The sequence below is a fragment of the Anguilla anguilla genome, chromosome 10, assembly GCF_013347855.1.
Source record: "Anguilla anguilla isolate fAngAng1 chromosome 10, fAngAng1.pri, whole genome shotgun sequence".
Lineage (NCBI taxonomy): Eukaryota > Metazoa > Chordata > Actinopteri > Anguilliformes > Anguillidae > Anguilla > Anguilla anguilla.
In genome coordinates this window covers 20,102,492-20,215,052 of record NC_049210.1, presented here as the reverse complement: position 1 = coordinate 20,215,052, position 112,561 = coordinate 20,102,492, and the positions used below count along the sequence as shown (strand labels likewise).

At 46.4% G+C, this 112,561-nt stretch overlaps 4 protein-coding genes and 1 pseudogene across 7 annotated transcripts; 3 read left to right on the top strand and 2 right to left on the bottom strand.

The window, feature by feature from the left end:
- Positions 1-2,919: 2,919 nt before the first annotated feature.
- On the bottom strand, positions 2,920-51,487 carry ak8 (adenylate kinase 8). Of its 2 annotated transcripts, XM_035435487.1 has the most exons (15): positions 51,401-51,487; positions 49,531-49,619; positions 48,919-49,026; positions 48,622-48,706; positions 45,545-45,594; positions 44,588-44,698; positions 41,401-41,469; positions 32,876-32,957; positions 32,283-32,354; positions 29,474-29,674; positions 26,605-26,736; positions 24,502-24,591; positions 17,159-17,300; positions 4,588-4,668; positions 2,921-4,073 (listed from the first exon to the last, which is right to left on the bottom strand). In XM_035435487.1, the coding sequence occupies exons 3-15, from the start codon at positions 49,000-49,002 to the stop codon at positions 3,821-3,823; spliced, it is 1,452 nt and encodes a 483-aa protein (XP_035291378.1). In that variant the 5' UTR covers positions 49,003-49,026; positions 49,531-49,619; positions 51,401-51,487; the 3' UTR covers positions 2,921-3,820. The 2 variants fall into 2 exon arrangements, with proteins under 2 accessions (XP_035291379.1, XP_035291378.1); XM_035435488.1 differs by lacking the exons at positions 24,502-24,591; positions 51,401-51,487 and having other exon boundaries at positions 2,920-4,073; positions 49,531-49,973.
- spaca9 (sperm acrosome associated 9) lies at positions 51,435-53,328 on the top strand. The gene is made up of 3 exons (XM_035435489.1): positions 51,435-51,614; positions 52,046-52,236; positions 52,969-53,328. The coding sequence occupies exons 1-3, from the start codon at positions 51,471-51,473 to the stop codon at positions 53,291-53,293; spliced, it is 660 nt and encodes a 219-aa protein (XP_035291380.1). The 5' UTR covers positions 51,435-51,470; the 3' UTR covers positions 53,294-53,328.
- A 771-nt stretch (positions 53,329-54,099) lies between these two features.
- tsc1a (TSC complex subunit 1a) lies at positions 54,100-75,795 on the bottom strand. 3 transcript variants are annotated; one of them, XM_035435484.1, is made up of 22 exons: positions 75,497-75,795; positions 71,646-71,867; positions 71,012-71,115; positions 68,803-68,955; positions 68,128-68,272; positions 67,264-67,418; positions 67,093-67,166; positions 66,535-66,713; positions 66,118-66,230; positions 65,616-65,769; positions 64,970-65,079; positions 64,479-64,575; positions 64,257-64,364; positions 63,282-63,870; positions 62,546-62,616; positions 61,838-62,004; positions 61,083-61,265; positions 59,238-59,348; positions 58,800-58,922; positions 58,410-58,597; positions 57,864-58,028; positions 54,100-57,405 (listed from the first exon to the last, which is right to left on the bottom strand). In XM_035435484.1, exons 2-22 carry the CDS (start codon positions 71,752-71,754, stop codon positions 56,862-56,864), a joined length of 3,642 nt encoding a protein of 1,213 aa, XP_035291375.1. In that variant the 5' UTR covers positions 71,755-71,867; positions 75,497-75,795; the 3' UTR covers positions 54,100-56,861. The 3 variants fall into 3 exon arrangements, with proteins under 3 accessions (XP_035291375.1, XP_035291376.1, XP_035291377.1); XM_035435485.1 differs by having other exon boundaries at positions 71,646-71,864; XM_035435486.1 differs by having other exon boundaries at positions 62,573-62,616; positions 75,497-75,794.
- LOC118206520 lies at positions 71,753-88,893 on the top strand (annotated as a pseudogene).
- Positions 88,894-89,288: 395 nt separating this feature from the next.
- zgc:92275 (uncharacterized protein LOC436885 homolog) lies at positions 89,289-107,553 on the top strand. The gene is made up of 7 exons (XM_035380063.1): positions 89,289-89,966; positions 98,118-98,306; positions 100,497-100,675; positions 101,217-101,342; positions 101,457-101,576; positions 104,199-104,375; positions 106,699-107,553. Exons 1-7 carry the CDS (start codon positions 89,543-89,545, stop codon positions 106,858-106,860), a joined length of 1,377 nt encoding a protein of 458 aa, XP_035235954.1. The 5' UTR covers positions 89,289-89,542; the 3' UTR covers positions 106,861-107,553.
- The last annotated feature ends 5,008 nt before the right edge of the window (positions 107,554-112,561 follow it).

The following is a 112,561-nucleotide window of genomic DNA, read 5'->3' as shown; positions in this document are numbered from 1 at the left end:
GGGGGGGGGCCCCCCGGCCGTCGTGTCCGCCCGTGCCTCTGAGGGCCCCGGCCTCGCTAACGCTGGCTCACGCTGGCTAACGCTAGGTCGCTACCCGCTCAGAGCGCCGGGCTACGTCGGTTAGCGTCAGGAGCGCTGTGCAGTCCAGACCTCACGGCGAATGACTAGGAGGGCCGGATCAGTGCGGATCTGCCGCGGCGTTCGTGTTTCCCTTCTTTCGGCTGACGTTAAAAGCTTACGCCTGTGGAACGCAGGTCGAGTATTGTGAGGGAAAGAATCGGGTGCTGAATTTGGCTAATTAATTGATTTTCAGAGTAGATTAAGGACAGGTTTTCCTGTAAATGTGACGATATGACTATTTGCGGAGGCTTCTTTGTAAAAAAATGTCAAGTAGAGAAGAAAATATTAGCGGCTTAAAGGTTATTATAAAGGTCAATGTGTGTAAAAAAAAAAAAAAAAAAAAATCATGTTAATTTTGTTTGCCTTTGAATGATTTAGATGTCGATGATTACTGATTTATCAACAAAATGGGACCTGAAAATATATACTTTAAAGTGATAAGTTGATGTCCGAGCTCCAGAACATGGGGGAAAAAAAACACGCATACAAGTGCGACCACTTGTGCTGATAAACAGTATTCAGTTCTGTAAGAAGTAGACCGAATGCACAGTACACTGCTCTCGGAAGAAAATGTGCTGGAAAGTTTGATCCTGAAGTATGACTGCTGCCAAACCTGTAAGCAGGAGCCATTTCTTTTATTGTATGAGTATTGTTTTTTTTTTTTATCATTCAAACACCTTGATTTATAGAAAGGAAGAATCTCTGAACGCTAATTGTCTGAGTCGGAGATTGTTTGCTGTGTAGGGGTTAGACCTCTAGTGCTTAGGGCCACACTGATGTGAGTTTAATTTTTTTTTACTGTATTTGTGACGCCACACGATCGCTGGAAAAACTAGCCAGTATTTTCTTTACTGAATTTCAGTGTCAAAGTTACCTCAACAGAGAACTGATCCAATTTAAATTAGAAGAATCCCCAGGAATATCCGAGACCCTGCTCATGAAATGGACCTGAGTGGATTTTCAATGGTGAAAACAATTAGAAAATGCATTCGTGCAAAAGAAATTATCGCGACAACTGCAAAGAACATGTTCTTTTCTTGATTCATTTTATACTGCAAGACTTGGGTAACACAAACAAAAGACAGGAAAATGACAGCATTATCAACCCAATGAGAAACGGTTGCAGACGTTTATATCAATATAAAAAGTGTATCTGTGATGTGACCCTCCCAATTATTAAGTCCACCTATTATTTTATGTTATATAGTTATAAAACGTTTTTGCTGTAATTATGTGTCCACCCAATAACCAAAAGTGATGGAAGAGGGAAGCCCACACTGTGTGCAGCTACCATGCGTTGTTAATCACTGATTCCCATTAACCAATTAAAAAAAAGACCATGAAGAATCAAGAACCATTCAGTGATTCCAGTGCAGTGAGTGATTGACGGAGTATTGTAGCTCCTCCCTTTTTTTAAGATCAGGAAACCTCACACTTCCTAGCTCTCTTCTCCCGCTTGTCCTCAGATTGATTTTTTTCCACTAACCCGTGTATTTTTTATCTTTTGATGTGGATGGCCGGATCACGTTAACCGTGATTCCGTGTAGTTATGATTTCGCCTCCCACGTCGGTTTTCTTGTCTGAATAAAATCCGGATTTCGTTCATAACTTAACGCGCAGAAAGTCGGCACCAGAAAGGCTTTGGTCACTTGTGTGGTACGAAAGGTTCGATGGGCGATTGGTTGCTTCTTGCAGTTTAAAACCCCAGGTTCATTGGTCTTGACACCTCCATTGTTGAACCGAGACACCATTTTGTTTGCACAAATTTCTTTGCAAATGGCATCATGTAAGGTTTACCATCTATTGTCCATGTGTTGCTGATTGATGGAGCTTGTCCTTTTGAAGCAGCCGGCTTGGGTGTCTTGCTCAAGAGGATACTAACTGTATCTCACTCAGGAGGCCCGCGACCCACAATGCCCTGTGCCTTCCGTAAGTCTTCACTACAGTATCTGACTATAGCTATGTGCAATGGTTCTTAACATTAATGGACTGTCAAAAAAAAAACACTTAATCCTGCAGAGGGAATATCTGAGCCACAGATTCCCCCCCCCAATGTCCCCTGTTTTTGGTTTCTTCCAGAAACTGTTCCATACACTTTAATGGTGCTGTTTTTTGCTGGGCAGTTAAAGCTCACAGGGATAGGGGTGAGGTTTTAAGCCCTATTTATTTGCATGGTCTGTATGTTTTTTTTTTTTAATTTTTATTTCTTGTGTATGTTCTTTTCCTTTCTCTTTTGTAAATAAACATGTTTATAAGTATTTTCTACACTGAGTTTGTGGTCCGCTTCTTCCGTACGCTGAAAGGCGGTGTGTTTATTGGCCGCTGTGCCGGGTAAACTGTATAATGGGGCGAACATTTAGCTTCGCTGACATAAGTGGTCATATTTCGCGGCCGTCCGCGGTTATGGCTTTTCCCGTCCGGCTTTCTTCGAACGAGGCTCCTGACCGAACGCGTTCCAGCAGCCGTGCAAATTGACAGAGCGCCGCCGGCGTAATCAACATAATTTCCACACCGCCCAACACATTCCGTACTGCTCAACCGAACTACTCAGCCCTAACCCCCACGAGTCCATTTTAGCAAAACGCCGGAATAGGACGTGAATGCGGCACGCGCCGATTCCCCACAGCATTTTAAAGCCAGATTGGCAGGCTGCATAAATAAGTGCGATCCCGGGGAACGGACGCAGATTGGAGGGACGGAGACCCCGAAAATTAAAACGGCGGGGGAAGTTCACGGCCCTGACAGCATAAACCTCCCCCCACCCACCCCCACCCCCACCTCCACCCCCAATTCCACTAACATGCAACCCCCACCCCCCCCTCGTGTGGAGTATTCAGAGGAGATTCATACCCCAGACTTCATCTGCGGTAATTAAACCGGCGTGCCGCCAGGCAGGCGTGTCGGTGTGGGGTTGTTAAAGCGAGCCGCGGCGGGAGGCGACCGGTGACCGGGGGGGCGAGCGGGGCGGGGGGGAGGCGGCGCAGAGGCGCGGGCCGTCGATTATGGCGGCGGCGCCCTGCTTCCCGCGGGCCGCGGGCGGCGGAGCGGAACTAACACCCCTCCTCGGGCTCGGTGCCGGAACAGGCTGCATTTTACTGCTACATTAATTAAACAAACTCACGATTACGCGGGGGCCCCTGCTCGCCGCGCCGCGCCGCCGGAGCGAGCCGGCATACGGGCGAGCGGTCGCTCGGTTACCGCCGCCGGGCTCCGCGACTCGACGCGCGCTCTGAACGGCGTTCCGCGCGCTCCTGCTCGCTCCCGTCCGTGTTCGGGGGACGGCCGTATGAATTGCCACCGGCGCCATGATTAAACGAAGCCGGACAGGGCCACTGAAAGACGGTCCACTCGATACTGTGATTAGGAAAATAGAATGTGAGCCTGCGAATTCGCTCGGTCGGAGGCGCTGGAGACCGAATGCCTTTCTGCGTGCTGTCATCCATAAACGGTAAACATCGGTACAGTCAAATGATAGAAGAGTTTCGGGTTAGATGCTTAATTGTGATTTTTCAAAGATACACATAATATTTCACTTTCACTTTGTAAAAAAAAAGAAGACATACATAATAATGTGTGTGTGTGTGTGAGTGTGTGTACGTGCGCGTGAGAGTGTGCGTGCATGTGAGAGTGTGTGTGCGCATGTGAGAGTGAGAGTGTGTGTGTGTTCATTCTGTAGGTTTTCTCCCCCGCGTGTTCTCCATCACCACTGCTCTGGGGATGACAGGCGCTTGGGGAGCTGGCCCACCAGCCGGCTCTCCAGGGACTCCAGGACTGTGTGGGGGTCCTGCTCGCCGCTGATGTAGACGGCGTCGGGGTACACAGCCTGCAGGGCCGGCATGTGGTCCCAGTACTCGTTCAGCCGGGCCTGAACCAGAGCCTCCGAGTCCAGGGGGCTCTGCCGGAGCCGGGCCTGCACCTCTGGACTGGGGGCTGGTTTGTACAGGGAGTGGTACCTGGAGGGGGCAAAAGTACGAGGGGAAAAACAACACAAAAAAAAAACAAGTTTAGAAGGCCATGGGGCGACATAGCTCAGAAGGTAAGACCGATTGTCTGGCAGTCGGAGGGTTGCCGGTTCAAACCCCGCCCTGGGCATGTCGAAGTGTCCTTGAGCAAGACACCTAACCCCTAACTGCTCTGGCGAATGAGAGGCATCAATTGTAAAGCGCTTTGGATAAAAGCGCTATATAAATGCAGTCCATTTACCATTTACCATGCCATGAAAATGACCTCCCTCTAGTGGTGAAATGTCATTACTGCGGTAGCCGCTCGATAAATGGATAAATCCGTGAGCCAGGATAAGTCACTCAGTTGGTCAATCGGAGACGAGGCCCTTTCAGCGGCTGCTTCCGCCAACGCAGCCGGGAGGCTGAGATTATACGTCCGAGTCTGAGTGGGAGGGGCGCGGGGAGAGCCCCGTGATTGGCTGCCGGGACACTCTGAGGCACGCGCGCGCGTGGCGTTGCTCACCTCTCCCCGGTGACAGAGTCCACGGCCCTCAGAGCGACGCGCTCCAGCGCCACGGCGTCCATCACCTCCAGGAAGAAGACCCTGGGGAGAGAGAGGGGGGGGGGCGGGGGGGGACGTTCCACCCGCACATCTGAAGCCTCATTCTTTATTCATTGGCCCGGCAGACGCCCCTCATCCCGCACAGCTCAAATTTAGCACGCTGGCCGTTTGCACCCCTGGATGTCTCAGCCACTGTGCGAGGCGTGGCCTCCCGTGTAGCAGAAGAGCAGAGCTGCAAGCACTGAGAAATCATTCTGTTTCCAAAAGTCTCAGAAAGCATGCATATACACATATATATATATATATATATATATATATATATAGAAGTTGCAGACCTGGTTCATGGATGGGGCTTCAGGAAAATATAAGGTTTTACAAATGGATGAAATGTAAAAACACAACCTATGAAACTCACCAGGCCAAGCAAATAATAATAATAATAATAATAATATCCTGTAAAAGTGATTCCCTGCTCGCTATATTCTCCCTGTGGTCATTCTGTGTGGAACACAAAACTCAAGGGATTCTAGGAGACAAATGTCTCTGGAATTCAGTCCACCTCCAGTCTCCATGCCATTCTCTGTCAGCTTCCTCACGAAATGAATTACAATTCTTCCCCTGAGTCGATGCTGCCACCAAACTGAACACAGTGGCCGCCTGCACGCCCGCGTGCTGAGCGTTGGACTGAGGCACACCGCTCCTGCGCGGCTGGGAGGGTTTATTTACGCCCAGCGTGTGCACGGCGCTGGGATCTACAACGCCGCCCTCAGCGCGTCTCCGCGGGCTCGATCGCCCGCCTCCCGTCGTCAGCTGTGTTACAATCGTCCCCGGTTTGGCCCGCTACACGCTTCCGCGGCTCTTCCTGAGAGCCTCGTCCTGCGCACGTTTCCATGGCGTTCCACGCGAGCCTCGGCGGCGGCGGCGGCGGCGGCGGCAGGCTCTTCAGGATTCCCCGCCCACCGGGTGTCTCCCTGGTGCGTGTCACGCCGGGATGGGCAGGGCGTACAGGACACGTGCCTGACGCGCAAATAGTCACCGCGGCACGAAGTCAAACAGCTCCGACTGAAATAATAATGAGCGCAGCGAGCCGAGCGATTCGCCCGAGCGGGGGGCGCGGCGAGGGGTCGGGGGCCCCCACCCTGGGGGGTCCCGCCGAGCGCTTCGAGCGCATGGTTACAGTACGCGTGAACAGCCCTGCGCTAACCAGCTAGCTGCGCTTAGAACCGAACCCTCATCAAAACTACTGCCCCTAATCTGAGAAATTATTGGAAATATACCAAAACGTTACCCTGATAAAACTACATCCTCCTCAAATCCTTCTCAATCCCTCTATAGAAATGATTTTTGTACAATTTCATTTTCTGTATTACTGACTGTGTACTGGTCACAGTGCATACTGTATTGAATACTGGCTGCTTCCTATATAAAGGTCACAGTGCATACTGTATTGAATACTGGCTGCTTCCTGTATAAATGTCACAGTGCATACTGCATTGAATACTGGCTGCTACCCATATAAAGGTCACAGTGCATACTGTATTGAATACTGGCTGCTTCCTATATAAAGGTCACAGTGCATACTGTATTGAATACTGGCTGCTTCCTATATAAAGGTCACAGTGCATACTGTATTGAATACTGGCTGCTTCCTATATAAAGGTCACAGTGCATACTGTATTGAATACTGGCTGCTTCCTATATAAAGGTCACAGTGCATACTGTATTGAATACTGGCTGCTTCCTATATAAAGGTCACAGTGCATACTGTATTGAATACTGGCTGCTTCCTATATAAAGGTCACAGTGCATACTGTATTGAATACTGGCTGCTTCCTATATAAAGGTCACAGTGCATACTGTATTAAATACTGGCTGCTTCCTATATAAAGGTCACAGTGCATACTGCATTGAATACTGGCTGCTACCTATATAAAGGTCACAGTGCATACTGTATTGAATACTGGCTGCTTCCTATATAAAGGTCACAGTGCATACTGTATTGAATACTGGCTGCTTCCTATATAAAGGTCACAGTGCATACTGTATTGAATACTGGCTGCTTCCTATATAAAGGTCACAGTGCATACTGTATTGAATACTGGCTGCTTCCTATATAAAGGTCACAGTGCATACTGTATTGAATACTGGCTGCTTCCTATATAAAGGTCACAGTGCATACTGTATTGAATACTGGCTGCTTCCTATATAAAGGTCACAGTGCATACTGTATTGAATACTGGCTGCTTCCTATATAAAGGTCACAGTGCATACTGTATTGAATACTGGCTGCTTCCTATATAAAGGTCACAGTGCATACTGTATTGAACACTGGCTGCTTCCTATATGAAGGTCACAGTGCTTATTCTACTACACACTGCATACTACCTGCTGTGGTACATATAGAGACATCTCTGGGGGACTAGTGAGGCTCTTATATTGAGTGGGGAGTGGGGAAGCAGCAGTTTGTTGGGTTCAATGTTTTACCACTGCTGTCATGCACTCCAAAATACAGCTTTACAACTGTGTGCCTGGGTAGCCTTGTCACTTGTTATTGTGTCTCTGTTTGTGTGTGTGTGTGTGTGTGCGCGTGTGTATATAATTATTTCTGGGGGAAATGGTATCTTGAAATTTTAATGAATATTTGTCTTTAAAAAAGAAATAATAACTACTGTGCAAAGCTATTAGAATTAATATTTATGCCACATGATGAAATATTCATAAACTTGGTAGAGGGAAAAAAAGATGATGGGGTAACAAGCGGTTTGAGGAGGGGGTTTTGTGTGTGTGTGTGCGTGTGCGTGTGTGCCTGTGTGTGTTTTAGACGGGGAGTGTACGAGAGGAATTTATTTATACTCGATTTGGTTTTACCCGACAGCTTGATGTTTTCAGACAAATGACATGTGCTAACAAGCAGCTGTCAATCACCGCGCGCTGTTGAGCGTTATACGAAATGAAAACGATGGCGAGTGTGTGCGCGCGCGCGCGAGCGTGTGCGTGTGCGTGAGATGGCGCACACACACACACAGTCGGGGACAGGAGAGCGGGGCCTTGCGTTTGTTGAGCCGGAGCCAGAGACAGAAACTCTTCCTTCACCTCTCTCTCCCTCTTTGTTTCCAGATGTCTCCTCCGTTCCGGCTGATCCGAGCGGCTCCGTTCACCCGATCCACCTCTCCTGCCCCCCCCCCTCCCTCCTCTCCCCTCTCTTCCCTCCTGTTCCATCTACCCAAATTAAGAAATTAATGAGGGATAGATTCTTTACAGACGGCCCCTGCAATGTTTACCACTGATTAAATTATAATGCGGGCCCTGCTGTATTATTTATAAGCCAATTAGAGGAAGTGTTGCTTGATTTGATGGGGAGCAGACACACAAAATACATTTAACTAATACAGAGCAAGAGTGGCGAGCGAGCGTGGGTGTGGGGGGGGGGGGGGGTAGAAAGAGAGGGAGGGGGGGAGAGAGAGAGAGAGAGAGAGGGAGGGAGGGAGGGAGGGGATAGCGGAGGACGGGGCTAAAGCTGCCGATTGCCCGCGACTCTCTAGGATTACGTGGCTAATTGCCCTGCTTTATCTGCCTGTCACGGATAGCCATGCATATTTCATTGTTCCCAAAGACTTTGATTGTTTGCACTCGTGTTGGGGCTGTAACAAGCCGAGCACTGGCCAAACTGGAGTGTAGTTAAAGCCTGGCCCTTCAGGGGGGCGGGCTGTTGGGGGGACGGGGGTTACGGGGGGGTTATGGGGGAGATACGGCCGCACGGTACCCCCCCCCTCCCCCCCCCCCCCCCCCCGTGGCGGGGTCTGGCGTAGCGGTCTGAGAGGAGGCCAGCTCCGGGGTCACCGCAGGGCAAACCGGGTTTTTGGCGTCGTTTTTCCAGCCGCACTGCCGTCCTTTATCAATTACGGCAAATCAGCATTGCCTGGTTCTGCATCGCTGTGTCGCTGCGCTCATTCACAATGCCAGCCACATTCATCACATCATCTTACACTGTCTTCAATGCAAACTGCTGTCCCGGAGAGAAGTGCTTCTAAGCAGTGCTGTGGGTCACCATTGCGTGGCCTAGATTAATGCAGTACCGTACAAGACTAATGACCTTGTGGATACTAATGTATACATACTAACATATTAATATATAGTCATGTATTTCTATGATACACAGTATATGATTTCACAAACTCATTCATAAATTTTCCCATACATGTAGTGAGATGGGCCGTCATAAGCAAGTGTGTCGACGCGCTCACGGATCTAAACCCGCAGATCCCAAACTGTGGCTCGCTGGAGAGGGTTGAGGCAGGTGACGCCGCACGCAGAAATAAGTCGGCGTGTATAAAATACACCGTCCGTTGGCGTGCGGAGCCCAGTCGGGCTAAATGCCACACGCGCCGCACAGGGCACACGCAGCGTACACGCGGTCGCTACGGCGCGCGCTAGAAGCATTTCAATTGGACGGTGCAGGACGAGCGGCGGTCTACGGTTTCAGTAAGGAGCGGGGCCCGGTAAAGCCCGAATGATTGATCGGATTTTGAAAGGCGAGCGGGACACTGGAGCGCGGGCACATCCTTAATTATCTGATGAGGGAAGATTATCTGAAGGGTTCCTTTTTCCTTTTCTCTCTCCTTTTTTTTCCTCCCCTGGGATCGAGTGGCGGCTTTTTTACATGACAAAAGAGGAGAGCTCGCCGGCCCGAAGGAACCTCTCTCATTCGGATCGCCCCGAAAGCGCCTTCGGGTTTTTTTTCCGTGCGAATTAGGACAGCGAGGAAACGGGACCCGCGCTGCCCGCGGCCTTCCGAATCGACCTCTGCCCCGGCGGGGAGACTGACGGACGGACGGACAGACAGACAGACACAGACATTCTGCAGCCAAAATAGCCAAATGTCATGTAAGTATAAACAAAGTATTTCACTACAGTATATTACAGGCATTTAGCAGACGCTCTTATCCAGAGGGACTTACACAACTTTTTTACATAGCATTTTACATTGTATCCATTTATACAGCTGGATATATACTGAAGCAATTTCGGTTAAGTACCTTACTCAAGGGTACAACGGCAGTGTCCTACCCGGGAATCGAACCTGCGACCTTTCGGTTACAAGTCTAGTTCCTTACCCACTGTGCTACACTCCGTCCTATGTATGCTATCTGCAGCCAAGCAGATAGTCGGGCAGCCGGGCGTGTTCTCATCCCAATGCACTGTGTGGCAGAGCCTCAAAAACATTCAAGAGAGGGAGGGATGGAGAGAGGGAGTAGAGTAGAGAGGAGAGTCAACAGTAAAAAGGGGGAGAGGATGGAAAAGTAATAAAGGAGAAACGGAGAGAAGGAAGCAGAAAGGAGAGAGGCCTCCTGTTTTAAAGTGGTCAGTGCTCTGGTACAGCAGGAATTACAGGTGTAAGCCAGGTGACAGCACAGGCAGACTAGCCGATCGCTGCGGACTTCAGCTGGGTTAAATCTGGATTAACCCCGAGCGTTAAAACATTAGCGCGCTGACTAACACGCTAGCCTGCGCGCGCAGTCACGCGACTCTCTGTACTTAGCGTCTCACGGTAACCCTGCTAGCTCTGCTCCGCCGGGTTCCAAAAAGGTGCCGATCAGGCAGCCCTTCAGCAAGGCGAACAGAGGATCGGCCCGAGCCTGACCCTGCCGGGGGGGTCCTGCCGGCTCCTGAGAACCTGCCCGTCGAAGGGGCCGGCGTGGCAGCGGCCAAACCGCCAAACCGCCAAACCGCCAAGCCGCCTCCTCCTCCCTCCCCGGTCGGCGTGGCCGGGCCCCGGTAACCGGATAGCCGTTAATTAATGAAGCTGTCAGGTAAAATGGCTGGCGCCCGGCCGTCCCCATCTCATCAGTAACATTATCACGCCGCTGCTTCGCCCCCCCCCCCCCCGGCCGCCGGCTCAATTAAGATAACGATATGCAAACGAGGCCGGGGGGGCGCTAATGGAGCGAGGGAGACCGCTCAGACGCCCGCTTAAGGGGGCCACTCCCACCCTTAATCGGCTTCCGTAATTGCCCTTAATGGCGGAGGGCGAGGGGTCTGCGGGGAGAGGGGAGGCGGCCGGCGTGGCTCCGCTCGGCCTTTCCGCGCATCGAGCATCGAGCCGCGGGGCGGCCCGGACCCCGCCCTGGAAGACAGGCCCTTTCATTTGGTCAGGGCTGCCACCTTTGCACCTCACTGCACCCAGCAGTGACCACGCACTTCACCGAGATGAACATGCATACGCCACACGCGGGAGCGCTGCCATTCATGCTGCTGCCACATTTACTTTATATGTGTAAGCACAGACCTACTGAGCGGGTGAAACGGCCGCTGCTTCTGATTGGCCGGCCTCTGAGAATGCGTTATCTCAGCTCGGAGTGTGGTCGCCGCCGGACGCGCCGCCGGGCCTGAAACAGAGGGGCGGGGCGGAGATTGGGCGTCTGGAGCCCCGCACTCCTGACGAGCACGCCCGCCGCTCTGCCCCGCCCCTCCCTCGCCCTCGCCTGCCGAGCTGCACCCTAATACCCTTTCAGAAGAGCAAACAGAGCTCTTTCCCTCACTTCCCCACCTCTGTTTTCCTTTCCTCCTCGGCCGTTCCATTTTGGAAATTGGAGAAGAGGTTGAGGCGAAGGGTTTTTTCTGGCGGGGCGGGATGAGATAAAAGGCCGCTGGGCAAACAGAGGGGCGCGGGCCCCCGATCGTTCGCCGGGGGTGGGGGGCGCAGGGGGGCGGCGGCCGCGCTCCGCTCCGTGTGATTGCGGTGGCGGTCTCTCCCGACGTGCGCCCCTGATCGCGCGCTTTCAATATTAATGCGCTCCTGCCAGCGCCCGCCCGGGCCTATTGATTTCCCCTCCGTTATATAATGGAGGCCCCGCTCCGGGTTTGAACAGGGACCGGCGTTCCCGGGGAGGAAAACGTCCCGTGTAATCGAGTGCCCTGCCTCAGATGTAATTGGATTTCCATCGGTAAAGCTGGACGACCCCTCTGGAGCCGGCGCGCACGTGTGTGTGTGTGTGTGCGAGTGCCTGTGCGTGTATGCAGTGTGTGTGTGTGTGTGCAAGTGCCTGTGTGTGTATGCAGTGTGTGTGTGTGTGTGTGTGTGTGTGTGTGCGAGTGCCTGTGCGTGTATGCAGTGTGTGTGTGTGTGTGCAAGTGCCTGTGTGTGTATGCAGTGTGTGTGTGTGCGTGTGCGTGTGCGAGTGCCTGTGTGTGTATGCAGTGTGTGTGTGTGTGTGCGAGTGCCTGTGTGTGTATGCAGTGTGTGTGTGTGTGTGTGCGAGTGCCTGTGTGTGTATGCAGTGTGTGTGTGTGTGTGCGTGCGAGCACTTACGCGTGTGTGAGTGAGAGTTTGGAGTGCTTTAAATTTGACCGAGTGCATCCGTTTTCCTTCTCCGTTCCCTGATTATTATTTTTTTCGATGTCGCGAGGGCACGCCGCTCTCCAAACAACCGCTTTTGCTGTCATTTGCTTTGCCGTCGGCTTTTCCCCTGACGGCTCGCTGGGCTTTGGGATGTAAACTGAGGGACGGGCCCAAGACCAGCACGAGCGGCTCGCGGTTAATTGCGTTCGTTCCAAAAAAAAAACGTCCGGCAGCTCGATTCGCGTCTCCGTCCGCACGTGCGCAACCAATCAGAGCGGTCGTCTGCAGACGTGCCCTTTAGCCCTGTCCCTAATACAAACTGCGCAGGAGACGGAGAAGCAATGGCAGCCAGCTGACGGGTCGCACAGGCCCTGCGTGGCAGCGATCGCTCCTGCCCTTTGTAATGTCAGAAATGCCAAAATCCCTCTTTACGGGCTTCTATTGACAGGGGTATTAGGATACGAGCAGGCGTATTTCAGCAGTTAGAAATGTCATTTCTGTCAGCTCTCTGTCGTCAGCTGAACGCCTGTATTTAAATATTTTTTTTTTAGTACGTGACAGCTGAATCGAGTGGTTTTTAACGCTGGCCTTTTTGTAACCGCGGCAGTATCTGGGATACAGACGCGACGCCGCACTTACGAAGGCCGTACGCTGAAAGCACCTGCATCCTGTCACTCGTGAGAAACGGACTAAACCGCTTTGAAATCCAGAGAAGTCTCTTGTCTCTGAACGTGGAGCGTTTCGCTTCCCTTTCGCCGGCTCTAGGCCCCCCTGTTCGGTGGAGCTGTCGTTCGGGCCTTTTTTTAGCGCTCCGCGGTCGCTCCTGTTCCTGATAGCGTTTTCCGGCGCTTTCCACCGTTAGCCGCCCCTCCGTTACCCGGCGCGGCGTTGGGGGCATTCCTTATTAACGCGCTCCGGATGAGAGGATCCTTCAGCTCCCCCCCCGCCCGCCAGAAAAGGAGTGACAGCGAGCCTCCACCGCCCGAGCTGCCGGGAGCCCGGTTTAGGGTTTTTACGAGGAGGCGCGGCCAGGGGGGGGGGCGTGGCCAACGGGGACACCTGCGCCTCCGGAGGAGGAGCGAGGTGAGCCGCAGGCACCTGTGGCGAGGTTGCACAGCGCCACCTGGTGGGGAGCGCTCGTGGTGCAGGAGAACAGACGGAACTAAGTAGCTCCATTTGCTTAAATGGCCAGGTATCGTTCCAGTTTGCCGGTGATAAGTGGATATGACACAGTCAGCCTTAAGCATACAGTAGAGAACCTCAGAGATACAGTCATAGACTGACCTGTCAACCATAAGGGGAATTAAGGCCCACGTCTTAACACCACTGATGAAGAATAAAACTCGGAGGAGTCAATAATGTTCGACAGAAACAAAAAAAATCTCAAGTTTGAAAAAGGGCAGAGATAGCAGAGTTACTGAAAAGGAGATCCTTCATAAAGCTAACATCACAATTACTGCTGTTTGATGGTTATTATCTTAAAACAAGTTTTAGCTACAAAATGAAAGCAGACTATTTGTAAAATAAAGCTAAAATAACACAAGTAATTACAATCGATAAAGGATTCCGATTTTATAAATTTGTGTTGCTGTTACTTTTAGCTTTATTACCAAAATGTTTTACACTCAAACATCTCAGTTCAGAAAGCCCAACATTCCAGATGCTTTTTTACATCTGAGGTTTGTCTGAAATATCTGGATGAAGGGAGCAAGGGAGGCGGGACCCATTCTGGCTTCACTGAGGCGTTGTCCTGGTAACATCGTCGAGAGCATGCGATTGGGGTTCACTACAGGAAGCCCACACCTCCCCCAGGAGTAGACCGCTCCTCTCGGAACGCTCAGGAACGGCTTCCATTTCCCCGTTCCGCCTCGAAACCCCTCATCTGAATGACTTCCAATTAGAACGGCAAGACCGAATCGCATCCAAATCATGTGACGGGCCCAAAAACGGGGACAGACGACGCTACGCTACCAAGCGCGCCCGTTCCACCACCGACGACCTCACCCCGCTTGGCGCTGAGGCGGGTAGTAACCTGCGAGGCGGGCCTGCGCCATCCCCCCCAGATCAGGTATTTTGGGTAATTTGCGGCCCCGCGGTGCTTGGGATGCCTCGGTGGCGGATTGGGGCGAGTTAAGCCCCCCCCCCCCCCGCCCGGCTCGCTCGCCCTCCCCTCCCCGCGGCGGTGGGCGTATGAATATTCGGCGGCACGCTTAGCAAACGCGCGGCGGCAGGGCGGGGGAGGGGGGGGAGGGGGTCGATGGCGTAGCTTTGGCTGGAGTAATGAGGCCTAATCCCTCGCTGATACCGGCCCTGTTTAAACAGCTCCTGCACCAGTCGCCCAGTAATGGAGTAATTAACCTCCGCGCCCTCCCCATCAACCCCGCCGCTGCTTACCGCCACTGAGAGAGAGAGAGAGAGAGGGAGAGAGGGAGATAGAGAGAGGGAGAGGGGAGAGAGAGGGGGAATGAGATGGAGAGGGTGTGATAGAAAGAGAGAAAAAGAAACAGGAAAGAAATAGAGAAAGAGCAGGTGAAAGGGATGGACACAGAATGAAGAAACAAGACGAGATCGAGAGGGGAACAGACAACTGACAGAAACAGAAAGAGAGAGGCAGAGAAGTGAGGAGTGAGTTGGGAAGAATGACAGAATGGGAGAGAGAAAGTGAGAAACAGAGGGAGAATTAGAAAGAATTAGAAACAAAAAGAGAGATAAAGACAGGTAGGCTCGGTTTAAACCCCACAATCGCACATGCTCCGTTTCATATTGTTGCATAACATCATTGCATTGCTCCGCGCGTTATGATGTCATTATTCCTCATTGCGGCCACCCAGCGATGTGCACGACACCGCATCGAGTTACAAAATCACCGTGGAGCAAAAAACCCCCTTCACCGGAGTCCGCGCAGCTCAGCGCAGCGCGCCTCGACGTCAAACCGAAGGCTCCCAGCGTTCTTACGCTCTGCGGAGAGTGAACCGAGCCGTGGGGGTAAACACGGGAAAAGACAGACGGAGGAAAATAAAGATCCTCAACACTCTGCCGACACCCGCAATGGCAGACAAAGCCTTCGTGGTCAGGGCGCCTGCTGTTCATCGAGACGGATGAAAGCTCACGGAGCGAGTGGGGAGTCAAACTGTCGAAATAAAGACGTGATGTTTTGAGGCCGAGCGCTCGCTTCCCCCCCCCCCCCACGGGGACGCATCAGAGGTCGAGGAGGCGAGGAAACACCCCTCCCACGCGCCGCGCGTGAGGAAGGCGTAACCACGGCGCGGGCTCCCGCACGCGCCCCTCTCAGCCTCCCGCCAGGGACACGTTATTCTTTCAGAGTTTGTTTTTCCCGCCTACGTGAGTTTTCTCCCAGTGCGTGCGCGCGTCTGTGTTACATCTGTTTGCTCTCTCTCTCTCTCTCTCTCTCTCTCTCCCGCGATCCCCCACGGACCGCGATTCCACACTTACCCAAAATCCAATTTCAGCAGCGGCGGGGACTAAAGACCTGTTCTTTTCCAGCGAGCGCTCCCCCCCCCCCCCCCCCCCAGGACCGACAGACTATCCGCCACCCTCAGCAGCCACGCGGGAGGCTACGCGCAGGCCTAGCCCCACCCGTATTTTTCTTTTTGCCAGTTGTTTTAAACTGCACGTTGCGCCGCGCATGCTAATCGCCGTTCGCCACCCGCGCGGGTGGAGAACGGCGTCGCGGCAGCTAGCGAGCGGCGGTGCGGCAGAGCCGGGGCCGGCTGAAGAGCGGCAGGTCCGTCGCGTCCAGCCCCCATGCAGGGGCGCTCACGCCGCGCCGCGCCGCGCCGCCCCAGCTCCAGAGTCTCCGGCTGACCCGCGCCTCCCGTTTTCCCCCAGGGACCGGCCAATCGCGCGTCCCGCTGCCACACACAGCCTGCCAATGACATTCTAATGCTATTCCGACTGCATATCCTGCATATCTATGCATCGCCCTTCAGGTCCGCGGAATCGCTTTCCCATTTTTAACCGAGTAGACTCAAATGATTTTTTTTTTGTTTTTGATTTCCCCCAGTAAAATGTCAATGCTTGACAGCCTGACTCTAAGTGCTGCTACGCTGAATGAGGTTTGACTGAAAGAGATTGACATGGGCCAAAACTAGCGAATCCTGGGCAACAGGAAATAAACCGTGCTCGGTGATGGCGCCTCACTGACGTGACCAATCAGGAGCCTCTCCTCAATCATCCCCACCGATGACCCTCCCTGTTCCACAATCCTCAGCTCCTCATGAGCTACAGTGGGGGCACTTCAGCACAACACATTTGAATTTCAGCGCATGGGACACAATCCACCTCTCCCTGTATGCAAAAACAACAATACTACCTTTTTAAAAGGCTACACAGAATTTAGAAAATGCGAAGGAAAAAAAAAGACAAAATCTATATTAATACCACAGATAAGAACAAACCAAGCTGCCACATCGGCTTATGAAGCTGTGTTACTCTATTTAGCTCAGACACCTGCATTTTAGTTCAAATAACTGAAAGACTGTTTTATGCTCATTAGAACAGTGCATATTTCACTATTTTGATCTGTGTTAGCTGTTCAGAAAGGCTCCTCTGGGTGAAATAAGCACCTGCCCTTGATGCCTGTGTGTGACTGCGACATGGGTGGCAAATTCACTGTCTGTGCATTTCAGTTGTCAGTAGTGACTAATACTGTCAGTTAATGTTGCCTAAACACTGACAAAACCTCTGTTCTTAACTCATTTAAGCCTGCGGGCAAATAAAGTTGCCAAAGTCTCTACCACTCTTTGTCCATCTGTGAATATTGTTTGCACGACTATAGATGCTTTAAAAAGAAATCTCTGGGAAAAATCTGGGCATTAATGGGTTAATCCACCAGCTATAAGACCAGCTGTCTGTTGGGGGGAGGCACCAGGTGATCAGTAGAGAACAACATGAAACTGCAACATGTCCACCCCATGTTGGTGTGACCCTTGTGGCAATACATTCTTTAAGCATCCATTGTTACAGAGACTAGAGAAATGGGAGAATGGGACTTCATGAACCTGAAAATGGGTGGAGCTACTGTGTGCTGCCAATCAACCTCTAGCTCCTTTGAACCAACCAAAAGACTTTTTTTCTCCACAGTAACGCTGTGAATATGTCCTGGTATGAAGACGTGTCTCATTTTTCCCAGTTCACTACGCTGCTATCTCCTGTCACCGGTAGAGACGTTACCTGGACGGGATGAACTTGGACTCCTGGAGCTTCTTGGCCTGTTCCGCGTTGCGGGGGAATCCGTGCAGCACCCAACCGCGCGTGGTACAGTCCAGCCTGCTGAGCCGCTGGGTCAGAATCTGGAGCACCGTGCTGTCGGGTACTGGGAAAACCACACCACAGGTAAACCAGATCAAACAAGGCTGTCACCTGAACTGCACAACATAACCAACAGCCAAAAAAAACCTGCCTATTGCTAAAAAAAATATATTTCCATACAATTATGCCAAACCAGATAAACCTGGTTGTACAAGATATTTACATGAACTATGTGACATAACCAACAGCCAAAATAAATACCTGCTGCCAAAAATGTGTATTTAAATAGAATTAAATTATTCTGTTTATTTGCTATTTTTATAATATCATTAAAATTATACATTTTGAAAAGCACATTCCCAATACCATGTTTTCACAGCTTGAAAAACAAAGCATGGTGCTGTAATGTCAAAAGGTACATATATTTTTATCTCAGTGATTTGTTCCGCTTTCTCAGGTTTTCTTACTGGAGAGGATGCTTAAAGAAAATCACATTTCAATCGTGGAGTATAAATAGAGCGCCTTTCCTCAAAAAAAGGTAGAAAGGAAATTAAAGTTTGATCACAGAGGGGATCGAACCTGCCTCTGTGTTATCTAAAGGAAGAGGAAATTATGGATGTTCAGAAGTCTTGTGTGAAAAACTTCAAAGGAATCCCAGGAAAACCTTCTGAAATGCACAAACCAAATTCTCATACCTGCCCCTCTCATTGCGCGCACACGCACACTCACACACACGCACACACACAGACACACAACTTCAATGCAGAGACAAACAAGAATGTTCTGGCATCTCTAGCGCCCTCTAGTGATTTGGAGAGAGAGGGCGGACAGGGGCACAAGCTGTTGGACTGACTGAATGAAATGGCTGCAAACTGTCCATTACACAGACCACACACCTGTGCCTACCACACATCTATATGAGTCATGGGCATATACATGCAAACATGTGCACACACAAACGCGCGTGCGTACACACGCATGCTCACACGAACCCATAGACTTGTTGGTATTGGTTTTCCAGCAAAACTTCCCTTTCCCTTTCATAAAGCATCGCAAAGGGCCGTGCGGCTCAGTCTCCGTCTTGCGGAAGCGCTTTCCCGCCAGAGGGCCGCAAAAACAGCAGCTCGCGTCCCGTGCCTGTCGCGAGCTCAGCCCAACCGGCAGGTAATCCGCTACAGCAAGATACGAGAAGACGGCGGAGACTGGGGAAAAAAACCGAAACAAAATGCGCTGCGTTTCAAAGCGCATCGAACGGTAAAATGCGTTGCTGGTTTTTTTTTTTTTTTTAGAGCCAGGAAACATTTTGACACCACACTGCAACATCAGGGGAGAACAGACAGGAGAGAGTGGGGAGAACAGACGAGGAGAAATTGGAGCTGACAAGCCAACACAGCGCACTGGCAGGCACACACCACAACAATCGCCTCAGATCTACAGACATATTGGGCTTGTCGACAAGTCTTGATTCCCCTCTTTATCATCGACGGTACAGCTAGGGGGAGGGAAGGAAATCCTATAGCTGAAAGCTTACTACGCGCACACATCCGTGTTGTATCAGAGGGGATTCTTGGAGGGAAACGATACAGGAGAAATTTACCTCAGAAACGGTTATGCAGCAAACCGCATTTGCCGGGACACAATATTTCCTGGGATCACTGCTATTTAAATAAGGGAGAAAAGCTCAGTAAACTAATTGTTGTATGAATCTAGACAAGTAGACATATTATACATTTGGATTTTTTGAAGATTGGTCCTGCATGCCCTTTATCATTATTAATATTAAAAAAATTAAAATAAAAAATCAGCTAGCCCCAGCCTTGCAGGCTACATAAGAGAATTGTTCATGTTGATGGCAACATCAGTAAGACTGGGGCGAATCAACTAACATTCACTCCTTACCAGCTTTGGGGGGTGGGTGGGGGTGGGGGTAGCTTAAGGGGGGGCTGGGTGGGAAGGGGTATTAACAGGAAAACCGGGGAAAGTAAGAGGTAGGTAGCGAGAAAAACAGAAAAGGTAAACATAAAGAGAACGGGGTGAAAGGGAAAAAAAAGAATGTATTTTCTATGGAAAAGTGAGCGGCACCCGGGAGGTGGGGGGTGGGGGGGTTGGGGGACTGAGGCTGGTGCAAAATTAAAGTCGACGGATTCAAACTGTCCAATTTCCACATCAAACGCACCTCGGCTCCCTGCTCCTACAGAAGTGGCTTCAAACACTGCGCAGCGCTGGAACAGGATTCTTCCCCCATTCCCCCCACCCCCCACCCCACACCCCCACTCCCTCTCTTTTCATAATGCTATTTTTTTTATTTTCTTAATAATCCCGGTCTCTAAATCCCCTAAGCACTGTACTGGTTACACTAGCCGCTGTCTCTCCCCTGCCTAATTATACCCCTGTGAGTCTATTAATCAACTTGTAAATTATTTAAGGCGGAGAGCTTCTCTGCCTGAAACTTGCACCGAGGCTGAGAACGAGGGAGAGAAAAGGAGAGGGGAGACGGAGGAAGAGGGAGAGAGAAACCTTGAAACCCAGAAAGGGGGATAGGAAAACAGAGAACGAGCGAGCGAAGGGGGAGAGAGACGAATCTTCAAACGGCGCCGGCTCCCCCAGGACCACCCAGCTCCTGTGGCTGAACGCTCAGGCCAGACGGAACCCGCTCAACATTTTACTTTTAGTTTTTTTCTTTTTTTTTTTTTCGTTTTAATGTACCTTGTTTTAAACAGACATTTTTATACAGGCGAGAAGACACAAACTCGCAGAGGGACGGAGCGGGAGGAGGGAGGGAGGGAGGGAGGGAGGGAGTGCGAGGGAGGAAGCTGCCGGGGATGGAGTGGACGTGTTTTGAGTGGATTTGACACTTGAGCCCCCGCTTGGTTCTCCTGTGCAGGGAGGCACGGCGGTCGTTAATGCCATGAATCTCTACGCTGCTTTGTCTCCCCGCTCACACTGCCTGACAACTGAGAGAGAGAGAGAGAGAGAGAGAGAGAAACAGAGAGAAAGAGTGGAGAGAGTGTGAGAGCAAGAAAAAGGTAGAGAAAGAAAAGGAGAGCGAGCAAGGGAGAGGGAGAGAGCATGAGAGAGCAAGAGAGAGGTGTGCGGCCCCACGATGACTCCCATGTCCACCTCCCAAGTTAAACAGGAAGAAAAAGGAATTGCCTCGCTCTGAAGAGAGATCATTATTTCTTACGGCAGTTACTCCTACAGGACCGCGGTGTTTTACTCTGATACTTACGATATTACGATCGGGTGGAGGCGCGAGGCAGGTGAAGGAATAAGCAAGAGAGGCGTAGATTAATTCTGCACTACGGTTCACCTGCCCTCCCCACCCCCCACCCCCCACCCCCCGTTTCCCTAGCGCCGCTCGGCTAATAAGCTCCCACCGCCGGCCCCCTGCTGCGGCTCTCGATAGGCTCTTACCGCCGCGCTACCGTTCGGCTTCTCATCTCCGGCCTGTCATTATGGCCGTTACGCTGCGGCACTGCGGCTGCGTTAGGTGCGCCTGTGTCAGAGCCAGCGTGCTTATGCTGGTGTTAGCATGCCCGTGTCGGCGCGGCTGAGTGAGCGTACCTGCGTTAGCAAGGCTGTGCTGGTGAGCCTGCGCTGGCGTACCTGTGTCGGAGTGCAGGCGGCGTGCCTTCTAGTTTGAGCGCATGCGTTAGGTAGCGTATGTTCATTAGTGTGCCTGTGTTAGTGTGCAACCATTAATGAGCCCTGACAGCGTCTCGGTGTTAAGGATCCTGTGAAGCTGCGCTGTGTTAATTTGCCTGTGTTGGTGCACATTAATGTGTGCCTGTGCTACTACACCTGTGTTAGTGTTTTTCTGCCATTATGCCTGCATAACTGTATCTGTGTTGCTGTGCCTGTATCAGCAGTGAGCCTGCGTTTTAGTACACCCCTGTTAGTGCCCGTCTGTATCGTAATGCCTGTGTCAGTGTAAGCACTACACGCCTGTGTCAGTATAAGCACTACATGCGGTGTCAGTGTAAGCACTACACGCCTGTGTCAGTATAAGCATGACATGCCTGTGTCAGTATAAGCATGACATGCCTGTGTCAGTATAAGCATGACATGCCTGTGTCAGTATAAGCATGACATGCCTGTGTCAGTATAAGCACTACATGCCTGTGTCAGTGTAAGCACTACGTGCCTGTGTCAGTGTAAGCACTATGTGCCTGTGTCACTGTAAGCACTACATGCCTGTGTCAGTGTAAGTTCTGTGTCAGTGTAAGTTCTGTGTCAGTGTAAGCACTACGTGCCTGTGTCAGTGTAAGTTCTGTGTTAGTGTAAGCATTGCCTGTGTCAGTGAAAGCACTACAGGCCTGTGTCAGTGTAAGCATTGCCTGTGTCAGTGTAAGCACTATGTGCCTGTGTCAGTGTAAGCATTGCCTGTGTCAGTGTAAGTTCTGTGTCAGTGTAAGCATTGCCTGTGTCATTGTGTGATGGTGGCCCTGTCAGCGAGGCTCCGCCCACGCCTCATTAGGCCCGAGCTCCGGGCGTGTCAGACGGCAGGTCCCCGTGAGCGGCGTGGAGCGGCGGGCCTCGCAGGGATGTTTATTAAATTAATAAGCAGCTGCCCGAGGCGAGGGGCGCGGAGGGGCGCGGGCACGCCGGTGATTGGCACGCGCCGCGCGACGGCGTTCCCTCGGGGGCGGCTCCGTTTGCTTGGGCTAACTGGCCGTGACTGCGGAGAGCGGGCGGGCCCTTCCTCTCCCCTCCCCTCCCCTCCCCTCCCCTCCCTCTCTTTCCCTTTCCCTTCCCCCGGAGACCCGAGGCGGAGAGCGTGGAGCGTCCGCGTCGTACGGGAGACGCGTGCGGTGGATTGGCGCTTCCCAGAAAGCGCGATGGGGAACGGCTCGGGCCTGACGGCGGTGGCGGTTTCTGATTAGCCGCGGGATTCAGAGTTTAGCACGTTTCTCCGCAGACAAACGACTTGGCGGCTTTTCGAAGCGAGGCGAGGCGTGCGTGCCGCCCGGTGCCCTGCGCTTCAGGGGAAACGGGTGATACATACTGTGTTCTGCTCTGAACCGGTCGGTTTCATTTGTTTGAATGGTGTTCAGGCTGGGTTTGTGTAACCGAGGTACCTGTGAGACAGTTTGTGTAACCAAGGTACCTGTATGTGACAGCTCCTGCATTTGACGGAGGGGACAGGCGTGCTCTCGAAACTGACGTTAGGGTTAGTCAGAGGTTAAAGGTCAAAGGTTTCGATGGTAAATAACCCAGGTATTGCAAATGATCAACCAGACAAGTCGACTCAATATACGTAATACTGACAGTACTCCATTTCCTTGCCAATAAAGCTGAAACATTTCAAATTATACTCTTTGCCATTAACAAGCATGGAAAGTACTGGAAACTCGCACAAAAAACTACTGAAGTCTCACAAAGCCTGTTGTTCAGGACAACTAAACAGAAGAGATGCGAGTCAACTATCTTGTCAGTCTAGTCCCCAAGAACACCTGAAGTGAATGGGGACGTACACCTTTTTCATTATAAATATGTGAATGTTCCAGCCGATTATGATTGTGACTATTACCATCATTTTGTGACTGAGTAGGATGATAATAATTCATTTATCAAGTTCAATATTCACATCTGTAAATTCTTCGTGCTAGCCAGTCGTACAATTATGAAGGCTTTGTAACTGCCGCTCTACAACTTTACAACACTCTGTGGCCTGAACACAAGCAGCTGTGTTCTGTAAAAAACAGAGAATTAGGCAGAGCAAGAGCTCAAATCCCGAATTCTGCAAACCCAAAAACAAAAATAAACCAAGAAAACTCATCATTAAAATATAAACTTCAAAAACAAACAAGACAGAACATAAACAAAAACAAAACTAGACAAAAAAGCTTCCGCCGGCGACGCCCCCCTCCTCCCCGCCCCCCCCCGTCCCCGCCGGCCCTCGGCTGGCGACTCCCCGGAGCGGGAAGGCTTGGCGGGATCATTTGCATGCGCGCGGAGCGGCGGGACCGTCGCCGGGAAGGGAGCGGCGGGAAGATCCCGTTTTCATGTGCAAATCACAGCGGCGCCGCCCAACACCCTTCATTACTATTTCATCAGCCTGGAGACGGCGTCACGTGACCGCGCGCTCCGCCCGCCCGCCCGTCTTCGCGGACGCCCAGAGATTCTGACACCCCCCACCCCCCACCCCACCCCAACCCGCGGTGGCGTTCGCATTCCGGGCCGAAATGTTAAAAGCGTGTAGCTGCCGCTGCCGCCGTGGGAACGGGTGAAGCGGTGCGCGGGTTCGAGCCCGCTCTGCGCGGGCTGTGACCGGTTAACGGCGGCGTTCCGCGCGCTAATCTTCCTGTGCGTCAAAATCATCAGGGGCCAGCTAGTTTTGGGAAGGGAAGGGGGGGGGGGGGAGGGGGGAGTGGGGGTTGGGAGAGCGAATGAGCAGGCTAGTGGAATTACACAAGCTGTCGAACAGGGACGGCTGGGCGACACAGGGAAACGGCCGTCTCAGGAGAGGAGGAGGAGGATCATGGAGGGACGGAGCGCACTTGTGCCGCAACACCCAGTGAGATGATCACCACACGATCGCCGGGCCGATGGGGACGGATACTTAAAGTGTAGCTGCAGTATTAACGTGCTTCTGAACACATTCATAGGGACACAAAGCTTAAAGAGAGGGTTATACTGGGAATAAGCTGACTCTCTAGACCATGTTTGAGATAGTTATCTGTAAAAAGTGCTTTTCAATTGATTTTAATTTTGTTTCATGGGCCTTCACTACTATTTGTTATCTGCCCTCATTGACCAATGGCACTTGTTGTTCTGAGGGCTACTTACCCAGATGTAAAAAACCAGACAGACTGAGAAGTATTTAGCTGATTACCTCATCAATACATCTATTTGTGCTTGCATGGATTCAGAAGGCCCTTGAATGTTAAGTCTTATGAACTACTACTACTAATAGTAGTAATGATAATACTAATTTTTCTTCTAAAGATAACAAATCTGGCCTTCTGGCTCACAAATGCTTCTCTCAATCCCTCACTCTGCACTCAACCTCTCCGGTCTGGTTGGGAACGCAATCCCTCACTCTGCACTCAACCTCTCCGGTCTGGTTGGGAACGCAATCCCTCACTCTGCACTCAACCTCTCTGGTCTGGTTGGGAACGCAATCCCTCACTCTGCACTCAACCTCTCTGGTCTGGTTGGGAACGCAATCCCTCACTCTGCACTCAACCTCTCTGGTCTGGTTGGGAATGCAATCCCTCACTCTGCACTCAACCTCTCTGGTCTGGTTGGGAAAGCAGCCACACCTGGCTCCCGGGTCTCCAGGTAGGGCGTAATGAGCTCGCCCGTCTCGGCCTGGTCCGCGGCCGCTGCCTTCAGAAGCTGCCCACAGCCAACTGCACGGGAGCGGGAGAGAGAGGGAGAGAGACATGAAAGATTCAATAAAGGGAATGGCCAATGTAACCTTTTCAGAATGCGGGGAAAGCGCAACGAGACAGGTGGAGAGATCCCGGAATAGTTACCGGAGTGTGGTCAGACAATAAAAATAATCAAATGAAAAAATTATAAAATAAATAATAAATGGCGGAGGAGGACGGCGCGGGAAAATGCAGGAAAAGATGAGATGATCAAAAAAAAAAAAACACTGGCACCATGTCCTCAGCCCTCATTGCCTCTCTGAAATGTATTCCGTACCAGCGAGACTGCACTGTGCTGTATTCATTCAAAAACTGAATAATTTATTAATACAAATTAGGACTGGAGTAGGACCTGGAACCCGCACCTTGTCCAGAGGGTGGCAGTGTTGGCATTCACCAAAGGGAGGTGTAGTTTTTTTTTTTTTTTGTTGTTGGCCAGGCCACAGGGGATGTCTTTACCTGAACTTAGATGTGTGACAAGCCTTCACTAAAGTCAGCGTTACTGTGAACTGTGTACTGTACGTTATATGTACTACAGCAAGGCCTTTATGGAGTTCCAAACCAAACGCACCATATTTAAGTGTTGTGGCCTGTGGTCTGGGCTTGAAATCTGACCACAGGGCTGTCCCCAGCTCACTGCTCAATTTAGCTTCCTCTGGTTGGTCAGGCCTGCAGTCCGCCCTCTCAAACCACAAATGAAGTGTACTCCTTCAAGCACAGTTCAGAAGGTCAGAAATGGTTCTGAAAAGTTATTTCTGGTGACAATGAAATGTGCAGTGCATGTTTAAATGACCAAATTTTGGAATGGTGTGGGGTTGGGTTCTGTGTATGCTCTCTTATGAAGCCAAATTAGAGTTGCCTTTATCACTTATTTCTTCATCCTGATGCTATGGCTCATAGAGCTGGTCTAAGTGTGCTGTTGCTATGGCACATAGAGCTGGTAATATATAAGCATCATAAATTGCACCTGATGATGCACACTTGTGAGTACACTTATGTGAACAGCATAGTCAACGGACTACTGAGCAGTGAAGAAATGTGATACACTTGGGCAACTGAATCATCCTTCACCACGTTTTCAAACGGACAAGTCCACGTGTGGTCTACACAGAAAGAACCCTACAGGCCAGAGTGCTTGGTTCCAACTGCGAACAGCATGGTTCTGGAGGTTCTACGATGGTGTGGAGTGTATTTTCCTGGCATGGCTTGAGTTCAGTCATCCCCTCAGAAGGCAAGGTCAATGCTAATCACTACATAATGATTCTGAGTGATCGTCTTCATCCCACGCTGCAGCATTTCCTTCCTGCCGGTAGGGATGTCTTCCAGGATGACAACGCCGCTATCCGCAGAGCATGTGCGGTCAGCCAATGGTTTGATGAAAATTGCAACAGTGTTATCCATATGCCACGGCCTTCTCCATCACCAAATCTGAACCCAGTTCAGCATGCTAATGGGAGAGTCTAGAACGATGTCTAAGACAGTGTTTTCTAGCTCCATAAACAAGCTATAAGCGGATTGACTTTCTTGCGGGAAGAATTTCGCTGTTAGATTCAATGCTATGATGGTACAAGCCTTGCTACTGGCACACTGCAGAGCAATGAAAAGGAGATATAGTTTGAAAATGTATAAAAACAATCATAACTGCTCGAACCACAGCCAATTGTTTTATTGTCAGTTAGTTTAAACAACCAGTTTTTGTTAAAATCTTTATAAATTGGTTTACTTTGATGTAACTTTCAAAGCATATAGACACCTATGAGCGACCTCTATTCCCAATGCTTTCACATCTCTGAGGTTTTATTGTGTGCATGGGTGTATGTGCGTGGGCGTGTGTGTGCGTGTGTGCGTGTGTGGTTGTGTGTGTACATGCACACATACACAGAAAACCAGAGGGGCAGAGGTTATAGAAATAAAGAGGGACAGGCTATAAAGAGAGAAGAGATACTAATGAGACAAACATCCATGTAACTGGGGAGCGAGAGGAGAGCTCACCGTTGACGATGTCGTACTTCTGAGCGATCCTCTCTGCCAGCAGGCTCTTCCCGCTGGCCGGGGGCCCGAGGAGCAGGACCCTGGGGGTGTGGGGGGCCGCGGAGCGGGGCCGGCGGAGCACATGGGTCAGCACTGTGGGGGGACCAGACCACACAGCGACACAAACGCATGAGCCACAGCCCCACCAACGGCGCAGGTAAGACGCAATGCGGACAGGACGCCCAAACATTCAAGCCACACCCCCAAGAACAACGCAGACAGGAAACCCTGGCCGCCGCAAAGTGGAGGCGACGCTTCGGTCGCGTTCCCTCACTTTACGACGAGGAACGCGCGATGGAACAACGCCGGGAGCTGCAGGTGAAGTTTCCCGGGGGATTCTGCGCTGCAAGCTGCTGCAGCTGTGAGCGGGGTTATCGATTCGTGGAGCAGGGGAAGGGTCACGCAGAGTTGAGCCTGAGTTCTGCTTACACCAAGTACAGAACAGAAGTCAATGGCCAGGCTGCATGTAGCTTTAAAACTCCCCCAGACATGACTATCCAGGGCAAAACGCTGCACTTTCAGGCTTCCTGATTGTTCACTGACATGGTATTATAACAGGGTAGAATGTTCTAGAATTAATTGACCCACTTTCCCCCCTCCATGTAAATGGATTGAAAGCAGTAGTTGCAAGCTGCCCACTTCAGTGTGAACCAATACGTTGCATTACATTACATTACAGGCATTTGGCAGACGCTCTTATCCAGAGCGACGTACAACAATAAGCCTGATACTGATTTCCTCCTGCAAGGGGTTGGTCTTCTGAGAGTGAGGTTATAGCATCAAAAAAGCAAAAACTAAAACTGTCCAACGAAGCTGCATAACCACCGTAGGTTCACGATTCGATTGGCTACAAGATGCATGCTGTCAGGCAGATGCATTTCCTTCAGCTTGCTTTCCCTCTCATTCTGCCCAGCTGTAAAAAAAAAAAAAAGAAAATCACTAGCTTCCTAATGGACACCAAAGGGAGGTCAAGATCAGAGGAAACCTCGGGTTCAAGTGCTTCCCCCCTCTCACAGCTGGGGGGGGGCTTCTCATCCGCACGCACCCTCTCTCCACGAAGCCGCGCAGAATTCCCCCTAAAGCTTTAATCGCGAGAGATAATCCGGCGCTTAACCGGGGGGGGGGGCAGCGGCGCTCTAAAGTCCCGCCCCCCGACATCACCGCGGCGAGGGGGGAGGGGGCAGGCCGGGCTCAAAATAATGGAGCCGATCAATAAAAGATGAGAGCCCCGGCGGGGGGGTGGGGGGGGCTCGCGGTGCGACCCTCTCAAGGAAGCCAACAGCTGTTTTCATCTGGGTTTCACCGCGACAACGCCACGGCGCAATATGACACGCTTCTCCCTTAATGTCGGATAATTAACCGCGGCCTAATTATGACCAACGAACCCCCCCCTCTCTATTCTCCGCGCTAATTGGCACGCCGGACTGCGAGGGGCGAAAAATGACGAAGGGATAAAAAAAAAAAAAAAGAAGCTAATTCAGCTAATTCAGGGAAAACCAGATCAAGTCAAAAGTCGCTAGTAACGTCATTATCAAACTGCATTTTTAAACCACAATAATCAATATTCAAGGCAGTTTTATCATGGTTTGTATTTCAATCTAGCCTCATGAATACTTAATGCCAGAACCTCAACCACCCCCCCCCCCTTCTCCCCAATCCCTGTATTTTTTATTCCCTCCGTTTAACGCAATCAAGCAAATCAGATGTTATTAATTATAAATTGAGCCATTACTCCATGCCCCCAAACCTCGCACTTACAAATCACGCCCCAATCATGAAGCCGTAAAAAAAAAAAGGAGAAAAAACCCACGGAACGGCGCTCCTGCTGTACTCAAGTGCAGGCCTGGCCTGATCTAATGCCGTCTGTGAGAGCCCAGCCTATCCACTGCACTCACAGAGCTGCCTGTGAAAGAGCCAGACGCAGCGCAATGAGAAAAGCAAAGACGCCAGCGCAAAAACCAGGTGCGGTTTTTCGCTTTAGCCCCACACTAAACCACACACTGATTCCACTTATCAAGGTCTTGATTGAAGGCCACGATCAGTTAATTAGTTGAATCGGGGCTAACTGAGTAGTGCTGGGCTTAAATATAAACCTGCACCCACGCTGGATTAAGATCGGACACCCCTGATAAAGACCGTATGACCTACAGCCGGAATACAAAGCGTAAAAAAAACGAACCGAGAACGAGAGCGGCGCTGAGGAAACGTGGAACGCGCCGCGGCCCGCGTGCGTCGCGGCGGCGACGGGGATGCCGGGGGTGAAGCCGCGCTCCGATGCGCTCGCAGGGAAAAAATATATATATACTTTATAACAACGCGGGGCGCTAACTGCAGTAGCGTTAAAGAGCTGACAGTCAAAAGACTCCAAACTCCACCGCCGCGCACATCCAAGAGCCCCGTAATGGGGGAGACGCGGCTGGGGCGAACGGCAGGATTATTTTGTCAAGCGGAGCGGCGTAATAGCGAGACGGGTTCGCTCAGATGGTTCTAATGGCCTCGGTGACGGCTGCTCGTTCTGGCTGAGGGCCACGCGGGACGCCCTTCGCCTGTGGCTCTGCCTAGGGCGAGCCCCCCCCCCCCCCCCCCCCGCCGTCATCAGCCAGGCTGACAGGATGGGGGAACGGGGGGATTCCCCACGGATCTGCCGCGACGTCGGCCTCCCGCCAGCAGGGGGCGAAGCGCCTACGGGGGGAACGAACGCTGGAAGAACGAGGCCGGGGCGGGCACGCTTGCAGGCACTGACAGCGTATGCGCAAGCATGTCTTTGTGCGTGTGTGGTCGGGGCACGCGAGGGAGCGCGCTCAGCCTCCGCGCCGGCAAACGGACTCACCCTGCGCGTAAACGTCGTCGTGGTGCTGGTCAGCGTTGACGACCGCGAGGCGGTTCTCGTAGGCGCGGCGGAGCCCGTGCGCCTCCCGGTGGTACCGCAGCAGCCGGGCCGCCGCCTGCTCCTCCGACAGGACCTCCCCCCGCACCAGACGCCGCCCCACCTCGTCGTCCCTCGGCCACCTGAACGTGGTGTGGTACACGTCTGGAGACAGGGCGGCAGGAAGGAAGGGAGGAGAGGAAGAGCGAGGCCCGTTTGTGTCATCCCGAGGGTGGCACTTACACATTCAGCATCGTCGCTAGCAGCTAATCGATAGTTTACAGCAGATGCGAATAAACATTTTATATTTCAGCGCTGTGGACGACAACATCAACTCCATTATGCATTTTTGCGTTTGCGAATTTATGTGCAGTGTGTATTTAAGCTATTAATTTGGTTAAAAATTGTAAAAAAGAAATCTGCATACGGTGGTCTACGGAAACGAGCGCTGTGAGACTTTTGAACAGCTGAAAACCGAGATGGCAATTACGTGGATACAGCAGTCTCCCGCTATAACAAATCTGCTGGGACCTGCGGCTTTTGTTCATTACCGCTCGGCTTTGTTATACCCAGAGGAGGCTTCCTGTTTTACATCCACATCCAAAGCCGGGATTCAGCAAACAGGTTCAATATTGCACAGTGCTCCTAATGATAAAATGAATTATAAGGAGAGGGCAGGTTGCCCTGTGATGTTTTGACATGCTTATCTTTCGCCTCAACCTACCCTCAGCTGAATGCGGCCATTTTGTTTTTATTATTTAATGGATTACCAGGTTCCCTTATCCAGCCAGCTTGCATAGCTTATGTTTTACAGTCAGAAAGTACCTGAGGCAATCAAGCACATTTTCTAAGGGTATAACAGCAATGCTCTTCCAGGGATTTGAACCCACATTTTTCCGTTTTTTTACTTTTTATTTTTACACAGAACTACACCATACAGAAGTAAAACCAAATATGCTTAGCAGGCATCATTATCCAGTTATGACTTAGTTCACATTGTACAGTGCCATGAAAAAGTATTTTCCCCGTTCCTGATTTCCTCTATTATTGCATATTTATCACACTGAAATGTTTCAGGTCTTTAGACAAAATGACAACATAATACCAGACAAAGGGAATCTGAGTAAACACGAAACATTTTAAAAAATGATTTAATTTATTTAATGCAAAATGTTCTCAAACACCCATATCACCCATGTGAAAAATAACTACCCCCTTAATAACTGGTTGCACCACCTTTAGCAACAATAACTATAATTTGATATGTTTTTCACATCGCTGTGGAGGAACTGTAGCTCACTCTTCTTTGCAGAACTTCTTTAATTCCAACAAATTAGGAGGTTTTTGAGCATTAACTACTCGTTTCAGGTCCTGCCACAGCATCTCTATTGGGGTCAATTCAGGACTTTGAATAGGCCATTCCAAAACTTACATTTTGTTTCTTTCATCCATTCAGATGTGGACTTGATTTTGTGTTTCAAATCATTGTCTTTCTGCATAACCCAATTATTCCTCAGCTTCAGCTAACGGACAGATGACCAGACATTGCCATTAAGAATTTTCTGGTGCAGAGCAAAATTCATAGTTCCTTCAATAATGGCAAGTCATCCAGGTCCAGAGATGGTTCCACTTTTGACGGTGCACAGAAGAGTATCCAAAAAGGTTTGGGGATCATCCAGGTGCTCCTTTTTTGCAAACTGGTTAGCAGTAGTTTCTGCCTCCTCTCCCATGAATCTCATTTTTGAACAGTCTCTTTCTTATTGTGGAGTCATGAACATTGATCTTAGCTGAGGCTAGAAGAGACCTGCAGATCTTTGGATGTTCTTCTGGGATCTCTTGTGACTTCTTGGATGAGTTTTTTCTGCGTCCTTCGAGAAATTGTGCAGGTCGGCCACTCCTGGGAAGATTCACCACTGCTCCAAGTGTTCTCCATTTGGTAATAATGGCTCTCACTGTAGTTCGGTGGAGTCCCAGAGCCTTGGAAAATGGCTTTGTAACTATTTCCAGGCTGATATTTCAACACTGTTTTCCTCATCTCTTCTGGAATTTCATTTTATCGTGCCATAGTGTGCTTGTAGTGCACTTTGTGGTGACTACTTCACTCTGATGGTATGGTTCAATATCAGTGAGGTTTATATTTAACAGGTCTAGGTGCAATCAAGCCTGGCTGTGTTCAATCAGCTGAATCTAATTATCAATTCAATTCAATTATTTGATTTAGTCACTAAGGGGGCAATTATATTTTTCACATGGGTGATATGGGTGTTTGATAACTTTTCTCATTAAACAAATCAAATAATTTCAGAAATGTGTTTTGCGTTTACTCAGGTTTCCTTTGTCTAGTATTACATTTTGTTTAAAGACGTGAAACCATTCAGTATGGCAAATATGCAATAACAGAGGAAATCCATTTAATAGAGGAAATACATAGGGTCCATAACAATTGTCAGGGGTGGAGTGTAACACTATACTCTCAATTCAATTTGCTACTTAAAGCACTATATCCTATATTTTGTAATATATACCTCGATATCCGATTAGATATGTGATAGATTTCTGTGACTACTACTAGTTGTGATACTGATAAATTTCTACTGATTCTGCTCTTCGCTTCACTTTTTTGTATGTTGCTCTGCTAAATGCCTAAATGCAAATACAAATGTAGTTCATGTTAAGTATCTTGCTTCAAGAGTGCAGCCTCAACAGTCCACCTGGGAATCCAACATGCAAGCCCAAGTTTTGTACTATGGAGCACTGTTAACCCAGGTTTTACCTCCTGTGACAGGGTCTACCCTCTTGCCGAGACTTCTGTGGATAAGGACTGCATCTGGAGCCTCCAGCACCACTAAAACAAAAGTAAACTTCCTTTACTCTGATAAAGAACCACTCACCACACACGCACTCACACTCTCTCTCTCTCACATGTACGCACACGTACACACACATCAGATGTATAAAAATAACTATGTGGGAAGTAAGAGGGGGAAAAACCCCCAATTGCATTACAATAAAACACCGGTTTACTGACAGAATAGTGAAACATTTCCAGGTCCTCTAAATCTAAATCACGGTTAGACAACTAGACGGAGAAACAGACGCGCAGACACCCACGGTACTGAAGTGACAGAGTTAGGAGTTAGAGATGTTTAAATTCAGCTGGGAGATCATTATCGGGGCATGCATTAATGTGCCCGTTTCCGACGACGATCTTCCACTCCCCTCTCTCTTCTGACATTTGGATTTTGGCAACGCTTTCGCATGCGCGGAGTTCTGTGCGGCATTCTCCTCAGGTGATAGCCTGGCATGCGAGAGAGCGAGAGAGAGAGAAGGAGAGGGAGAGAGAGAGATTGGGCATATGGTGCCCACCTACGTGATCCGGGGCGATGCCAAGCTCCTGCAGAAGCAGCGCCTCCTGCCGATTTCGGGGTATCCCCTCCAGCACCCATCCCTGTGGGCACAGCAAAGCACAGTACAAGGGAATTCTGGGTAAGGAGATCAAAATACACACTATAGGCTCAGTCATGCATATGTGCTAAGCAACCACATGCCAACATATCTCTATGTTTCATGTTAATGTGCTCTTGAAATTAAACATATCGACTGAAGTAGAACAATAACATCAAAGTTAAGATACCGGCTATCTGTCCCGCACCCTTTCCCAATCCCCTAGCAGTTGTTCTATCACTTCAATTTAGGTGAAGCAAACAAGTAATAACAACGTTGTGTTTAGAGTCCTTTCATTTTCCACACACTGACTCAAGGCGGTGTAATTCGAGGTAGTTTTCAAACGGGAAATAAAAAAGGGGCCTTTGCGAGAAATTACGGACACCTTATCAAAGCGTGCAGTCAAAGTACGAAACAACAACCGAGGCGGAAACGCGTTTCAGACGGATCATCCTTTGCAATGCAACGCAACACCAAACGGCACAACACAGACAAATAAGTGTGATGTGTTCAACACAAACGCGTATGGAGTAAAGGGAAGAAAAGCCAACATTTATTCATTTCCGAGACCTTTCGTTCTCCCCCAGTATGATAATCCATAAATAATACCACATAATAATATACAGCCCATGTATTATTAATCTAAAAGTGGCTCTGCATGAGAACTCCGGAGTGAATAACAAAGTGAATAAATCTCCGTGTTAACGGGGCCGGAAAAAAAATAAATAATCAGCGCAAAGTTTCACATAGAGAGGCAAGAGTAGGGTTAAATTACTAAAACCTTGAAAATGCGCCTAATTCTCCGGTTTCCATCCCCCGATTCTCACTTAGCCGTAAAAAGAACGCAAGAAGAAAGAGAACAGTGTGCATATCATTCATTAGCCACAAATAAAAGAAATTCTCTCTAATAGTCCCCTAAATCCCCAAGCTTACTGCGCAATGGAGCAAGAAAACAGGAAAAGAAGCCATCTCCCTCAAGTGCTTGTTAGGGCCAACTTATTACGGCGGTGAATGAGCTTAAAAATAAATAAATATGTAAATAAATAAATAAAGCAAACATTTATAGATCTAAGTATTATCAGAGGAGCTGCTGGTTTGTTGCCAAGCTTGCAGGGCTCGTTTGAAATGCGCCTTTGTTTTTCCCTTTGATGTTTTTAAGCGCAAACCCAGCCGCTGATTTACCTGCTCTCCCGCGCTGGCGCCCACCAACGCACAACGTTCCCACAACGTTTCCCTAACGCCCACTGCAGCGCTGAAGCAATGGTGTGGATAAGTCACGCAAAGTATGTGTACAGTATATTTATTTGCGCGTGCCACGTGCAACGCTGGCAAAAAAATGTCATGGAAACGTCGTGAGAACGCTGTGCGGACAGGGCATGGTTTTTGTGTGGGGGTGGAAGTAAGATGCATTTTAAGTTTGTGAGCAACACTTAAGTTGTGAAAGCTGCCATGTGTTTTGAACGACAAAAACTGATTGTGGCCTGTAAACTGATTCCAGGTTACTGATAGGATACCTACTCTGGTAGAGGAGAAATCACCAGATTACTTGACAGAAATAAGAAAGCCAGGTAACCAGACACAAGGGAAAAGGTACTTAAGGGGTGATGTGAAAGGCACCAATGATTTTAACGGGAAACTATTTTTGTTCTGCACAGATAAAAAAAAAATGCACAGCTTTTTGAAGTCCTGGGTTAAATATCTATGAACTCAAACTGTTGGTTTGCAAGCTGAACAGTGCACTGAAAAGCACATATATGGACTGATAACAGTGGCTGGGTATTAGTGAGCACACATGTAAGAGAACCACACTAACAATTGTGCAGTGCTGTTAGCACTCATATAATAGGGTGACAGAACTGCGCAGTGCTAACTGCGCTCATATAATTAGAGTGAAAACACAGTTCATGTGATCTTAAATCTTTCATTGGAATGCCAAGTTGGGGAGATGAAATTTTGATCAAGAAAATCTGATGATATACTAACAAAAGCTAGTATATCAAAAGCTAACCAAAAAAAAAGAAGCTTACTGAGCCTTATCAAAAAGTGAAATACAGTATAAACTTTTACAGTATGCAAAGTTTAAACCCAGCTGTTTAGACTCACCTACACAAACACCGAGTAACACAAGTCTCATATTCAAAATAAACTTCAGTACACAGCTCTGTCCAGACTATTTCTGAATGAATTTTATATGGGGCCTACTGTCAGTTCTGTTGGCTGATAGAAAATACAGTAAATAAAATAGGATAATGGGCATCAAAGAAAAAAATACAGAAATTATATTCATACGTGGCATTTTGTGGTAAATATGAACAAAAAAATGCACTGATGACTTGAAGACAAGAGAAAAAGCAGGCTCACTGTACGAGTGCAGGTTTGTGTGTCTGAGTGCACTTGTAAGTGTGAATGTGCGTGCTTGTGTCCGTGAGCATGCGTAAATGTGAGAGTGCGCATGTATATTTGCTTTTGTGTGTGCGAGTACGAGCACGTCCAGGTGAGTGTGTGTGTGTGTCCACGTGCGTCTATTCGTGCACCCTTGCAAGTGTGTGCATGCTGTTTGCGCGTGCAGGCATATATGTATACATGCCTGTGAGTGTCCGTGTGTGAATGAGTGTGTGTGTGTGTGTGTGTGTGTGTGTGTGTTGCGGTCCCAGCCTACAGCCTGATTGAAATTCTAATGAGCCACTCTCAGAATCGTCCCACCCCTGTGTCTCCCCCCCCCCCCTCTTCTGGGGCCCCAGGACGGCCTGCTCCATTCCGTTTCATCACACATCAAAAGGCCCCCCGCTCCGGGCTCAGACAGGACCCGGGGGCCGCAACATCTGCAGCGGGGTGCCCAATCACAGGAGGGACACGCTCTGAGCAGATGTCGCGGGGAGCCCAACAGCAGGCAGTGTGTGTGTGCGTGCGTGCGTGTGTGTGTGTGTGTGGGGAAGGGGGGGGGGGGGGGGGCTACGAGGATGAACAGCTCAAAGGTTCGACAAGCTGGAGAGGGACCCGCTCAAAGGGCCCCCCACCGCCCCACCTCAGTCCCCGCCGCAGACCCCCCTTTTGACTGTACAATTAGGCAATTAGTAACCCGGCCGCTAATCAGCTAATCATTGTCTGTGTGTTTTTTCTATTAAAAAGGCATGTCCTCTGCAGGCGGGCCCAGGGGCAGGGGTGGGGGGAGGTATAAAGACTGAGCTCTGCCACACAGTGGAGAGGGGAACACTGCTGGGGTTTTGGGAGAGGGGGGTTGCAGGTGGACCAGGTGTGACTGCTGGTGTCTGGGGGTGCGTTGCAGGGGGTAACACTACTTGTGTCTGGGGGGTAGGGGTGGATTGGAGGTATGAGAGTGCAATGCAACTGGTGTCAGGGTTGGGGGTGCTGGGTTACAAAGGGCTACACTATTGGTGTCTGGCAGGGTCGGGGGTAGGAGAGGGTAACGCTGCTGGTGTCTGGGGTGGTGGGGGGGGATATGGGAGCGCATCACCGATACCATCATACTCCACAAAACCGTTTTTTCCCATTTACCACCACAACTCCCATCAAGTATTTCACTAACATCTTGTAGATATTGAGGACAGACTCAGCAATGAACTGTGGGAGCCTGAGGCAAGGGACACACAGTGACATTTTATCTGGGGCTGGCAAGTTTGTCTAGTCTACCTGCCACTTTGGCAAGTAACCACCCATCACTTGGAGGTCCTGTTCTGTTCTGAATACCCAGTTGTCTAGTAAACCATTGAAATTGGCTCCGGTGGAGGAAAAAGTTAGTTTCGGACTCAAGCGCAGTGATGGGCTAATGGCTGAAATCGCAATAACACAATTAAATCTTCCTCTACGTGCTTCCAGACTAAACCGCTTCACAGCCGCTGTGTGAGCGGGGAAATAAATAGCATATGAGCATAACGAACACACGACTCGTCCTCGTTTCAATAAGTAACGCTACCCTGCATTTGTCAAAACATCCGTGAAAGGAAAACTGACAGCCCGGTATATTAATTATCTTCTTCCACAATTAAGAACTGGCCACCGCGTTGGACGTTTGCGGCAAAAGCACGTATTTAATTCAAGGCAAAATTTATCTAAACAAATTAAACACTCGCTCCTCCGCACCACCACCAATGGCCTGAGAGCACAGGGCCCCATTACTGTATCAGAGCACAGTAATGAGACGTAACTTCACAAAGCCAATGTCCTGCTGGAGTGCGCGATGCATTTTTCATCAGCACCAATTATTTAGAGGAGCCGAATTTCTTTTTTAAACAGTCTTTTTTTCTCCCCTCCGTCTGATAACACGGGCCGGCTTGAAAATAGGAAAACTTTTGTGCGCTCAATTTTCGGGCGCGGATAATTGTGCATAAATAAATAACCGGCTGGATCCTTCGGCCGCATACGGTATTCATGCATCAATATTTATCAGTCACATTGAGACTTGCCATACTCTCCACTTTGCCCACAATAATTACAAAATACTATTCCTAGCATACGCTCAAACAGGCTGCCTTCCTTTTGCTAAAAACTACCTGAACTTGACGAAAACTGAAGTAACGAGTAAATTACGGTTGCATTTTACAAAAAAAAAGAAAGAAACTGAGCTCTGAAACTAATGAGAAAAAAATGTAAACCCGTGAAACAATGGCGTGACATCTACAGCAGAGGGTAATTTCCATCGGTATGTGGCATATTCTGTCTGCATGATAATTAAATGCTCATTAATGCAATAAACACAGCGATTGCTCGTTTTAAAAATATATATATATTTAAAAGGACATGGCGGCTCTCGCCCGTTCACGTTACCTCTCAAAGCGCTATTAAGAGCAGTTCGCCACATCTGCCTCATACCTGCAAATACTCTGCAGGATTGCGACCCTGCCTTCTCTTTTAAAAATAGAATTAGTCTTCAAAGCTTCAAAAAAAGTATCACTTAAAGTAAAAACTGATTTGAATTCCGAGCAACTTAAATGTCTGCGCTGTAGCCTTGTCCCTATGCTTTCACAAGTGGTTCGTCCCAATTTGAGTCTGTCTCGGTACTAATTTTATTTCCTTTCAGCTCTGCGCTCATTATAATGCTTCCTATCACCCCCCGTCCTGTGCCATTTCCCCGTAGATTACAGCTCCAAAGTTCCGCAAAATAACACTCGCGAGAGAGGAACAGAGGAGAGAAATACAATAGTCTGGTAAAATGCTGACAGATAGAGGTGAACTCTGCAACTTGGATTAGGAATCATTAACATTCAAAGTTGGTTACACTGAGATACAGGTAGAGGGAGAACACACACACGCACGCATCCACACATATGCGCACACACATGCACACACACGCACGCACGCACGCACACACGTACGTATGCATGCACAAACACGCGCACACATGCACGCACACACACGCACGTATGCACGCGCACACACACGCGCATACAAACATGCACACATATGCACGCACGCACACACACACACACACAGCCGCATGCCCAAACAGCTCGATAATTAAGCGGAGGAGCCTTGATGCGACGCGTCAATCACTCTGTCATTAGCTCATTAATGCACTTGCGGAGACAGGGGCCGTGAGATGAAGGAGCGCCTCTCTGACAGACAGGCTTCCTCCACCTAAAACTGAGGAAGAATGAAAGTGCCCTGCAGCTATGGAGAAATAGCCTCAACACCAGGCCCAATTCCCTGGATTTATGCAGATTAACAGGGAATAAATAAATTTATAAATAAGCGGATAAATGCCATCAGACGTTTAGCCGGAAGGGATGAGCATCCGTTACCCATTACCAGATTAAAAGAAAATAATAATCACAAACTCCTAAACTTAAAAGGCTAAAGTTAAAGGAAGCCAAGTGAAAAAGTTTAGTAATTTATTCAGCTCAAGCAAAGCAATTTGCAGAGTTTAGAAAGAAAAAAAGCTGTGAGCAGTTTTAATGATATAAATATTTTTCTTACAACTACAGGGAAACTGACACTTCAGAGAGTATTTAACTATCAGGAGAAATAGTGGCGTGTGCTTTTTTGTTTGTTTGTTTTTTTCATGGTGGGTGCAGCAACTGGATGCTAGTAAGACAACAGGATGAAACAGTCCAGGCTTCCTGCGTAGCACTGGAAGAGATGTGGCGGTGAGTTTGTACCTGAGATGGGTTTACGGCGCAGACAGGCTTTGGGCATGAGATGAACACCATGTTATGTTCCATTAAGGGGGGTCAATCCTCTGGGATTTGAGGAGGAATTCCTTTGCGACCGCAGTCACACTGTTGTAGTTAGCCTAAGCCTATTAAAGAACACATAAGCAAATAGATAACATAGAAAGGCGCCTGGCGTACGTGCGTGCTAGAACCGCCGTCGGTTTGAAGTTCGTAACGGTTCGTTTCTTCCATAATCCGGCGACGCACCCGCGCATCGCGGCAGAGGTCTGTTTTACCGTCGTCGGCCTAATCGCGAGAGAAGCGGAGGAGGTGGCAGGAACCGAGAGGAGCATCGCACGCGAGGCTCATCGCGCGTAACCAAACAAAACAAGAAACCTGATCACATCGAGACAAATGTGTGCCTTCTGCTTAATTTCATTCATGGATCACAAAGATAATGAAACGCAGTGATTTTCTAAACCATTTTCTCTGCTTTCTAACTTTTCTCTCAGTTGCCGGTCGTCCCTGTGGAGTTAGCCAGTTAGCGTTGTGCGCATCCACACGGGCGCACTGCAATGCTCCAATGCATTCACCTCCGAACCAGTGACTCTTTCTCGCCCTACAGTCCACACGGTACAACAGGAGAGCTAGCGCTGACTGGAGGAGGCGCATCTCTCACTGAGGACATCTGGCAGCCTGTCAGTGCCTGCCGTGCTTTTGGGAGGTTCTCATGCAGTGGTACCCGAGGAACCCTTAAACCCACCCTACCCCCAGCAGGATAAAGCAAACCGGTTACAGACTCCCACTCACAGTCAGCTACTACCACCCCATGACTGGACTCGGCATTCAGAATCGGTTACCAGTGCACAATAGCGCAAACAAAACACAAACACATACAAACACAGGTATGAAAGCTTACAGACAAGATCCTTCCCGATCTGCTTAAAAAGCAGACCCCAGCTCCACCACTTCTCCCCCCACCACTTTCTCTGTCAAAGGCCTTCCGTACAGAATCCGAATTTGGCGTATTGATTTTCAGAACTGGCCGTTTCCTCTGCTGACGGGCCCTCTCTTTGCCTGGAGGTAGGTGGAGGGGCCTGGCTGGTTTCGGCCTTTGATCAAGCGTTCGGCTGACGGATTAGCATGTGCGCGCTCTCTCCCCGCGTCTGTCTGCACCGCTGCTAATAAATACAGCCCTCGCTGCCCCTGCTCCATGCTAAACGATTAGCACGCCCGCTCTGCAATAATAATAATAACAATAATAATAATAATAATAATAATAATAATAATAACAACAATAATAATAGCAATAATAACAACTTCGCTCTGCCGACCCCCAAACTACAGACCGCCTCGGCCCCTCCCTGAAAGTTCTCCTACGTCACTCCCTGGCTAAACACCTTTTTTTTTTACCCACAATAAAACCCAATTCAGGCCAAAGATTCGCAATGCGACAAAACCCTTTCAGAACGTTTCAGAGTGGAGCTGCGGTGCGAACTACCCACCTCAGAACATCTGATACATGTCTAATTATAGGTGGTGAGTTTTTTTAGTTATGGCCTCACGCATCTTTGGTCTGTACCGGGATTAGAATTTTCCTCTTAACTCATTTCTAACATTATGCTCCTTACTTCACTTCAGCCGACAATATGACATTTCAACCAAAATATTCAAGTATTTAAATAATTGAACACGGATTTGGCAGAAGAGTGATTCTTTAAAATGGCTGGATAAGAGAGAGAGAGAGAGAGACGTGTCCATGCCGGAGTGTTAAACAGAGCCCAGCTTGCTGCGTCGCTCTCGTTATCCGCGCAAAGCGGAACCTTCCGGAAACACGGCGGCGGTCTGCCGCGGCTCTCAGGCGGCCGGGGGCGGAGCCGAGGAGGAGGGGCCTACAGGGGGCCGTGACCTCCCATCCCCAAACTGACGTCCAACATCAGAGTCGGACCCGCGCGTCGATGAGCCCCCCCCAGCACATTACATTATTTCATCGTTCCTTTATCAGTTAGCGTACCGTTCACGTGTGCATTATTTTAAAATTTTTATATCTGCACAGTATTTCACTGCAGCAATTCAGTTCCCCACTCAAGAGCCCCGTGTGCGGGAATCGAACCTGCAACCCTCCATCGCTCTGCCGCCTTGGCGTGAGAAGTGAGGTGTAGTGGAAAGCCAGGGTCACAAATATCGATTGACGCGTTTACGAAACACTCAAATCACTGAGACGTGATTTAACCACGGGCGCGGGATTGGTCAGTAAAGGTACGGCTGTGTGAGGTAAGGGGGGGCTGGAGGGGGGCGGGGGGGGGGGGGGGCGGAGGATGTGGGAGGGGCTCTCACCTGTTGGACGCAGTCCGTTTTTGACAGGCGCTGCTGGATCAGCCTAATCCACTGCTCACTGGGGATTTCCTGCGAGAGGGACAGCAGAGGAGGGGGGGGAGACCAGGAGACAGGAGAGCTTCCATATTCATATCTGCACTTCAAAAGAGCTCCCCTCGCCCCAGCCCGGCGCGCGAGCAGGTAATTTCACCGTCGGCGGGTTTAGGAAACGGGGACGCACCCGTCCCTCTCCATTTCACGTTGCGGTCGGAGGCTCGCCCGCGGAGGGTGAAGCGGGAGGTTGGACGGGAGGGGCGGGTCCCCGGGGGGGGAGGAGCGGCGCGGTTCTCGGCGCCGACCCGGCTTGGCGGGGGGGGGGGCGGGGCCGGGGGGGGGACTCCGTGCTGGGTGACGGGCGGGTCGGAGTCTGCAGGCCCGGCTTTGAAGTGTCACCTTGAGGGAAGGGCTGGTGGCTGAGAGCGCGAGATTGGCGCCGTGGGGGGGGGGGGGGGGGGGGGTTTTCGTACAGGTGCACTCTTCCCCCCCCATTTACTTCAAGCGCTTTATTGACGCTGAGCTTTACCGCTCTTTTTTGTTGCGCGCACGCTCTTTTTTGACTTTTGCCAGCTCAGGACGGGTGTCGTGTCAGGGAGGAGAACCAATCCTGCGCTGACTAAAAACTTGTGAGGCCGCCCCCGCATAAAGACAAAATGAATAAGGGAATATAACGGTTATGCCGAGAGGCAAAGCAGAAATGCTTCGGCTCCCGCTAAAGTTGAGCTTCTTGCTCCAACACGCCTGACCTCTCATGCCCCCCCCCCCACCCGTCGCTGCTTTTAATCAGATTAATCCAAAGCAGCATCTTTTAATGGCGTCAACCCCCCCCCCACCACCAGCTTATTTTTTCCTTTTCATTTTTTTTTTTTTTCAGAAAATCTGAAAGAGGACGATAATTAAAATAATTAAACCGCTGGGATTGGCTTCTGTGGGCTCTTTTTTCTTTTTTTTTCCCCGACCCTTTTTTCCTTCCTCCTTGCTCTTTATTAAACTTTTCAGATCTGCTCGCTTACGGATTTGGAGAACGGAGAGCCACGGTATCCTCGTTTAATTGCGTTTACTTGCCTCTCTAAGGTCCAACTAAACAAGACCCCCACCCCCCCCCCCCCCCCCCCCCCCATAACCGACGCACCCCGCGATCCTCCAATTCCTGTGAAGTCTCGACATTTCGTATGGAGGGAGGGCAAATGTGTAAACAGGCTTTACAGTGCACACTTATTTATTCCATTTTAGTGTATTTTACATATAGCCAAGCAAAATAAGAAAATGTTTCCTCTGTTGTCATTATTTATTCATGCATTTTTAAGCTTTTAATGAGGACAAATTAACTCATTTTCTGGCGTGTCAGGACGAGGCGGACTTGCGAGGGAGAAAAAAAAAAAACTCCCTTGTTTTGCACTTTCGCTCCAGCGGGAAGTGTGTGTGGAATAAGCACATCGCTGGAAAAGAGTTTGGACAGGAACCCTGAACTATCTTAAAAGCGCTTCCTCACGCAGCCTCGGTGCGAGGGCTGCAACCAGACGGGCTCCAGCCGCACCCAACCAGACCTTCGTCTTAACTATTTTGTCTCAGTTTTCCGGTTTTATTCATTCGGCTATCGGCTAGTGTGGGTCAGTAAAACTCAAGTCAACGGGCACTTTGAAATGAGGTCTATGACCCACCCGCTGAAAAAAAAGACTGCCAGAGGCAGTTTATCTGCAGAATGTCCACAGATTTCTAGTAGTGTAAACACGGGTCTCAACTGAAACTAAACAGGGTATTTTCAGAATCAACATCATATATAAAGTTCACAGACAATCATTCTATTCAAACTGTAGGAGTGTCAGTTGTCCTAGAGGGCTGCATTGCCTCTGGTGTCTGGTGTGTCTCAACAGTTGAAAAGTCAGTGATTGGGGCTGTCTGGTGGCTCATTCGGTTAAGGCACAATGCTGTGATGCATGGATGAGCCTCATCATCTTGGTTCAAATTCAGATTGTGCTGGTGCTGACTGCAGCTGGTAGCTAGGTAGAGTGATGTGCTATTGGTGATTTGTTTTTCCCAGGGTAAGGGGTCTGCGTTTCATCACTATCCAGCAGCCCCCACTGGCTGATTGGGTGTCAAAGTCACTTCACGTGAATAGTCTTCCCCCATCTCCATCTATGCGAGCTTAGCTGTAGTCTGCGCTCAGTAGTCAGCTGGTGACACCACATATTTCTTTATTAAATTCTATATGTTCTATAGAAAATCATCGATATAAACACCTTGTTTCCAAGGCCTAAAATGGCCATAGACTGTAAGGAAACTACAAAAACCAGCAGCCATCCGGGATCTGACTTTGACACCCCTACATGTGGGTTTCTGATGGTTATCTCTCATCAGTTGTTAGTACACAATGTGGCCTATGACCATTCCTTTGTCAAGAGCACAAAACGGTAATTTAAATTTGTTTTGAGTGACAAGGTGTGGGTTTCACAGTGAAAAATGTGTGTTTCTTTTCGAGGAAGTGTGCATGAGTGCATGCGTGCGTGTGTGAGGGAGGGCATTCAGGTGTTTATGTGTCCATATGTGACTGAGCATCCATGCACAGGCGTGTGTTTGCGTGTGTTTGCGTGAGCGCATGCGTGAGTGTGTGCTTACTTTCGAACGCAGTGTCCCAGCCCTGGTGCCGCTGGGTTTTATGTGTGTGCTGACCTGTGTGTGATGCTAAGCTCTACCTGTGCGTGGACGCAGGGCTCTACCCTGCGTGGTGATGCTGGGCTCTACCTGTTGCTGACACTGGACTCTCCACTGTGTGTTGACGCTGAGCTCTACCCTGTGTATGACACTGGGTGCTACCCTTTATGCTGATGCTGGGTTCCAGCAGTGTGTTGACGCTGGGCTCTACCCTGTGTATGACACTGGGTGCTACCCTATATGCTGACGCTGGGCTCTACCCGTGTGCTGGCGCTGGGCTCTACCTGTGTGTGACACTGGGCTCTACCCTGTGTATGACGCTGGGCTCTACCCTGTGTATGACGCTGGGCTCTACCCTGTGTATGACACTGGGTGCTACCCTACATGCTCACGCTGGGCTCTACCCGTGTGCTGGCGCTGGGCTCTACCTGTGTGTTGACGCTGGGCTCTACCCGTGTGTTGACGCTGGGCTCTACATGTGTGTGACGCTGGGCTCTACCTGTTTCTGGTCTCCGTGTTGCTGTGTCCTCCTGGCCAGCTCTGTGTCCTCCTTCAGGACGCTGCTGGCGGTGACGTGGACGGCGCGGGTCTGTTCACACAGCTGTCTGGCCTGGTGTGGGAGGAAAAAGGCTTTCTAATAGCAGACAGCCCCAGAGCTAGGGCACCTGACCATTGCCACTTCAACACTGCAGTTGGCTCTTTTGTACTCTGGATAAGTGTGGAGCTCTCACAGTAAGGGATCATCATTAAAGTGTCATTATTTTCATGCTGAGCAGATGACCATGTCCAGCTAACTCACAGTGGCAGTGATACTGTGCATGCTATACCTCGCACAGCTTGGCATTTACTGATGAAAAAACAAAGCACAATTTTCTGTAAACACGTATGGAGAAGCCTTTTATTTTTTTTATGTCATACTGGCAGAAGCATAACCTGACAGTCTGTCTCACGACGGCTTGACATTCTACCTCCTCCACAAGCTTGTGTGCTTTCATACGCACAAATGCACACACGCACACACACACACATGCACACACAGGAGCATACACCACTTTCCCCTGCTTTCCATTTTGTGCTTTTCCCTTTACCATATAACTTTACATAGCCTAACTTCTTCTTCCAAATGCAAAACTTATTCAAAGTTCTGATCATTTTGCAAAGTATTTATAAAGCACAAAAAACCCTTTTCAAAGAAGAAAATACATGCACATATATATAATGTAACAAGTTTTACTTGTGAAAACTGAGAAGCAGTTTCACATTTGCATTGACATCTACATTCCCGAAAATGCAGGGAAATCACAAATTGGTCCAGATTCCCTCTGTGCCCAATTACCAGCATCAGTTCTCTGACCCCTTGAAATATTATAAATTAATCATGTACTTTTGAGTTAGTCGTTAAGCGCACATCCGTGTTTCTGATGAACTAACAGAAAAAGTTGGAAATGATACTCACAATGGTTCTTTTCCCAGACGCCGGTGGGCCCAGCAACATTACCCTGGGAACTAGGTATTGACAGTAAATGGTTAATAAACATTCCCAAAAAAACTAACAAAATAACAACCTCCACTCTCATGTAGGTTTCTCGGTGATTTAAAATGCCATTCTTTGGTTGAATATTAACTTAGCTGAAACAAACTAATTTGATAAAATAGTTTTTTTTTGTTTTTTTTGCAAACAAAAGAGCTGGTATAGAGGTAGGCTTCCTGGTTGTGTTCGCTTCCAAATGCATGTACAGTTTAACAGATTCAAACTTGAAGCTGTTCCTCTGGGCCAGAACAGCACCACACAATCTGATATCAGTGGAGGAAGCATGCTAGTGTAACTACAGACTGGTAGCACCCCCATGTGGCCATCATCAGCATTACAGTGGAATGCTCCAAAGACTGACCATAATGGTGGACGTGGTAACTGAACAACAGCACAGCCTCATGTGAGTGACAGTTAATGAAGATGCTTTGGACAAAATAAAAAGAAAGCTATTCATTACTCCAACGGGCAACCAGCAAAGTGAAGTATGACATTATTAGTCAGAGTACTTCATGCATACTGGACTATAACCAATAGCTTTAGTTAAAAAAAAGAGATGCACAACAGCAGCAATGGCATTTGAAGAAGCTACCAGTTCTATTGCAGAATAATTCCACTGACTAAACCTACACAAAATTGCAAAATTAAATAAAATGATACAAATAAAATGCTGCCATGTAAAGCGAACAGCTTTAAAGCTTTTAACTCAATTTCTTGTGAAGAATGTTGGCAAAGAAACGTGCAAATGATTGGAAATTCAAATTCTCTGAATGTATTTATTTTAAAGAATCATATCTCCACCTAGTGGCAATGACATAGTATCAAAAACTTTTTGAGGTTTATCATTATTGCAAGCCATATATTCCGCACCAGACCACGGCAAAGCGGGGGAAAAAATGTTTTTTTGCAAGGTACCAAGCTTTTGATATTTTATTGTGTTTCAAGTAGCATAACTATATCACGGCCGGAAAATGGCTGTTAATGATCATTATCATACAACCCCAATTCCAAAGAAGTTGGGACGGTAAATGAAATGCAAATAAAAACAGATTAACAGAATTTGTCAATTTACTTTGACTTGTATTCAAACAAAAACAGTATAAAGACAAGTTATTTCATGTTTTACCTAATCAACTTCATTGTTTTTTTGAAGATATACGTTTATTATGAAATTTATGCCTGCAACACGCTCCAAAAAAGTTGGGACAGTCGAGTGTTTACCACTGTGTAACATCGCAATTTCTTTTAATGACACTTATTAAGCATTTGGGCACTGAAGACACCAGTTGGTTAAGTTTAGCAAGTGGGATTTTCCCCCATTCTTCCATTATGCAGGTCTTCAGCTTCACAATTGCACGGGGCCTTTGTTACCGTATTTTGCGCTTCATAATGCGCCACACATTCTCAATCGGAGACAGGTCAGGACTGCAGGCAGGCCAATTCGAGCATCCGCACACTCAGATTACGCAGCCATGTAATCCGGGCAGAATGTGATTTGGCGTTGTCCTGCTGGAAAAAGCAGGGACGTCCCTGTAGGAGGCGGCGTCTGGATGGCAGCATATGTTGCTCCAAAATTTGTACATATCTTTCTGCATTAATGGTGCCCTCACAGATGTGCAAGTTCCCCATGCCATGGGCACTGACACACCCCCATACCATGACAGATGCTGGATTTTGGACCTGACGCTGATAACAGCTTGGATGGACCTTTTCCTCTTTGGCCCAGAGAACACAATGGCTGTTTTGTCCAAAAACTATTTGAAATGTTGACTCGTCGGACCACAAAACACGCTTACACTGTGCTACTGTCCATCTCAGATGAGACCGAGCCCAGAGAAGTCGGCGGCGCTTCTGAACAGTGTTGATGTATGGCTTCTTCTTTGCATAGTAAAGCCTTAACTTGCATCTGTGAATGTAGCGGCGAATGGTGTTGACTGACAAATATTTACCGAAGTATTCCCAAGCCCATGTCATGATATCCATTACAGACGCATGATGATTTTTAAGACAGTGACTTCTGAGGGATCGGCGATCACGCGCATTCAGAAGTGGTTTTTGGCCTTGCCCTTTACGCACCGAGATTTGACCGGATTCCTTGAAACTTTTAATTATATTGTGCACTGTAGAGGGTGAAATGCCCAATATCCTATCGATTTGTCTTTGGGAAACGTTGTTCTCAAATTGCTGGATTATTCACTTACGCATCTGTTGGCAAATTGGCTAGCCTCCACCCATCCTTGCTCTTGAAGGCTCCTTATATTACATTACATTACATTACAGGCATTTAGCAGATGCTCTTATCCAGAGCGACTTACACAACTTTTTACATAACATTTTACATTGTATCCAGTTATACAGCTGAATATATACTGAAGCAATTCCGGTTAAGTACCTTGCTCAAGGGTACAACGGCAGTGTCCTTACCCGGGAATCGAACCTGCGACCTTGCGGTTACAAGCCCAGTTCCTTACCCATATATATATATACTATAAGGAGATTGCCTCACCTGTGTAACATCACCTGTTTCACATCACCTTGTTATTTACACTTGTCACATCGTTATTAGTCCTAAATTGCCCCTGTCCAAACTTTTTTGGAACGTGCTGCAGGCATGAATTTCATAATAAACGTATATCTTCAAAAAACAATGAAGTTGATTCGGTAAAACACGAAATACCTTGTCTTCGTACTGTTTTTGTTTGAATACAAGTCAAAGTAAATTTACAAATTACAGCTTTCTGTTTTTATTTGCATTTCATTTACCGTCCCAACCTTTCTGGAATTGGGGTTGTAGTATAGCCAGTTTCACTTTTATCAAATAGATACACACAGGCTACCATAATGTTAGGCTACATCTTCATGGCCATAGAACCTTTAACTACTTGAGAACTTAAAAAATGTAATAACCCCGGTTTTAGAACCCAATTAACGAGAATAAAAGTATATTGGCCAATCTGATCCTCCGATCAGATAAAATAAATACAAAACAAGAAGACCCTTACCTTCTAAACTGTCCCTCTTCAGATAGTCAATCAAGTACTGTAAGGGGTCCTCTGGCTTGTCAACCAGTAGGTTTGTCACCATCAACTACAATAGATTGTGCAATAAAAAACGAAAAACGAATACCAAGTTATATTTATTGCATTCATTGCTATTTCGTCGTGGTTTTTTTTTATTTATTGAAAAATAGCCATCTATATTGATATCATTTTAAGTGACAAACCAAAGTTAGCATGTTAACCTAACCTACAAAGCTGGAACTGGACAGAATCACAACGAAGACACCGCCCACAACTTGCCTGCACCAAATCAAATATCTCGTGTGTCTCAGCATAAATAGACATTTCCGGAGGAATTCTCAAAGGTTTTGTTGTAGCATCCATTTCTGCGGTGGTGTAACTTTATGACTGGTAAACAAAGAAAGGCAGATTTTAGCATGCTAGGCAAAACTTCTGTTTTCAACAAGTGAAAATGTCATTCCTGCTATAACGTGAGCTCGGTAGCTTGCTAGTCTAATTTACATAGGTTAACACACGTACAGTATAACTTCCATGCTTTAATATTAACATACTGCATTTTTGTATGTTAATTATGCAGTGAATTAACTTAACATGACAAGCTGGCTACTAACATGACACAAAACTATTACAAGTGGCTATAACGAGAGAAAAATAGCTAACTTGGTTGTAATAATCGCCAGCAAGCCAATTCGCAAAGCAGAGCTACCTAAATCAACAGTCAACTAGTAATAGCATAGCTTGCTAAAGTTAGCGGTGGCTACCTAGAGCTACATTAGCTATATTTTGGAGCTGGCCAATCACCGTTCTAGCTACCAAATCAGTTACAATAAGAGTGTAATTTCACATGATTTCACAGTAACAGAAAGATTCTTTAGGATACGTCAATATTACCTCGCTACACTGATTCCAATTCCAATGAAAAGTTTAGGAGAAGACGGGCACGCTGGCGCTGTCACCTATTTCCAGTGCTGTGCAGCTGCCTAGTTACGAGCACACACAAGACAGGTCGCTAAGGTCTCCGTCATCAGTTTATCTGCGGCAGAAGGGAACACTTCGCAAACGTCTGTGTCATCAATAAAATTCACACAACGTCCAGGTTTTAAAACGTCATAGCTTGAACGCCCTTGTAATAATCTGCACATGGTTTAGTTGCCAAAGCCAAGTTGAGAGTTTGGGGAGATGATTTCTCAACGGTCCTTGACCAAAATGTCTTGACAATAATATTTTTTAATTAGTCTAGACTAGCTACATTCATTGTGAAAACGATACTGGTATGCACCAGTCACATCGCAAACCAGTAGGAATATACTTTGCTGGTTTGTTAGACCACGTATTTTATTATATGTGTCCATCTGTAAAAAAAAAAAACCTAATTTGGAAGCAACTGTGGTTTGTGGCATTAATCCAAAACAGGTTTTAGCGAGCGTGCCATCCTCTTCACACAACTACAATTCGCAATTTCCACTGATTGGTAAATCGATCCGATTGTACATATTTTGGCCAATGAAATACGACTGCGCGTAATATGCGAAGAGAAAAGCAACGAGTCTGGAGCGACGTTGACTCGTTGCTTAGCAACGTCCAAACCCTTGGGCTTTCTCACGTTCGTAAAATAGCAAGTCGTTAGCTAGATTCCTCAATGTATTAGCTTTTTTCTCAATCAAATCATAGTTATATATATATCTTTGACAGTCAGAAGGATACTAACATTCTACACCTATAATACTGCCAAGCAAACTGGATTGTGAGCTTGATTGCTATCGGTAAGTGACTTCTATAACATTAGTCTGGTGAGATAACTTGTTAGACTCAAATGAACGTTAACATCTGATAAAAAAATATACAACAAAAAACTCAGAAATAACTACATTACAAGTAGAGCTGCTTTGCTTTTAACTTTTCACCTTACTTACTCTGGGTCGTATATATTTAGCAATTAGGTCAGAAGGAACAAACGTTAACTGTACCTAGTGTATATTCAAACATCTAACTAGTAATGTTCAACGTCTGGAGGCAAAATAGAGTGCAGTTACGTTAATTAGATAATTGGATGTTCAGAATCAAACTCTGAGTGGGACAAACTGTTGTAACATTCCTGGTAATTCAGCAGTATTTATTTGTCGATGTAAACGTAATCAGTAGGATTAACACATTATTTAGGTAGGAAACCTCCCATTATTATTATTATTATTATTATTATTAATAATAATAATAATAATAATAATAATAATAATAATGGTGGTAGTGGTAGTAGTAGTAACCTTTATTTAAACAAGGTAGGTTGACTGACCACGCATGCTCTTACAGCAACGCCCTGTTACCAACGTCCCCCCCCGTTACCCTAACCTGCATGTCAATTGAGATATAATTGGATATAGCCTATACATGAATGGACTTTACGCAAGAAAACAAAAGCATGCTTAATACTGTGCAATATTAAGTATTAAAGTATTACATATTAATATATGTATTAAAGTGGCAACACAATAAAATAATCCTTAACTTAATATTACAAGATTCATATTTAAAACTTAATAAAACGTAAAGAAACATGGTTCTTAGAGTCAGTTTTTTACACTCAGAGGAACGTAGGCAGCAAGCTTGCAATGAGATAAGTACATTTATATTAAAGGCACAAGCAATACCCGAGGTGGCTGTTGGTCCGTATAATTTATATTCCGCTACATGATATTTCACAGGAAAATGTGTATTAATAAAACGTAAATCGCAATTTGCTGTTTATAAAATATAATCAAGTGACCTGAAAGTTTCATTCTTCCCAGTCCTCAATTCCAAGACAACGGGGCATCGATGCAGTGGATGAGGCCGCCATGAACAGGGTCAAAGAGAAACTGAAGTCTGCCGAACAGAAGCGCAAGGTCTTCAAACAGCAGCAGTGCATCTTCATGACTGCACTCGAGCGGTCGCGCGACCAAGCCCAAGATAAGACCAAGCCAGTTTGTTCTGTAGCACAGGTGAGGCCTGATGCCTTCACGTCACTCGTACAGAAACAGAACCACGTTCAGCAGTCACTTTACTTAATTCCAAATTTCAAGAGCATGGCGTCATTTGTCAAACGAAAAACATTATTTTTACACTGGGATTAGATTTTCCTTCGAAAATGCATATTCACATATAGAGTATGAGTGCGGTAGAGCCTCATCTACCTTATTCTTATTCTATATATTCCAGCCCTGCATATATGCGCTATATGCAGGGCTTGAAATTAATAGAGAACCTACTTGTATACCTTTTGTTAAAAACAGGGCTTTTCAGTTGGTCTAGTGGAAATTTAAATCCATTGGCTTAGACCTGAGGTTAAAATGCGTGTGTATTTTATTAGTTAAAAAGAAAAATCTAAGTAGCGCAGATAGGCTAACTACTGAAGTCTTTCACTTGCCTACAGGTCCAGTGGTACATGGAGGATCACTGCAGCAACACTACAGACCGCCGCATTTTATCCCTCTTCCTGGAAATCATGGAGGACCTGATGGAGGTTCTGGACATCCTGGAGGGCCTGGGTTTCACTGGCAGTCTGATGGAGAACTGCCGGATCCTCCTCTGCCCAACCACTGACATCAGTAACTTGCGGGCACAGTGAGTGGCACCGTTAATACACAACACCGTTTCAAAGTTAAAGTGTTAAAGTGGTTGCTGGGTACAGTGTGAAATACAGATAGCTTAACATTTATTTTAATCTTTTTACAGATTAGGTGTACAGCATTAACTGTATAGCTTTCTGATTTGCTAAGATTCCCCTGCGCCAAGTTTAATTTATTGGTTAGAAAATAATTGTTAATATTTATGTCCTGAAATATAGGTGGGTTTATTGTCCTTCACTGGCTTCCCCAGGCGTAATGCAGAGGCAACTTAATGTTTATTCATGAACTGTGATGTAGCCTTGTAGAATTGTAGATGTAGAATTTCCTGTAGTTTGGAACTGGAGGGACAGAATTAAGCTGGCCACATAATTTGTTTTAGGCTACAGAATGCAGCTGAACTATGCAAGAAAGAGACAGCATACAGTATAATTTGTAATCAGCCCACTATATTTCTGCAGAGCAATTGTAATTTGGTTTGCGCTATTATGAGGGATAGATAGTAGCATCAGAGTGAATATTCACGAATCCCAGAATGGGAGGAATTACTACATGCTCTTGATCACCGTCTGTTAGGAGCAAATCACTCAAACCAAAAACACAGATCGGTCCAAATCAGAGTGTGGCAGTTAACACACGGTGGCAGCTTTGACTTTGGAGTTTATTGGACCTTGCTCTAAAAACAGAGCTTTTCCGGTCACATACCGACCGCTCCTTCCCGTCTCTGCAGATTCCCGCACGACGAGGTGAACAGGCTGAGCTGCGTCGAGGCCCGGAATTACTACGGGGGCGTGGTCAGCCTCATCCCGGTGGCCGTTGACCTCCTGCGCGAGACCGCCCGCACCAGCGCCGGCCCCCAGAAGGAACCGGAGAAGGCCGAGGTCCCGAAGCCCCAGCCCACGGAGACCGTACCCCAGCAGGCTATGGACAGCTACATGGAGGATCAGTCGGCCTCGCAGAACGGACAGAGTCAGACGAAGAAGCCGTATAAGGAGACGGGGGGCTGGAACGCAGGCAAACCGTCCTGGAAGCCTCCTGGCCGCCCCAAGGTTTGAGGTGTCCAGCTAAATTTTTAAAGAGATGCACGTTTGCCAAAATTTCTCAACAGCATAGTTTCCTTGCTCCAATTCCTTACCCATGTGATGCACGTATTAGCATATGTAATTTCCGAATTTTAGAAACATGAACAAGTTCCTGCCCTCCACGTATTTAATCAATATTCTCTGTATTTTGTTGTAAGAGCACCTACAACATGCAGATGGACCCCACAAAATAGAACGATCTTTGTTGCAGGAAGTGTTATCACGGTTTGTAACGTATTTCGTACAGGATTAAGATTTAAATTTTTGTCTTGGGCAAATGTGATTCAAATGAAATCCAGCAGAGGGCAGTATTGTCAGTATTGTTCTCTGATGGTTGATTTATTTTTACAGTGATGTGGAGGTTATTGGGGAGTAGCACATCTAGACAGACTCTGGGGGGTTCAGTACAGTGCAGCTGGACCCCTTAACTTCCCAGTCAAGCACCAAGGCTACTGCGTTTTATTCCGCAAGATTGAAAATACAGTTCCAGTCCTGCAGTGGTCTACAATTATAGGCTTCAACCTTCGCTGACGTCTTTGCAGTTGGCCCAAGGACTTACCAAGTTAGAACACACCAAGCCAACACAGTAGCACAGGTTAAAGGTTTTAAAGCCAGGCTTTCATGAGTGAATGAAATGCTGCTCAGACTCCATTACAGCCACTGGGCTGGCATTACATTTGGCAAGGGTTCACCCACAGGTACTTCCATCGATCTGTCAAATGACACTGAGACACTACGCTCGGGACACAGTGAGAAATAATGGAATATGTCAAAAAATCTGTAGTGCAAAACATCAAAGACTATTTTTATTTTTTTTTAATCGTTCACAGTTAAATACAAGCAACTGCTTTTAAGAACTTTTTTGTCTGCTGTTTCAGAACTTTGTACTCCCGATAATGGAGACCAACCCCCTCCCCCTCCCCACCCCTTCAATCTCCCAACTCTATTCGCTGTCAGATTGTACCATACTGTCATCTCTCGCTTCGTCACAAGCATTTTAATTGGATTGCTGTACATGCTTACAGTAGCAAGCCAGACAGGACAGCTGAGAGGTTAAGTGGACAACAGGATTCATATTAAAAACAAAAATAAATCTTTGTATGAAATGATTAAGCAAATGTTTTTTTTTTCCTTCAAACTTATCAAACTTGAGTGCCTTCCTGAGCCACATGCAAAAAAATCCTCATGTCATTGGGAGAAAAAAGAAAAAAACCGAGGCAGATTTCTTCAGAACCTTTTTCTTTTTTGGCAACAGGTAAACTGCCCAAAGAGGTGTGTGCAGTCTGGTTCTCAGTCTTTGACACAAAATATGAAAAAAAAAAAGTGAAAAAGAAGTCTGCTCACATTTGTGAAGTGATCTAGGGTGGGGGATATGTGTGTGTGAGAGAGAGAGCCTGACTGTGTAACACAAAAAGGTCGCACAAAACGCTTCCATCGATGGTTGTGCGTCAGTGTTGATTGGTTTGTGCGTGCATGTGTTTTGAATACATGCTCTCTCCCCACCCTGACATTACCTTCAGTGCATTCATGAAATGACTGGTGCCACCACAACCCCTTGTGGACAGAAGAACACTGACCAGAGAATGCTTCTCTCCTGTTTATAATGCAGTCGAATTGCAGCAACCAGACAGATTCGATTTATGGCACTATGCATAGTTTTTAAAAAGCCACAGAAATGTAAGTAGCACTGAATATGTCCTGAAATATGAATATATGCGCCCTAATATTCTGCTCCTCTGCAGTGCCGTCACGCGCATAGAGGAGAGTTCACCTCTCAGACAATGCACGGAGAATCTAGGAAACGGGTCACCTTCAAGCCCACGGTCCCAGTAGCTGAGCGTGGATGGCAGGGACGAACAGCTCAAGCGAAAAGCAGTCTTGAGCGAAAAGGGAGCGGTTTTCTCTCACGGAATTTGATACTCCTAGCAGCTCCCCGGCAGAGACCAAGGAAACGACCTCACAAACTGTAAGGACAGGTCACGGACTAGCTCACAGACCCTTGGAGAGTTCAGAATGAGGGAACAGAAAATCCCAGTGAGCACAGGCAGCAGCGGCCGTTTCCAAACACAGTACCCCGGCTCAAATTTCAGTCGCTAAACTCCATCTTATTACCACAGTTGGAGCGTAAGAGGCGCATTATTGCCGTCTTCAATGCATTATTACTAGAATAAACCTCCGAAACTCAGCAAACCCAGAGGGAGGGAAAAAAACGCGACAGCTGGCCGTCTTACCGTCCACCATACATCTCCCCTGCGAGATACTCGCGTTCGTTACTGCGGATGCTGTAGGGTTCATTTAAAAAGCGCTTCGCTTTAAGCCTCCAAAGTGCAGAGTCGGGCTCGAATAGCATTTGCGAGCGGACACATTTCGGCTCAGAAAATGGCTGACAGGGCTCAGAGGTCGGGGCAGCATGAAATTTAATAATCTGCCGCTTTAAAGCTTTATCAGAAATACTCGCTCTAATGCGCAGTTGCAACAGGCCAGGAATCCGAAAGCCGCTTTTTTTTCGCTTTGGTGCTCGCGAAAGCCCAGCGCTCGAGACCCGCGTGCACATATTTCCAATCCCTGTCACGAACTGCTCGTGCCCGAGACCGGAAAAACCACGGTCTTTTTCAGACGACAAAAATTGAATGCATCTCTAGAAATTAAAATGATGAACAAGCTCCTCTGACTGCTGACAACTTGCTGTAAACGGACTCGAATAGACAAGCACGTGAACTCGAAGATGCTCACGACTGGCGCACTGCAAAAAAAAAAAAAAAAAAAAACATAACGACCTCCTCTACCCAGGAAGCCTGTCAGTTTTATTTGAGCTTCACTTTTCTACTTTTCCAAAGCATATCGTCGTCTGTAATTGTACGGCTTTTAAGCAATTTTGCCCTCACTTGTAAGCCAGATTTCAGGGATTTCTTGTGGAATTCTGAATGGATCGAATCTGTAGTTCATTCAGTTTATACAGGAAAAAAAGCACCCAGGCCTCTGCCTTGTGTACTGTGCGATACTACAGGTCTTCCTGCTTCTCTCACGGGACTGTGAGCGTCCCTACAATCCGCAGACCAAACAGACCCACTGAACTAATACAAGAAGAGCCTTGCTTAGCCCTGTATCTAGTATCTAGCCTCACAACGCAGAAACTGAGATAAAGTGTACAAAACGGCCATGCGATCAAAAACGGCGAGTATTTTACCCACCAAATCAGCACACAACAGGCCTCTTGCTTAACTAGCTGGTAAGGAGCAAGTTTAGGGGTGGTCTGTGCATACTTATCTCAGTTACGCCCACGGTCATCACCTGACGGAACCCTGGGCAGATGAGGCAGATATGATTGACGTGCGAGGCTAACGCAGGACCTGACTGGGCAGCTTCAAAGATTAAAACTGATTAAAAAATGACAGATTTTTTTTTGTACAGTCCTTCCATTTGATCGAGTGAAGGTAAACTAAATGAAGATGAAATCCTGCTGTCCACGCAGGGATTGTAAATAATAACAACAGGTCGCCTCCTCTTTTGCCTTGTTCCGCCTTCGTCTCCCTCCGCCTGTCTAGCTGTGCTCGAGATGCGCTTCATTGTAGTCCATGATTCTCAGCTGCTGCTGCCTCTGACGGGCGTCGCCGGCTCCGCCCCCCCCTCTGTTGTTGGCCCTCTGCTGGGCATCGGGGTGGGCGTCCTTGGTGGGGGCGGAGCCGGGGGCGGGGCTCTCCGCGGTCTCCACGCACTGCTCAGTCTTCAGGCCCTGGGAGAGGCCGGCCAGGCGGGGCGGCTCCTCCTCTTCCTCGCACTGGCTCTCGCTCTTGTTGCGGAAGAGCTCGCGGGAGCGCATGCCCAGGAAGCTCTTGGCGCTGGGGTAGGAGCCCACAGTGAAGGAGGTGCTGGCAGGTGGGCAGAGGAGGCGGGGCGGGTCCAGCAGGAGGGGGAGGGGCTCCTGGCTGCCGTTTACGTTCGCAGCCGCCGCCCCGGCCTGGGGCTTCCCTGGCGACAGAGTGCTGCCGTTGCCCATCAGGGGCTCAGAGGAGTTTGTTGTGGCCCCGCCCTGGGCGTCGCCCTTCACCTGTTCCCCCAGCCCCAGGGTGCCGCATTCCTCCAGCCTGGAACACACACAGTGCACCACTCACCCATCACTGCCACACACACACAGAAAGGGAAGGCAACAGCACAGTCTCCACAGGACAGATTAAAAACAATGATTCTCTCCAGGGACAGATCTAGAAATCATTTGTTCAGGGAAAATGAGTATGAGAAACCCCCCTCGTGCATGTGTGTGCACTCATGCACATGTACACGCACCTCTAGGGGCCCCTCAGACTCGTTAGTGCCTGGGTAAGCTTTCCTTGTTTCACCCCCTTTAGCCCTCATTCTCTCCATTATTACATCATTACTCCAGTGATATAAATGACTGAACCTTTCGTATCACTGTAAACAAGGCAGAAATAAATATAGCCCAGGCCGCCTGAATGTTAATACTGAACTAACTGGGTGAGATAAGGACCCCTGGGGGATGTGAATGGTGAATTTGTCCTACTCTGACTGAAGTGAGGCAGCTCACCTGGAGTCTGTGGAGCTGAAGGACTCTGCGCCCCCTGCTGGTGAGTTGCAGGCAGCCGGGCTCTCCATCTCCAGCCGGCTGTAGAGCTGGAGCAGCTCGGTCTGCAGGACCTGCGTGACCCTCCTCTGGGCCTGGTACCTGCTCTCAGAGGCCTGCAGCTGCTCCCTATGGGAGGATACACATGTGCGCGCACACGCACACATACACACAGTCACACACACACAAACGCACACATACACACAATCACACACACACAGACACACACATGCAAACAGACCCACACACACGCACACAGACACATGCAAACAGAGACACACACACACACATACATGCACGAAATCACACACACATACATATGCACGCGCGCACACACATACACACATACGCACATATATTATAAAGTGTTCTCAGAATCAGTATGCTCAAGTGAACAAGCCATCACCCAGCTACACTCCCAAGGCCACACACAACACCTCACGCAGACCACTTCCCTCAGTGAAGGCACCTGTGACAGAGTGCAGCTGTGACTGACAGACGCAAGCGCACCTGGCCTGGCTCTTCACGTCCTCCAGGAACTTCTTCTGCTCCACGATGAGGTGCTCCTTCTTGGCGAGCTGGGACTCGAGGTCTCCGATTCGCTGCTGGGCGGCCTCCAGTCGCTGGCCCTGCTGCGCCAGGCTCTGGTGCAGCTTCTCCACGTCCTTCACCGACGATGCCTGCACCATGTGCGCCTCCTGCAGGCGGAGGCAAAGAGGAGAGGAGGGGAGGGAGGGAGAGAAGAGAAAGGCAGAGCGGAGGAGGACAGAAGAGGGAGAACAGGGAGTTGAAAGGAGATTAGGAGAGCAAGGTAGAAAAGGGCAGAGACATATTTAGGTGCGACACAAGCCTCAAAGCACCAAATGTCATCGTAGCCGCGGTGACCCCTCCCACACATACCTTGTTGCTGTTGGGGCCCAGGTGCTGGAGCTCCTCCACGCACAGCCGATTGACCTCCCCGAGGAGGAGGAGCTGCTTGTTCAGGGCAGCCATCTGCTGCTGGACGGTCTCACTGCTGGTCAACTGGAGGGAGAGAGGGAGGGTGAGAGGGAGAAGGGGAAAGGAGAGTGAGGAGGGAGAGAGGGGAAGGCATGGACAGTGCAAATAAGGTGAGAGGGAGAAAGAAAAATGAGGGGACAAAGAACGAAAAAGGAAGAAAAAAGGTAGGGAAAGATGGACAGATAATCGTTAACTTGAACTGGCAGAAACCTAATGTGTCAAGAGTCAAATCTACATGTGGGTAATCTTCAAATCTCCACTGGCTGCCATTGCATGGCTTCAACAGAATCAAAAGTGTTTAAGACATGCTGAACAGAATCACGTGTAAGACAAGCTCACCTTCACGGACAGCTGGTTGAGTTGGTGCCCTGTATTGCACACCTTGTTGTTAGCCTTCTGTAGCTCTGCCTCCAGCTCACCTGTCCTCTTCTGGTATTCCTGAAGCTTGCTCTGAGCAGAGGGAAAGCACAGGGATTAGCCAATTAGGCGGTGAAGGAGGGACTTTTACTGGCCAATGAGACAAGGGGACAACAGGATAGCTGAACTAAGTGAGCCCTGTAAATTAACAAAAAAGTTGAACTGTCGAGAGTTGGATTGTCCCTGGTGTCCTGTAACATTTTTTAAAGAAGTCTAAAAATGTTGCTGGGACACCAGGGGCACCCCAATAATTCACAGCCCAAGTTCCAAGGGCTCATTCAGTTTTTAATTCGACATTTTTTAAAGGCATGCTATGCAGGATTTTCACCTTGAAACTACAATAAAATAACCATGGTCAGTCTTTACTATGATGCACTGGCAAGCTGTGTCTCTGTGCACTTGTGCTCAGACCTTACTTGTCTTCCTGTATTTATTATTCTAAAAAGTGTTTGGGGTGTTTCTGGGGGCAACTTCTTTTCTTTGTGGGCTGTATCTGAAAAGCATGTGGCCAATAGAAGAAGGAGAAGAAGAAGAGGAAACGTGTATGGATTGGCTACAGTGGTGCGTTCTCAGCTGGGTTAGTGCTGGAGAGACAGGGTCGCTTTGGTGGCTAACCTAATGCTAACCTAGTGGCTGGTCAGCGTTCAGCAATGTTAGGCTGCTGCCGTTATTAGCTAATTAAATTTAGTTATGCCTGGCAACTTTAGCTGGCTGGCTATGGTGGCCCAAGAATTTCCTGTGGATCCCATATTTTATAAAGTAACAACTTAAAGGGAGAGTAAGATTCCAACCCACTTCTCTCAAGTCGTATGAACTAGCTAGGCATCGTTAGCTAGTCAATCAGTGTGAGTCTACCAGTCAGAAAATCCTACTATCCCACATAAGTCAGTTATTATTTTCCAGATACGACTGTAGCTCGACTACTACAGCCTAATACCCCTGACTGGAGAGACTCACTGTATTTTTCACTAAATTCATATCATAGGGGAATGTGCAGTTGTGTGTTTGTTGCCATGGGGGTCGGCTGATAAGCTGCAGCCTGGAGGTCATCTAGGCTACTTCCATAATCTGCGAAAGGGGAAAAGCGGCCTCTCACCGAGCTAAGCAGGGCGAGAAGCCTATGACTTTCCTGAAATAGATACACAAAGCTAGACTATGTAAAAATGCTAAATAAACAATAAAATGAACAGTGAATTGATGTGTTTATGTGTGCTTATATTACAGACTTTTGCTGTGCTTTCAGGCAGGCTACAGCAGATTGAAACTAGTGTAGTGTAGGTCAGTTCCATCACCACTAAGCTAAAGCTAGCTACCCTGTAACTTGACAGGGCTGCATATGACAGGGCAGTGGGAGTTTTTGCCATTGGATATCTCGGTATACTAGCACTGCTTGACTGGTATGAATGCAGCTATTACGGTATTTTTGAAAGAGACATTCTTGAAAGAGACCTGATTCCAACAGTTGTATGTCATAAAGCTACGGACAGAGCTAGCCACAGAAAAATATCTAGCTCTAGTTGTTTTGCTGGTGTGTGAGCTTCGTCATTCTGGGAGTGTAGATGAGAATTGAGGAGACGTTTTTGATTGTAAACACAGAAGTGAAGCAAGGAAAGAAATCCTGCATAGTACGCCTTCTATGTATACTTAGGAATGGATTACCCTCTTTGTGCTATAAACTATGGAAACCTGGTCATCAAGGCAAAATGACCAGCGTTCGGGGGGATTCTCTGGCACTGGGGTGGGGTGCGTCTGAGCGGTCAGGCCTACCTGCAGCTCCTGGGTCTTTGTGTAGTACTCGTCGCGGCCCTGCTGGAGCTGGCGGATCTGGCTGTGGAGGCGGGTCACCATCGTCTCCCGGTCGTCCCACAGCTGCCGGTACCTCCGCTGCTCCGCCTGCAGGCTCGCCTGGAGGCACTGGGCCTCCAGGTCCTGCAGCTTCAGCTGGTCCTTCTGCAGGGGGGAGCAGGGAGGCACGCGGGAGAAAGGGGGGTGGGGGTGGGGGTAGACAGAGAGGAGGTGGAGAGAGAGGGGTCAGGGTAGGGAGAGAGGAGGCAGAGGGAGAGAAGAGGTGGAGAGAGAGGGAGTGGGGGTGGACAGACAGGAGGTGGAGAGAGATGGGTAAGGGCAGAGAGAGGTGGTGGAGAAGAGAGAGAGTGGGGGTGGACAAAGAGGAGGTGGAGAGAGGGGGGTGGTGGTAGAGAGAGAGAAGAGGTGAAGAGAGAGGGAGTGGGGGTGGACAGACAGGAGGTGGAGAGAGATGGGTAAGGGCAGAGAGAGGTGGTGGAGAAGAGAGAGAGTGGGGGCGGACAAAGAGGAGGTGGAGAGAGAGGGAGAAAGACAAAAGAGAAAAGCAGGGGAAAGAAGAAAAATAAGATATGGACAGAATGCAAGCGAAACGAAAAAGGGAGTTCAAAGTTCAAGTTAAACTTCAAAGCCCCCACGCAACTCACGGGTGCAAGAAACCGACGGGATTTGCATTATAAATCCCCCCCCCCCCCAGCAAAGTGCAGAGCGGGGGTTACCATGGCGTGGTTCTGCTCCTCCAGCGCCGTGGCGTTGATGATGCGCCTCAGCAGGCGGCGGTTGCGGACGGCGTGCTGCTCCCTCTTGTAGCGCTCGTACAGCAGCTGGTTGTGCAGCAGGAGCAGCTGACTGCGCAGCGTGTGCAGCTCGTCCAGGGGGGCGGAGCCTGACCAAGCAGCACAGGAAGAGGGCAGACGGGTAAGCAAACGCATGGTGGGGGGGGGGGGGGGGGGGGGGGGGAAGAGGCGGGGGAACAGCGGCTACTCGGCGAACAGACAACGGACGGTCCGCAGTTACTAAAACAGGAAAACCCCTCATGAACACCGTTAAACTGATCACTCCACCAGACTTCATTTTCTATTCTTTCACAAAATTAAACCAAAAAAAAAAAACAGTATAGTCAGAGGAAGAGAGATTCTCATTACATATCTACATATGGTTAGACAAACATCGAAAAGAAGCTATACAGTATGACAGTTATTCAATGATTTGCGCTGCTCAATACTTACATCTACTGTATATGCCCACATCTTAACATCTATGAATTAAACAACCTGTCAACCACATATTCTGTTTACCCAATAAATGACAAATGTGTATGTGTATATATGTGAATAAATGTATGTGTGTATGTGTATATGTGTATATAAATGTGTGTGAAATTATAAACAGTTTTTTCATCTTCTCTTTCCCCGGTTTTGCAATACCTTTTGCTTTAATACTCTGTTGTTTACCTCCAAAGTGCGTCCAGTCAGCTGATTTGCTTGGCAAAGGCAGTCTGAAACAGAGCAAACAAAGAGATGGGGGAGGGGGGGGGTTTAGCAGGGAGTCTGGTAAGCACACTGGTAAACACTGAGACACCGAGCCAACACAGAACTCCCCCCGTGCCAGGAAGCAGATGGACCGCTCCAAACAGATCAGGCGCACACCTACATGCGTGCAGGCCACATCTTATTCAGTTATATCTCTAAAGGTCATGCGCCACAGGGTGGTTTTAGCGCCTGGCGTGCAAGCAAGTCGAAACGTCCGACACAGTCACAATGAAGCGGGGGCGTTCTTCTGGGATTAACGACTAAAAACACAAAAATGACACTTTAATGAGGCAATTACAACTGCTCCAGTGAATTAACAGTCAAAGCCCTGTGGTACTTCAGAATTAAAGTGCACACACACACACACGCACACACATAAATAATAGCAATCCTCCAATACACCGACACAGGCACGAACACGCAAGAACAAGAGTATCTACACACAAATGTACGAACACAGCCACAAAAGCAGGGACACGTGCCTGAAAAGACACACACACACACACAAACACGCATGGACGAACGTACGCGTGCACACGAGCACAAACACAGCGCTCGTATACTGCGTCCAGCGAGACCCCTGGAAGCGCGTGCCAGAGCGCCCCCCTGTGGACGGCTGTGGGGCACTCACCTCTTCAGCACCTTGTCGTGGACGTCGTTTCCCTGCTGAATAAGCCGGTCGAGCACCTCCAGCGGGGAGGAGGCGGCCATCCCGTCCCCGGCCTCCTCCTCCTCCCCACCCTTCCTCCCGCGGGCCCTCCGCGCCGCCTCCGTGGTCCTCCTCCCCACGAACAGGGGCGCGACCTTGGGCAGCGCCAGGTCGAACAGGGGCTCGTAGGCGGGGCCAGGGGCGGGGCCTCCGCAGGGGCTGGGCGTGAACAGGCCGGCCGCCTCCTCCTCGGGCGCCGAGGGGCAGCGGGGGAAGCGGCACCTCAGGGGGTGGTCGATGGGCGTGAAGACGGGCTGGAAGGAGAGGTCCAGGCTGGCCCCGCCCCCGGCCACGCCCCCGCCGCCGGCCCAGGGCGGGGCCTCGGCCTTGTCCGGCGTGGAGGTGGCGTTCTGCGGCTCGCCGGTCAGGCCGGGCGTGGACGTGGCCAGCAGCTTCTCCTGCGCCCCCGTCAGCGTCTCGGTGGTGCGGTAGAAGGGCGAGTCGAACCCCCGCAGGCCCGACGCCTCGCGCTTCTCCTCCGTTATCTGCAGGAGCTCCTCCGTGATGGCGTCTGGAGAGCCACACGAGGAGCGAGGGAAACAGAGGGAGAGAGAAAGCCGGAAAGCATGGAAGGGAGACAGAGAGGGAGTGACGAAAGGAATTAGGAACAATGAGGAACTAAAGCCCTCCACTAGTGATTGGAGAATTAGGCACCGACACCAAAATGGGTGTAGCAGTAATACTCAATCAGTAATTGAATATTGAACCAATAACTATTGAGATCAAAACCTTTTGTTTGGTTTTAACAAGTAAATGATAGACAGCTTGTAGCTCCACCCATCATGCAGGTTCATGAAACCTCATTCTCCTCTAACTACCCAGCACTATCCCCAAGCCAATGACGCTGTCGCTGTCGCTGTCACTCTTCCACGGCTCCTGACACCCCCTCTTCCTCACCCTCCTCTCCCTCCTTCTCTGGACGCTGCTGCAGGTCCAGCTCCTGCTCCTTCATGAAGGCGGACAGCTCTGTGAGCGTCATGTTCTTCACATTTTCAACAGCGCCATCTAATGACAGCAACAGAACACAGGGTTCAGCCAAGCTTTGGGAAAGCCTGATAGGACAGAATTAAAGGGAACATAAACATCCCCCCACTACCCAATGCCCTGAAAACTCCTGACCTCTGCCATTGGTCATCTCACTACTGTCCTTCTCCTGCTCACTGATTGGCTCCTGCCTCAGGAGAAGGGGCTTTGATGATTCCGTGGGTCGATCCTCCTGCAGGTGAACCCAGGCAATGTAACATTTGATTCGACACTGAACCGCGGGGCCATATCCACGCACTACACAGCACATTAACAAGACGAGCCAAACAACACCATGTTTAGCTTCACAGAGCAGGTTTTTATGGAATGTTTCTTCAAAAGTCAGCGTTCTAGAACGCTGCTTTCAATTACCAGTAGCGATTGTGACATCAGCATTGGAATGTTCAGCACAGAACATTCTAATCGTGTATTTATCACCTTATGCCTGAAGAAGGTTAAACATCTGAGAAACCTCCTAAAGCAGAGCCCATTAAACTGTGCTTCGCTCAACACGGACACGCGCCTGCACCCGCGGAGACGAGCACGGGGCGGGGTCGCGCCTGCGAACGGGAGCCCCGGCGGCTTACCTTGCGCGGGGGGCCAACGCCAACGCTGGCGGGGAGGGAAGCGTAATCGGGGAGGGACGGGGGAGGAGAGGAGGCGGCGGGGATGGCGGAGGAGGGGGTCCGTTTCCCACCTGAGGCGAAAAGGAGAGCAGAAGACAACCCAAACTCAGCCGCGACTGAGAAACCGTACAGAGACCCTGAGTCAGGGATACCCAACTCTACCGTCCTGTAAGCTTTCACTCCCAACCCTAATTTGGCACACCTGATTCCACTAATCAGCAGCCAAACAAGATCTCCAGCGGTTGAACAAGGTGCGCTTTGTTAGGGCCGGAGTGAAAACCTACGGGACGGTTGTTCTCCAGTGACAGCCCTGCCGTAAGCGCAATCCAGGAGGAGCACGTCAGCACGTGCCCCGCCCCTAAACACAAGCACTGCATAGTAAAATGTCCAGTGTTAATTCAACTCTTAACAGTGTTAACGTTCCAGAATGGGACCAAATGTCATCTGCTAAGAGTTGAATCAACACTGTTAAGAGATTAATCAACACTGGACATGTTACTGTGCGTGGGCTGTGGCTCTGGGCTGCTAACAGACTGCGCAGCATGAACACACGTAAACACAGCCCGGATGAGCAGGTGGGCGTGGCCAGGCTCCGTGACCGGCTTACCCGATATGCTGTGGGCTCGGCCCAGCGGGTGAGGGGCGTTCTGGGACTGGTCGGCGGTTGGCGAGAGGCGAGTCGGGGGCGTGGTCATGCCACAGTGGGAGGAGGGGCTCCAGATGGGGTCCTTCACCTCACAGCTGGACTCACAGTTCAGGCTCTGGAGGCACGATTCAGAGCCAGGCGAGAAATAAGCAACATGAGGACGGATGGATGGACAGACGCACAGGCAAACAGACAGACAGACAGACAGACAGAGAAGGAAAAGAGCAGCTCATTTTCAGTCCATTCTCTTAGTTCGCTTGAACTCCATTCTCCATTTTTTTTAAATGACTTCCTGAAAGTTTTTATCTGAAAGCTCAACACGTTTTTTAAAATGTTGAACCATATTTAATGCATGACACATTCAACATTATTAATGTATCCCACAAATGTCCAGTTGGAACAGGGTGGCACTGTGCTTGTAGCTGCCTGCGGGGGTGGGGTGGCGTGGGGACTGGGGGCTCACCTGCTGTCGGGAGGTCTGGGGGCTACGCTGGGGGGGCTGTGTCCCTGATAGCGGGGGCATGGGCAGGGACAGGGGCTGGCGGGGGGTGGAATACTGGGTAGAGGAGGAGCTTCCTGGATTGGAGGGAAAAAAATCAGACATTACTAACACGTCATAAACGCGTCGCAAGCTGTGCGTATGTGTGTGCGTGTGTGTGTGAGTGTGTGAGTGCATGTGTATGTATATGAGTGTGTATGTGCGTGTGTCTGTATGTGTGTGTGCACGCATGCGCATGAGTACATGTTTGTGTGTGCGTGTGTGTGCGCATGTGTGCACGAGAATGCGCCTGTGTGCGTGCATGTGTAAGTATGAGTGTGTGCGCGCACGTGTGCGTGTGTGTGTGTGTGTGTGTGTGTGCGCGCCCGCGCAGGTGCGGACCGTAGCTGCTGTGCAGGTCGGTGTAGGGGCTGGTGGTGCAGTCGAGCGGGCGGAGCTGCAGGTGGGCGGAGAAGTGTTCTGGCATGGTGGAGTATCCCTCCTCATACGACGCCTCCTTGGGGTCCAGAGACACTTTGGCACATTCGATGACGATGTCGTGGACCTCAAACCTCTTCCACCTGGGGGGGGATTCAGAGGTGACTAAATAAAAGTATCTAACTAGGGCAGCAGGCCTTGTAGCTTCCATGTGATTGACAAAAACACATCACATGATCACATGGAAGCTCTATGACCTCGTCGCTGATTGGCTAACTCATCAACAGCCAACAGATAACACTGGTGATATTTCTACCCCAAAAACATTTCACGCGGCATCTGAAGAGTGAACGATTCCAACTGCATCAGCTATAATTAAAGAGAAAAAAAATGAAAAGAAAGGCAATACAGATGATCTTTATTCCATTTGATAATAACGGTTGCAGTATGAGGCCCAGCCCTATATCTAACTCCGGACCCCCTCGAGCTCATCACCACGCGTAGGGGTCAGACTGCTCTCACCTGGTGGGGTCCAACTCGTGGTCCTTGGTTCCAGTCACTAATTCGGGATGTATCCTGACGTGTTCCAGCATCGGCTGCGAAATGACGCAGAGAACGTTAGCACGTTAGCACGGTTAGCACGGCGCCCGCGGGGGGGGGGGGGGGGACGCGCGCGGACTGCCCGCGGCTCACCTTCACCACCTCCTCGAAGGTGTCGCAGTTCTCCTTCATGCTGTAGTGGGAGCGCAGGTAGGAGACGAAGTTGCAGGGGTACATTCCGTAGAGCCGGTGGAAGAGCGAGTACACGGTGGCGTGCAGGTGGATCAGGTACACATCTGTCACATGACCTGAGCCGCAGAGACGGACAAGGAAGATCAAACCGCCTCTCTCGCTCTCTCTCTGTCTCTCTCCCTCTGTCTCTGTTGCTCTCTCTCTGTCTCTCTCTGTCTCTCTCCCTCTGTCTCTGTCACTCTCTCCCCCTGTCCCTTTCTCTGTCTCTCTCCTTCTCTCTGTCTCTGTCTCTCTCTCTGTATCTCCCTCTCTCTGTCTCTCCCTCTGTCTCTGTCGCTCTCTCTCTCTCCCTGTCTCTTTCTCTGTCTCTCTCACTCTCTCTCTCCCTGTCTCTGTCTCTCTCTCTGTATCTCCCTCTCTCTGTCGCTCTCACTCACTAGGACTACTCGATATTCTGCAGCAATAATTATCAAATGCAAAAACGGTCTTCGTCATCACGTGCTCATCAGCAGCAAGGCCTTGCAGCTACTATGATCGACAAAAACACATCACCTGCTCACAAAGCTGTGCAACCGTGCCGCTGATTGGCTGTCTTATCGACACACAACGAATAACAGTGGTCTATTTTTTTTTCCTGTAAGCATTTCATCATTTTTTGACGTTTACACCGTAATTAATAACACCACATCAGGTAAAATTAAAGAGAAGAAGACTGAAAAGAATGGCAATACACCGCCTGGTGGCAGTGAGCATTATTGCATTTGATAACTATTGTCGCCGAACATCGCCCAGCCCTACGCTGGCCCCCGGGCGCGGCCCACGCACCTGGATGTTTGACGTTCCAGCCCGCCAGGCGGCCGAAGACGTCGAAGAACTCGTACAGGTGCTGCTTGCCGGGCTGAGGGATCATGGGCAGCAGGGTGATGAGCACCAGGACTCCAGTTATCAGCACCACCACGTCAGTGTCCGCCTGCCACACCCGCCCCAAAAAGCTGCTTTAGTTCACTTAGTCAATTTACATCCCCATTAGCTGTACCATGAGCAACAGCTACTCTTCCTGGGGTCCATGCAAACACAGAAACATTTAAAGAAGATGAAATAAACACATTACATCAGTACAATATATTATATGAGAGGTGCACAGTACAGTACAGACAAGAACGATTACATTTAGTTAGGAAATCACATGTACAGGATGAATTCTGTATTTTTACCAACGGCTCTGGTACCATACCATTCTGACAACTGAATTTCTTTCCTGTGTGAGTTTAATTTCTCAAGAGATACTGGTTAGAGATACAAATACAGCTCATTTTCAATAAAATAAAAGATTTTTTTAAACGTGAAAATGAGCAGATAAATCCTCCCTGGTGATTGGGTGGAGAAGAGGAAGCCCGCTCTGCTCCACGGAGGAAAAAGAACGGCCTGCATAGAGGAACTGCCACTGTGACAAACTATGCCTGCCAGTGACGTTTGACCCCAGCCCAATACCCAGCATACCTTCAGGCATTTGAGAAGGGTGTTGAGCAGAGGAAGGCGGGCGATCTTGTGGATCCAGGACGGCTGCTTGCGAACGACGTGGCCCAGCAGGGTGAGGGTGGGCAGCCGACAGGGCTGCTTGCTCAGGGCCTCGTTCATCTTATCCAGGAGGTGCTGGAACACACACGCACGAGCACGCACATGCACACACACACATACACATACACACACACACATACACACAGACAAGCACACACACACACACAGACACGTGCCCACGCACACACACACACACAAACACACAGACACGTGTACACACACACACACACACACAGACACGTGTACACACACACACACACACACAAACACACAGAGCTGTTACTGGGACTGAAATACTACTTCCCTATCCCACACAAACACGTGGGCTGACCATGACTCATTCTGCATGGTGTTGCTTGAAATATTTGTGTGTTACTGAACTGGGCAGCAAAATGCTCTGGACTGGAATGCTCATACAGCTGTACAGTTAGGAAGTACAAAATAAAAATAAATTACTTTGGCCACAACAGTTACCGTGCTGAAAGCGGAGGAAGAAGAAAAATAACATTCAATGAGGGTCCAAGCAGCCATTTTTAGAAGCAGCTTTTCCTTAAGGGTATACTATGCAGAATTTTTACCTTGAAAATATTATGTAACGATGTAACCATACACCGGAACATTTGCTGCCTCTGGCTTCCTGCCCACAGGACTGACCCTGCACTGAATTCATGTTCACCATTAACTTTTTCTGGTCAACCGAGGCATAATTAAATGCCTGCCCCCCTTCCTCTTGTGACCCTGCAATAAACTGCTTGACCAATCAACCACCAGCTTGGGGCAGGAACACCCCTTTTAGGAGGAAATGGGGAGCCTGATTTAACATGCTTAGACATTAAAGCAGTAATCAACGGTTTATCTGTCAGTGTTTGATTGACAGCTCCAATACCATGAGCCAATCAAATATTTGTGTGCCAAAAATAATCCACCAACCAGGTTCCAGGAAAGAAAACATGGGGTTCTGTTGAATCAGTGACTTCGTGAGCATAAAAACTCACCAAAAACTTAACAACGTTTCTCTGAGGGTAAAGACACTAGTCTACCCGACCAGTCACACTAAGGAAATTTATGGAATTTGCTGCGCGCCCCAACAAGCATCTCCTCTGGTCACCGAGACAAGAGTTTGGCTGCTACTGTCCGCAAAATAAACCGAGCTGGTTCATTTCCCATCAACAGCTGTTTTGAGGAACAAGTATCTCCAGACTTGGATATCTCCAATATCTCCCTTGTGGCCGGACCCAAATGGAAGACCAGCGCACGTCCAAAGTCGTCCTGACTGGAACCCGTCGCGACCCCGACTGTAAAGAATAAGTTCCTGAAGGGTCCCTGTGCACATGCCACGGACCTTGGACCAGCTGACGAGCTGACGAATCACCTAACGGAATTAAGGACTGCCCTCCCCTCTCATTGCCATTAAGTACCGAAACACATTTTATTTAGCACTGGCAACAAACAATAGGATAGCATAAAACTTGTAATACCCGAATAGATCATTTTACTGCTGTTTGTTGTCGTGTTTTGTTTTGCTATGGGTGTGTTGGTCTGGAATAGCAAATTCCATGACCTTGCTGTTTTACATCGTTAAAACTTCATTTTACGAGCCCGATTAAACGAACTAACCACCTAATATATAACAACGCACGAACCATTTTGATTGGCTTATCGTTCTGGAACGCATCGACTTCTAGCTAACCACTTCGTAAGGGACTGGACTGAAGTTTACGATGCACGACCGAACAACATCTCAAGTGGACCTACGGCCCCTGAGATCATTTTATCAGCGTTTTTCAGAATGCTCATTAATTTACATGGCGGAACACAATCAGAGTTTGGCACCGTCTGCCTTGGTCAGGCTTTTCAGAATCAATTAATGGAGGAAAAGCAAATGCGATCTCCATCGCTCTGAATCCCTGCTCTCCTATTATTTGCACCCCATTAACATTTTGCGTGGGTCCTCACGTTTACAATGCAATTTTTCTTCCAAGGTGTCGGAAGAAAAAATACGCTTAAGTAAAATACAAATGAAAGCAAACACAAGAGGGCTCCAGCAGCTTAGCTGATTTTATTGTCATGTGAGTGCAGTAATGAGTGTAGACAGATGCCTCTGAGCAGCACAGCACTGTTTGAGGCTCACCTTGTCATGAGGCTCCCTCACAGAGACCAGGATCTGCACAGCCTGGGAGGAGCTGGTCTCCAGGTAATAGTCCACCAAGCTGTTCAGCAGCACTGACCCTCGCTCTGAATGCATGCACGCGCACACACACACACACACACACGTACGCACACATACACGTATGCGCACACACACACACACACGCGCACACACACACAGCAGAAGAGGGGACACAAAAAATTTTGTTCATCAAAAGCACAAGCTGCTGGTCACAAACAGGGCAAAAACCAATCAGCCAGCATCACACACCACTTCCTGTTCACACATTATAGGAGAGAGATGACAACCTCTCCAACCATGACTCTAACTTCAAGAGACTTCTGTTACTGTCCCATAGACAGGGCTGTGCAGACTGCTCTGGCTGTGCAGATAGCTCTGCCTGTACTGTGTAAATGTGCTCAAGTAAGGCTTTAAAAAGACTCATCTGTATTGGGGGTCAGTCTAAGTTACTAAATCAAGGCTATTTGCACAGTTCCACCAACAATGGGCTCGGTGTAAGTAAAGTAATCTGCCTGAACTGGAATCAGTCCGAGCGCCCCAAGACGAGGCTCTGAAGACAGCTGCACCAGCCCAGGAACCTGTATAAGGCCCTCACCTGTGTTGAGGTGCTCGTTGATGAGGCCCTTGATCTCTTCCAGTTGCTGCAGGTCGGAGGACTCCAGGAGGGGGAGCAGGTCGCCCACGTTGGGCTGCTCCTTGGCCATGGTGCGGAGGGGACGGAGACCGAATCCAGGAGACCGAATCCAGGGCGGGGCTCGCGCCTATCGCTCTGAAGGGGTCCTGTCCAGGGCGGGGGTCCCGGGCCCGGGCTCCACTGCTGGGACAGGGGTAAAAAAAAAAAAACGGGGAGACCTGGGTTACCCCAACTGGCCCCGGACAAGGGGCAGGTGTGAAGGGTGATGTCATCCGCACGCGCCTTGTGGCTAGAGCGGCGGGTGTCAGGTGGCTGGCCGGCAGTTTCCTGAATATGCAGCGCTCACACAGCTCTACTTCCTCAGTCTGTTGTGTCAGGTCTCATTTACAGATGCCGAAGTAAGCTTTGTATTTTCAGAGTCCCTTTGCACCAGAAAAGCTACGCTAACTAACAAGAACTCCCCACAGGGCTACGAGTTAGCGCCACCATTACCACTGCATATAGGTGGGCAGTTTCCAGGGGAAACACAACACTTACTACTCTTTAACTGCTGCAGTCTAGGTAAGATTCCCTGTGATGCTGTGGATAGAAAAACAAAGCCGTTCAAGCCTTTGCAGGCTTTACCTGAGGTAAATTAGCAAACCGAGTGAAATAAACCAGGAGGGGTCAGGTTCTGCACGTGGGACGACCCGGCACGGTTCAAACTGATCTCCACCGGGAGCGGAACTTTCATCACAGCTATCGAAAGGTGCACAGATCGAGCCGCGTCAACTGTCAAAATCATTAAATGTATTTATAATACAGGGCGTGAGCAAAGCAAACAAACATGATTTATTTAATTCGCACAAGCCCTTTTCCCACAGCCATTTGCACGGCATTTACTTTGCTCACTGTTTGCTTTGAGTCTGACCCATTTATGAATTTTAATTAACTTTACTCAAGCGGTGCGCTATCCAGTCACAAGTTATTGTTAGCATTCAGAGCTTTGGTCTTTATTTTGATGACAAAGTAGCATCTGATCTGCGCCGTCACCCAAAGTCAATTTCGCCATTGTGCAACGCTGAAACAATGATGTCACGTTATCCTGAGGGCCAGTGAGCTCACTTCCTGACCAGGGATCAGTCACCCGATGAACAGCAAACGGTCAGATGAGGGTGACACACGACCGCCGCTCGGCCGGCACTGCGTTTACCGGTTGCCGTCGCCGGGCGGGGGAAAACCGCACAGTGACCCAGCGTTCGTGCCAGTTAGGACCGCCTTCCTCAGCCTGCAGGACAAACCGTAGCCTGTGGGACGTTTGTCCTCGGGGCAGGACATTGCAGTGTTGCAATATCCAAAGCATGTGAAAACAGGAACAAAGTCATTCTCCCCCATCGAACGACCCGAAATAACGATCTCAGAACATTTTCCTTTTCAGAGAAGGACCCGGGCATGCAGCCGGGGTCCGGCAGGGGGAGGGATTGACGGACAGTCTCAGCTGGGGAATTACACACACTAACAGCACAATTTCCAAGAAATCCCCTCTGAGCCAATCGCAACTGTCCTTCAATCTGGCAGATGAAACCCCCCCCCCCCCCCCCCTTCATGCTACTGCAGTGTGAGTGTGTGTGTGTGTGTGTGTGTACGTGCGTGCGCGTGTATGTGTGTGTGACAGTTTTACATTTCAATGCTTGGACTTTGGGAGTCCTGCTAGCTAACTGTACAAACGCCTTTGAGATGTAATACCGCAACTCCTGCTGGCCTCTCCAGCAATTCTTATCCCTACAAGGCACAATACTCCCAAAACCAAACTGATCCTCTGATGCTGTGCATAACCCTCTATGAGAAGGGCAGACAGTGCATTTAAATGAACACAAGGAATGCTAATATCATGTAATACTGTTTCAAGGATAGAAAATAATGTGGAGGTCACATGTTTGCCCACACACCTCTGCTCAGCAACAGATAACACTGTTAGCATCTATGCCTGTCAGCCCGAGGGCTACAAAGGGTCCAGTGCTTTCCAACAATCCTTTATAGTGTCAGTAAATATTTAATTGGAGCAATGTTAAATTCGTAATACTTTATGAGACACATGAATTTGTTATAACTAAGCTTACTCACACGAAAAAAGCCAAACAAAGAATGCATGCACCATACATAAGTGTACTTTGTCCTCCATAAATATTTCACTGTCATGTGAAATTTCACTATGGATTAGGTTCCACAGTAGCAGACAGACTACTGAATTGAAGTGCAAACCAGAGAATACCTAAATCTGGGTCTATGTCCGGTTGAAATTACTGCCTCTATTAAAAAAGGTTTCCTGAACTAAAAAACTTATCTGCAGCAGATATGAAGAACTAGCCACCCACGTGCACATTTAATTTGACACTAGGAGCCACTGTCCACTATGTCTAATTTTAGATTCATTAAAAGATAATTGTAATCATTCATATACGAACAGAAATAATAGACATGCTATAATTTGAAGTGAATGGAACATTCATTCTTCCAAACTCAAACGAATTATTGGCCTAACATAAGCTGGATAACAAACAACGGTAATGACGTAGAAACAACATTTGCAACAGAAGGCCACTATCAATCTTAAAATAATTTAACTTAATAACAACCGTCCTAGTTTCAATCGCAGGGTGTGTGTGATACGTAAGCTGCCAAACACTTAGCTAGCTACCCAGTGTTAAGCAGAAATTTTAGCTCATACATGAGAAATTTAGCTGCCTCATCCCAGCACGCCGCTTACGCATAAACCAGAATTGTTCATGAAAATAAAATGCATCCTACCACATGTAGTAGTAGTCTAATTGCCTTTTAACGTTCTTTAAAATTGCTGGCATTAATTTGATAATGACTTGATAGGACATGTCAGCAATCTTGACAGCTAGTACCCTTTACCTTTCAAAATCTTAAGGCCAACAGCAGCGTGTGCTGGGTCATGTTCATTCTATCCAGTTCTCCTGTTTTAGTGCAAATATAATTGTCCAGTCCCGTTTTATTGTTGTATATATCCGATCATTCTACTTAACAAGATACAGTGCTCATGCTCTTGACATTAATAAGAAAGTCGGTCATTCTGCATTATCTATCTTTTCTCGATAGGTCACTTTGTACATACACCGCGCGTACTTGCAGCGAACTCACTGACATTAGTCTGTCCACACACAGCAAACTAGTTAGATTATTATCATCTCAATGGACATTATGCAGGCGAATAATTCTGATCACGATTTCAATCTCGCTGCCAAACTAGAAAAGCAGCTGCTCATAGCAAGTCGTACTGTATTTTTTGTGCGTTTGGATATTGATGTTGCAGAATGTTACAGCTAACACGCCAACTCATTTGGCTGGTTGGAAAGTTTTGCGCATCCGATCAGACTTTATTACACCCATAGGATAAGCTTTGTATTCCTCAATTTAATGCACTGCTAGCAAAATAGCTAGCTATCAAAGCAGCTGATCAGAATGGCTCATTGTACCCGCTTCAATAAGTAGAAATGATTCTTACGTTACACTTAAGTACAATTAGTCTGCTAGCTACAACAGAAAAAATTAATAGCGTAAAACAAAGGCAGACTTGGTTGGAAATTTAAGTTGGCTATCTGGCTACGCTTGCTAGCAAGCTGTGTAGCAAGCTACCTAGCTAGCGTTCAACAGTCAGCAAGGTTCTGAACTAAACAAAGTACTGTTTTTACAACAATGACAAAGCGTGACACGTTAAAACTTATAAACGGAATATGAAAGCATGCTGCAAAATAAGACAAAAACAGTTAGTCTCGTTTGAAATGTATTCATTAAATAGACCTGTTTACCAATTAGAATTGCCCCACTCCGTAGGGCGCCGCCATGTTGAACACCTTACCACCCCTCCCTCTGCAATACTCCTCCGCCACTGAATAAGAAAAATAATCCCAAAGCGCTCCAGAATATCTTCTTCCACAGAGAAGGGAAATCAACGAAGGCGATTCTGATTAAACCGTGTTGCTTTTTCATTTAAGTAGCAAGTGGCCGTCCAGACTTTTCAAAGTACAAATATAACAAAACGCCCGCTACCAAAATCCATCTGAAAAATGTTTATTGTTTTTCCCAAGGTGGAGGGATGTGCTGAGAGTGAGTCGGCTTTCGCGTGACTCAGACAGTTTGCGCAGGCGTTGTAATATAACATGACGAGAAAAATACTTCAGAAAATGCCAGTATTACTGGCGAAGAGCTGAACATATTTCGACAGCCGTGAATTTGCACATATATTTGGTCGGTAGCGTGGTCCCAACAGAGCAATGAAATGGACCATGGTTAAATTAATTGTTGTATTTACTTAGATTGTAGTTTAGTTATGTGCTAGCTATCATTTCTGAATGCCAGTGGTTTGACTGACATAATTTGTGTATCCAGTAGGCTGGTTCGCCAATTAAAGCAGGGTAATCTCTAACATTACTTCAAGAACCTCATGCTTTATTTTATTTTATTTTATTTTATTTATTTTATTTATTGGAAAACACCCATATCAAACAGACATATCATATAAATGTGTTGAAAAAGTTATGGTTTATTGAAAGAATAAATCAGTTGACAAAATGCATAGTACATGAACAAGTTCAGGTTTATTGTATTGTTTTAGGTTATTCTTTTTAAGGCTTGCTGTGAATGTAATCTATTCACGGTTTGTGTCTTTGGTTCTTTGGTTTAGCGTAGTTCATTTGTATTAGTGCATTGTCTTTGGTGTTCTGTATATACTCACTAGACTTGTTAGCCAGGATTGAAACTATTTGGTCTACTCGTGTAAATCAGGTGAATGCATTTATGTGTATTCATTAATAATAGTGTGTGGGGTAAATACAGTAGCCTGTGTGTCTTTCCACATGCATCTCCCTCCTCCACATTCCTGGCACCTGTTTGGTGGTGATGCAAACATTTAATGTACGTCTCTGCTTGTAGCACATTTGCAGTGCTAGTCCCAGTAGTCTAATTAGTCTGTAAAACAGTGTCTTTTCCTAATATTTCAATTGTTTTAATGTCTTGGCTGCTGTGTAGTATAATGGATAGAACTGTGATCTTGTAGCTGTTAGATCATGGGTTGCATTCCCTTTTGATACATTTGTAGCATTGGACAAGGTTTAAATGCAAATCTTTCAGTGAATCTTTCAAAGAACTAAACAAATTCTAAATTATTAAATTGGACGTGTAAAATGTAAATGTTTCTGTTATCCTAGGTGCTTAAACATAACTGCTTCAGTGAATTTTCAGCAATTGAAACTGACAGAAACAATAAAATAGTGAATTGCTCTGCCAAAAGCCTGGAATGCAAATGTTTCTATTATCTGAGATGCTTTTTTGCAGCAAATGGTGGAACAAGACAGTTGTTACTCAAGCCATCAATCTAAAATAGGTATTTGAATTGGAGGATGGGTTAAAAAAAAAAAATAGTCGCAGGTAATGGCTTCATTGTGAGCGAGGAAAACTGTATTCCTTTAGTGGTTTAGTCTTTATTGTATTGCTCTGCCAAAGCACCAGACAGCTGGTCACTGAAAGGAATGTAGAGTAGGAATTTAAGATGGGACAAAGTAGCTGCCTAATCCTTTTTTACTGTTATTTTCTTATTAGTAGAATGCTTGATACTGATTGTTTACATGTTTACTTAGCCATATAAGGACGTATGGACAGTGCTGTCTTGTCCAGCACATGGAATACTGTGTATTTCCACCCAGGAGGGATCAGTGTGGCTGAGCAGGCTGCTGAGAAGCTAAAGATCACGTTCACTAGAAAGCTTACACATTTACCACCACAGACTGACCATGTGAACTTAGAATAGAGGAAGGTGTGACAGTTTAGCCTACAGATATTTTACCACATAATCATATTAAATGTGTGTAGTTAGGCTGTAAATACTGGAGATATTATTTCAATAGTTTTGGATGGAAGATATGAAAGACATCAAATAGGCTGACAAAAATAGGAAATCTAGTAAAACAATGCATCAAAGGTTAATTCAAGTTTGGTAGCATAATTGGTAACAAAGTAGCCAAAAATCATCACACTTATCTCCAAAAGGCCAAAAGAGCAATTACAACAATGACAATGCATAGTTCTGCTGCATTGTGCGTAAAACAGACAATTCGACTTGTCTTCCCCTTCATAGGTGGTAAGACTGTTTGTTATCCTAGGCTTTTAAGCTGTATTACTGCACTAATAATATCAACAAGAACCTGTCTTGGGTTGGAAGGTCTGCTCTAGAAGTCACTGTCTCTCACTTTGAGGCCACTCTTCAGTGAAAACAGTGGTGGTTGTTCAACCTAGGTTTTTAATTTTTAACTTAATCTGATGCAATAATGTTACAATGCTTTTGAACACAGTTCTTCATTTTATGACTAAATGGTGTGTAAGAACCAAAGCACAGAGAAAACGTACTCTTCTTTTGGCATTTTTGAAGAAATTTGTCATTGCAGCATCAGACTTGAATCTTGGTAACCAATTATTTAGGTAACATTCAGCCTTGAATTTACCATTAATTTTCTTATCATTTTCATTCATGTTTTTTTTTTCACAGGAGTACCTTGTGCCCCACTGATAGGTTCTCTCAGGGTTTTAATGTGAGAATGCCTGCAGCTGTCCTATGCCACTTTGATAACACTTTCATGGTTTTGTAAACACTGTAGACAGTGATGCATTCGATACAGCAATCCAGCTAATTTATGCTTAGTTCCAGTTTTCCTCAGTGCAGGGGATTAGCCTGCACATGCCTGAAAATTATTCAAGTTGGCTTTAAGCAGAGTATACCTATCGCTATTGTTTTACAGTTTCTAATATGCACACAACCCTAGAGTACATTTCAGCAGCAGTGTGTGGAGTGGCCTGGGCATAGTACCAGGATGTAATGGATTCAAATCCCATTGGGACACTATTGTTGTTAATTTGATTGAAAGTACTTCCCTTGAAATATTTAAGTAAAAATTGATTCTCCCATCAAGAAAATAAATGAATTAATCATACTGTCTGCATCATTATCATTCTTACTGTTGCTCCAAGAGGTACTGCTATGCATCTCTAGGGAAAAATATCCACTCCTCTTGGGCATTGCATTGTGCCACAAATATTAATTGTGCCACTCAATCCTTGTTTACACTGTGGTATGTTTAGCATGAAGGTCACTTGTTCTTTCTAACATAAAGGCAATGAGATTGGGAAACTTTTAGATGTATGGGTGTATAAATAGCCAGAGAAACTGTGTTACGCCTGTCTGTGTTTTGATGATGGCGATGACTATGCTGAGGAGTCTTGTGGCAGTTGCCCCATGTCTAGGGTTCACATTTTCAGCCACTGTGGGTACTGCTGCTCAGAGACAGAGAGGCCTTTTTGAATAGCTTTGTTGCTTGCTGATTGTTTTTTTGAAATTAGATATGTCATCAATTTTTGATTAATCTTAGGCACCCCCAACAGCAGTGCACCCACCTAGAGAATCAAACCGGCATACATCTGGTGAAAATCCTGGTTCCTATAACCATCATGCCGTACCTTAGTGTAAAATTGGAAAATTAAACGAGACAAATTTAGTTATAATTAATAACAGCTATTGGTTTGTCCTAACGCTATTCCAAATCACTTCATTCACAGATCCAAAGCTTTTTGTATGGATAGTTTCAGCAAAGTGAGAACTGGTTTGTGGATGGAAAATAGGCAATGACTACTTTACACTGTCCAGCTGGTTTTTGCCTTCCATCTGCCTGATATTCCCTCTTGCCAAGCCAGAGTCTGGGCACCAGACGTAGGTCAGATGCATAATTGAAATATATTTTAACCCTGTAGATGTCAGTATTTAATAACATTCCTGCCAATTCCTGAGAACTTTCAGTGAAACATTCAACTACCCAAAACCACGTCAAATGAATTTAGCACTCAGTATTGGTAAAAATAGATGTTTACTTTAAAATAGATACTAACTTGGGGGGATTTTACTGGTATCTGAAGCATTTAAGTATTTTAAATTGATCCAGTTTTGTTGAACACCGTACCTGACATGGACACAGGAAATAATGTCATACTATTTCTTTAATTATAGTAAAATTAGCATTTTTGCAGAATTTTTTGGTTTTGTAAAAACCTACAAAAATCCTCAGTGGGAGTGTTATTCAGTTGTTGTTTAGGGATTTAATTCTTTAATTGTTCGTCACCAATGCTGTAGAAAAATAACAAATAATAAAGTTACTATTGGGGTGGGTTCTGTTGCAAGGAATTATCAATATAATATTTGGTTTACATTTTTCTAACCAGCAAGTACAGTACAGTTTGATAAATATTAAGAACAGAAAACACTTTGGCCTAGTGGTGCCGTAACTAAGATGCAATCCATATTATACTACCACTAGATGCCGCCACAGCAAGAGTATTGTAAGATGGAGGTAAAAAAAACAAATAAAAAACAAAAAAATAACAGTGAGGCAGTGTCAGTTCTAAGCTTGTTTCTTTGAGTGCTTTGGTGTGTTAATCTATGCCCCAAATTGTCTTTATCAATGGGTCAACTACTTTCACACTTTAAAGTTAACATCCAGGTTAAAGTACACGGTTCATGCAAACAAAATTAACATTCCAGCAAAACTGCTCATATCTTACAGCCTACTGTATAGGCACATATTGAAGTGCACATTTGTCTATGACCTATCAAAAGAAATGTAAGGCTGAATGGCCGATTTTACAGAAGAACAACCTTTTTCTTAAATTTCTCTCAGTACTTGAAGCAGGACTGAGGGAAAGCTGGTCAAAGCTGGTCAAAGCTGGTCAAAGCTGATAAAAGCTGGTAGATTACGCTGGTGGTCAAACTTTGGACTAGATGACTATATAGGCTGGTTAGCTAGAGAACAGGAAACACAGCTTAAACCAGCTTGACCAGCTCAGGCTGATTTAAGATAGAATTTTCAGCAGGGACAGTTTCTCAATTGTCACATTCAAAGAAGTGTTTGAGTTCCTTGTTTGTCGGCTTAACAGTGGATGTAATATCCTGTCTAGAGGTGTTAGCTCCAGAGCTATTATTCCCACTGTGTTTTAAACTCTCCAACCACTGCTCACCCCCCTGTCCATTTCTGTACAACATCAGGAGAATCCGTCCCTTTCTCACCACCTACTCAACTCAGCTCCTGGTCCAAGCAATGGTACTGTCCCGCCTGGACTACTGCAACTCTCTTCTGGCTGGCCTACTGGCATCTGCCATCAGACCCCTGCAACTCATCCAGAATGCTGCAGCTCGTCTGGTCTTCAACCTCCCCAGACACTCCCACGTCACCCCCCTGCTCACTAACCTCCACTGGCTGCCTGTCATGGCTCGCATCAAATTCAAAACATTGGTCCTAGCATACCAGGCAGTCAAGGGATCAGCCCCAGCATACGTCCATAAGATCTTCAAACCCTACATGCCAGCCAGACCCCTCCGTTCCGCTACCTCAGGATGCCTGGCACCTCCCCCTCTTCGCACTTGCGCTTCCCGGTCACGTCTCCTGTCCGTTCTGGCTCCACGATGATGGAATGACCTTCCTGTGGAGGTCAGAACAGCTGTGACCCTGATCACCTTCAAGTGACGACTGAAGACTCACCTCTTCAGGCTGCACCTCTCCCCATCCCTCCCTACCTCCCTGTAGTCTCTAATTGACTATGTAAGCTTAGGTTTGTAGCTAGGTAAGCTGTTTATCTTAGTTAATTTTAGTTATTGCACTCGTTCCTACTTAATTATTCCTTGTATTATTTGCATAGACTGCTTTGTTGCTGCTTTTATTTGTGTTGATCAGATTAACCCACAGGGTCCTTGTTCCTGGTTATGGTTATACATTTTTTTGTATAAGATAAGAGCGCCTGCCAAATGCCTGTAATGTAATGGGTGTTGAACGGCACCAAGTACCAGATCAGGTGTCTTCAGGTGACTCTAATGCAGGCTGGCACCCACGGAAGCGAGGACTGCCTCTACCTCAACATCCGGGTCCCTCAGGGGCGTACAGGTACCCTGAGAAGCTGGTGCTGATCCAACAGTCATCGCTCCTGCAGGCCCTTTGCCGGGCAACTCCCTCCCCAATGCTGAAACTTTGGAGCAATGAGCGAATACTTCCCTTAAATTTAAATAAACAAAGTGGTTTCCATTTGAGTCATTACTCCCGTTGGTCTCTGTGTGAATCAGCTTCCTAGTCACAGAGAAGAATGTATGCGTGTGTGCATTTTTGTTTGGTTTGTTCTCGTAGCTGTTATTACACATTGCTGTAGTGTTTTGCTATGGAGTAACTGTGGTACTATTTTAAGGCCAGTTGTATAGGGGTTACATGAAATCATTGCCCTTGATTGTCCCTCCATGCTGTCAGTTAACTGCGAAACAGGAAGTGAGCTCTGGCAGGGTGGTGAAAGACTTGGAGGAACCAGGGGAGAGACAGCTCAGGCAGCGGCTGGAGTCAGAGATGCAGTTCTCAGACAATTTCAATACAAGTGCCCAGGAGAAAACAGCAACCACACAGAGCTCTAAGTTCTACTCAGGATGCTAATTGTCTCAAAGATGACATCATTTACAGATGGTATTAAATAAAGTCTGGAAACTGATATTTAATTCAATTTTTCTGGCTTGTCAGGATGGCATTGGTTAATATTGTGATGAATGGTTACACATCCATTTGCTACGCAGCTTTGCCTCGTCCTTTGTTTACATCTTATGGTAAAAGTCGTCTTCAGCAGTCAGCTGCATTCATTATCTCCTGTACTCCCCTTTCACAAACTCATTCAAGGCCAGTAGGGTGGAAGATATGGTAAAGCAACAACTTGGGAACAAAGGCCCCTTTGTTTTCTGGCATTACAAAACAAGATATAATAGTCAGAGTGAGTATACAGGGGGAGAAAGACGTTGGCGTTTCAGTCACAGGAAAAATCACGTCCCTGCAGTAACAGCTGCCATGTGACAGGAAGTCAGCTTGTTGCTCTCTTGTTGTCCATGATGTGTCCACCGGCTGACCAGTCATGAGCTACATCTTTGGTGGGACGTTTCTCCTGTGGGGCATTGAATGACATCAGCTTCATGGGAAACTCACTGTACGACGGGGAAGGAGGTCACCAAAAGGGGAAGGTCTTATATTTATACTTAAAATTTATATTTTTTACTTTTACTAAATAGGACAAAAAGATTACAAATGAGGTGAGCCTGTTTGGCCCATTTCAAGATTTGCCAATGGGGTAAGACAATTTCGCTTGTCAAGAAAAAAGTAACTTCAAACAAGATAATATCTTTGACGTGAGAGAAAAATATATTTTAAGTCCCATTATCATCAGATGAGAACACTTGTTAAGAGTGACTTTTATCGTGGTATGGTCTCCTGACCCTTTTAGTGGCAACTGTGGCAGGGCAGCACCCGATTGGCTTAAGCATTGGCATGAACATTGCAGTTGTTTATTTATTTTTTATTTGGAAGGGGCAATGGACATTTAATTGCCCCAGAATTAGCTTGATAGCTAAATTTCATCTGCAGTCTCTTGGCAGGTAATAAGCGGGCAAATTTACAAAAAATATGCACAAACAGCAATTTGCAATAAGAATAAATAAAAATATGGCAGTGTGCATCAATACATTCTAACAGCAAAGAAAAAAAATATAGAGAGACAACCATCCTTGGGCCACAAAATTCAAGTTTTAGTTTTTTTTAAAACACTTTTTATTTGTACAGTATTCACCCCTAAACCAAACTACTGTTATTAATTTATTACAATGCAAGAAGCATGAAGTAAGTGAGTTCTGCTGTTAAGTGGTGAGTGTGATTTATGTCGGAGGCCACCATAACCCTTGGTCCAGCTCTGGTCCATTGTGCAAATGAAAGCTCCTCCTTCAGCCAATCAGGCGCGTGCGGTGTGCCTGCACCACTGCGAGCTGCGCAGCAGAGCTGGCGAACCGTAGGGCAGAAAGACTGCCAGCGCTCTTCCAGTTCGGTTGAAGGCGTTTCAGCGAAGAGATGGAGCCGGCGAATAAGACCAGGCTTTCCAAAGTGGGAGAAAAGAAAAAGCACTGCGATTGGTCCAAAAAACATAAAAGGGTGCAATGGCACAAGGGTGCACAGCGTGTGGGGAAACTGCAGCTGTGGCTGATGTGTGCGGCATATGCTTCCCACAACAGCCCACCTGGGACCACGGCACGCCAGTGTAGCTTACCATTCCGTTGCATTATTCATTTGCTTTGCAGGGCAACTTGCGCATACTTACGCTTTACATGTTATCCGCTTAGCCACACGCGGGTGCTTGCAGAGGCGAGGACCCCGCCCGAGGGCGAGATGCCAGCGCCGCTGTCCTGTTCTCACATGCGTCTGACGGCTCCCGCTTCCCATGACAGAGAACTACGGGCTGTGGGACCAGCATGCGGCCAGCGCCTGGGTTCACAGGAACGTCAGGCCTTTTGCGGGAGATCCGGAAAACATCACCGTCTTCGGCCAATCCGCCGGCTCTGCCAGTGTCAGCTTCCCAAGTGCGCCAGTCACAGGGGAAGGGAGAGTGGCGGCGTCGTTTCTGTGGTGTGGCAGGCGTCACTGTGCCCCCCCCCCCCCCACCCCCCACCAGAGGCCTTCTCTGACAACCTCATGAACATTCCAGCTGACAGCTGATACTCGCTTGTTTGCTCTGTAAACAGTTTCTGCTTTCTCCCATGTGTCCTGTTGCCATTCTTGAATATAGAAACATTATTGTCATTATTTGTCTCTTCCTCTAACTCTCTCTATTGCTCTGTGAAAGAATTTAAAAAAAAACTTTTAATAGCACAGCAGCAGCTATCTACTTTGGCAACTGCATTTTAAATGAAGACAGAAGACCAATTGTTCCTTCCCTCCTTATCAGTTAATATCAATACAAATAATAGAAAGTATTATCATCTTTATGATGAGTATACATACAAACAAAATAAAAAGGATTTCCCCTATCTCTGTCGCTCCCCCACCCCTCCCTCAGACACTGTCCCCCTACTACATCTAAATATAAGACTAATATACTTGCTAAGATTTACTTATTTTTTGCTTTTGCTTTGCACTTTGCTCTTTGCACTGAAGAGCTTCTGCTTTCCTCTTGTCTTCAGTATTGCCACACGAACACTGCCTCTGCCGGGCCTGTCACATATCTCACATGATAAGAAAAAGAAAAAGAAACGAATGAGAAGAAGAAAAATGAGAACACACTTCAGGATGTCAGCACTCATGGCTCAGCACCCTCTGCCATGAGTTGTGCATCTTGAACCCCTGCCAAACGGCACTAGCAGATCACCAGGTCAAAGACAGCCGCTTCTCCTCCGCCTGTTACCTTGTGCACTGTATTGTACGTTTGTTGCGATTTGAAACTATTTTTTAAAGTTTTGGAAAAGCTCCCTCGCCAACGACAGCATGGTTCATTTTGCCCTGGCTTGTAGGGCTTTTGGCCACAGTTGGCACTGGGATAGTCAGAAATGTATACTTGTGGGGCCATGCTTAGCAGACACGTATTCAGAGTGAGTTATACAAAATGCATTGTTTTTAAGTGCAATAACTTTGTGCAGCTGGCTATTTACTGAAGTGATTCAGGTTAAGTAGAATGCTCAAGGGTACAATGCACAGTGAAACATAATTAGTTTAGCTTACTCAAAAAATTGGAGGAAACCCGCTGCCTTAAACTAAAATTAGTAAAGTAAAGCAACTCAAAATATTTCATTTTATAGTACTAAGGTTAAGTAAACCCAGCACAAATTAGAGTTACTAAGATTATGTTTTCAAAATATTCATATAAAAATTACCTGAATTACTTGGGTTAACACAACTCAATTTTAGTTATACAGTATTATGTTGTATTAACAGTCTTATGCCATCTTTCTGAACGTAAATTCTTAGTTTTTCTATTCAAAATGAGTTGAACTCAAATGTCAAGATTTAAAAAATTCAAGCAAGCCTCACACAGCTGAAATAAGTACTGTTCATTTACATTTATGGCTTGAATAGTCACTACTTTAATGAATGATTTGAGCAGTTTGATGATATTTGAGTAAATTGAACAAAAATTAAAGCTCCTGACAATTGCATTTTTGTAATATAATGTAGTCAAATCATTCAGTGAGGATTGAGGTGATGATTTACAGTGTGGCAGCCCCCCAGCCAGTGATCAAATGCGTAATATAGGTGTTGCAAGCTCACTTCCTTATCCGTTACACTGCACTGCCATGACCACAGCGCTGAGCTAGCACTTAAACAAGATAAGCCACAGCCCACTGCATGCAGCATTTAGTTCCAGCTGACAGCTCAGTAAACTGGACCTGACAGAGCGCTTCATTAAAATGTGTTTATTTATTTACGCTTCATCCAATATGATATCTCTTTCTCAACGGAGACTTCGCTGAGAGTGAATTTAGGCCAGTGTGTCCGGCCTCCCTCTGGAGGAAGTGGAGTGGCACTTTACTGAAGAAACTAAAAGTTTATTGTAATCACACTGGCCGGCAGGATGGTTACTGAAACACAACACAAGTTTGCGGTACAGCAACCCACCCTGCACTGGTCTTCTAGCCTGGTTTAAATACCCTCTGAGGCCTTGACTGGGTACGCATGTCCATCCTATCTGCAAGGGCCTATCTCTTTGTCCCCATACTAAATTATGTATTGCTACATGTTTCTTTTTTTCATCGTTTGTTGTTCAATCACAGTGACACTAGTTGAACCAAACAAACCAAATGCAAATCATTGTGTCCCTTATGATATAAATGTATTGTGTATTAAGTGCTGTAGTGATGCCCATAGTAGCTGTCCTGCAAAGTAAATAATTTAAGTAGATCTATGAATTAGTTCATATAATTGGAAGGTTAGCAGTCTAGGGATTCAACCACAAGCAATTGTGGTTGTACATAATTACCACCTTCAGGCCATGAGTGCTCTTCTTTGTTTGGTATGTGCTGGTCGTTATTTCTGCACCTGTTTGTTTAAGGAAGTGACCATATTTGACATGTGGAGCACATTTCCCCTTGGTAAAAACAATAGTGAAATCAGACTCTGAAATAGCATTGTGTTCCCTTCAGGCAGGATATTAAAAAAGCTGTTGGCAGGGGTGACAGGAGACAAAGGAGCTGGCCGTAAACTCCTAATTCAGCACGTACACTCAAAGCTGTGTCCCCGAACCCGAGCAGGAGACCGTACGGCGGACCGTGGTGGAAATCTATACGGACTACCTCTTCCTGGTACCGAGTCGCCCCTTCACCTGCACGCCAGCAAATATGGCAAGTAAAGCCCTTATTCAAGCTGTCCCTGATCAGGAAAAAGGAACGTAAAAAACCCAAACTAGGGGTTTTGTTTCGTATCAATGATACGGAAAATAAAATAGAAGTCCCGCGCAGTAAAGCTGAGTTATGCTGTCTGTTAAATTTTTTTTTTGTTCAAACAGTGCTGTTCAGTGCTGTTCTTTTCCGTGTTCCAACCTGTTCCTATTCAACATTCCTTAAAGTAGTGGTTCTCAAACTCAATCCTGGGGGACTCCTGTGTATGCTGGTTTTCATTCCAACCTCAACGGGTGCTTTTCATGTTTCAGAGCTGGGGTTCCAGAAAGGGCCAGTGTGGGTGCACACACCTGATTCTACTAATCAATCACTAGAGTCATTGCTAAGCACCTTGATTAGTAGAATCAGGATCAGGTGTGTGCTCCCACACTGGCCCTTTCTGGATAAGACTGGGGACCCCAGCTCTAAAACATGAAAAGCACCCAATTAAGAAACATTAACAGCTTGTTAATATTCTGGGATTGCTGTTGAGGTTGGAATGAAAACCAGCATACACAGGGATCCCCCAAAACCGAGCTTGAGAACCACTGCCTTAAAGTTCCCTTTAAATGTCTTCATTGGAATAGCAGAGGTGTGTCCTCCTCACCTTTTGAGGGAGCATCATCATGCCCCCACCCCCCTGAGTGACAAACATTTGAGACCTAAGCCTCTGCCCTATCATCAAACTAGTGAACCCTGCGTGCTGTCACCATTTTACATTCTCTGATTTCACGCATAGTGCATATTTGTACAGAGAAACACCTTAGATGTCCACCACCACAGTTTTTTCACCACCTCTCTCTGTCCTCTGTCTCTTAATGCAGGAGCGCAAAAACGTGCTGAAAAATCTTCACAATGCCCGCTCAGACCCCTGGCTTCCCCTGCTGGATGGGGGCGGACCATGCAGAGGACGTGCAGTACATTTTCGACAAACCTTTCTTCACGCCCCTCATCTACTTCCCTTGTCACCGTGATGTCTCTGGGCACATGATCAGTTACTGGACCAACTTTGCCACAGCCGGGTGAATGTGGCCGTTGTATTCCATCACAGCCTCCTGTTTCCAAATGCAGCCACTTTGCAGTTTCTCAGAAATAAGATATAAACCAGAATGTAGCTTCCTGTATAGTAACAAGAAGATTCCTACCAGCCATGGTCTATGAGCTTACCCTCCTCCCTCTGACCTGTGTTCCTATCACTCCTTGACACAGTAGCCCCAACAAAGAAGAGTCTGGAGTCCCTGCCACCTGGCCCCCCTTTACTAGCACCAGACGCCACTACCTGTTGACCAACAACAAGATCAGCAAGGACTCCATGAAGAATGACCTATAGATTCACTTTGTACACTATTGGACATCTACCTATGCCATCTTGCCCTCATTGCCCATTTCTCTTGCTCAGTAGGCTACACTTTCAGAAAGGGGGATGCCTTTGTCAGAGCATAATTTCCCTCCTATGCGACTTGTTTGATTCATTGCATGCATAATCTTCTCATAATTATTTTTGTGGATATTTTGTTCAAGAAGCCATATTTAACTGACCTGAATGCTTAATATTTGACAGATAAATTAATGTAAAGAATGCAGCTGAACGCTTGATTACTAGGCCATATATAAAATATATGTGACACAGGAGGAGAACATACTAGCTTTTAAACAGAAATTATACCATGCAGATAATGCCTTTCTCTCTGATTTTGGCAAAAGAAAAGAGATTTGTTGCTTTGGGGAGTTAATAAAAACAGTGATTCTTAGTTTGAACTTTATGCTATTTTTTAACTTGGTTAAGCGGTGGGGTGTAGTAATAAACAATTAAGAAGCACCAGTGGCCTGGCTGTATCCTCAAAGACAGGCAATTAATTTTCGTCCCGTGAGTCTTTGGTTTTAATCTCAACAACCATATATTCTGCTGTTCTAAAACTTGCACGACAATGGACATTCAAAAAAATACAATAAATAATATTTATTGTTTCATTTGTCATCCGAACACTATTATGTCATTTAAAACTTAAAGAAAAAAATTCTGGCAGGTCTCAGAAGGATACGAACTGGGAAATATAATGTGATCTTTATTTTTCGCATATGGCATTGTATTTTTTTTGGGGGGTGGGGGGGGGGGGGGTGGACTGTACATGTAACAAATTAAATAAATCTCATAACATTTTTATGATACAATATTATATTATTTTGTAATTGTTCATGATATTTAAAATAGCATATTGATGTTATACGGCGGTCCAGCACAATTTAATCTTGTGTATTATTCAATTTTTTCCGGGGCTCACAGAAAATGTTTGTACGTATGCATTTATTCATCCTTCTGCCTGTGGGCGTGGCCACGATTGCGCGACTGTCCCAAGTCACGTCTCGTTTCCCTGGCGATTGGAGAGTTCAGTCTCCAGTGGAGTTAGGAAACACTCCCAGGCAGGTAACTAACGAAACCAAACAACACATGCAACTCTACCTGCACAGTCTATAGTGGATCTACAGAGACGCGGGAGGATGTGCGGTTTTTTATCTATCCTGGTCGGTGTAGTTTAAAACACCGATCACTTTCTGTGGGGGCAGCGTTTCTGGCACACCACGAGGTCACTCAACCTGCAACGCCGGGATGGAACGGTGCTCTGGCTTTGTCAAGGTGATCGCGGTGATGGCGATCAGTCTGGCCATTGGACTTGTGTTAGACGTGCGGGATACTTCCGACATGTTTATTGGTTTTCCATACCCGGAGCTGTGGAGGAAAGCGGGACTGGCAGGTGCGCCAGCCCGAGCTGCTGCCTGCATCCTCGCCGGGGTGTCCTTACTGGCATTAGGCTGGCTGTACAGGCTGATTTTCGCTCCCCTGGAGCTGCTCCGGACGGCCGACGAAGTAGGGTATATTGCAGAAGATGGTCGTTCGCGCGCACAGGTTGCCAACGAAGTGCGTAGGCGTCGGAAAACAGGGGAGCTACCACCAGTGTACCCGAACGGCTGGTATCGAGTGCTGGACTCACACACGCTAGAACGGGGCGACGTTAAGAATGTCACATTACTTGGTAGGTAACCCCCGCCCCCCAATCGTACATTTGCCAGAAACACCGCAAGTTACTGCAGTTAGTGCCTTATTAAATGGGACATGAATGAATAAAGAACATAGTGATTTTTAGTTGGGCTAATAGTGAACTGTATTAAAGCTATATTTCAAGATTTAATGGAACATGTATGGTGGCTATAGGCTATGCAGTCTGCTAACAGTATTAGGTGTGCACTTATATCTGACGTATAGATTCAGAATAAAACTGGCGGAGTAGGCAAATCCCGAATTAGCTTCAAGCAAAATCGGCATGTTTAGGTGATTTCTAGGACTCAATCCAACGTTGCATATTTATAAATTGCTGAAACAGCAAGTATATGCGCTCTACCTGAAACATAATTTCGCGTGTTCACGGTTTGTGCCTAAAATGCTCACTGTATAAGATAGCTTTTCAATTTTTCGACGATACTAGACTGACCCATTTTTATAGGGGGGATTCTGCAAAATTTGATTTCTGTATCTAGCTACCCGTGCCAATCCCAGGTTATCACTGTGCGGGGCAGGTCACTACTACCATGGAACTTTGATCTCTTTTTCCTACTTCGCAGATTTGTCACCACCGTTTCACAATGTTTTAGGAAATTATGTAATGTGGTATGGTATGCGACGTTATTATTATTTTTTTAAATATAGCTTAACTTCTTTCTGTTTCTGCATGTCAAGACATCTCAATATTGTGCCATACCGGAGTGGGATATCCCTGGCTCTATACACTACATGCTTTTGACTGAAAAGCCTGAAGGAAGCATTCCTTGAGCAGCAATGAACACTGAAACGCCGTATTCTCGAAGTACTGCGAGATCAGTGGTATCTCCACACGCTCTGGTTTACTGATAAATACTTGCTGACGCAGAAACGCCAGAATTACCCTTTGCCCACTATCATAATTTGCCTTATTTGGATGAAAATTTTAAATGGTCTTATTGGTTGCCAATTTCTGGACAGGAACCACAAAAACCAGTAGCAATTGTAGGAACAGTACCAACATAATTCTAAGTTGTATGGATACACCCAATTACATTTCAATTGTACGGTATGCAAATCATCAGAGGATGCCTGATCCTTTCTGACTGATACTATTGTGGAACTCAAACACACCTCCGTGGCTACTCAGTGAAGACACAGGACATTTAAAGATCTGCCTTTTACACTAATTCACTTGCGTTCTGATTAAAATAATAATTTTTGCCCTAATATGCCAACTCACAATAATGACAATGTATGTTGTTCTTAATTTTATAATGAGCCTTGTAACGGATGCGGAATGAAAGAAGCTGATGTTTTGGCATTTGGAATTTTGCCTCAGGCTAATAATAAAAAATTACTCTGAGAGTGATTTATGTTTTTTTTACTCATGTTTGGCGAGAAAATTTGAGCAGGCTGGTGAAAACGTGGGTAGGCCGACTAGGTGAGTTTTTTTTGGAATACATTTTTAATCGGCTACAATACAAAGATGACAAGCTCATGCATTATCTTAAAAAAGCTATCGAGTATGACAACTCATTTTGACTGTTCATTCAGATTAAGCGCGTCCTCTTTGAACCACGCAATGCAATCACGGTTGTGTAAATATGGTTTATAAACAACACAAACAGACACCGAAGATGATTGGCTCAAAGAAACAGAAGTAATTATTTGATTGTGGTTGAAGTCTGGACCATCGGCAGTTGTAATTTTAAAAAACCCCTCAGAATATCTGCGTTTATAGAACACAGTATATATTTTCCCCTGGGCTTTGGGCCTCTTTCTGTGTAAAAAGCACAAATGTGACCGCTGCTACATCACCACTGGAAAACTTATTTTATGCTCGGTTTATGGGGCAATTTAGACATCTTGATTTATTGTGATATCACATAATTTTACACTGTATTTGTTTATGTTTTTCATATTGGGTAGTGGGTCCTCACTCTTGCCTTCTCTTAGAGGCCTCAGATTCAGCGAGTAATGACCAGTCGCATGTCTGGTAGTCATGTTAAAAACTTTCATCCCAAAGGCAAGGGAGTCCTCTCCTTAATTTATGGGACCAGGTTGGATATGTCTAGCTGACAGTTGGTACTGTGAGACCCTAAGCACCATTTCATTGTGTTGAACCTTTGGGTTGACTTAGACCTCAGACTTAGACGTGTTCTGTTGTGCAACAGTGCAACAGACGATGACTCAAGTTATGTAACCATTTTACTCACGCACTGTGCACAAAGAGGCATTTCCCTCCCGCAGAGACCATGTGTCCCTGTCATTTATATGAAGGCACAAAATTTGTTTTAATGGTCGCAGGTAAAGTTACTTTTTAGAATGATATATGCATGGCAGTCCCAAATCAGCTGTGACGGTTAGGTTCCTGAAAACCCTTGTAGTTGGCAAGGCTATAGGCTTATAGCGAATAGGCAGTGAGGTGACACAAATACGGGTAGCACCAATTAAAGTTGCCTGTTCCACCACTAAACACAAATAAAAAAGACAAGAGCAACTAAGAACAATACCTGTTGGCTCCTGTACATTTTTGCCTCTAGCCCCCTAACGGCTGCAAACGACCTCTTTTCAGAATCGCACAACAGCTGTAGGCAGCTACAGCAGGCTGTGCAACTTTTCAGCACAACCAATACAAGTCTACAGTTTGTACTGTAGAAATGCACATACATACAAGATTCCTTACTACAGAAGATAATGAACTTGCTAACTTGGGTGGATGATTTTCTGTGATTCTGGTCAATAACTCACTGAACCTGAGAATGGTGAGGAACTATACTGTATGACCAAAAGTATCTGGACACCCCTTGGTCTGGAGCTGTTTTTTTATGGTTTGTAGTAGGACCCTTGGTTCCAGTGAAAGCAATTCTTAATGCTACATCATACAATCACATTCTAGACAATTCTGTGCCTCCCCAACAGTTTGGGAAGGCTCTTAACTACTTCAGCATGACAGTGTCCCTGGGCACACAGTGAGGTCCATATAGAAGTAGTTTTGATGAGAACGGTGTGGAAGAACTTGACTGGCCTGCACAGGTTCTTGACCTCAACCCCATCCAACACCTTTGGGATCAATTGGAAAGCCAACGGCGAGCCAGGCCTAATAATCCAATCAGTGACCGACCTCACTAATGCTCTTCTGTCTGAATGGAAGCGAATCCATGCAGCAGTGCTCCAACATCTAGTATAAAGCTTTCCCAGAAGAGTGGAGGTTGTTTTAGCAACGAAGGGTGGACCAACTCCATAGTAATGCATTTATTTTTGTATGAGATGTTGGATGTCCACACACTTTTGGCCATGTAGTTTAGTTGAGTGAAATGTCAGGGAAATAAAATGATAATTTTTGCTAATATAAAAAAGTTAATATTGATATTAATGAATATTAATGTATTCCTTCTTAGTGATACATGGCTAACAAACTCATGCTATTGCTAACATTTATTGGGTTATTGAATTAGTCTATCAGAATTCTTTATTAATTTCACAGAAAATGTACATGTGTCTTCACTGTGGGCATGGCCCTCTCTGTCAGGTTATACTGTGTGGCCATCCTGCAGATGATCAGTTGATCTTCAAGTGGATCAGATTAGTCGCTCAAGGGCATTTGGACTCTGTGAACAGTTATGCTGCAGGCCTGCAGCTGCTGACCTGGCAGAAGCAGAGTCAACAGAGCACACTGTGAACCCTTGCAGGCAACCAGGGAAATGGATCAAATTATCACTGCACTGCAGGCTAAAGCCTTGCAGCCTTTGTGAATTGGCTTTTGGGATGTGAACCTTTCAGAACAAGGCCTGGCGTCGGAGGTCTAGTGCCTACATGGCTACTCAGCTGTGGTCCTGTGCAGGGCTGCTTGGCCCAGCCCCCGGAGTGCCACAGTGTCTGCAGGGCTACTCCACTCTGGTGGTAAAGGGCCACACTGACTGCAGTATATTGTTTCAGCTGGGAACTTAACCTTCAGATTGTACTCATTCATGAGTTAGAGTGACTTCCCACTGGTTCTGAGATTGCAGTCGTGCCCCCCGGTAACCAGTTTAGTTCTTCACATATAATTGTTTTAATAATATATATTTTAACTATGCAAACTTCTACAAATGTGTTAATGTAGTTTTCATTACCTTTCGCCCGTGTAGCTTCATGCTATCATGTTACCATTACGAAGTGTTTCCAGTTTCCAGGCAGTTTGGTTTCCTCCTCTTGAGAAGAGAGATGCTAAACAGTTTTTTCTACTAAAGTTGTGTTCCTTTAGCTCTACTGCTACTTTGCTAATACCTACAGATTCCCTACAATTTTGGCCATAGCCACAGTGACATGAAATCAGTAAGCACAGTAAGCAGCAACCTAACCCCCACTTACCTTTGTTCTCTGTGTGCAGGTATCTGTTACCATGGCACGTTGCCAAGGAAGCACCTTTTGTGTGCCTGGCTCTTTTCCTTTGGTGGAGAAATCTCAAACTGGCTTTGGTAGCCTGTTTGGTTTGTGGGGGTCCAGATTGTGGAGTTGATGGTTAAGGGTGCCTGGGAAACCTTTCAGTAGGCGTAACCTGTAATGAAAGGCCTGTCTTTCCAGCTTGATCTGAGTGCCACCTGAGGTGTGTCTTCTGAATATTTGGAATGCTGTTGAATGGAGTGAATTATTAGACCTGTTGTACAGTGCCTGCGGTTGCTCTTTGGAGACAAGCCCACTGAAACTAGTTGGTGTGACTGTCACTTCTTGTAGAGATTGTGATTAAACTGAAAATTGTTTTATCAATCTGATCAATTTTCAGTTAGATTATTGCAGTTATTGTCCAGTTTGAATACTGTACTTTTCCGTTGTAGTCTTTTTTTGATAAGAGGTGGAAGTGGTAAAGTGAACAGTGTGCATTTCTTGCATAAGTGTTTGGAAATGATCACACAGCTGACCTTGGAGTCCGCCTCCAGCACAGTTACACTTCTCATTACATTGCATGGGTGAAAGCCGACCTCATGCGCAGGCAGCTGGAGTTGTGAGCACACTCGCTACTTGTGACCTTGTTTAGAGGAGCCATGGTAGGGGGAGAGGGGTATTGTTGTGTGTGGGAATAAGGAGTCTCAGCTTTTTGTGTCTAAGCTGCCTTATCAACACATGCTTGCTCATGAACGTGTGCATGCACACGTTCTCATGCATGCACACTCACATGCTGACATGCACACCAGCCGAGGTGTAAAGTCCAGGGGTCAGAAAGTAAAAGTCCTGCCATTTGTTTCTTCTGCCTATGAACTCAGCCAGCTGATTTCACTTATTAGTTCTACCCCCTGGCTGACGAATTGTGCTTCTTAGCAAATTGAGGTGAGGAACAAAATACTGGGGAGAATAAACTTCCAATAATTTGTTAAATTGAAATTAAAGCCAAAGGAGGCTATTTTGAGGAAAGTCATGTCTGAGATTACTTTTAAGTAAAACTCATCTTTGTGTGCTATTGCTGGTAGAAATTGTAAAAAGAATGTTTATAATTTGGTTTGCTATTTAGGCTAGTAAATGCACATATATTTACACACATGCACGTATATTCTTCTCTTGCGAAGGTTTTTTAACAAAAAAACACTGGTGGCCTAATCCTTTTGGCCCGTACTGCAGTAGTCTTATTAGCTCAAGAGCAAAATATGAGTTATTGCAATTTATGGTTGCTGTGCCAACATAAAAGGCTTGTCATAAAATACATAAAAATACATACAATTTGTAAAAATTAAACAAAGAGCGAGAGGTAGGCTATTTGAATAGAGAAACATACAGACCAGACCAGTGATATCCATAACACAGTCCACATCAAGTCCATATTGAGTCATGGATATGTGATATGTTTGCACATTTTTGTTGTTCGTTGCACTTTTGTAATGAGTTCTCTTTTGTGAAAAAGACAGATCTCAACATATGTAAGTACTCTAAAGAATAAATAGGCTAGATAACATAAAAACTTTACAGCTAGCTATTACAAATGATTAATTAATTAAGCAAATTAATTACTAATTGAGCAGGTGACAGATAGTGTATTACAGTTCAGTAATGCTAATATTCATTTTAAACTTGCAGGTTTGTGGACGTAATTATGAGAATGACACATTGATGGTTTTCTGTCCATTCAGCCACGGGTTCACTGCAAGCTGTACGATCGACGGTTCAGTCCCACTGTCTGTTAATCAGACGGGTATTGGAATGTAGCGTGCCTGTGTGATGACTGACAGCCCAGATGTGAATGAATGGTTGATGAGTTCTCAGGAATGCGGTGCCCACAAACGGTCCCTCCAAGAGCGCTCTTGAATTGGCAAAAACCAGACACCCGCCCCGAAAAATATAATTCACCGTCCCGCCAGCGCTGGGTCACAGTGACATGGAGGGGCTCAAACTGCCCTTGAAGCAGATAATTGGGAAATTACACCTGGGCTGAGGGGGCGGGAGGCGGGGTGGGGAAAATATGTGCATATTGTGCCGGTGTGTTAGACTTCTGTTATTTATCATGCACGTGTATTGTGAAATGGCAGATAAAATGGGTAATTGACATAGGCTGAACAAGTGGGCAAAAAACCAGTTTACTTTCTCAGCTGAAGGGCTGATTGTGTCATTCAGATTCCAATGAACTGAGAGGCTCATACAGTATTATGTGTGGGTTAAGTATACGTGGTAAGTATGGTGCAGCAGGTGAAACTTGCATTGCAACAGCAGCTTTACGCAAGAGCTGCTGTAGCAGGTGTAATGGATAGTGTTCATCCTGCAGGTGTAATGGATAGTGTTTATTACACCTGCAGGCTGAATTGGTCACCAGGTTCATAGTTAATAGTTAAATTGTTATACGCTTACTGTCAAGTAATCCATGCGGTCCAAAAAGCCTTTCTCAGACTCAGTGGCTCAGTGAAAGATGAAGTTTGGCCAGATATCTATGCCTGGCGACTGTCCTTTTGCTGCAGCGTTTTTATCCATTTTCAAAGCTTTTTCAAGTGAAAGGAACAACAGTTCACAAAAGAAGTATGTGATAAACTACAGCAGCCTATCATACAAGCAGGCAAGGAAAACAGATTCATAGAGAAGCAAAAACAAGTTTGAAACGGGTAAGACCGAGGAGCTTGGGAGAGTTAAACAGGGATGCAGCAGCCTGCCAGACAAAACCAAGCGCAGTGCCAGCTTCTCCGGGCTCTGAAAGACTGCTGGCAGATGAACCTCTGGCAGAGGCCAGACTCAAGTCGGTAATCTTCCCAGTGAGGCAATGGCTTGGCAGGGTGGGTAAGAGGAAGAGAGGGGGGAGGAAGTGAAAGAGAGTGAGGAGGAGAGGGGGAGGAGGTGAAAGACCTTGCGGAGGAGAGGCGGAGGTGAAAGAGAGTGAGTAGGAGAGGGTGAATAAGCTGGAGGGTTGCTGTGTCCCATGTGACTCTCCAGCGCCAACCAGCTTGGCCCACCTCCTGAAAGCAATGCTGCCTTCTATGAATATGGCTTATCTGTGGGTGAACAGCTTGATACATGCTTAGCAGTTAAAGTTGTGACATAGCATATTTTCAGAGAATTGGTGGGGCAGTAACTGTTATTATTATTATTATTTGATACATATATTTGAACAGTGAATATGGACAACCTAAACCATTATTTTTGTCACATACCTGTCCTGTTGATGGAGTTTGTAAAAGGTGCGTTACTGGCAGAGGTGGGTAACCCAGCTTCAAAGAGTAAAAAGACTGACCATGTATTTGCTCCACCAACTTGCACTAAACCAGCTGATTACAATAATTAGTTCTCCTATCATGCTGAAGAGTTATGCTAATCAGAATCAGCTGGTTTAGTGCATGGTGGTGGAGAAAATACATGGTCAGTTTTTTATTCTTTGATGCCGGGTTACCCACCTCTGGTTACTGGCCCAGCTGTGAGGTGAATGGTTTGGTGCTGGTGTGGTTCACCGATGACAGTAGTTGACAAACCTCTCCTTGGGTACCCCTAGCCAGATCCACGTTTTTGATGTGTTCTACCTCAACTATACCTGATACAACTAATCTGTGGCTTGATTAATTGCTTCTGGTGTGCTTGAGGTGGAACATATCAAAAACCTGGATCCGGTTCGAGGTTTGGGAACCACTGAGGTATGATGGCATCACACACAGGGAATGGTGACTGGACTGGCCTGACTGTCTCCCCCTCCCTTCCCCAGGTGAGCAGGTGGCAGTGTTTCGCTCTGAAGACGGGACGGCCTACGTGGTGGATGCCTACTGCCCACACCTGGGCGCCAACCTGGCGGTAGGGGGACGGGTCGTCGGGGGCTGCATTGAGTGCCCCTTCCATGGCTGGCAGTTCCGTGGCAAGGATGGGAAGTGTGTGAAGATCCCCTATGCTGACAAAGGTGATTGACCTCTGACCTATTAACAGTAGTCACCGGGAAAGGGTGGGGGGCTTATCTTCTGATGTCAACTTCTCGTAGTATATAACAATAATAATAATAATAATAATAATAATAATAATAATAATAATAATGAAGAAGAAGAAGAATTTCTTACTCTCAGTTAAACAGTGATACATATAGCTGTCACCATAACTGGAAGAACAGTAACGATGTTAAGTCATTTCTGGTTGGTGTTACACAACATGCAACTGCCAAATACTTTTCTGCAAAATATTATGGATGGTGATTTTCAGTTTTTTGCAGATAGAGTGATCATATAATGTGGTTAATTCCAAATTGATTCCTAGCATGGGGAATAATCTATTTTTAGAACGCATTGGTCTGACTCGATAAATTCTTAAGCCAAATTATACTTATTACAGTGTGAGCTTGATGTCCATGAAAGACTGAGTAGCTTATAGCTCAATTTCGTTATCGTTTAGCTTCTGTTTTGAAGATAATTAAATAGTTGACATGCTAGCTATCCATGATAGCAAACATGCTAAGAGACCATTTTTACCTAAAATCAAACAGAATTTTAATATTAGGTAACCTGGCTGAGGTATATAAGGTATGGTATATTTGCTGGAATACTTAAGCAACGTTTCCATTGCAATGGAATTGCATATTTTGAAACACATGTTTTCATTACAATTGACGGCGGTAGCAGCCTGAATTCGCCTCGGGGAGTTTCCTTCAGCACAGGGCATTCAACATGCGTAATGCTCAGCCCCTGGGACATTATCCCGCTTATACAAGAGCTTACCTACAAGAAGCATAATTGTAATCAAAACATGCATTTCAAAATATATATTTGCGTTACTCTGTTCATATTAGATGAAGAAATATCCTCTGTTTTGGATTGGATTCATTAATAAATGGTACCAAGTAACAACATAGTTGTACATGCTTAGCTGTTATGAGAAAATTAAGTAGGCACGTATCGGACGAGTTATCGATCCATCTGTTACTTGAATTCCACTGACACAAAATTCAGTGGAATTCAACTTCTGTAAAATAAAGAAATGTAGGAGGAACCTCGTCTGTCACAGAGCCACAGTGAACTTGCCAGGCCAGACAGCCGCAGATGTCACCATGGTTGCAGACATCAGCCATCTTCAGAGAGGGCGCGTTCCCATGATTGGGCCACACCGCAGAGCGTGCTTCATTACATTTCTGATTGCCCCATGTAACAGAATATTTCATCCAGGAGGGAAAATACTGGTGAGGGCTGATAATCACACTTTGGGGTCGTATTGGACAGCGTAGTTTTCCATCAGCACCATCTTTCCACCAATCCCATCTGGTTGTTGACCCATTTGTGTATGGCTGCGTAGATCCTCCCCCCGTACTCTCTGCGCCAGAGTATAGCGTCATGTGTGCAAGTACACAGATACTGAAACAGAATATAGCCACCCACAATCCCACAAACACGACCGTCTACAAGCTCATGTCCAACAAGGGTTTTCCTCATTAGCCACTGCTATCGCTTTGTTGAAACAATGTGTGCATGTGTGTTAGCAGGTGGTGAGCAGGTGCACACACTAAGTCAAAGGAGCTACACTCTAATACGTTAAACAAGTCATTTGTTTAGGAATAATTTCTCTCATCATTTATACCAGACTCATTTATAATTTCTGTATAAATTATTCAATTATGTTGTTTTTGCTTGTAGCCTAATTGTTCTTTATTTTGCTGTATAGTGTTTCCCCATTTGTAACATGGTTCCACAGCAACGCGCTGCTTCTGGGTTATTGGCTATTGGTTTAGGACCCCTCATATTTGGCCTTATGACCTACAACCACATTTATGCTTTTTTACACATTTACATTTATACACATTTACACCCACATTTACCTTCTCTGAATTGAATTATTCTGATCATGGCTGGAGGTGGTTGTCTGGCAGTCACAGCTAAAGGTTTCCAAGGATTGATGTGATAGGTTTGTCTTGCATTGCAAGGAAATCATTCAATGCAGTGATTACAATACCTCGTGGCCTGGCTGTAATGAACAAATGGGCTGAATTTATATTGTTTACAGTTGTTGAGTTGCCTTTTTGAACAGTACCTTTTTGTCAGCTTGATGTGTTCATTTGTTGTTTAACTTTAGTTGAATTTTTAGTTTTTTTTGTGTGATGTACCTGTCCCAGTCCCGGAGTTTGCAAAGGTGCGTTGCTGGCCCAGCCGTGAGGTGAACGGGCTGGTGCTGGTGTGGTTCCACTGCGATGGTGCTGAGCCCAGCTGGACTGTCCCGGAGCAGGTGGAGATCACGCGCGGGGAGTGGGTGTACCGCGGCCGCACCGAACACTTCATAAACGCGCACATTGAGGTCGGTGTGTCCCTGCTCACGCGTATGTCCGTGTGTGTATATGTGTCAGTGTGTGTTGGTGTTTTTTTGTGTTCTGTGGTGCATACACGCATAAATGTGGGTGTGTGAATTCTTGGGTATGTGCGATTGTGTGTGTGCATTTAAGCATGTCTGTGTTGTGTGTGTGTGTGTATGTATGTGTGTCTGTTTTTGAACATGAATATGTACATTTCTGTAAATGTTTTCATATCAGTGCGTGTACATGTATACCATATGAATATGCATATTTGTGTTGTTCATGCTGTTTGCGTGTTGTTTGTATGTTTCCACTGTGTGTGTAATCAAGGGTTGATGCGTTCAGTGCCATGCTTGGGATAGGTGGAGAGTGTAGTAGTAGTCATAGGATACTGATTCTTTGTTTTGAAAGAACCTTAATGCAAGTGATTGAGGGAATGCGATAGCTTCAGTACCGTGGCAATCATCATGCTTTGTATTTCCACCACCACCAACTCACCTTTTGTCTCCTTCTCCTCCTCTCTGTCACCTTGACTGCCCTCTGCAGGAGATTCCTGAGAATGCGGCTGACATTGCCCACCTGGCACACTTGCACACGCCAGGCATCGTCAGCGGCGTGGACCTCCGCTACACCAACAGCAAGACCTGGGAGTTTGTGCGTCACGACTGGAAGGTGAGACCAGCAGGGGGCGATGTCCAGGACTGTTTGAAACTGCACAGCTTTTTATTTTCTTATTTATGGAGAGAACTCCCTTCGAGATGGGTGAATTCTGTGTTATTTGGGCAGGTGGACTGGAAACCAGAGCCGGAACCCAACCTACATTGCTCTGAGATGCTAGTGAAACATGCGCTCACTGTGTTCGGCCGGCGGTGGCCACTGCTGGACCTGGATGTGGTGGCCAGACAGGTGCGTACAACAGGGCAAGGGTGTTGATTGGGGCCAGCTGTGAGCTCTAAATTATGCAGTGCTTTAGACATAAACCCAGGCCCCATGTCCTCTGAATGGATATTGGTGTGAGTGCAAAACAGCAGACTGGAAATACTGAGGCCTTTTAAGGCTTGCTGCAGATGGGGATTCTGCTGAATCCTGGTGACAGTGAGGTCAGAAAAGAAACAGTGTGATAATCTCTCTGAGAATGAGGGAGTGCATGTGCAGGCATGTTTGCATGAGTAAGACTGTGTGTGTGTGTGTGTGTGTGCAGTGCGTGTGTGCTAGAGATCTGCATCGAGCTAGAAAAGAGGCCCTGAACCAGCCTGACAAGCCCTAGATCGAACCCAGTAGAGCCCGATCTGTGAAATGATGAGACAACAGCACCATGAAGCACAATAGAAAATAAGGCAGTGTTATTCGCAGGAATTGCTTGTGAAGGTGCTTGTGATTTTGGAGCAAGGAACAGCACTTCTGCCAGCTGTTTTTCCTGCTGTTGTGTTACACTTGACGTTAATATATTTGTCGTTTGCACTTCTGCAACAAACAGCGCAGGTGTGACTCGTTTTTTTTCAGTAGGTTCTGTGTTTGCATAAAGTTTGTTTGTAAAATAGAAGAATCATTTATATTTTAATGTTAGTAATGATCAGAACAGGCTAGCCAGCTAGCTTTAGGGTCATTTTCCCCTCTGGTAAACATTAATTAATTTGTCGCTCATGTGCTGTCAAATACTTGTTTTGATTTCTTAATTGAGCATAATGGTACACTACAAAAGCTGGAAGCTTTGCACCATTGTTGTCAATAGTTGTTAACAGATGGCGTAAATGTTGCTACGCTACTATTTGTAAACGTCCGGTGTTGTGTATGTGCAAAGCGTTTGTGTGGGTTTGTGTGAGAGTATGTGTGTGTGTGTATGTTTGAGAACGAGTAAGTGGGTCTTTCCGTCAGAATTCATCTGGGATTTTTTACATGCTTATTTTTACAATTTTCCTCATATTTGTTTCAGGCCATCTTTGTGTATTAAAATGAATAAAACTGAATTTTAGATATGGTATTGTGCATAGTTTAACTGATACAGAGGTCTAAAGTTCCAAAATGGCTGCCACTTTGGGGGGATTTAACACTTTTATCTGATAGTATTTAAGGAAATGAATGAAATAAAAATCTGAGTTAACTTATAGTTTATATACTAATAGTATAAGTATACAGAATGGAAAGAACACAAACAAGTACAATTTTGTCACAAATATGAATGTAGTAAGTTTGAAAATGAGATCAACACAAATCTTAAAGAATGAAAAGTCATATGTGGGCATAATTGTACACTCATTCACAAATAAAGCAAGGTGATATAATGTTGATATGTGCACCAGTTCATCATCCATATGGAATTCCTTCACCGTAAAAATCTATTTATTCTTAATCCTGATTATGGATTATGTATTGATACACTCTTTGAACGCAAGCAAAGGGGGTGGCATTTCACAACAATAAACTGTAGGAAGTATAATCTTGCACACTGAGGTTCTGTTCCATCCCCAAAACAATTATATATTTAAAAGCTTTGTGTTTTTAAAAACAGGACAGTAGTTTACAACAGTGTAGTTTTCCTGTTGGAACAATGAACCAGAACAGCAAACTCAAGTAGACATTATAACAGGATAAAACCTATAAAATTGTAGTAGAAAAAAAATAAAATAACTCCTTCATTTTAACATGAAGGAGTTATGTAAGGGTGATATCCATTTCCACAAATTAGCTGTGTGCATATCTCCATGAAAGGATGAAAGAATGAGGCTGAACAAATATTCCCACGTGATTTTCTTCTGTTGAAGATGCATCACCACCGTTTGCATGTATAACCATTATTTTGCATAGTTTTTGAGGATTTAATAACTTATATTGGCTCCCCTTTTAATCCTACACAAAGAATAGGATTCTTTTTCTTTTGTTTTTCACTGAGATACAGACATCTGAAAATAACACTTCAGTAAAAGGCAGCCATTTTGGATTATCGTTCATCATTTATTTCTCAATAACTATTTGGTGTCTGGAGCTCTAACTTCAGTTTTATTCTTTACGGATAGGTTAGGCATATGTGTATTGAAAATGAAGGGATTCTGAAGAACATGCCCGACAGCCTAGTCCATTTCTGGTGGAATGACTCATGTGTGTTTGTGTATGTGTGTGGGAGGTGGGGTCTGCATATGTGTGAGTAATGCTGGCATGTATACCTATAGGAGAGAATGTGTGTGTCACTGTGTGTGAAAGAGTGTGTATGTGTGGCAGTGTGTTTGTGCATGTGCACGTGTAGTGTGTTTGTGCATGTGCACGTGTAGGTTTTTCTACGAGGGTGTGTTTATGTGGGCTGCACGTGCGCTGTGTGTCTGTTTGTCCATGTTATAGGTAGGCCTGAGAAGTGCTGTGATTCTAACCGGTATGTGTGTGGTTGTAGGTGGTGCCTGGAGTGCTGTGATTCTAACCGGTATGTGTGTGGTTGTAGGTGGGGCCTGGAGTGCTGTGATTCTAACCGGTATGTGTGTGGTTGTAGGTGGGGCCTGAGAAGTGCTGTGATTCTAACCGGTATGTGTGTGGTTGTAGGTGGGGCCCGGCCTGGTCTTCCTTCTCTTTGACCACAGCTTCCTGGGCCGTGGGCTGATCATGCACTGCGTGACCCCAGTGGAGCCCCTCCTCCAGTGCGTCTCTCACACCATCTTCTATCAGAACAGCATTCCGCCGCTGGTGCCAAAATTCATCTTGCGGGCCGAATGCATCCAGGTAAGGCTCAGTCAGGTGACTGTTTTCATCAGTCAGGTAAATCCACTGTGTTCTCCCCTTTGGTCATGTAAACTGTGTTTTATTGTGTTCCCCTTAGTGAGGTAACTGTCCTAGTTATTCATGTAACTATGTTCTAATTCCGTTATAGATATTCCGGTATCTCTGTTCTCCTCAGTCAGGTAACTGTTCTAGTCATTCAGGTAACTCTGCTCAGTGTTTCTCCCAGAAAGATGCTGACAGGGGCAGGGTAGAGGGGGACTTGCTGAAAAAGTGCTAACGAAGTGCTAGCCAGTTACCCAACATCTCTGCATTTTGCCACATATTCTAAACTGCTTTCAACCCATGAGATTCTGACACATACTACCTAGTGGAAGTATTTTATTTGTTCATTATTAATGTTACCCAATCACATCAATTCAGGACTTATTTCAGAGGAAAGTATTGGTCCAAATGAATGTCTTTCAACTTTTGTCAACATTTCTGTACTTGCTGCTGTTTTATGCTCTGTTAGAGGAAATGCCATGCAAGGTCAGTTGCAGCATGTGTCTCCGATTCCCATGTGTCTCATTAAAGTAATAAGATTCACATTCCTTTGACATGGTTAGCATCTGTTCAGTGCCCTTTACCAACAGGCTATTTAATAAAGTTCAATCAGGACAACTCACATATTAAAATATTTACATGAATATGCAAATGCCTTTTTGGTTTGGCACTGAATGGATCTGCTTCTGGTATTAGTGCAGGCGCCAGCGTGCACTACCCTGTCTAACAAGGGAGTACTATACGTCTGTGCTGCTAAACAGGAGGAATACCAGAACAACCCCCAGTATCTAGAAACAGATCCAAACAACAGGTAGTGCTGGGGGTGGTGGAGGGTGAGCGCAGTTCTGAGCAGCAGCTGTGCAGCATGCAAAGCAGCGTAGGCGAGCAGCAGCGCCGAGAGGTCTGATCGTTGATTTAAAAAGGCACTCCATTGGTGATGTGTGCCTGTGATTGGATGGGTAAGAGAAAAGTGTCGTGTATATGCAATTGGTTTGGTTGATTGTGGAAATGTGCGAGTATGCGGTTACTGGGGCCGACCGATTGGTTGGCTGAAATTTTGGGTTTCCTGACAGAACTTGCTTTACGCATTGCATGCGTGCCGCTCATTTGTCGTCTATAAAGTTCATATTTTATATCGGTAGCTAGAGTGTCAGTTAGTTATGAAAGCCTTTAGCTGAAACAGGGTACGTAATGCTAGTCTCACCCAGGGGAAAACCCTGCTGTTCTCCTCAGTGTTCTAGTCATTCGGGTAATTCTGTTCTCCTCAGTGATGCAACTCGGAGATCATTACGTAGATCTGGGCCTTAAGCCTGCAGTAACATTTAAACTCCACACTGAGTGGTAAATAGACAGCAGAGGAGGAAAGTACAGGTTCAGTAAGTCAAATTCCTCCACAGTATTTTGCTCCAATCACCTGGATTTGCAAATCAGCACAATTCTCCTGCCAGGCAATAGAGCAAATTTGTGAAATCAGCTGGTTGAGTTCATGGGTGGAAGAAACCCATGGCTTTTACTTTCTGACACCTGAACTTTCGGCCTCTGATAGACACCACAGCTATGCTAGTTACATGTTCACTTGAAGTTCTTGCTTTGGCTCTGTAAATGCATTTGTAAAAAAACTAAAAAATGAATGGACATGCATTTGGGTACATTTTAAGGAGGAACAGTTGGAAAATAAAATATGTTTTATTCAACACAATTTAATGGTCTACCCAACAGAATTACAACATCCAGAGTTAAGGCCAGAAATGATTAGTGGCAGAGTGCCAGTTGTGTAATGCTCACATAGTTATGGGGAGGACCCAGGAGCACTATACTGGTGGATTTGCTCACTGTGAGTGAGGCTAAATGCTAACTCATCCAGACATGGAGTGGTCCATAGAGTTCCCAACACTCAGCTTAATGTGCCAGGGCTTTTAAGGACAATACTGTCCCTACTGTCTCGCCCTCAATCCCACACACTTCTCTAATGCAAGCCAGGGATGTTCATTTCCAGGCCTGGAGGTTCGTCTCCGTCATCTCCAGCCGCTAATGCTCAGAACAGCCGAGGGGAGATAAACTGATTCAATCAAGACAGTTTTCGTTAAGTGGCTGTCTGGAAGCAGAGGCCCCCTAGGCACACACGGGGAAGCTCGCTCCGGTGTGAATAATTGATCGCCGCTGGAATGTTGGCAACAGCCAACCCCAGGAGCAGCACGCCTCTGACCTCAGGAGGGGTCTCACGGTACAGGCCTTTGGATTAAACTTTAATCTGAGGCAAGGCTTTGTGCTTCTTTGACAGTTTGAGCGGGACGTGATGATTTGGAACAATAAGACGTACATCTCCAGGCCCATGCTGGTGAAGGAGGACTCGTCCATCCAGAGACACCGGCGCTGGTTCAGCCAGTTCTACAGCGAGAACAGCCCTCGACTGCGCTACCAGCACGACTCATTGGACTGGTGACCTTTCACCCCGGTCCAGAAGGAGGGGCCTGCTGGGAGATTGCGAGGCAGGGCACAAGCTGGAACTTCAGGCAGGGAGAGATGGTGAGAGGGAAAGAGAGAAAGCATGTTCAGAAAAGTAGGTACGAGAGGGAGAGACCGAGGGAGAAAACAGAACTCTTGTGAAAGTTAGATAAAGTTGATTTGCACCTACTTTTACCTTTAGTTGTCATCAGGGAACCACCAAGAAATTTTCCACTTTCCTCATAAACTGCAAGGAGAGTTTTAACTTCTTTTTTCTTTTTAATGGGATTTCTCCCAAGAGCAAATGATTCATATAATATCTCTCAATACATAACTGCAAACTTTCCCAGTCTTGTGAGTTTTGTCCATAGGTCCTTTCATAATTCTTTGTAAATGAGATGCCACATTTGTAGAGCTTTGTGACAGTACCTTTCTTTGGAGAGCTATATCAAGGACAATTTCACTGACTAAGTCAGGGGAACAGATAGAGAGGGAAGACAGAGAGAGAGCGAGTGGAGAAGATGGGAGGATGAGGAGGACATAGAAAGAGAGTTCCGGTATAAAATAGAGGGAACAGAGAGGGATGGCAACAGGGCCCGGAGGGTGATAGAAAGGGGACGAACATGATTGAGACAGGAAATGGGGAGGATGTGTCCTTGCCCTGCGGTGATATTATCTTTTGTTCATTTAATGAGACACATGGGTGCGCAGTGTCTGGTTCACCTCCCTTTATGACTGTAATAATGGGGCCACATTCCAGTCGTATATTGCGCCGAGGTTCTGCCCGAAAACCCAGCATAATTATTCTAGCCAAGCAGTGGGAGCGTTATATACTGAACGTGTGTAACCTTCCTGTTCCTCCTCACTCTTCTTACATCATTATCTTTTACTGTATATCTCAAAATCCTTGTAAGTCCACGACCACATTTTTAAGCTCAACAAAACCAAACAAAAGAATAAGTGATGAGCTCACCTTTATCTGCAGTCTAGGGTGTTCAGAACTGCGTCGAGCCTGGATTTGAATGGCCAAAGGGTTTCTTCCTCTACATGACCTGCCAAACGATTCCACACGTTGACTTTCTACATAAAAGCATTCTTCCTGATATCAGTGCAGAATATCCTGAACTAATTTACCCATATGCTTAGTTTGACCGGACACGTCCTCTTTTTGGGACTAAAAATATCTGTCCGGGTGGAATTTCTAAATTCCCGAAAATATCTGGTTAGGTTTGCTTGTTTGATTAATCATATAAATAATGGCCTGATATGTTCATCGTGCCTGCCCATCATTGTCCTCTTTTTTTGAAAACCAAAATATCCACCCTACCTATGCCTCCTCCTTCTGCTAGCAGTACTCAACTTGAAAAATCGACCTACCACTTCCCTTGGTGGCGTCAGGTAAATCAAAAGATTTTTCCTGCATGTTGCCTGAATCTAAGCAGGACTGCTCTTGGTTACTATGTGCTAGGTTGGAAACCCCCTGGGAAAGCTCTTTGTTGATGCCTGAAGTGATATTGACGGGCCAGTAGGGGGTAGTCTTCCCCCTGGAGAAAGCTGACTATATGGTGTTCCTGTACAGTGATGGAAATTCTGTCTCAATGAGCAAAGGTGGTAAGTCTAGGAGTCAGAATTCAAAAGTCCTGCCATGTGTTTCTTCCACCCCTGAACTTAGTTCTGCCTCCTGGCTGAAGAACTGTACTAATGACCTAATCCAGATGATTGGATCAAAATACTGCAGAGTATTTTTGAATTCTGAACCTGGATTTTCCACCCCTGTTGATAAAGATCTTTTTCAGATATATTAAACCACAGTCCTGACTGATGCGGCCATTAAAAGTCCTGTGCCACTTATTGCAAAGAGTGGGGAGAGTGTTCCCTTTGTCCTGGCCAAATTTACAACCCAGCAGTGTCAGTCTGCCCATTTTATCGTCCCTTGGTTGACTGCCTTAATAATTCCCTCCCTCTTCTTCAGCTGATATGATTACAGGGTTCTGGCACAAAATGGCCGGCAGATGGCTGCGACACAGTGATGGCTGAAATGAGCTTCCTTGTGGAAGGTTCTATGCACATGAATTTATTATTATTATTATTATTATTATTATTATTATTATTATTATCACTGTGTAACTGCAAGAATTTTATTTTTACCTTAATTTTTAATATTTAAAGGCATATTATGCAGGATTTTTTAATCCTCGATGTGGTCCTGTGTTTACAATCAAAGCAGTTTCCTCCTCTGTCCTCAACCCTGCCAACTCACCCCCATTATTATATTTTATATGCCTTTATATGCTGTTTTTATTTTAATATCTCCATTATTTGATAGCTGTTGCCATCGAGGAAAAGCAATTACAAGGCTGACTCTGGTTTTTGAACGAGCCCTGTGGCTTGTCGTTTCACTTCGCTGTACTTGTGCTTCATCACGTCTGCCATTTCAGTTGCTAGCTAGCTACAAATGCTCTGCTAAAACCTGATCCCACTCCATGGGCTCTGTAGCCACACCCACCCATCGCCACACAGAAAAGAGCATCATACACAAAGAAACATCCAAACACATCTTAGAAGATGACATACAGGCAGAGGAGTGCGCAAAATGTGCACAAAAACAGAGATTGCTTGTGTGCATCATACATATGACTAGGTGTGGTTATTTTATGATATTTTCCAGGTGAAAGCCCTGCATAGTATACCTCTAAAGGTATACTTCGTCGCTGTAAGTTCCATGAGGATTTTTGACTCTCAGTCCCTGATTTCAATACATTTGGGGCTCTGTGAATGCCAATACCTATTTTTCTGATTAATTAGGGAATTGAAGAATGTCTGAGGGATTTTTGAGCCTGTCCACCTGTCCATTGCGACTGAAGGACATGTAATTGTCCCCCTATACGTTGTAGTTTGAATGTCTGTCCCAGTATTTGGGACTCCCTGTGGGGTAATACTGCGGATTCTCCCATCCTGTTGTGTACCAGTGTGTTCACTGTCTCTCATTCTCTCCCAATCCCCATGTCTGTCCCTCGACCTGTCTCTCTCTCTCTCTGCATCTTTGTCAGTGTGCAGTATGTTAATTAAGGGAGCATGTGCCAAGTGTTTCATGTTCTAATGATATACAGAAGCTGTTAGATTTGCATCTGATATACTTGTCATCTGGACTGAAGCGTGCCACTTTACAGAGGTTATATATAGTGAGTCTGTGAGAAAAACAAACCCAGGAAAAGCATTTAGCTGGACATGCCAAGAAGCTACCAGTCCCAACAATTATTTTGTTAAAGGCTTTATCGTAATTCATATTTGATTTTTTAATTGATTGATTTTTTGTTTATTTAAAATCTTTATTACTTGATTCCCTTGAGGCTTTCTTTCACAAATGCTTATTTTCCCCTTTCCAGGAAATGTAAAATATATCTCGCAGCCCAGTTTGATTAAATGTAAATAAGAGTTTTATGGGAAAGAAATGGCTTTTATTCTGTAGCAAACAGCCTGCGGTGCCTTTTAAATCACCGAATGCTTTTGAGCTGTTTCCCAGGCCCGTGTTTGCAATGGCGGAACAGCTTGCTGAGCCGTCGTCTTCAATGGCTCTGGCTCTCCCGAGCAACATGACTGACATTTACCAGGGCAACGAGCCGCTCAGCACGGTGGCACTTCTGACAGGCAAGCGCATCTGAGCACCTGCTTAGCGGACGCACAGCTGGGCCGCAGGACCAGTTCGGTTACGAAAGGCACGCGCCTCGCACACCGCGCCGTCTCATGTTCTTTAAACTGTCCCATTCGATATACACTTACGGGAGAAAATTCATATTTCACGTACTCTGAATGTGATATATAACCAGACAGCACGCAGTGCTTTCATATATGTCTGTTTATGTATTTATTTTTTTAAGCTCTGCTTTACATTTGGAACACATATCGTTCATTACATTTATTTTTTGTATAGTTTCAGTTATTCTTCTGTTCCAGTCTGAATGTCCTGTGATTAGCCTACTTGTTTGTGCTGTCCACACTCCTCACAGAATGTCCGTTTTATGAAATAATGAACTGATAGGGAAACAGCAGATTGTGTTTTACAAATTGTACAGGTAATCAGTTAATGGTGGTTACTTATACAGTACTTTGAACTAATTTTACATTTTTAGTTTACCTCTGCAGGATTTAAAAAAAAAAGTGTTTGGTTTGTTTCCAAATGACTGTAGCAAACTTATATGATTTGAATTTACATTGTGGTTTACCAACAAGATGAAATGAATTGCGAGTGCCCATGTCTAAGAATCAGTAACAACTGAATTTTGACTAGGTCTATGAATATGAAGCCTGTAAAACAATGTATCTGAGAAAAAAAAAATTGGTAGTAAATTGTATTCCACAAAAATTTTAAATAAACTAGTTTTCTTTTATGTCCTTATTTTGCTTATTTTTGTGTTTGTTTTTTGCTGACAGCAATACAGGTATTAGTATTATGTTAATGTTGATTTGTTTTTTAATTGTAAAAATGTGTTATATTTTGTAAGTTTTGTTGTTCTCTTTTTTAATTGACCAGGAAATTGTTACCAATCCCAAAATGCTTTGCAGTAGCCTGCTACTACTGAAACCTTGATACAAGCTGTGCAGTAGGTTCTAGTGGCCACCAGTGAGAAGGTACCTCTCCAGTCCACATTGTGAATTTGATAATTGCTGCTACATCTGTTACGAACCTGTCTGGATGATAACTGCAACCTTGGCAGTGTGTGGCAACCTTCTGAGGCCTGTGGTGAGAGCTTCCAAATTAGTCTGCCCTTCTTTTAGCAGAAGAAAAAGAAACGCTGTTCATGTGCTTTTTTTGCTCAACAGACAACACTTTAGCCCACAGCTTGCTTGCATCATCCCAATTTGAGCATTGCTCGTCTAATGCCACAGGGCAACAGCAATGCGCCAATCCTGTTTTTTATTCCCGCATCCTTTTGGTATTCATTTTGTCATGCCAAATTTCTGTACTGCGCATATATCGGAAATACATTCATCAACATCACCCCCCTTCCCTACCCAGGCAAGCCTCATAACTCCCTTCCCTGTTCGGCCTCTTTGTTCTTAAGTCATCTGTGACGATGCTCAACCTCGCGGTGTTAAGGTCATCTCCCCTGCCACGACACCACCGTTTCTGCAGCATGGTGCCAGATTTGTCTGTGGTGCGCCCTGTGATTCCCTTTGTTGATCTGGCCTCAGTTCACAGTCTCCCCGCGGCCATCTCTTTATGGTCTCGTGCTGGGTGGGATCATACCGTGTACTGGGATTGTTCAGCAGACTGCAGGAGCACTGGCCGGCTGTGGACGCTGGCATTGCCGTTACCAGCGGATGGCGCTGGTGTGCTGGGATATCAGATGCAGCAGGGAACACTTTCACCCATTTCTTAACCCCTTTTCAACTGTCAGTCTAGATTTCTTTTGCCAATTCATTATCACACCAGTTTTTTTTTTACCAGATCATCAGTGATATTTGTTTTCAAATGCCATTCTTGTCATGTGCTGAGTTCATGTCAAACTCTTTAAGGTAGTAAAACTGCGCCAGTTTTAAGAGTCTCCCTTCTGGATGAGTCCTGGGTCACCATTTGTAACGTTGCTGTCTCAGCTGCTACACGACCGGGCGGCACTGCTCCTCCCACCAGAACTGAGCTTCTGTACAGGTCTCTGTCTTAAGATAACTGGACAGCTGTGCTGTACCTGGCTACTTTA

Coding starts and splice junctions, on each gene's coding strand:
- ak8 (XM_035435487.1), bottom strand. CDS start 49,002: ATGGATGCTACAACAAAACCTTTGAGAATTCCTCCGGAAATGTCTATT. Junction 17,301..24,501: donor CCTGGAGACCCGGGAGCCAG/GTGTGGCTGCTT, acceptor TGGTTTTCCCAG/TACCCGACAGCACGGTGCTC. Junction 4,074..4,587: donor GACTCTGTCACCGGGGAGAG/GTGAGCAACGCC, acceptor TGCCCCCTCCAG/GTACCACTCCCTGTACAAAC.
- spaca9 (XM_035435489.1), top strand. CDS start 51,471: ATGAACAGGGTCAAAGAGAAACTGAAGTCTGCCGAACAGAAGCGCAAG. Junction 51,615..52,045: donor CAGTTTGTTCTGTAGCACAG/GTGAGGCCTGAT, acceptor ACTTGCCTACAG/GTCCAGTGGTACATGGAGGA. Junction 52,237..52,968: donor ATCAGTAACTTGCGGGCACA/GTGAGTGGCACC, acceptor CCGTCTCTGCAG/ATTCCCGCACGACGAGGTGA.
- tsc1a (XM_035435484.1), bottom strand. CDS start 71,754: ATGGCCAAGGAGCAGCCCAACGTGGGCGACCTGCTCCCCCTCCTGGAG. Junction 67,419..68,127: donor CTGGAACGTCAAACATCCAG/GTGCGTGGGCCG, acceptor TCTGCGGCTCAG/GTCATGTGACAGATGTGTAC. Junction 67,167..67,263: donor CCTTCGAGGAGGTGGTGAAG/GTGAGCCGCGGG, acceptor GTCATTTCGCAG/CCGATGCTGGAACACGTCAG.
- zgc:92275 (XM_035380063.1), top strand. CDS start 89,543: ATGGAACGGTGCTCTGGCTTTGTCAAGGTGATCGCGGTGATGGCGATC. Junction 89,967..98,117: donor TAAGAATGTCACATTACTTG/GTAGGTAACCCC, acceptor TCCCTTCCCCAG/GTGAGCAGGTGGCAGTGTTT. Junction 98,307..100,496: donor GATCCCCTATGCTGACAAAG/GTGATTGACCTC, acceptor TACCTGTCCCAG/TCCCGGAGTTTGCAAAGGTG.